The sequence below is a fragment of the Bombus vancouverensis genome, chromosome 9 (assembly GCF_051014615.1).
Source record: "Bombus vancouverensis nearcticus chromosome 9, iyBomVanc1_principal, whole genome shotgun sequence".
Lineage (NCBI taxonomy): Eukaryota > Metazoa > Arthropoda > Insecta > Hymenoptera > Apidae > Bombus > Bombus vancouverensis.
The window spans coordinates 1,464,495-1,593,657 of NC_134919.1; the positions used below are offsets into that span (position 1 = coordinate 1,464,495).

The 129,163-nt window shown below is 32.2% G+C and overlaps 9 protein-coding genes and 2 long non-coding RNA genes across 38 annotated transcripts; 6 read left to right on the top strand and 5 right to left on the bottom strand.

Annotated features, from left to right (window-relative positions):
• Positions 1–272: 272 nt before the first annotated feature.
• Positions 273–13,692, bottom strand: LOC117160010 (guanine nucleotide exchange factor DBS). Of its 6 annotated transcripts, none has more exons than XM_076621429.1 (17): positions 13,251–13,360; positions 11,868–12,220; positions 7,746–7,841; positions 7,548–7,662; positions 7,377–7,467; positions 6,986–7,216; positions 6,665–6,924; positions 6,347–6,581; positions 5,130–5,324; positions 4,890–5,066; positions 4,639–4,824; positions 4,235–4,570; positions 3,828–4,145; positions 3,554–3,751; positions 3,265–3,473; positions 2,994–3,192; positions 273–2,905 (listed from the first exon to the last, which is right to left on the bottom strand). In XM_076621429.1, exons 2-17 carry the CDS (start codon positions 11,938–11,940, stop codon positions 2,678–2,680), a joined length of 3,147 nt encoding a protein of 1,048 aa, XP_076477544.1. In that variant the 5' UTR covers positions 11,941–12,220; positions 13,251–13,360; the 3' UTR covers positions 273–2,677. The 6 variants fall into 6 exon arrangements, with proteins under 6 accessions (XP_076477544.1, XP_076477543.1, XP_033196260.1 ...); XM_076621428.1 differs by lacking the exon at positions 13,251–13,360 and adding an exon at positions 12,316–12,780; XM_033340369.2 differs by lacking the exon at positions 11,868–12,220 and having other exon boundaries at positions 13,251–13,692.
• Positions 13,693–14,300: 608 nt separating this feature from the next.
• Gyg (glycogenin 1) lies at positions 14,301–28,328 on the top strand. Of its 8 annotated transcripts, none has more exons than XR_013059185.1 (10): positions 18,972–19,094; positions 20,409–20,544; positions 20,764–20,938; positions 21,034–21,323; positions 21,445–21,625; positions 22,730–23,779; positions 24,318–24,521; positions 24,599–24,707; positions 25,181–25,268; positions 26,185–26,325. XR_013059185.1 is itself a non-coding variant. In XM_033340362.2 (9 exons), the coding sequence occupies exons 1-9, from the start codon at positions 14,496–14,498 to the stop codon at positions 27,612–27,614; spliced, it is 3,582 nt and encodes a 1,193-aa protein (XP_033196253.2). In that variant the 5' UTR covers positions 14,301–14,495; the 3' UTR covers positions 27,615–28,328. The 8 variants fall into 8 exon arrangements, 6 of the variants coding, with proteins under 6 accessions (XP_033196253.2, XP_076477541.1, XP_076477542.1 ...); XR_013059186.1 differs by having other exon boundaries at positions 25,193–25,268; XM_033340362.2 differs by lacking the exons at positions 18,972–19,094; positions 25,181–25,268 and adding an exon at positions 14,301–14,502 and having other exon boundaries at positions 26,185–28,328.
• A 489-nt stretch (positions 28,329–28,817) lies between these two features.
• LOC117160013 (leucine carboxyl methyltransferase 1) lies at positions 28,818–31,149 on the top strand. Its single transcript, XM_033340378.2, has 4 exons — positions 28,818–29,194; positions 29,801–29,984; positions 30,051–30,402; positions 30,493–31,149. The coding sequence occupies exons 1-4, from the start codon at positions 28,985–28,987 to the stop codon at positions 30,695–30,697; spliced, it is 951 nt and encodes a 316-aa protein (XP_033196269.1). The 5' UTR covers positions 28,818–28,984; the 3' UTR covers positions 30,698–31,149.
• A 1,951-nt stretch (positions 31,150–33,100) lies between these two features.
• Acadvl (Acyl-CoA dehydrogenase very long chain) lies at positions 33,101–36,439 on the bottom strand. The gene is made up of 8 exons (XM_033340376.2): positions 36,203–36,439; positions 35,354–35,558; positions 35,060–35,278; positions 34,552–34,980; positions 34,213–34,476; positions 33,784–34,140; positions 33,498–33,713; positions 33,101–33,386 (listed from the first exon to the last, which is right to left on the bottom strand). Exons 1-8 carry the CDS (start codon positions 36,271–36,273, stop codon positions 33,258–33,260), a joined length of 1,890 nt encoding a protein of 629 aa, XP_033196267.1. The 5' UTR covers positions 36,274–36,439; the 3' UTR covers positions 33,101–33,257.
• A 366-nt stretch (positions 36,440–36,805) lies between these two features.
• Positions 36,806–38,820, top strand: LOC117159990 (mitochondrial nicotinamide adenine dinucleotide transporter SLC25A51). Its single transcript, XM_033340320.2, has 3 exons — positions 36,806–37,157; positions 37,291–37,550; positions 37,634–38,820. Exons 2-3 carry the CDS (start codon positions 37,404–37,406, stop codon positions 38,345–38,347), a joined length of 861 nt encoding a protein of 286 aa, XP_033196211.2. The 5' UTR covers positions 36,806–37,157; positions 37,291–37,403; the 3' UTR covers positions 38,348–38,820.
• Positions 38,821–39,166: 346 nt separating this feature from the next.
• Positions 39,167–45,569, top strand: Syn2 (Syntrophin-like 2). Of its 4 annotated transcripts, none has more exons than XM_076621433.1 (11): positions 39,167–39,628; positions 40,356–40,460; positions 40,537–40,735; positions 41,049–41,174; positions 41,258–41,419; positions 41,492–41,676; positions 41,755–41,913; positions 41,977–42,201; positions 42,278–42,481; positions 42,539–42,654; positions 43,055–45,569. In XM_076621433.1, the coding sequence occupies exons 1-10, from the start codon at positions 39,566–39,568 to the stop codon at positions 42,644–42,646; spliced, it is 1,536 nt and encodes a 511-aa protein (XP_076477548.1). In that variant the 5' UTR covers positions 39,167–39,565; the 3' UTR covers positions 42,647–42,654; positions 43,055–45,569. The 4 variants fall into 4 exon arrangements, with proteins under 4 accessions (XP_076477548.1, XP_033196209.1, XP_076477547.1 ...); XM_033340318.2 differs by having other exon boundaries at positions 44,569–45,569; XM_076621432.1 differs by lacking the exon at positions 43,055–45,569 and having other exon boundaries at positions 39,168–39,628; positions 42,539–42,836.
• Positions 45,570–46,247: 678 nt separating this feature from the next.
• Positions 46,248–53,918, top strand: Pka-R1 (protein kinase, cAMP-dependent, regulatory subunit type 1). Of its 4 annotated transcripts, none has more exons than XM_033340453.2 (6): positions 48,227–48,717; positions 51,159–51,219; positions 51,572–51,881; positions 51,977–52,243; positions 52,321–52,524; positions 52,649–53,918. In XM_033340453.2, exons 2-6 carry the CDS (start codon positions 51,208–51,210, stop codon positions 52,819–52,821), a joined length of 966 nt encoding a protein of 321 aa, XP_033196344.1. In that variant the 5' UTR covers positions 48,227–48,717; positions 51,159–51,207; the 3' UTR covers positions 52,822–53,918. The 4 variants fall into 4 exon arrangements, with proteins under 4 accessions (XP_033196340.1, XP_033196345.1, XP_033196344.1 ...); XM_033340451.2 differs by having other exon boundaries at positions 48,230–48,717; positions 51,063–51,219; XM_033340449.2 differs by lacking the exons at positions 48,227–48,717; positions 51,159–51,219 and adding an exon at positions 46,248–46,430.
• Positions 53,919–54,505: 587 nt separating this feature from the next.
• Positions 54,506–59,922, bottom strand: LOC117160049 (leukocyte receptor cluster member 8 homolog). Of its 5 annotated transcripts, none has more exons than XM_033340445.2 (6): positions 59,567–59,894; positions 58,621–59,024; positions 57,351–58,528; positions 56,936–57,269; positions 56,633–56,840; positions 54,506–56,033 (listed from the first exon to the last, which is right to left on the bottom strand). In XM_033340445.2, exons 1-6 carry the CDS (start codon positions 59,710–59,712, stop codon positions 55,871–55,873), a joined length of 2,433 nt encoding a protein of 810 aa, XP_033196336.1. In that variant the 5' UTR covers positions 59,713–59,894; the 3' UTR covers positions 54,506–55,870. The 5 variants fall into 5 exon arrangements, with proteins under 5 accessions (XP_033196336.1, XP_033196337.1, XP_033196339.1 ...); XM_033340446.2 differs by having other exon boundaries at positions 55,891–56,840; positions 59,567–59,705; positions 59,788–59,922; XM_033340448.2 differs by having other exon boundaries at positions 55,891–56,840; positions 59,567–59,705; positions 59,791–59,910.
• A 1,959-nt stretch (positions 59,923–61,881) lies between these two features.
• Positions 61,882–92,303, top strand: LOC117160048 (uncharacterized). Of its 6 annotated transcripts, none has more exons than XM_033340442.2 (5): positions 61,882–61,941; positions 70,215–70,729; positions 81,635–82,747; positions 88,829–89,509; positions 90,535–92,303. In XM_033340442.2, exons 2-5 carry the CDS (start codon positions 70,562–70,564, stop codon positions 91,336–91,338), a joined length of 2,766 nt encoding a protein of 921 aa, XP_033196333.2. In that variant the 5' UTR covers positions 61,882–61,941; positions 70,215–70,561; the 3' UTR covers positions 91,339–92,303. The 6 variants fall into 6 exon arrangements, with proteins under 6 accessions (XP_033196333.2, XP_076477455.1, XP_076477452.1 ...); XM_076621337.1 differs by lacking the exon at positions 61,882–61,941 and adding an exon at positions 66,290–67,471; XM_033340441.2 differs by lacking the exon at positions 61,882–61,941 and adding an exon at positions 66,290–66,512.
• A 24,937-nt stretch (positions 92,304–117,240) lies between these two features.
• LOC143303182 (uncharacterized) lies at positions 117,241–120,880 on the bottom strand. The gene is made up of 3 exons (XR_013059255.1): positions 120,718–120,880; positions 118,259–118,918; positions 117,241–118,186 (listed from the first exon to the last, which is right to left on the bottom strand). It is a non-coding gene; the product is annotated as an uncharacterized LOC143303182 (long non-coding RNA).
• Positions 120,881–124,987: 4,107 nt separating this feature from the next.
• On the bottom strand, positions 124,988–125,505 carry LOC117160014 (uncharacterized). Its single transcript, XR_004464706.2, has 2 exons — positions 125,399–125,505; positions 124,988–125,272 (listed from the first exon to the last, which is right to left on the bottom strand). It is a non-coding gene; the product is annotated as an uncharacterized LOC117160014 (long non-coding RNA).
• Positions 125,506–129,163: the final 3,658 nt, after the last annotated feature.

Here is a 129,163-nt window from a genome sequence, read left to right on the forward strand (position 1 = left end):
TCTCGCGTAAAAATAAATTATATCAAAATTACCTGAAAGGAACAACAAAAAGAACCCTTTATTAGAAGCTTATAGACAATATTTCAATCAGGATTGATATTTCTTTTTTGAATTAAATTAGATCTGAATTTTGTAAACAAAACTAACATCTCTAATAATATTCCTAATAATTATAGCCTATTTCTATTAATATATTGTATAGAATAAACATTTTCCTTTCTGTAAAATCATCCAGTTTTCTTTTCTAAAAAAAAATACAATAATAACATTGCTTTATTTGTTTCAAAAATTATTATTACATCCACATGCATTCATAATAGAACCATTCCACATTCCACATATAATTATTGTCTATGTATTAATGTAATATTATCTACAAAAATTCTGATAACTTAAATATTTGTTTGTTTTCTATATTAAGTACATATTGGAACACAAAAATCCAATAAAAAAACATACAAAAAATTAAAATTTGGTTATTTTTTGCAAGCAGAATAATTAATCAGATTTAAAATCATTTCCGTAACTATTTACCACATTCAAATTTTATTATCACAATGTTGCTATATCTGAATATACATAAAATCTTACGTTTTTTTAAAATGCAAAAGAAGTAAATCAAAGGTTAAATATCAAATAAAATAATTTAATTGATGAATTATTGAATCCTATAACTAGTTAATATTAGGACGGCGTAAAGGTGGGTGAGAATGATAAATAATAAACTAAAAATTAATAGTTAACGATTATAAATTAATAATGTTTTCATTGCCTTGCTATCCCAAGAAAAGACGCACAATTTTCTTTGGTCTAAAATCAACATTTTCTATTAATAAAACATTAACAATGTAGCTATTAATCTTATTTCCAAATTATTTAAATATCATATTTATTATGATATCCATATATTATAACACGAATTTATTTCAATAATAGCCATACTACTAAAATAAATTATTTGTACTCAATATATATATATCTATATATCTTATAATCACAATAGAATTTTGTTATATATAAATAACATATAAATTATAGTTAATTAACATTTTCCAAGCAATGTAAATCATGATCCCAATCATAAAAAGAATGTAATAATTGCACATTTAACTATAAAAGAAAAATATTAATTCATAACAATTTCTTATTTAGTTCTTCTATATCCATATAAATTTTCAGTACAAATTATATTATACCTATTCCATTATCATTAAATATTTAAGAAATTGATGAATTATCAATCCTGCAAAAATTGGAATTGCTTTTTTACTGGAATATTCTTCTAAAGTTTATTACAGTATTATATTATATATTGCACAATGCTTGGTGTTAATTTTCATGCTCTTGAGAACTTATGTATATATTACTTAATAATCTATAATCGTTCATTTCTTTTTCATTAAATATTTTAAATAAGATATTTTTTACGTACTAAAATAGTACTAATATCAAGCTGTTTGGTCACAAAGACTTATTAACAGTATATTCTCTATTTTACCTATACTAATGTTTCAACAAAGTACTTCTGCTAAATTCTTATAATTCAATCGCAGAAGCATTAAATAAATACTCGTACACTCGTTATAATTTTAAAGACTTCATAATCACTCTTGAATAATTTGCAAATATTCTAAATTCGTTTTTTAGTTTCGAAAACTATGTTCTATTAAATTATTTGTGAAAATAAATAAACTATATCAATGATAATATAATACTATTATAATAAATATGTAAATAATAATTTTATTACATAATTTTACTGAAAAATATTTTATAAATATAACACAGATATATTTGATTTCTTTTTGTAACTGTACACAAGCTTTGTTATTTAAAAAATGTTACGAGCGTTGCTAATAGATTACAAAAAATAAAAATATTCCAAATCTAATATGAACTTTGGAATATTTGCATATAGTTAAATATTATACAGGTCACAAGTATAGATAAATTTCATAAATTGTAATTTTATATAACTTTTATGGAAGTAGTAACTGTGTGATTGAAATGATTGCATTTCATTGTAGTTATTTTCTTTGCAATATTAGAAAATGCAAAGTTGAATACAAATCCGTATAATTTACTTTACTATAACTGTATTATATGTATATGTAAATATGCATATGTGCGTGCATAAATTTTTTAATCCGCTATCCAAATACATTTTATACAATTCTATAAATATTATTCTTTTTGTAAGAATAAATCTAGTTAATATTATTTTTCTGTAATAAATGCAAATTTTATTTGCTTGCGTAAAGCGCTTCCACCAACAAATTCTTTCGTAATATACTTTATGTAGTAAAAAAGTTTATGCATTTTTTCATTCCCTGGTTTTTCGTTATTTATACCTTTTTATGAAGGATTAACTAATTAGGTTAATATCTTAGATTCTCCTCATCTAATTTTCCATTTCAAAAGTTATATATGTGGCTCTAATTATTCACAGATTAATCATATAGATCAAGCATATATTGCTATATCATACGGTCTGAAATAAGTTTCGTTATATTGTATGTATATTATGCAAAATTTCTGAATTCTTGTCTATATCTTTGTATGCATTATAAAATCTGCCAATATATGATTGTTAATTTTATACTTCAACAAGTGATATTCTTTGAATACATGCATGAATCTAACACACTAGGAAAATCTAGTGTGTTAGACGCCTGTTTCATATGGTTTCTTGGCTGTTAACTGATTGTGAGCTACGTGAACTCTTCCGATTCATTGGTTCCAAGTAAGCTGCTGGTGCCCACCCTTCTATTCCAGTACTTATTAATTTTACAAACCACCAACCAGCACATCCGACTTTAAGAAGCTCTAGATTGTCTCCCTCGCGCATTGTAACTTCTGATTGACCAACTGCACAATAATCAGCTAATGCTACATATCTTCCACCCTAATTGAATACAAAATTGATAGCATATTAGCTTTCTAATTATTTAAGCATCTAACTATTTAATTACACTATTTGAAATGAAACTTACAGGAGCAGGACCAGGATTTTCACTGAAAGCATCTTCATCATCAGTATTACTGTTTTCTGAACTCCATGCAATATCATCTTCAGTTGACTGTGAAATATCTGTAATATGCGATATAACACTGCTACCATCAACTGAAAGAGTTCTTAACGATCCTGAAACGCTGCCTTGAGCTTCCCATGAAATCGTTTGCCGCAAAGGTCTACAAATATTTTGTGCAAAATTATTATAATCATTAAAGTTTTTAATGTGTCCTATAAATAATAATATATACTTGTGATTGGTTTTTCCAAGAGCAGAATTTTGTTTCCCTTTAAGCTCAGCCAATTGAGACATTAAAACGCCTTTAATTTGACGCACCCAAGACTGTTTGACATCAACTGTAGATGCTTGTATAGTATGCACTTCAGCTCGACCTTGTAGCCAAATTTCGAAACGTCTTGCATCACCTTTTACCGATTCTGTTAATCCAATTTGTGACATCTATAAAAAATAAGATTATACTCTTTAGATATAATATAAATAAAGTGAATAAAAAATATGAAATAGATATTAAAAATTACCTTTAGATATCTTTTGAAATGGTATGTAGCTTTATTATGAGCTTGTGGTTTACTATGTTTACAAAATATAAATGCCTTTTCGTATAAGAATATATGTCGCTGTGATGGTTTTAACCTGAGAAGCCGTTCTCGTTTACTGCTACTCCATACACTGAAAGAACCTTGCAATAAGAGTTCACCTTGTGCATTTAGATCGCCCTAAAAAGGATATGCATTTTTAGTATTACATCATTGAATGGCATAAACAATTACTTTTAAATAATATTATGCCTACACCAAATCCAGTAATTGCAGTCTGATGCATGCTGTCATTGACGCATTTTAATACAACAAGCATACAATCTAATGCTTCTTGTAATTCAGTACAACACGATGGTTCGTCGCTATATTTTAAAAGATCTTTCAACAACAATTGGTATTTTGTTATACGTTGAACAGGCTTTAGAAGGTATGCAGCAAGGTGTAATTTGTGACCAAGCTTTTGTTGACAAGCTGCAAGAAACTGTGGTTCATTTTGTATCTGTTCTCGTAATTTTTCAGATCTCGGAATGTTTTGACAATAATAACTATATAATCTGAAGAACATCTCGCGCTAAAAAGTTAAATGCATCTCATATTAAAAAATATGTATGTTAATATTGTATTAATTGATTAAAATTGCGTATATGTATAGATATTTACCCTTTGTACAAAACATAACGCGACAAGTTCGGTATTTGAAATACAATTTTCTAAATCTTTTAAAAATGTTTCTCCATGAAAAATGTATATATCTTCTAAGTTTCCAAATAAAATATCTCCTTTGCCGACTAATGCTGCTGGTACTAAATGAGCCATTGCTTCATTTATTAATTCCATTTTGTATCCTTTAATTATAGTACCTAACTCAGCAACATAAATTCGTTCAGTTTCAACTAGTTCCGCTAAAACATGTCCACGCTTTAAACGTAAAGCTTCTGTGTCTTTAGATTCACTTTCTGGAGATGAAGATTCCCCTTCTATAGGACTCATCTCCATCTAAAGAAATATAATCAAGAAATAAAAAAAATTGAAAATATGTCAAATTAAGTAAAATAAGAATTTACCTTCGGCATAGTGTTAGCTTTTTTAAGAATTCTTCCAGGTTTAACAATTTGAGGCAGTGATTGCAATGGTTTAACTGGTTCAGGTGTTACAGTTTGAACTGGTCTTGCTGGTTTAATTAATTGCTGTTTTAGTGTCATTATTCTTTTATCACACATCAAAGACACATCTTCTATTCTTTGCAAAACCTAATAATTTATTTTATAAGCACAACAATTTTATAAATATAATTTTATTTACATAATATACATACTTGAGTAATAAGAGCCTTAGTTTCAGGCATTACAGAGTCTTGAAAAATACATCTGGGATGGTGAAATTCTTCAGCAGCTTCTATTAATTCTTGTAATTCTTGAAGTGCTTGATCAGGTGGAGTCGTATTGTTTTGTGAGGCAAGTAATTCTATACCACGTGTACACCATGTGTTTGCCTATTATGTATATATATTTAGAAATAGACATCGTTTCAGATAATTTTAAATATAAACAATTACCTTATCTATACGTTCCATGAGTTCCCTACATTTAGTTAACATATGTAATCGTCTTTCTAATCTTTGACTTAGAATAGTACAAATCCTCTGTAGTTCCACGCACTTTGGTTCTACAACATCTGTAGGACATTGATGCCTCCCAGATAATAGTTGTTGACCAGCAGATATCACCTCCTCTGCTCGTTCTATATCTCCCTATAAATGTATGTAATTTTATTCATGTTTAAAAATATGAAAATAACATTAATAAGAAAACTACAAACAGTCATCAAATGTTTTCATCAATTGTCACTGTTTTGTCTAGAAAAAGTATTAAAAAAAAAGTACTATCTTACGTGCAGTGTAAAGTGAGAAATAATAATGACATTCATTCTCAAAGTCCATCATGCCAGTATAAGGCATGAATTAAATCCCTATTTTTTTTCGTTTTTGATAAGTAATTTTTAAGCTTTAAATGTGCGTGAGTATGCAGTTGACATAACTAAACGTTTGATAGGGATTTAATTCACAAACCCATAAATTGTTATACTTAATAATTATTTTATTGTATTTCAAGATACAGTAAATAGAATTAAAAAATGGAAATAATTATTATCGTCGTATTTAAATATGTAAATCTATCATAAAATATATGTATTTTGTTGAGTGGATTGCTTACCAAGACCCAAATCCACATGGTATGCAACAAATAGGACTATCGACAAAATGAGGAAAGCGATGCAAAATAACATTTGTGCATGATGTGCATTATATGTATGTGTATCTACATATAAATATTATTCAAACCAGAATTTTCATTAAAATTTTTTAACAATTTTGTAGTGGATATTAATTTATATACATATCTCAATTTTTAAATATCTAAAATAAATGTATTAAAATAAATGCTTTATAATACTGGTTCGAATATTATACCTTGCTGCCTTAAGTGCATTGTGAACATTCTCAAACTTAAAATATTGATATTAATATTAATATTTGTTTTTCTTTCATCATATAATTTTATTAGTTATATAGAGTTGAAAGTGATATAAACAATTATTTTATATAGAAGTATTTTTAAATATTATTAACCCAGATTTGTAAATATATTTATTTAGACAGATTAGCTCTATTTTATCGCTTGTGTACTTTTGTTGTTTTGCATAGATTAGAATATATGTTTGTTTAATATGTAATAAAAATGCATGTATATATGTATAAATAAAGGTACATACTCTACATATTCTTTGAAATGCTGATGTGTCACAAACTAACTGCTCAACCCTTGCTTGAGTTTCTCCTACTTCTGTCATTTCTTCTATAGTTTTTAGATGTTGATCTAATATTGCTTGTAACTCTCTAAAGTCAGCTTCAAATTGTCTTAATGCTAAGCAGTGTCTCAAACGAGAACTATGATGTGTCCAAAACAGGTCAAAAGTGCGTTCTGTTTCTTCTAACTGAACAAGCAATCTAAAAACAAATAATAACTTTTAATTCTTGTTCTCAATAAAGAAAAATTGTTGTAATTAGTGTTGAACTAAATTATCTTCTACCTTTCTATTGCTGCAACATTTCCTAATCTATCAGCTGTTCCCTTGCCAGTTAATTGTCTTACACTATCCAATAGTGCTTCACCATGTCTTGCAGCACTAAGAATTTCTTCTTTTAATTCATTGTATTCTACTTGTTGTTGAGATAGTAAAGATGTAGTTGCAACTGTATTATTAGGAAATTCAATTTCGGCTAAACGCCGAGTGAAAGAATCCAATGCGAGAGATACGTCTTGAGTCATTGATGAAAATTTTTCTAAACTCTAAAAAATTTTTAATATAGAGAAGTAGTTATTTTTATATTATTTTTATTATTCTACTTACAATTCTATTTTGTATCCAAGTGTGATGACAATATGGCAAGGTACCACCCAGTTGTTCAGTTAACTGATCTTTATCTATAAGTTCATGAAGTTCAGCAACATTTGCTAAAAATATAACTCTAAATTTGAAATCTTCTCTAAATAGCTTGTTTGATACTTCTGAAATAGCTTTTTGTAAAAATCCAGCTGGACGCAGAACATATGCTACATGAACTAAACCAGGAAAAAAGCCCTAAAATATAAGATAATTACTAACAGAACTATCAAAACTTTTCCTTATATTATCATTGTATGTTTTATTATATATATATATATATATATATATATATATATATATATATATATATATATATATATATATATATATATATAATATATATATATATACTCACAGAGATCTTTAATAACACAGTTTTCACAGAGTTCCACTTATCATTTCTTCTATCAATAATTAAGTGGAATCCAAGATCTGCTTCTTGTAATCTAAAAATTATCAGATATTTTAAATGATTTTTCCAACATGTAACTGTACATATTAATAACACTGAAAGTTGAAATCTCACGTTGGCACAGAAGTAAGATACAGCATGAGACGTTGGTAATCCAAGTCAGATAAATTATGAAAATTACCATTATCTGGAAAAGTAATTATAGGACATCCTTCTCGAGTTTTTCCTCCTATATATGTGGAACGTGTTATTTTAAAAATGCAATGATTAAATAATATATTCTTCAACGACATTAATCAAATTTTATCTCACCTGCTATAATAGCATACTGTGATTGAAGAAGGTCTGCAACATCTCGGATTGCCAAATCTCCATTTTCAATCTCACCTGTCATGCTCTCTACATCTTCTAAAAAATGTAAAATCAAGTGAATTACATATTTTAAAATGTAAATATATACAATATATGTAATATTAAATAATGTTATGACTGATTGAATAATACTATGAATCAAAGTACTTATATTTCCAGTTTATAATATATAAATATTTATACATCATTACAACACATATATCTCATGGTGTATTTACATAATATTGAACATACAATATAATTACACAATAAATTTGTAAATAAATTGTATTAATAATTTTTAATAAAAATAACTTCAACTACATAGCTCTATAGTTATTTAAAATAAGTATTTAGCAAAATTATATACAATTGTATTGATAATCACTTATGCAATATTTGCTATATGTCAAAGTGAGATCTCAGAGTGCACTTATATGACCTTGCTGATTCCAACTAAATGAAGTAGTTTCCTGCTGTATCTACAATATTTCAGCTATAACTGTAAAGCAAGAGGCTCTCAAACTATAAATTGACATTATTATAATTATAAAGACATATATACTTCTATAAAAAAACAAATCTTTCTAGAATAAAAAATATGTTAATATAATTATGATTGAGTATAGCATTATTATTATTAATAAATTATTAATAATAAATATTGTAAAATAAATATATACATACAACACAGTTTGTTATGAATTAAATTTTCATGTTATTATTTTAAATAGCAAAATTTAACATTTACTTGTACAGTTTCCCCTTTTTGCAATTTTTTAAAATGTCTAATTTTAATATACTGTTTTCAAATTTTATATAATATTAATAGATTAATGTATAAAATGTTAATATTTTTTTAAAGTGATTACTGATTTTCTACCCTTTTGATTTATATATTAGAATTCAGCCCTCATAGGACATACTTACGATAACTACATTTTTGTATTACTCTTATTTGTAATATGTGATTCTTCCACAACTATGCAGATAGGGTATAATAAGAAAAAAACCATAAATTGAAAAAATACAAATTATTTATTACCTAAAATATTATATATATGTGTATAATTATATATATATAATTATATTAATTATATATACATACTTGGTTTACAGATTAATCAATATGACACAACCACACATCAAATCATGATTCTTCCCTTTGTTTGTTTAAATAAAATAAATATTTAATAACTAATGAGCGGATTTTTATGAATTAATAAAAAGACCGTTAATGTATTATTTCTTGAACACTCAATCTACCTCAGGCATATTTTTTAATTGTAATAATATAAGCATATGAAGAAAATATACCTGTTTTATTGGGTAATTTATACAGTCATTTTATAAAATTTTATTTTATTTCATATGTATATTTTCAAATATATTATCTTTTTAATTGTATTTAGATATTAAATGTAAGAGACATTTTATTTTTTAACATCATCTATTTTAGACAGGTAATGCTGATTTATTGACTAGAAGTCCACTTGTAGTTATCTGATAACTCACGCCATCTTGTAGTTTGCTAATTGGTGTTAAAAAATAAGTATCACTTTGTCCAGTTTGGCTAGCAATTAATAAAGGTAATATGGCATTGCCTTCTGTTATCAGATCTGCTGATTTGGATGTTCCATCATCAATTGTATCTTTTTTTTCCAAGTCAGTTTTACTACATCCTTGATTCTGTATATTCTGATTCCTGATCATGAATTCTAACTTAGAAAATTTTACTTGTGGGAATTGAACTTTCATAAATCTTCTAAATGTTGAATACCCCATTATTTTTATATCAGGAGACATTTTTCTACAATACTGTATATATGAATTGTACACTACTTTACGTGTAATGTTTGATGGAAGATGTAATTGTGCATTTTTTGCAACTTTCGTCTTTTGTTTTGTTTCTTGCAATTCAATAAAATTTTTTAAGAATTCTGTAGCAATTTTATAAATATCTAAGGAAAACGTATTGTGAGGAATTTTTCCATGATTTCCATGAACTCGTGGGGTAACACCATGGGTCATTAAGTGTTTCCTAATTCGTTTTATTTGATAATGTGTACAGTTTTCTAGGTATAAAAAAGCATCCAAACATACTCTTCTACCCTGATATACATATTGTGCACGTAATCTACGTCGCTCTGTATGTCGTACCGTTTCATATGGATTGGTCAAACAGGCCATGGTAACGCCCATTAAATACATATCATGTTCAGCCTTTGTTAATTCTGCAATATTTAATCTATGACGATATACTGTTTCAGGATTTAAACCTTTAAAGCACTGATCATCCTGACATTCACATCCTCTTTTAAATCTTTGTAGCACTTGAGTTAGATTATCTTCTAACTTTGTGGATTCATAATTTGATTCTCCTTCATTTTTATGTTTCTTCACTTTCATTTTTGTTACGTTTTTCTTTGGCTTGAAGGTACTACTTGTTGCATCCATATGTATTTTCTGTAATATAAAAGTTTTTTTATATATTATGGAAAATGTTGTTAATAGATCATTAATAGATAACTTCATGTCTTAACATTATACTGGTATAAAATTAAAAGATATGACAATTAATTGATATTGATATATACTACCATAAAAATATTCTTTTTTATATCGTTTTAACACAGATGTTTACTTACCTTTTCTCTTATTTGTGTATATGTCAACTCATCATTAACCATACATTGACAAGTGGATACTTCTACCTTTTGATTTTTATTACGTAAAGTATCTTGCAATGTTACAATATCTGGTTGCATTTCAATCTCATTTTTTTCACATAAATTAGTATCCATATTCCACTTAATATTATACAATGAGGTATCTTTTAACTCTTTATATGTTCTGGTAAACAGTAATATTTCAATGATAAAATTATACAAACAAAAATAAAAAAAAATCGATGATAGAAATCAAGTATTGTCTGTTTAAAAAATACTTTACAATAAAAATTTCGGATAGAAAGATTCTAAACAAGTGATCAGCTGATTAATGTCAGTTATATGTTTGTGTCAATTATAAAATTTGTTTAAATTTATTTAGCAAAAAATAAATCAGAAATTATAAAGTAAATGATAAAGAAAATTATAACGAATAACATAAATGACGAAACGAAGAGACGAATTTATTATTTTGATTTTTATTTAGAAAACTACATCCGACATCGACAAGGTTGAGAATCACTACACATAATGGCTTTCCATCTTTATGGGTATGTGGCAAGTCAAATTTTACTTACCTTTTTTTAATTTGACCTCGCGATTATTTTCACAGTCAATTATAAATATCTTTCAAAAAATACCACATTTGAAATGTATGCTGTCACGGTATAATTTTTTCGCAAATTTTAATAATACCGGGTAACATTATAAAGCACTACGTTTAATGATATGGCGAATCTAGTTCTTAATATATCGTGGAGGGGATAACAGTGCTAGTCCCGTATAAATGGAACAATTTCCATGTTATATTCGTATAAATTGCTAAAGTTGTCAAAATAATTTCGAATAATCAACATTTGTTTAAATTCTTTTTAACTTTGATGAACAAAGAAAAATCTATAATTCTGCTAATTTGTTTAATAAATAGTTATGTCATATATTATTTAAAAAACATTGTTTCAAATTTACTTAAATTTGGATTCGATTTTCATAAGAATCATTAAGTCACGATATATTTAAATATACATATTCAAATAATGAAAAAAGAAATTTTAAAACGTATTACGTATATACATATACATATGTAAAAACATATTCATATATTCATTGTAATATGAATTTGAGATATGAAATTGACAAATATTCATAGCAAGTTGTCCATTAAATTGTATTAGAAATTTATAATTATAATATTGATTTTGTGTTTATGTAATATGACTATCACTAACATGTAAACAAATCGGGTTGTCTCATAAATCAATAATCTGTTTATAGTTCGAATAAAATTATAAAAGGAAAATATAATTATCGTGCAGATCGTTTGTACTTCGAATTTTTGGAATATTTCTTTTAGTGACATTTTTATGCATTAAATTAATTTAGGAAGTAGTAGAATAAAGTGTCTGATCCAAACCTGCACATTTCGTCGAGCAGTGTTGATGACAGGGGCAGTTGCAGCCGTGTGTTGACTTTCGTCGAAGAATCATACTGTGCTTTTTTATTTCACTAAATAATCGTTTTTTACGTGTTACAAAATATCACGCGATATTATCGATAAAATCAACACTTCACGCAACAATTTGATTTATCGTCAATATTACAAGTCTACTCTATTACTGATATATATGAAATATCCTAATTTTTTCGTGTGCATTAATTTGGTGGAATTTCATTATAGTCGATTTTTATTTTCCACTCGGATATTATAGTCTATATTTCCAATTAGTCTTACGCACTCAATGCCTCGAAATAACTGCAACGCGATCACTTTATCCAAGAATAAAATGAATTAATTAGTAAATCTGTTAATAATATATAATATATTGATGTAAAAATTCTAATTATAAGATAAAGATGATTACATTGATTCGGTGCTTTTAAAACTTTATTGAATGCATCTCGCAACTTGTAATCCTGCAGTTTTATGACTTTTCACCATAAAACACCTACAACGGACGACGACCTCTATCGTAACTTAACAGAGTATGCGACGCCATAATGTTCCACAGTAGAAGTAAAGACAAGACGAAACAACCAATCACGAAAGACTCGATTCCTAAAGTGGGGTAACTGCACGTGACTTGCAGCATGTCAGTCAAAAGTGTCCGATTAAACGTGGATTACGCTAAAATTCTATATAATTCTACTATGTTATTACTTTATCATTGAATTGAAAACAGGCTGGATTATAAAAGGGTCGCGTGATAGATTTTTAACATATCTTTTCAATTGCAGCATCTATGTTATAAGAAATAAATAATATGAATGCGTATGTATGCAATAATTCCTTCATTGTACGATATAATCCTTATGAAAGTTTTCATAATCCTAATGAAATAATTAAACCAAATAACGTATAAAACGTCTGCTCTTTAAATATACTATAATTTTTAATTTATATCATGCAAGATAAGTAAATAAGAATGATTATCCATCATTAAAAAAAAAGTTTATACATTTAACGCATTTATGACAAAAATTAAAACAATACATAATATACTAAACTTAAGATAAGACTTACTACGCAAACTTACAATTATAATATAATTTAACAAAAGACAATAAGGAAACTATGAAACATTAAGTTTAAATGTATTCAAACTAACAATATTATTAGAAAACGAATGTATCAAAATATTCAAGGAACGCCCAAAAAATCAATCGAAAACAGTGCAGAATTGAAAATAAGTGCATGCGGTGGAGGAAGTAACAGAAAGAGTAGTGGAGAATAACTAAAATTTGAACCTGACAAGACCATAAATTATACTGAAATTATACAAAATTCTCGAAAACTTACCAGCTTCCAAGATTTCGAGATCCAGGTTTCCACTTCGACTATGACTGATACTACTGCTACAAGCATTATAACTGGACCTATGAGACTCTTCCATTGCGCGCGAGGCACTGCGTTTGAACTGTTCCAAAAAACTGTCTATTTGATTTTCGATGCTGGTCGGCGAGCTGGCCATCTTTTTGCGCGCCACTCCTCAGTGAACGTCAACGTGCTGGAGATGGGAATGGAAGTTGATCTCATGGGTGCGCGGTTTTTCAACCGCGACGATAAATTCGGTCTAAGGTGTTCGAGCTACATTTTACGGTGTCAAACTATCTACACCATTAGATTAGAAGAATTAGAACGCACAAGCGAACAAATCGCTAGAATTTTGTCGACTGTTGTATCTCCTCCCGCTACACGAAGCATGTTTGTTTGTCGTCGAGAAACGCCCGGAACTGAAACGACGCATCGCTTACTGCAATGTTTTCGCGATAGGTGTCGCGAATGGTTGTGAAATTCGCGCATATAACGTACTAATACAAAAGAGGTATGTGATGTGATATGTATCATGTAACTATCTGTATCTCATTTGTGGTACTGCACTTGTTTATTACAACTTTGATTTTTATTCGGTTTGTACGATTTTATAAGATAAATGACCGAGTAAGTGCTCCTTTACTTAATCTCTTTCTTCTGTATATTATTTTATGCATATTTTTGTTCATTTAATGTTCACGAAGTATATAAACAAATTTAAGATGAAGTTTTAAAGTAGAATTTATATTACTCTTAATTAAAAAAGGTTCAAACTATGTTTATTGAATATATGAAAAATTAATATTTTATTATTTAGAACAAGTTACACATCGCTTCAGAACTTGGAGTTCACTGTCATTTATTAACATTTCTATCATTAATGATAAACTAATAAACAATTGACAGAAGTTTACAAATTAAAAAATAAAAGATTTCTGTTATTATATGTACATATGCTTGTATATACACCATATAAAAGTATGTATATATATATATATTTTGTTCGCGTAGTAGTGCTTGCTGAATCTTCAGTCGATAATACAGAGTGAGGATAAACGGTTTTAAAGGAGGGGAGAGCGACGTGACATGGAAGGAGAGTCGCAAGTCGTCACTCGTTTTGTAGCATTGATGAAGTGCGTACTGTACGGCTTCTTGTTAGTCCGGCGGGCATCGGCAAGTGTTGAGTGTGTAAAATCGGTCCGTTAAAAAAGAAATACGAATTTTTCAATCATGGGTGGTAAGTCTAAGTTTAACAATATATGTATCTTGATCGTTTCTTTTTTCACATACTTTGCCTTAAGGTTACAGTCATTGAAAGCTCAATTGGGATGTGTGATAACGTAGCCGGTAACCGGTCTTGACCCAATGACCTTCATATGAATTATATCTTCCATAGACAACGAACAATAACCTCCTAAAACATAAATGTGGATGCATAAAAACGTGTACATTTTTATTTCATTATGACTGTCTAATTTACTATTTATGTTAGGAACAATTATTTCATTAATTATAACAACTCAAAACGCATGTGTCTCGTTTTATTTTGCGAAAATCGGTCCAATTCGCGCTCAGTTTCACGATGTTTCCTTTGGACGCATGCGCGATATCTCTTTTTTACTTTTTGATAGATTGGCGCGAATTTAATATTCTATACTCTGTGTTATGTATAGTGTTCTCACATAAATTATTCTTCGCATAATTATATTTTAAAATTAATTGTTTAAAGTTACATTATAACGAACTGAATTATCGCCATTCCTTTTTCTTTTCCAATAAAACGTGTGATTCTATTCTTATGAACATGATCGAGCGGCCATATTTAAAAACCTAACATGACACACCTTTTAAAATTAGAAGTATAAAATAAAAATATCTGATGAATTGCAATGATTTCATTTCTTATAATTACACAATAAATTGCGTTTATATAATTATGTTTAAAACATTGTATTTAAAAAATAAAATTAATTTGTAGATTTATTTAGATATATGTATACTGTATTTATTTGAAGCATAAGTACGTTTACAACACAGGTTCCTTCTTTTTTATTGTTTTGTGCATTAGAAACAAGATACCTTCTACATAAAATAAGATAACAGTCGGTGGTATTCCTGTAGGTTATTTTTAGCCGTCAGGGGAAGAAATTGCGGCTCTTTGCCAAAATCCCCTATCTCTTTATATTTATTTCGAACCCGGTAAAATTCGACTTCATGAAAAATTTGCTTCTGTAATTTTGTCTATTTGTCTTATATATTACTTACTTAACTTATCTATTTGTATTATATATTTGCATTATATATTTGCATTATATATTTGCATCCAATATTTTTTTAGTAGATATGTACATACCGAAAAGACTCACGTTTTATTATCTCCATTTCATATTGTAAATATTTATTTTCAGTTGAAATTACTCCTAATTCGAATTACTTAATTGATGATTTCTGTAATCGAGAATTACTTAATATTATTACGACGATGATATTAATGCGTTTATCGATCGACATGCTACGATGATGTAACAGGGAGCCGCAATGTATTTACGAAGAATTTTCATTCATGAAGAATAAAAAGAAAAGATAATATATTAAACGAAAATTGTGACATTAAGCAAGTAGTTTCACTCGATACTTCTTTTCTTACTTAATATTTATCTTCTCAATAAAAATCGATTATGTCACAAAGTAACTTTTAGTCATTTAAAAAATCAGAATCGAATTACCATATTGTATGATTTGTGTATTGTAATATTGCAGTTAAAATTCTTGTACTCCAAATAAAAATGTGCACCGCTACAACTAATACAGTTACGCTAAAACGAAAGTTCATTGCACGACAATTGACGCGAAATAGCCGTGCACTATTTTTATATAGATTCAGTCTTGACCTTCGTCTAGACGGGACCCGGAATTCTAGATTGCAAGGTTCGTCTAGATGTCTAGACGCACTCTACAATTCCCACTGTACCTCTTTATAGAACGGATTTCTAATTAAATACGATCTTTCTTGTTACTTTTTCCTTCCCCCTAATTCTAAGCTCCACCTATCCGGGATAGTTATGAAACATAAAGGTGACTAGTCCCTAGTGGTCAATCTTCGTCTTTCAATTATGATATCGAAAGGGAGAAATGAAAGAATGGTTTGATAATGACAACATTAAACCTAACTAGGTAACAAGTAATTAGAAAAATGAATAGTTCAAAGCGAGAACTGTCTAAAATGAGCTTAGCTTGTTTTATAAACTTTCTGCTCAGATCTCTATACCATGAACTACTCGGCATAGAATTTCACGATGTTACATCCGCATAACTGCCCGTAGCAAATAAGTTGATAAAATTAGATCCAGACAATGGACGCTCCGTCAGTACTCTACGGTTGCTAAAATTCCATCAGTAACTCAATTTTTACACTTCTATTTATAAATTCTTGAAGTTTTTCGTTAATATAATGTGTACAGGATAGAGGAAATGAAAAAACACTCATTGTTTTTTAACGAAAAATACTAAAGAGAGCGAGAAAATTTCTTAATACATATATGCTACAAAGTTAGAATTTTTGCAATTCTGAATAAGAAAGAGTTTCAGAAAAGTCATAGTAATTTCAATTTTGAAAGTTTTAGAATTTAGAAATCTTAGAATTGTTTCAATTCTAATAGTAACTAGAACATTTTTCGATATATCTAGTATAAATTCAAAAAACTTTGATATCTTAATTGTAATGGAATCTCATGCTGATATTGTGATTGAAGATACGTGTAATCGAGAAAACTATCTGGATGCACATTATTCCGAAATAAGGAACGATAATAATGGATTATTCGCGTCGTAGGAGAAGGTGTCGATTCGTATACGTCTGTCTGAAGTATAATCATGTAAAGAAATCTGGTCAGGCTTGGGAGACAAGTGCTTGACCTAAGGCAAAGTATATGAATGCATTTTGTACAAACACGAGGCTGGGTTGCTATTATAAGCTAGCCGGCTTGTATAAATATAAACCTGTGTGGCAGAACGATGCCGGCAGTTTGCCTCTCGGGTTTCGTCTGCATATTACAATATATGAGAAGATGAGCACCGCCTTTCTCATAGCCAAGATAAATGTTTTGTGTCTTTTAACACGCCCTGTGATAATGTCGGCACATCAGGAAACAAATAGAGAGACACTACTGCCAAAATCGTGACACACCAGGTTAATATGATTCTTCCGGCCATCGACTATTGGCCAACTTGGATCCACACGTAATTAAGTGACGAAATAAATACGACGAACTGCCGTAATTCTCACAAAATATTCTTAGAAAAGACGAATCGAGTTTTCGCGTTTATCTAAAGAAATTTATTTATTTCTTTTTGGATAGATGTGATGAAATATCGAGCGTTACATTCATATTAACAAACTTGATATTCTCATGTTGTTGTGTAAGAACAATAAGCGAATATTAGAGACGAGAAACCTATTTAATGCAAAAGTATTTTTTACTGTATTTTAAGTGTTCATTCTAGGATATCGAACAATTCAAATTATTTCTATTGGTGATTATGACAATGATTGAAATTGCATTCAATTTTTATAATTTATCTAGATTATTGATTTAGTATTTCATGATCACCAGCATAAATAGTGCTAGGTAATGTAAAAGTGTATAGAAAGATTCGATGCGATTCAATGCATTATCTTTCGCAATACACCGGCAGCAGAAATCCCAGCTTTTCTCTTATATGTATTCTCTTTCTCAATTCTCCTTATTATTTTTTTTACGTCTATGATTCACGCAATTTCTTTGCATTCGTTGCATTTAATTTCACTAAAGCCTTTAGTGTCATCTGCTTTCATATAAATTCTTTGAACCTGACGACAGATAAAGAATGTTAACAATGATATTCTGTAAGAGAAACCACAAATCAGATCATGAAATCATACTGATATTATCGGAATAATTCTGAAATGATATCAAACACTCAACATACATAGTTGATAATCAAATGTTAATTTCGTAAGTGATGTAAGTTAACATTGATCACCGCTAGAAGCACAAAAACACTAATTACTATAACTTTGATGTGGAAATAAACTTTACTTACCCTTGCTTCATTTTTTATGAAACATTAGAAATGGACAAATATTTGTAATTCTACATTATCGGTAATTTCATTGAATTTCACGTTAGATGTTGAATATATAAAATCCATATAGTGATAACGAAAATCGTTTTCTTCATATATCCATGTAATTGCGTAATTAGATTGTAATTTAAATAGTGAAATTATCAGCACCTAAATCATGGTATAATTAGATATGCAAATAGTATTCGCCGGTAAATTGTATGATAATAATTACTATATATTAATATATAATATTAATATGTAATATATATAATATTAATTGTTGTATATTAATATATAATATATATAATATTAATTATTATATATTATATATTAATGGACACTATCTAATTATCAATAACTAGACAATTATTGAACACCTTTAATTTGTTACACTAAATAGTGGTATTTTGCTGAAGTATCATTTCCGTGATTATAATGATAACCTCGTGAAATGCACCTAGCGCAGGAAACCTAATATCTCATTCAATGTCAATACATATAACGCAGCCTTTCCAGAAACGCGAACGGTATATTTTCAAGGCTTATGAGAGAGAGACTATATACATGAAATAATTCTAGAATTATTACGTATATGATGTAGTTCCACTTTGTGTTTCGTAAAACATGCTGCGTAATAAAGTTCGAAAAATTGATCGAGTTTAGTCAGATATCGTGTGCTGATTCTTGCGCTATGGGATGGATACTTCCGGAGAATGATTATAAGTGCTTATTTATAACTCCATTAAGGCATTTATTCCAGTAATTTATGTTAACAATTCACAGGGTTCTTTTACATACCATTTAATGTTAATTTAATCTAAATGATGATTTTTTGTAGCGAAAACTAAATTCATTACTATTTTAGTCTTGATATTTTGTTTTACCGATGTAACGGTGTTCTATAATGTTACAATTAAAAAGAAATGGGTCTATTAACTAATATTCACTCATTTATTGTATGGGATTAGGATTTATGTATTAGATGATGTTATGTAAATTAGAAATACTTATTTTCAATATTATTTGAGAACTACTTGAAGAGTAGATAATCAGTTATCGTAAGGGAGCATAGTAAGATGTTTTATCTTTTACATGTATATGATATATTCTAATGTAGTTTCTTGATCATATCCTATCGAACAAACCTATCGCTAGAGTACAAGTAGTATTCAGATAAATAGCTAAAAATAATATTTTTATTTTGGAACTAAATTTCTCGAGATTCAACAACTAGCCGGAGAGAACGACGTGATGACATTTACGAAATAGAAATAGAAAGGGTTATAAATAAAGCAGCATCGTTGGATTTCTTATTGGTGAAAAACAAGTTGAACGCATTTAAGTTCGCTTGCTTGGATCAAATGAATTTCTAGCATGTGCGTCTTCTTCTATTTTTATCACTTTAGAAAATATTTATGGATGCATTGAACGCGCACTTTTGTAACTTTTCGAATTAATTCGAAAATATATTTTTTGAAGAATATAATACACTTATAAAAATATAAATGTATAACATACATATATAAATGTAAAAAATTGGGAGATTATTTTCGGAACATTTCGAAATTACAATTTAGAATTTGTAATAGTTGTATATTATTTGTATTACTATTACAGTTAGTTTTTGCGTTAGACAATTGTTAGAATTTTGTAATCAGATTTATGTAATCATTAGGAAGATAACAAACACAACAGAATAACACCAACAAATTTCAGAATGTTATCTTTGATGAGGTATATACACTAGATGAATATATTTTTACTTGTAATGTTTATTAATGATGTAATGTCGAAGACAATTAAAAATTCAATGCTTCAACCACTTATAAACTGATGACATTTGTGACATCTATGACCACTTATTTTCACACATAAAACATGTCTTATCAATTTATGTGCATAATACTGCACACACGAACATTGCAATTTGTTTACACAATTGCAAGGAAATATTAACTACTATTTTTTTTTCTTTAATTATAATCGTTCTATTATTTTTCTACAATCATTCTGATAATAATCTATTTTAATTTCAAGGATACGCCTGGGTTACATTAGCTACCAACGACGCTTATTCTTTGGGAGCCTTAGTTTTGGCACACTCTTTGCATCAAGTTGGTACCAAGCACGAATTGGCCGTTTTGATTACTCCTGGAGTAACACAAACCATGAGGTAAACTCATTTCTGAATGGCTTATATTAGTATACTTGAATGTTTGCGTATTCTTCAATTTTCGAAAATCGTTCAAAGAATGAAAAGATAGCGTTAATATATCTTTGTTTGTATTTAAATTGCACATTAAATGCAGTTGATAATTGTTGCTTAAGATAAACGACTATTAACATTTTTGTATCAACATACAGCTAAAATATTCTTTTTAATTGTATTTAGGGAAAAATTATCAGCAATCTTTTCTTTTGTAATGGAAGTAAATGTACTTGATTCAAAGGATGAAGCTAATTTAGCACTTTTAGCTAGACCAGAATTGGGTGTTACATTTACCAAATTGCATTGCTGGAGATTGACTCAATATGAAAAATGTGTGTTCCTTGATGCAGACACACTTGTAAGTTTGCAAAATGATTCATATTAATGAAGACATGATTATTTGGATTTTAAAAGAATTTCGTGCTTTTATTTTCTATATCGCGCATATGTTAGGTCATCAGAAATTGTGATGAATTATTTGAAAGAGAAGAACTGTCTGCTGCTCCTGACGTTGGTTGGCCTGATTGTTTCAATTCTGGTGTATTTGTATACAGACCATCCCAACAAACTTTTGCTTCTATTACTGCATTTGCTGCTGCTAAAGGTTCATTTGATGGCGGAGATCAAGGATTATTAAATATGTACTTTAGTGATTGGGCTAAAAAAGATATTTCTAAACATTTACCGTTTATCTATAATATGTGTTCTACTGCTACATACTCTTATCTTCCTGCATTCAAGCAGTAAGAAAATCTGTTTACTCTATTATAATTCTCTTACTTCTTTACATACACATGTATAACTTTTCATGTGAGTAATACATAAGTAGAAGATAAAGTAATTATAAATTTTGTTATTTGATAGGTTTGGACATGATGTTAGAATAATACATTTTATTGGTATTACAAAACCATGGTTACAGTATTTTGACACCTTGACTGGTATTGTTCAACCACCTATGGATTCTTCACACTTGCAACCATTATTGCAATTATGGTGGAACATATTTTGTGAAAAAGTTCATCCTCAATTATCACCTATTATGGTAAGTTTGACTGACCATTTTTTAAATTAATCTACTGCACTGATGACTTCAATATAATTTAGAATATAATTTGTAATTAACCTTTTTTATTCTTTTCTGAATCTCACTATAGCCTTAAATATTAAGAAAACAGGTAAGGTTTAGATAATGTGCTTTTATTTTTGTTAAAATACCATATAAAATATGTAAGAATTTTTTAAATATATCTAGAAATAGAATATATAACATTTCAAAAGCACAATCATAAACATGCTTGATAAAACATAGCTAAAACTGTATATATATTGCACATAACAAATAATGTATATAAAAGTTACTGTATTATAATCAGAATATTTCAAAAGATCTTTGAAAGGTTTAATCTCCTAATCTTTATTAATTCTTTTGTCAAAAAATTTGTATTAATAAAATTGAATGTGCATGTTATTATTTTAAATAATAATATTAGCAGTGCTAATAAAAGCTACTCGATTATAAGTTATTTACAAAATTTTTATTACAAATATATTATTATATATATGTACATACATGTGTTGCAGTGGAATTCTCTGACATGATTTGTTTTTTGTTGCATTTAAAATATATTTGACTTTTTATTTATTTTTCATTTTCAATATTAATATTAATAGCTGAATTGATATAAAATATGTATAAGTTGCAAAAAGGACTGGTAAAATTTTTCGTCGCATTTTTATAAATGTTTAAAATATTACAGCTATTAATGTTTAATCTTCATTTTTATATATATTTTTTTAGTAGATCAGTGTCCATTTTTTCTCTTCTATTATTATGTTTGTAACATACATTTAATATATTTTTATCATCATATAATATTATTTAATGTCTATTATAGTTGTAATTAGTACTGTATTAAATTTATACTAAAATATAAATTATTTTTAATCTATAAGTATATATTTTTTATAAACCTAATATATCTAAATACAATAGTTCAATGTTTAAGCTTATAAAATATTCTATATGATTAATTAGTTTTTAGTATTTATTATAATATTAAGTACAAGAAAAATGGACACTGTCAAATTAGTTTTCTACTAACCAATTGAATGTGCATTTTTCTGTTTTGGCATGATGCTTGCATAGGCTACCAGCACATTGGCACCAATTTGGCACAAATTTATTCCTATGCCTTCTGAATCCTTTTTTCCAAGAAGTCCCACTTACATGGACATGCAAAACAAAATACAGAATGACATATATTTAGAACCACCAGACTTCTCAGAATTCCAAGATCCATGGGAAAATTATTATGTACCAAATGATTCAGTTATCTATAAAGCAGAAAATAATAAAAGACAACAGTATTATTTCAAAATCAATAGTTCTTCACCTATATCTATATTAAATGAAAGTTCAAAATCTATATGTCAGAGCCAGTCATCACCAGAATGTAACAGGGAATTCTATCATAATCAACAATGTAGTGAAAATATGTCTTCTTCACATATGCAAAATCACCATAATCAAGTACAGTCTAATCAATTCATGAATGAAATTGAGCAACAACATTTGTTTCCTAATTCCAATGATACATCCACTTTAAATGTAGAATCTAATCATCAACAAACTCAAGACAATATAGAAAAATATATTTCTGTGCATAATATGCAATATCATCATTCTAGCAAATCCCATTATCAATCTACTAACAACCAATATATTTCCCAAAGTACTTGCAATGATAGTAATAGATTAGTATCAGAAGAAATAATGCAACATCGGCATATTGAGTATAAACATTCCTCTAATAATAGTAACAAATCATTTTCAGAAGAAATAAAACAACATCAACATAATGAAACTTATGTTGATCATCATTGTAGTTATTGTCAAATGTTTGATAATTTAAATAATAAACAACTTGTTCAACATTATGGACAAGAAAACCAAACTTGTAAATCTTTAGATGTCAATATCAATCATGACCAAGCTATGCCAAATAACATAGCTTATCAGAATAATCTCTCAAATAAGCAAAATACTGAACGAAATGAAAATATAAACGTTACAGACAAACGGACAAGCACACTAATATCTACTAGTCCTCATCCTGATTCCAAACCTTGTACAGATTTCCACAATGTAGCAACGCAATCTGATTTACACATAATGGATGATCCAAATAGTTCAAATGTAAGTAACTGTTCCCATATATTTTTCTTTATATTAAAGTTAAAAGTACTCTCTTATTATATTTTAAAATATTTGCATTATAATTTTGAATATATTGCTTGTATATTTAGTATTTTTTGGGACATTACTTGCAGCTTTAATAAAGTTGTTTAGTATAAAGTTTTTGTTATTTAATATTTCTAACAATGCTGATAAATATTTTCTGCTCTTTACATTTCTAGTTACTTCTACATTATCCCATAATTATTAATCAAAGTGATATTTGTTAAAAATTATTCAAAAGGTATAGTTTCCTAGAAATATAATATGTTACTATTATCATTGTGTTATCAATTTGCACTAGATTTGTATGTTATATTGTTTTATGTTTGTGGTATATGTATTTATATCATATTACTATCACATGTAAGCAAGGTAACTTTACAAAATAATTTATATGAATGTATATTCATATAATTCTAATCTATATTCCTATATTACTTCATTTTACTATCATGTTACTAGTTATTAAATAAGAAGATCTCTTCTGATTTCATAGGCTGGCCTAGCTGGTGCCTTGGCTCAAATGACATTAGGTGAACCCAGAAGCGCTGAACAAATTGCATTAGAAGAACATATGCGAAAACAAAGTTGGGAACAAGGTCAGATAGATTATATGGGTCGCGATAGTTTTGACAATATATGGAAAAAAATTTGTGAAACACTTGCTCTTGCGCCTCCACGGTTACCGTCCCCTCCTAAAGTAATTAATTAAGTAATACATAATGAATTGATAAAATTATGATTTGCACATGAGCATATCTATATCATGATTTGCAGGAAATGCAAAAACCTGAAAAAGCTACAACTGACAAGACTGATGAATCTGTTAAAACCACTGAAGCTATTCAATCTACTGAATCTGTAGATGAAGTGGATAAAGAAACTGGTATGTATTACAAAATGTGTATAAAATTATTTTTTATAAATATTTTGTGATTATAAAAATTATTCAACTGCAGGTGATATAAAAATGAAACAAAAGTCTTAAGTTAGAAATAATATTTTTATTATACGATAATTACGATTACATATTGAAGCTGAAAGAATTTGAAATTTGATTTTACAATTAAGAATCTTTAATAATAATGGAAACTGTGTACGAAATAGAAAATTAAAGTGCTCATAATGCAAAGCTATTAACTGTTTTTATAAAAATGCTTTGCGATTTTATTTGCCTCCCACCCTTTTTTAATACAGCATGTGGCATTCAAACTCATATTTGGAAGTAAAGACTTGAATTTTATAGGAATTTAATTTAAACAAAATATCAAATTGTATTTAATAATATACTAGAGAATTTTTATATAATTTAAACAAGTGAAAAAATATATGTTTTTTATACAGTTTATCAAGTTTAAGTGTTTGAAACAGGAACAGAGGACAGCAACTAACAGATCCTGGCGCCATAGCATTGCTACGTCTTGTAATGTCGTTTTGCTTTAATGGGGTAAATATTTTGAGAACTCGCATCATCGATTCGCGATTTTTAAGTAAATTAAAAAAGTTTGTGGTACACAACTAAACCGATACACAGTATATGTTAAAACTTGCCTTATTAAAAATCATTTTACAATAATACTGTAATATTACATATATAATAATACATGCTGTAATAAATTGTATCATATCATTAAGATATTAATATTACATATCACTTTGATTTCTATAATTTATAAATCAAAGAAATATAAAATACATTAATATTAATTCTCTTTTATCAATATATCTGCATTGATAGATTATTTTAAATTCTTTAGAGTAGTTTATAAAAAACGCTATTGTATTTATGTAACTTATTTATATGTACTTAAAACCAAAAGCACCTCGAGCATTTCATGCTTAATACAAATTTAATACTGCACTAAAACATAAAATAGTTATTACCATATGCATGATATCTTTACATCATCTTTTTTAACATTACATTTCTGATGCTTGTGTAATGTAAAAATACTAATTCTATATTCCATGTGCTTTAAATTAATCTTAAATATTCACATTCCATATATATATTATACTAAATAATATTTCATAAGAGCACTTTTGCAATAACAGTTTCAATCGCAATCATTATATTCTTTATATTAGGATTAGAATTTTATCTAAGTATATTTTACATATGTATTTACATAAAGTATTATTTGTATATATTTTTAATATGCATTGCTTATTATTTTTATGTTCATATAGAAATTATCCAAACTTATTTTTTAAAATAGTAAAATTTAGATATAAGAATTATTAAATAAGAAATGTATTCAATTACATTTCTATAATCTATTTTATATATATATAATAGAAAGATAATAGAAAAAAATATTTATTTATATGAGTATGTAATATGATTATTTTTTCTTATTTAGCTCAGGCAACTACCTGTAATACGGAAGAACAATCTGTAGTTAATGATGTTCCTATAACAAATGTACCTAAATTATCGGGAGATGAAGAGAGTGAAGATATTTCCCAAAAATTTTCAACAAAATCAGGAAGTGCAATACCTGATATATTTATGGATTCTTCTACAAATTTATCAATGCAAACATCTCATAAAAAAGTTGCAGAACTCAATACAACTTCAAGTACAAGTTCATTATTAAAAGAAATTCCACAACAGACAACTGTATCTATAGAACCATCTAACTTAGTTCAATCTTCTTCCATTGAAGAACAAAAAGTAATTACCTCACAAAAAGAAATTAAAAGCGAGTTAGAAAATGTAAAAATTCTTGAAATTACAGTAGATACCCAAGAAATAAAACAACCAGACCTTAGAGATGAAAAACATGCAAAAGAATTCCTAACTGCTTCTGAAATTCTAACAGTTAGCCCTGTTCCTATCCAAGTTGCAGAATCTGTATTACAAGTGGAACCAAAAGAATCTATGTCAGATTCTCAGATAATGCCGCAAGAAATTCTTTCCTCTACAATTACACCTGTTCATTTAACGGAAACAGAAGATAAGGTACATATAAATGGTTCGACATCTTCAATTAATTTTACACAAAATAAAGAAAAATTAAATTTGGATAATTCCACAACTGCAATGAGTATCGATACTGCCAATAAATTAAGCCAATTAGAAGAAACTCCACAGAGCTTATTGTCAATAGAGCAAGTTGAAACTCAACTTACTGAAACACCTATATTATCTTCAGAAAATTTAAATATACCAGAGAAATCAGTGCAGGAACAAACAATAGAATTAGAACAACAAAGTAAAGAAGGTGAACCTGACAGAGGTGAATTTAAGGGGAATATAAAACAAATAACAGAAACAACTGAAACTCCATCAGAGCATGAAGTAACTGAATCAGCACCATCAGACAAAACTCCAGTTAGGCCATTAAGAACAAAAGAATTAAATGCACCTTCAACAAGTATTCAAAAAACTGCACAGCCAGATCCAACAGATCAAGAGAAAATAGTGAAAAAGATCGGAAGAAAATCTACAGAAAAGTCAGTGTCAGAAGTGGAACCTATGGAAGCAACTGATGGTGATGGTGAAAAAAAAGTAGCCAAAAAAGTAGTAAAAAAGATTACAAAGAAAACAAAAACAAAATCAGAAGAAGGACCAGATGATAGTGTAGTAGACAGTAGTTCTTCAAGTAAACAAAAAAAGCCTGTAAAAGTTGTTAAAAAAGGTATAAAATCGTCACAAACACCTGTTACTGATATCACTGTTCCTGAGACAGTATCATCTAGTACTTCTGATGCACCAGTTCCACCTAAAAGAAAAACAAAACCCACAGCTTCAAAACCAGCTATTAAAAAATCCGATGTAGAGCAGTAATTATATCAAAAAGCAGACAATAATTATTTACATATTCTATATAAAAGTTTAAAAACTGTAAACTATGAAAAGAATGAAAAATGATACTCGCTAGTCCTTTCTAATTTTTTATATTTTTAATATATCTCAAACTGTATCACTCATAGCTTTGCTACTTTTTTAAATATTTTGGAATTTTGTTAGATAACATTATATTCCAACATGTTTTCTGCTTCATAATTTATATAATCTGATTACATGTCTCTTTTTTAATGATGTGTCAGTAGTAAATAAAACTTTTCTAAATTATACTCCTATCTATTTGTTTATATATGTTGGAATGAAATTAATATCATTTAAAGTATAATCTTCTGTAATTATTAATAACATCTATTATTTTAATATGTATCTTAACTAATTTTGTACTCAATTATTAGCTTCAATTTATTTAGTAACATATATATGAGTAGCTGTGATTGATTATCTTTAAAATACATATTATTTTAACAAAGATGTAAAAGGATATCTTTACATTTTATAGAACTATTGGTCAAGAAATGTTGCAAAAGATAATTACATGTTTATACATTTTATATATATTAATTTGTATCTTCGTATACTTATATACAGAAACATATATAATATGCAATCGTACTATCATTATATACATTTTTAATTTAAAAAAATGTCAGACATTGTGTTTGAATACATTCATTAAGATCAAAAGATACATAAGTCTTATTTATTACCCATTTACAGATAATCCATTTCAATTTGTAAACAAAATTTAGTAATTTTACAATTACATTTGCGTACCTACATATATGTTTCCTTATATTAATTAAATTATCCTTTACTGTATTTATTTAATATTTATGATACATAAATAATTACCCATACTATTGAAATTACATACTGTTCTCGCTTAATATCTAATAAATAAAGATGGTAGAAAAGGAAGAGTATTTTATTCAATATTAGTTATAATTATTGATTTCGTTTTTTGTACAAAATATTTTCAGGAAACATTATGTGGAAATTGTATTGATTAATTTAGCTCATGTATAATTAATGGTATTAATGGATATTGTAAATAAAATAAGTCATACACAATAGTAAGCTATAATGAGATACATTAATATTTTCTACACATATGTACAATATCTATTAAGGTATAAGTTGATGGTTAGGGGATACCCCTACTGTCAGATAACCCGCACAGCAGGCGCAAGCTTGCGCCGCAAGTAGATGCGAATCTACGGCAATCTCTACACAGTCTTAAGCAGTATGGTCGCTTGTGCAGTTTTCTATGAGTGACAAGTAACGGTTTCTACATAAAGAAAACGTCGAATAATGATTTATCATAACTGAAGTGAACCAAAATTGGTGTAATGATCAAAGATATGGCTGATGATGAGGCCATACAGGCCACTAATGACGATGCAAGTGAGTGTAAAAGATATGCGGTTCAACTTGGTTACTGGTCCGATCCATTTATTAACTTTTTCGTAAAACAACCTGGTCGGAAAGCTCCGGAAATCAATCGTGGTTATTACGCAAGAGTAAAGGGGATTGAAGTGTTCGTTGACAAATTCCTTAAGGTATTTAATTCCGCTTTCTTTGAATTTCACTATTGTAATTTCAAAATTCGCATAACCTAGAACATAATAGAAACAATCCGGGATACAGCTGATTTGAGTAGCAAAGGACATACAATGCCGGAAACCTTGACCTGGCCGAGGCCCTGTCCTAATTTCCAAAGTTCTCTTTTTACCATGAAACATTAAAATAGGTTAATCTAGTGCAGACAACGCATCTTTTTCTATAAAAATAACGAACAATTGAAAATTGTGTTTATAATTATTAAACGATCTTCCGTCTCTTTTTAGTTAATAAAAGATAGAAATACTTTTATTTTTCTTCTTTAACTACTATAATTAATTAGAATCGTAGGCAATCTATGTATATGCAGTTATGTACACAATCATTATAATCGTTTATTAACTTTTATAATCATTAATTTACGCGGAATAAAGAATGCGAATGTCATGATAGGATGAATATTTTAGTTTCATTATTTATATATATATAATAATATATATCTCAATTTTATATTATAAAATAAACATAAATTATTAATATAAATGTATACACCTAAATAAGTTTACCTATAACACACAGATAACATTAATTTATGATAAATGTAGCTATCTGGTGAAAAGGGGCAAGTTATAAACTTGGGTGCTGGATTTGATACTCTCTATTGGAGACTTAAAGAAGCAGGAAAGTGTCCAGCAAATTTTATCGAACTTGATTTTCCTAACATTACTGCTCGAAAATGTTATCACATCAAAAAACATAAACAATTAATAGATATGTTAAATACAGAAGGTAGAGTATATTTTGTAATTTTTGTCTTTATATATAGATTCTTTTTAGTTAGAGTTCACTTTGCAGATGGAGAAATTAGGTTTTCAACAACAGATCTACATGCTGCCAATTATCACTTGGTGGGAATAGATCTGCGACACATATCTGAACTTGTTAATAAGTTAACACAAGCAGAAGTTAATTTTAATCTTCCAACCATGTTCCTTGCAGAATGTGTCTTAGTATATATAGACACAAGTGCAGTTTCTGCATTATTAAAATGGCTTGCTGGAAAGTTTCCAAATAGTATTTTTGTTAATTACGAGCAAGTGAACATGAAGGATAAATTTGGTCAAGTTATGTTGTCCAATCTACGTAGTCGTGGATGTTTGTTGGCAGGTGTAGAAGATTGTGAATCTTTGGAAACTCAACAAAGACGGTACTCTAATTTTGTTATATTTCCTTTGTGTATTACCTTAAAAGTAATAACCATTTTATCAAAAATACAACTTAAAAATGTACATTTCAGCTTTACAATAAACAGTTGGGAAGGCTCTAATGCATGGACAATGGTAGAGGTCTATGATTCACTGCCTCTAGATGACCGTAGTCGAATCGAACATATAGAAATGTTGGATGAGCGAGAACTTTTAGTTCAGTTATTGCAGCATTATTGTATCTCAGTTGCTTGGAATGGACAAATATTTAAAAACTTGTCTATAGCACAGGGTTAGCTTTTCTAACTCTTCTAAGTTACTCCAGGTAGTGATACTGTGTCATTAAAAATCTATAAGCTTGTAAGTACATATGTGGTAACTAATGATACAAAATCATTGATTTTTAAGTTAATAAGTTTTGATCTTAAATTTTTAATATAGAATAATACATAGCTTGATTTATAGTAGTGTATTTTTTTATTATGTATAGATATCTCTTTCATATATATTTGAAGTATTATAAAAAACAATTCATATAAAGTTATATAAAATTGATGATTTATTCAAATAATTAATTTTATCATGTTAAATTTAAAACAAATATATTCTACTTCTATTGTGATTTGTGTGCTATAAATATCGTGAAAATAATATTAAAATGGTATTAATGAAAGATTAAAGCCCTTTCATATCTTTTTGAGCAGCTAAATATAAGATAGCATAAAAAATATAAAACTAATTTTCAGTCATGTGATGTTTATTTTATTGCTATGAATTCCATGTATTTCCTGTAAAATTAGTATTTTAATTAGAGCTAATCTCAATCATTAACAAACTTTATTTCCCTATCATTTACTACTTTGTACTTGGAAGTTCTTATAATTATATTTATAAATTTCATATTAAAAAGAATCATAATTACAGATAATATTTTAAATTATTAATTAGTTCACTACATATGCAGTTTCTTATGAAGGTAATTTATGTGGAGTAACAACATGCAACGAAAGAAGGATTTTACTTAAACATAAAATAATAGAACAGCACATGTTTTGGAAAGTAATTTTTGAGTATATTGTTTTACAAATGCCCTAATTTAAACGATAATTTACATGTACAGAAAGAATTAATTAAAATACAATTACTATTCACATTTATAAAATATTATCACTTAGGATATTAAGATATAACACATTTTTGTGTATTAAAAAATATATACAGAAAATTGTATTTCCATTGTTATTATTTTCGTAGAAACATGATAGATAGACGGATCATAAAGTCGTAAAAATATTTCTCAGGAAACAAATTATCAATACATTAATTAGACAATATTTGAGTCAGTTTTATTCCAATGAATTCAAGTTGACTCATTACATTGTCGACAACTTAATAAAATACAAACAATGTTATTTTCTTATAAAGGAATATCAGGGTTGTGATATAAAAACTAAAAGTAATGTGGAAGAGTGGAGAATTTATCAGATGATAATGGTATTAAAAAATTATTATATTGATCATAAAATCGTTCTTCGTTTATACACTTTAATATATTGATTCTTATTTGACTTTATTAGTGCTTCTTTTTATTTGTGATAGTATATTTACTAATATTCTTATAAAGGCTTATTAGACCATAAGGTATAGTACATAGGGGAAACACACAAATACATATATTAACAGATTGTGAGTTTGTGTTATAGAATTCATATGTTTTTAAAGATAAGATTGCATACCTGGAGTAACACAAACACTAAGAAATAATCTAATATTCTATTTTTCTGAAAAGTTATGGATCACAGTTGTATCTGTCAGTAATGATAAATTCTTTCCAATTTCATGTTCTAAACATTCAATAATAAAATCATACCTCATCATAATAGTTTCATACCACTTTATTTGCGTTTGAATGGCATTTATTATACATGTTAAATATTTTAAATAGCTTAAAGTTTGAGACTCAAATTGATTTATCACTAATTATCATGAATTGGAGAAAAACACTGCCAATGTATAGTTGAAATGCAATACATTTATTATCAAGTTCTAAACAGTTGTAAACTTTTAGATGCTGAAAGAACAAGTATTAAATATTATTTCATTACTGATTTTTATACAGTCAAAAACGTTGAATATATGTGTAATTAATGATAGTTTCTGTTTTGTAAATTCTAAAGAAAAAATTGATAATTTGAATCTCAAACTTAAGTGTAATACTTCTTATAATACGAAATACACAAATTTTGTTTTTGCATGTACTTCACCTAACGATTAATGTTATTAATGTCTTATATGGATGCTGTAAAAGTTAAATCATACAATGGCTATATTCTCTATGTGCTTCCATATTATAGACAGATAAAGAAATGATCAGAAAGTATATTCTTACCTTTGTGTAATGTTGTGATATTGTTAAATTGTGCATTTATATTACGATTAAAAGAAGATAATCAGGAGTTAATGTTAATTATAAATTAAAATACTATGGTACTTTTTTTCTTATATTTAATATCGCATTTAATGAAAACGTAAATAGGAGGAATGTTATCAAACATTTTTAAATGTATGATACAGAAAAATTCTACTTGCATTTAATTTATTATAAAAAAAACCTCCACACACAAACTTATTGTACATTACTCTATTTCTTAAGCATTCAATTCACTATTTTGTGAGATTTAATGAAAAATAAACAGCATCTTCTTTCATGTGTATATTCTTTATAACAGTTTATTTACAATATCTCTTTTGTGTAAAAATATCAAAAAAATTTCAGTATTGTTACAGATTTAATATTTCTAATATTATATAAGTCGTTAATTATTGTACATTAATTATTCAATGTCTGAACGTATCATTAAAAACATAGTGGGTTTAGTTGAACACATCCACCGGCATCACACATGTTCTTTGAAATTTTGGTTAAATTAGTAAATACATTTAATTGTTTATCAAATTTCAAATTAGAATTCGCACGACGAGATGCCTATAATAGTTAATTTAATAAAAATAAAGTATAAAATATAAATAAAATATATATATATAAAATAATATGAAAATAAAAATTGAGTATATATCAATAAGATTATATGCTTACCACAGAACACCAAGTTTCTGCCATAAGAAGTTCATGCTCCATACTTGGAAGTTTTTTGTTTGCAGATGTAGTTGCTCTGCTTAATACAATAGCCATAGTGTATATATCAAATGCTGCTTGAGCTAATCTGTTAAGAACAAATTGTTGCTCCACAATATTATTTGGTCCATATCTGACAATGGCGCTTTCTATACTTTGACCAAAAGTTTCTATGCTCTGCAAAAATCAATCAATATCAATTAAATATTAATATATTTATGTCATAGTACTATGAATTAATATAAACCTTAGCACACAATGCAGCACTTTTGTCTAAATTAGGATGAACTAAGTGCATAAGATTACGCGTTGATGACAACCCAATTGTTCGCATAGCTCTTTTGCTTAGTTCTTCAAAGATCAATCCCAAATTGATGGTAGGAATTTTAAATGCTGACATTATTTGTCGCAAATGTATGCCTGCAGATTGAAGCCCAGAAAGTACAACAAAAATACGGAGGACATCATTGGTTCCTTCAAAAATTCTAAAGACACGTAAATCTCGCAGAACTCGTTCGAGACCAGTATCTTTCATATATCCCATTCCACCGAGTATTTGAATAGCTTCGTCACAAACCCACCATGCAGCTTCCGATGCAAAACACTGAAACAATTGTTTTGAACTAAAAAAATAAACAAATTATTAAATTTTATTTTTTTTGTACTAGAATCTCACTTTAGAAATTGCAGCTTCCAAATAATAATCCTGACTTCCATTATCCATGTTTCCCGCAATTGAATATGCAAGACTCTCAGCTACATAGTGTAACATCGCCATATGGCCTAATTTTTCCTGTATACTTCCGTAATAATCTATCGTGTGTCCAAATTGTACTCGTTGTGTTGCATGTTCCACTGCTTTTTTGATACAATAACGCATAGTTCCGGAAAGAGCAGCAGCCATACCAAATCGACCATTATTTAAAACATTCATTGCAACCTGATAAAATACAAAGTGTTTAATAAATATTGTTTAAACAATTTGTAAAGAAATTTTATTAAAATCTACTTATACCGAGAAACCTTGTCCTTCGCTCCTTATAACATTCTCTGCTGGTATTTTAACGTTTTCAAAATTTACTTCTGCTGTATTACTACATTTAATACCCATCTTTTTTTCTGGTGGTCCGCTTGTTACCCCACCAAAGGATTTTTCAACAATAAATGCTGTAACTTTATCCTTAGTTTCACCAGTTTTTGGATCTTTCATAGGGACTTGTGCAAAAACTGTCATTATTTCTGCTAAACCACCATTTGATATCCAAATTTTATTGCCATTTAAGACATAATGTGAGCCATCTGTTGACTTTATTGCACGAGAACGAATTGAGCCAGCATCTGAACCACTGCTTGGTTCTGTGAGGCAAAATGCTGCATAATCTCCACTGCAAACTCTTGGAAGATATTTTTCTTTTTGTTCTGGGGTACCATATAAAAGTATAGCCTATATGGATTAAATTAAATTATTTAAATTATTATTTTTATATGGGATATCATAAATAAATAAATAAATAAATATATACCTTGAACCCTATACTTTGATGTGCACCTAACATAATACTAATACCTAAGTCGTGATATCCACATATTTCAACACATCTACTATATTGCGTATTAGTTAATCCTAGTCCACCATATTTCTGAGGAACTTGGAGACCAAATACTCCAAGCTCCCACATTGTCTGTAAAATTTTTCCATCTATCGATGCATTTTCATCATTCTTCATTGGATCATTTACTTTCTAAAAGAATAAGAATTTAAATTAAATTGATAAATTTCTGAGAGGTTTCTCACATTTTTGTTAGAACCTTGTTACCTCAAAAAATTTTTCTATGGGATCTATTATTAATTTTAATGTGTCAAGTTGTTCTTCATTCAAAACATCTGGAAATGGAAATGTTTGAGTAGTCTCTAATTGACCAAGGAAAATATTCTTAACAAAAGATTGAGATTTTGAATCTATATTTTTTTCCTGCTTTTCTTCGGGTGCATTTTTTGCAGCAGCTTGTGTTGCAAAACATCTAAAATACGTCATATTAGATAAGTAAATATCAAATAATTTATTACTTAGATTAAATTTTAAATTAAGGATTCAATTACATAATTTTTTTGTCATTTTTATATCACAGATAGATATATATATATATACATATTATTAACTTTTTTTATATATAATGTATTGATAATATTTATTGCATTTTTAAAAATTATTTATATAAATATATTATAGTTGCATATAATAATGAAATTGATGATTATTGATTGAATTTTTCCGTTGTTCATCAAATTGTATGAATAACAACTGTTTTTAATTTTTATGTATCTAAGTATCATCTTATCAAGTCAAAATATACATTCCGTTTACATATATATATCATATTTATCCAAAGTCCAATTAGTTAACATATTTTACATAAATATAAATAGTTGAAATACAAATTTATAAATTCGTATATAATAACTTAATAATAATTTAATTAACATACACAAAATAATTTTTGCCAATTATTTTAGAAAGTGTCAGAAAATGTGAAATATATAGAATGTGCAGAGCAGTCTGCTATCTTCTGACAGATAATTGTTGGGTACTTTTATATGACACATACCTTTAACAATAGTATAAAAATGCTAATGTATTATTATATTTCAAAGAAGAACAATTTACCTGGCATTCGAGTTAATGATTTTAATAAAATTTGAGGGTTTTAGTCCAATATAATTTGTAATTCGGAGCATTTTCAAAATTCACGTTAATACACAAATTTTACGAAATATTTATTTCCAATATAATAAAATGAACTTAGAAATTATTTTTACACCCTAAAATAAAATTTAAGACAAAACAGAAAAGAAGTAATCAACTTTTATGAAATTAGGACAAAGTTTAATTCTATGCTACTACCATTACAAAAAATTGAACTCATGTACAATATAAGAAATGGATCTTATATACATGTGGATACGACACACACACATACACATAGATATATTTACATGTTTTTATGTTCAGAAATTTTAATATCTATAATCGATCAATAAAAGAATAATATTAAACAATTTTGCTTACATGTTAATTAATATCAATTAGAAATATCTAAACAGATGTTTTACATGATTCATATTTTTATTTTAATATTTTATTAAGAAAAATTAATTTTTGTTAATCTAATATTTTGTCACATTTCCATTGCAAATTGCAATAGAAATTCCCCTACTCTTTCTCTCTCTCTCTCTCTCGCCTTCTCTCTCCCTCTCGCCTTCTCTCTCTCTCTCTCCCTTTCTACGGTCATGTTTTACAAATAAATAAAAATGTAATTCATATTCTGTGAATAACATTTTTCCGATTATGTGTATCAAGAAATGTATTTTGAAATTTGATATTTTGTAACTTTGATTGGTTCACATATGTATATAACTAATTGGTGTCGTATCTGGTTATGCAAAGAAAAAGAAAATTAAAGATTAAAATCTTGACATAAGCCGACGTTTGAATAATCAGTACTGTTCGTAGTACTTAAGAAAGAAATGCGAGTTGGAAATTTGGTGAACCAAAAAGCATATTTATGTCGGATTTATGGTACATATAAAGCGACATGGGCTGAATATGAATTGCATAAAATGTGAGTTATATATTTACAAAATTGTACATATATTGAGCGTATAAATGTTACAGGGTGTATAAAAATTACATAATATGAATAATAATGAAATGTTTTACATATTGAAATCATATTATTTACCTATTAATTACAGGTAAACGATTTATTTAATTCGAACGATGTAAGGAGGAAATGGTGTAAAAGATATAATTATGATTGGTTGCTACTAAATTATAGTCTGAACAAATTATTACGCAAAGTATTAATATGAGTAACATTGCTTCACAAAATGTCTCACTAAGATCATTATTAACACTTAATAATAATGATTGTAAAGAATTTGTTTGTGGATGGGGTGCTGCAGTAATTAATGTATCTATTACTTTTCCTATTAATAAGATTATATTTAGACAGGTATGTGTAAAATAAATTATTTTGTAATATTTTAAACATCAGAATATACATATTAAATAAATAAATTTCTGTTATTGTAACAGATTTTGGAAGATGTTCCAGCCAATACTGCGTTTCGTCAGATATCTAAAGAGGGAATAAGATTATTATACCGTGGGATCTTACCACCCCTTTGTCAGAAAACTCTTTCGGTTAGTGTAATGTTTAGTATGTATGAAGGTTGTAAAGAACGTTTGTGCACATTAACAAATAATGATATATTAAGTAGAATAATAGCAGCGCATTTTGCTGGTACTGTTGAGGCTATGCTTATGCCCCTTGAAAGAGTACAAACATTGCTCCAGGATTGGCGGTATCATGATAAATTTAAAAATACTTCGCATGCATTTAAATATTTATTAAAAAATTATGGTATATCAGAATGTTATCGTGGATTAGTACCAATTATATATAGAAATAGTTGTTCCAATTTCATGTTCTTTATTCTCAAAGAACAATCAAAAACATACATTGGTGAACAAGAGTCATTATTTACAAGTTTTATTAATGGTGCTTTAATTGGTGGTTTCACAAGTACTGTATTTTATCCTATAAATGTAATAAAAATACATATGCAGTCAAAAATAGGTGGTAATTTTGAGAAATTTATGACAGTTATTCGTGAAGTATATGTCGCAAGAGATAGAAGAGTAATATCATTTTACAAAGGTGTGCATTTAAATTGTATGCGATCATTTATAAGTTGGGGAGTTATAAATGCATCTTATGATTTTCTAAAAACAATCATGTTTTCATAATAAATTTATGTGAAAAGTATTTAAATTTATTTAAAGAGGAATGCTTATATGTTGTTTCATGCGTAATTTCGCAGATAGTGTTTTTTGATTAAGTCTATTAATTGCACATTTTTTCTTACAATAAAGCATTGTGCAGGAGAAATAAAATTTTTGCTATTGTTATAAAAATGTGAAATAATTTTTTATTTTAACAGATGAAAGCAGATTATAATTAATAAACTAATTATATAAAGTAACTTGTATAAAGAAAATATAAGTTATAAAGGAAGTTGTGTAGATTAATTTTATTATTCATTGTTAATAAAAAGTGAACGCTCTTCTGTTTAATTATGCGTTCATAAATAAAACCCCAATGGCACAATAAACGGCGGAGAAATTTGCATTGTATATATTCTTTAGATATTTTTCGATATAACTGTGTATTATTCTACTGTTAGAATACTTATACCTTAATAAAAATCTTATATTTTCTATGCTGCATGTGTAATGCACTTTTTATTTCGAATTCCTAAAGAATGGAATTCAATGTATTTTATTGTACAATTATGATTAATAAATAATATAGCAAATTTCGATAATGTGCAGTGATTAGAAAACATAATATTACTTATCTGCATTTGAATATCATTCTTATCGCTATCCTATGTCAATACATTTTTTATATATTACATATGTTAAAATTTTATCACTGAATTTATCAAATCACATATAAATAACTAATATAACGAAATATAAATAATATACTAAAATATTCTGTTTTCGTATTTCCCGCGATTTGAAACAAACGAGGTACCATCGATGCGCGTTGCAGTGTATAAATCGATGCGCCTCAGCCGCGGGCTTTTAGCTACTTTTAGCCCACTCCAATTTTTCTGCGTCCCGGTTAACGGGGTTTTTACTTCACCGAACGTTTTAAAACGTCACGATGGTATGGTTTGAAAAATCACGATTTTCGATAAATTTGTCACATTTTAAAATATCGTGAGTTCTTGATTACATATCTTCTGCGAGTACTTTGGTGAATTTTTTTTTATAAGAACAATAAGAATATGATCTTGGCTTTTCATTGTTCGAGTAGTACTTGCAATTGTGTCGAACGATTCGTCTAAAGCTATGTTACTTGTTATATCAACAATTTACGAAACTTTGTTAACCCCGGAAATTTGTGTTTGGCAATACGGGGGCTTGTATGTATGAGCTGCATAATTATATTAAATAATGAGAATCAACGCAACGAAAATGAGTACTCCGATCGAGGAGAAGATTGATCAGAAGCTGAAGGTAAGCAATTAATATACTTAGTTATTTTAAACATAATTTAGTGTTTTTCTGATAATTTTTTAAAATCCAAACATTGTTAATGTGAAAGAGGATATTGCAGTACATACTTATTTCACAGTCAAATTTTATCGTTAATTTTTGGATTATTATTATTTTAAAATAACGAAATATAAATATGAAATAGATGAATCATAAAAAAATTGTAATTTTTCAGAAATTTTAGGAATTATTTATGTTATAAATGTAATAGTATAATATTAAAAAATTATATTGTTCCATATTCTTTTTTATTTCAACTGTATAGTCATTTGAATATCAAGATATATAAAAAAGTTTGGTACTATAAGTTAAAAATAAACAATTGTAAATTGTTTGGGAATATCTATATAATAGAATGCATATTTATAAAGTAATTGAATGATACAGTTAATTAATTAATATACAGGGATATTTGTACTTCAAATGGAAACTAGGATTGATTTTCTAAATTTATCAATGATGAGTTTAATATTTTATTATACTCCTATAATATATATAACTGCTTATAATGGATTTTTATGTATATATTATTTGTACATATGAAATATATGATTTGAAGGATTTGTATATAAAAATTTAATTTAATATATACAACTCTTTTAATATATATTTATATAATTCAAGATAATTACTTCATTTAATGTTCATTCAAATAAATCAGATTTCAATATTTATTTTCTTTGAAAAGGTGAGGACAGGGATGGTGAGTGTTAGTGATGGAAAAAGTAAGTCAGTACCAATGCGTTTACATCTGTCTATGGAAGTTTTAAAGCTCCAAAGGGAAGATTTAGAGGTAAAGTTTAATATCATCATATTATGTCATTACTATCTTATTTGTATGATTTATAAAAAGTAATACTGATTTTCAGCAGACAGCAAATCATAATAAACCACCATTAGATGCTAAAGAGAGAATGGTGCAAATCACTAGACAAAAAGTTGGAGGATTAGGATTAAGCATAAAGGGAGGAGCAGAGCATAAACTTCCTGTACTCATATCTAGAATTTATAAAGGTCAGGCAGCTGATGAATGTGGTCAACTATTTGTAGGAGATGCAATTATTAAAGGTAAGTTCAGTAATCATTAAATATAAATTATTAAATAATTTTTAAATATTTTTTTATTATAATTAATGGATGTAAATGATATGAACTTTGATATTTCTTTATGAAAAGATATTTCATCAATAAGAATTGTATTTCTGTATATAGGTAGTCCTGAATGCTTATTCTATTTGTGTCAGACCTGTCAATATTGGTTTCTTCCTTTGAAATATTGTTCCATGTTAGCTATTCGCCTATAGTGTTACAAAGTAAAACCCACATTTAAAATATCAGTGGAAATTATATCATTTAAAGTTATAATTTTATTTTTTTATAGTAAATGGAGAATATATAACTGCATGTAATCATGATGATGCTGTTAACATTTTGAGAAACGCAGGTGATATAGTAGTTTTGACAGTAAAACATTATCGTGCAGCAAAGCCATTTTTACAAAAAAATGGTAAATATGATTTATTCAATTCTATGATATAAACTATTTTCTTTTGCATTTCACTGTATTATTTGCATTAATATAATTTTTAGAAAAAGAAGAGAAATTAGATAATGTTGCAAATGGAGGTTCAGAAGATGAATGGTTATCACCTAACAGACAAAGTGGTAGTCCTAGATGTGGTCATAGTAGACAAAGTTCAAATGCATCAGCCACTTCAATGCAATATAAGAAATGGATAGATGTTATAACAGGTTGAAATAATGTTTTATGATATGTTTCTTCTTTATTTATTTAAGGGAGCTAATAATCTTTTGTAATTCCAGTTCCATTAATGATGGCTTATGTGACAAGATACATCTTTGGAACAGATAAGTTAAGAAGAAATGCGTTCGAAGTAAGAGGATTAAATGGTGCACGTACTGGTGTAATACACTGTGATGATAGTGCTATTCTGAGTCAATGGTTAAAGTATATAACTGATAATATTACAGGATTAACACATTTACAGGTGAAAAACATAATATTCCAAGTTCATTTATTTATAATTTTCATATACTTGTTTATAATTTACATAATTATTTTTCAGATGAAATTATATAATCGTAATTTTGGAGTCGGTGAACGTATAGAATACATGGGCTGGGTTAATGAAGCAGTAAGCAATAGTAATCAGCCATGGCAGAGTTATAGACCGAGATTTTTAGCACTGAAAGGACCCGATTTGTTATTATTTGAAACGCCCCCTGTAAGTACTAATAAAGTATTAACAGTGTATATTGTACAACTAAATACTATGATTTATTTCTAGTGTAATATAGGAGATTGGTCACGATGTGCATTAACTTTTAAAGTATATCAAACAATGTTTCGTGTAATGCGAGAGTCCGAAAATGTAGATGAAAGACAGCACTGCTTTTTAGCACAAAGTCCGGGTAAACCTCCACGATATCTAAGCGTTGAAACTAGACAAGAACTCTTAAGAGTTGAGGCAGCATGGCATACTGCAGTGTGTTCAGCTGTTACACATTTGAAAGTTAGCAATAAGCTTTTATGTATTTCGTTAGATATTATTTATAGAATTTTCTATTACAATATATTTTCTCTTATAGAGTAAAACCTTTCCTGTTACTTTTAATGGAAGGAGCGCAGGATTAACCTTAGAATGGACTCAAGGTTTTACACTTTCTTATGAAGATATTGGAGAGACTGTATGGCGTTATAAATTTTCACAATTAAGAGGATCTAGCGACGATGGAAAAAGTAGACTGAAGTTACATTTTCAAGAGTTGGATAGTATCGCTATTGAGACAAAGGTATTTATTTGTTATAAGTAAAAATAATTTATTTCCTCATGTTCTTTTTCTTTGTAGGAATTGGAATGTTCTCAGTTGCAGAATTTATTGTTCTGTATGCATGCATTCTTAACTGCAAAGGTTGCTGCAGTTGATCCAACATTTTTAACATCAACAACTCCGTAAGAATCGAAGTAAGTATTATTGCCAAATAAATCACAGAGGAAAATAGATCACTATTCAACATTCATATATTTGCATAAACATACAGAAATATTCTAGTTAATAAATTAGATCAAAGATATGTCAAGTACTAGTCAATTTTTGAGAAAGATATTTATCATTTTTGAAAAAATTATATAAATGTTTTACTTTACTGCCTCTAGTTTTATTTGTATGGAATATTGGTGAACTTTTATAGTTAGCAATATTAATTTCCTCGAGTTATTTTATTTATATATATTATGTATTTTATGTTATTTTATGTATACGTGTTATTATGTACCTTGCTATTAATTAAGCACTGCTATTTATTTTTTATACTTCATAGATTAGGTCGATTATAAAATACAGATATTATTGTTTTACTTTTAGGAACGTTTTATATGACATTGTTTTAATATAGCAGTCATATTTTGCATTTATTACGAAAAAAATGTCAGAATTTAAAAAAAAACTCGCGCTCGTTCATGATTTTTAAGTTCCAGTGATAAGGCAATCTCTCTTGAGCAATAAGTTGTACATTCAAATTTCCTTTCATGTATATCGGGTGCCTTAAAAACCATGAACAAGATGTAATTAATAAGTTTAAAAAGTTGATAAGTTAAGCATCGAAGTTGAATAGTTCTCTAGAACAGCAAATCTTATGCATTTAATACCAACAAGTATGTATTACATTAGAAAATTTCATTTTATGTTAAAAACCGATATTTAAGATTACATTAGTCTGATATTAATTTCAAATCAGTATTATTCGAGCGAATTAAAATCATGGTGTAATAATCTGATAGCAATAAGTAGTAACAATAGACCATGGTGGCCATCTATTAAAAAATTTTATTTATAAATATATAAATGATGGAGGATAGATTACGAATTGTAGAAGCTTATCATTGAATGAGCTTTGTAAGTAATTAAATTGCTAATTATCTCTTTTTAAATTTTAGCAGTGCATTTTTATATGGATCTTGATTTGTGCATACAACATTAATTTAAAAAAGATAGTTTCAATATTTTAAGCTTCGTTTGTTGAATATTTTTTATTTTTTCTACATGAGAATTCTATTGTATGAGAGTTTCTTATTACATCGCAAAACTTCATTTTCCTTCATCATATTTAAAAGCTATAATGTTACCAAGTACATTAAAGTAACTTTTGGAACAAGTATCACACCTTGTGCAATTAATCTATCAATTTACAAATCTATTTAGAGCAATAAATGTATAATGAATGAAGAAACAAAACAAATGCTGTTTAGATTACAAACTGCACTTTGTATTAACCATGATACACGATTTTTATAGTTAAGATATTATGAGAATTTTATCATAACCGTCTCAAAAAACTAATAAAACTATGTGTGCTTATATGTATAACTATATGTATAAGTATATTCTATTTAACAATTAGTTATTCGACTTTCTTAGTTAATTTACTATTTTAAAAAAGACATATTTTTAGCACCTACATAGAAATGGATTTTAATAATAAGAAAGTTGTTGAAAATTTCATTTTTATTGCACATTTTAAAGGTCTCCAGTTACTTGTAGAAAGTGCCTATATTAATATATATAATACAATAGTAATTATACAAAAGAGCATTATTATTTAAAATTAATCTTGTTTATTTTATTCTTATTATATTATCAGAGCGTTACCATGGTCAGAATTTTAGATACTATAGTGGTTTATCATTAAAAGGCACTCTAGAAAGATCACATTATTATATTCAAGTGTTTCATAATGTGTTTTGTAATTTGGAGTTTTTTTATCTTTTATGCTATGTTATGTTTTTCATGTTCATTTAAGAAACGACCATATGCATATAATATTGAACAATAATACAATTTAGGGATTAAGTAAAACTTATTGCTGAATTTAATTACAGAAGCATTGCGGTGAATTTTGATAATTTTTAATGCTGTTAGAGAAAGAGACGAAATAGTCCAAAGAAACGAGAATACAGGGAAGTATTGTTTGTAGGCAATCACTTGTTAGACTCGCAATTTAATAAAAGTGTAATATCTGAAAAAAACAGAAAAGTATTTCCAATACGAGTCAATGCATCCTTAAAACAATTGTAATTATTCCTAAGCAACTGTAATTACTAAGTGCAGAATATGTTGCAATATTCTATGATACTCCTGTTTTTTTATTGTACACATGCATCGCGTGCATTCTATAGTTAAATTTAGATTATTATTAAAAAAAAACTGCACAACTAGATTAAATAGATGAAATAAGCAAGACATGAAATTAAACTGTGAGAGTTAAGCATAATGTATTTATTTGTTATGAATCATTGTTTTAAAAACTACATTTTCAAATGAGATCATTGGAGAATCCCCCATGTGAAAATTTGTAATTTTTAAAGATCATAATAAGTATTTATTTATGTATAAATGTATAGAGTATGTTAAATATATGCGATGTTGTAAATTTTAAGTTGAAATAACACAAGATCTGTATCATAATTTTTTTAAATTATTTATTACAATAAAGTATTGTATTGTATTTAATGAGCTTGCACAATATTATAATATTTTAGAGGATTCTACAATGCATTGGCATTTGCATAAGTATTTGAAATCATTCTGTGCTAGACACAAATATCAGTGTATATAGAGAAACATGGCCATACATTTTCTAAATGATAAGACTTCAGTTTGAAACTGTTAATTCTGAAATCCCATTTCTCCTCAGTTTTCATTAAATGCCAGAAAAAATCTTTTTCAAAATGACATCATTGATATGGGATTACAGAAATATAACTGCTAAGAGCAGAAAAAACATTCTTATCTTATATTTTAAAATATAGTTTATATGTTATAATGTCTATCCACCTATTGACAATATGTTTTAAAATATATTATTGTTAGAAGTTAAAAATATAAACTTGAAATATTTTCTAAATTCCTATCACCCAATCATACTACATGCTGTTAATTACAGTTTGTTTTTTAAATATTCAAATAAGTTTTTTTCAGAATTTTTATTCCAATCAAATTTAATAATGTCGAATTTCTATTTTTTTGTACAATCAAGTTTCATTAACTATTTTTTTATATTTAACTTTTAGACTATATGCTTTACTCATATGAGATTGAAAATTTTTTGTATCAAATTTCAACAAAAGATCAATTTATTTATTTCTAAGTTTTACATATATTAATTAGATAGTGATCGTATTTATTTAAATCTTATTCCAAACGATTACAGACATATTTTTATCAGAACAAGAATGAAACAACAGAAAATGTATCTTTAATTTTCGGATGTATCTGAAATATCAGCAGTCATAGTTATTTCTTGTACTTTTATATTTTTCAAGGGGAACCAATAAATTCGAATTCATATTTAGCGGCAGTCATTCTTTATTGAATTAAAACCCCGAAAAAACACGATTGTCTACTATGCATCGTACAATGAATAATATAGATAAATAACCATGTGAAAGATATTTTAAAATTCTTTATATAAAAAAGATTGAATTATCAAATGAAAACTGATATATTCGCAATATTTATGTCAAGAACGGAATTGTTGAATAGGTATTTGCTATAAAGTGTCAACTTGTGCATCAATATGGCGGCGAATCTCGAGGAAGAGCAAAGTTTAAGAGAGTGCGAGGAATACGTACAGAGACACAATATTCAACAAGTTTTAAAAGACTGTATAGTGCAGCTGTGTGTGGGGCGTCCTGAAAATCCCATATCATTCTTGAGAGAATACTTTCAAAAACTGGAACGGGTACGTATTGAATCATGTTCTGCTAAAATAACCTCAGATTCATTATTCTTTACTGGTTTCATCACTACTAATAAACTACTGATGTTGTTCACTAGTTTTTTTTTATGTATTTTCTTTTATTGTTCAGATAACTATTCATATTGTGATTATACAAAGCTGAAAAAAAATATCAATTAAAATGCTAAGCTGCATGTGTGCAGTAAGGATCTGTCAAAGGACAGATAAGAGAATAAATGGATCTGTACAAGGACAGATAAGACAAAATAATATCTACACAAATCAATATTAATTACTTGATTTTATTAATACAGAATTGCCAATGTTAATGGCACTTTCATAAATAGAGTCTGTAGTATTATCAAAAAGTTATCTTGATCAATACAAATAGAATGGTACGCACAAGCATATACATAACTCTTTAAATGTCACTTTATATTCTAGGAGGTTTACAAATAACATTTGCTGGGATATTGTTCTATATAATTAGTCATTAGAACAATTAATATCAGTATTTTAAAAAATAAAAGAATTATGTTCAATTAATGAATCTATTCATTACGTAATGCAAATCCATTTTATATAATAGGTATTTAGTCGTTACATATTTGGAAACAATATTATAATCATTAAATTTCTTTTCTTATGCCATTTAATCATTAGCACTTGCATTTAATTTTACATACTTGTTGATTTTCTATATTAATTTATCTATTTTTCTAAAATACTGTATTCTAACATCAATGTTTTTTGGAAAAAGATTCTATGTTGAATGCACACATAATTTTTAACATTGTAATAAATGCCGGAGACTGTGAAGTATTTTTAATTAAACAAGCAACCGTTCAGAAGTTTGCCGTTACGTATGACTTAAAATATGATATAAAATTCGAATCGTTTATCGTTCGCGATCATAATACTTAATTTTGAGATTTACGTAAAAAATATTATATAAACATCTCCTTTTTAAGCCTTAACTGCTGTGATGTGATTTAGATCGCTAGTAAATAGCGATAAATAATCAGCCAAGGAAGGGCTCTACAAACGACTGACCTTGTATTATAAGGGTATCAAAGGTAGTTAGTGAGAAGTAAAACGCTCTGATAGGAAAATGAAAAACGTATATATAGTATGTTTGTCAATGATTTGATTCGCATCAGACTAATAAGTTAATTTGAATTACATACTTGGCGCCAAATGTATTTATTTAAACGCGTCCACTTCGCTAGTTTCTTTCGGTGGGGGATACTAGCCAGTGGTGGGGATAGCGTTCAATATTACCAGTCATAAGAACCTTAATTCCGTTACTTTTGTCAACAATTATTTCTAGCATTTGTACGGTTGATATTATCATTTTCTTTAGTTTGTCTTTTCATTTGCAATAAAAAACGGAATGTCTTTACGCAGCCGTATCTTACATAGCAGTCCTGAATAATACACATATCTTTCCTTGGAGTTCTACAGCATTATCCTTGACATTAAGATTTTCGTATCTCCGTAAACAACGGCAGGACATTTAGCTGAGTTCCCTCCTTTTACTGCGTCGCAGCAGCGCTACATAGCAGAAAATGATCGATAACGTTTTCCATTTCTGAGTGAATTACGCGATCATTAAACAAATATGTACATCCACCGTGGAAATATGAGTCACAAAATAAGATGCTCGTCATCGGTTCCTATCCCCGCGGATGTATACACGTATCGAAAGAGACGAGGTATGTGCAATTGTAGGGGCTGCTCTAAATATAGCACATGCTCGAAATATAACGAAGCGCGCAACCTTAGCCAACAACGATGAAAGCGGTGTAACGCGTTGTCCTAGAAAATGTGCGAAGCGCGCTACGACAATGCGTTTTAAACAGGCAACGCCGGAAGTATTGTTGTTGTTATCCATTGAATCCTCATCTGTCAATGAGTTACCCATATCAATCTGATTCTGAATCAACGAAAATTCGACGCACATCATATGGTATATCTACCATCTGGCACGCGGCGTCGACTTTATATCAACTACAACGAAAGATCGTGTCGCATTAATCGAATTTGGCGAGACCTTAGAAAATTCCGAAGCGGCGCGCGGTAGACGTGGTAGCGCGCGATCAGCAACGATTGTGGCCGTGATTTGTGCATTACTTTCTTTCGCTTGCCAACCACTAAGAGAAACTTTACTTTTGTGATACAATTATTTGACTGTGAGACGACGAGTGTTAAAGAATATACGCGTAATCGGGTAAAAATTACGTGTGCACGTGTATTGAATATCAAGTAATATCGACAAATAATGTACGAGGTACGGTCGCGAATATCCGATCTTTTACAAGATTTATGCGTAGTGATGAATTCTGAAACACTTCGAATCGCATCAAATATGCACATATGCACACTTCGAATCATTTGCCGCGTATGATTCGATACTTCAACTTTTAAAAGTGTTGGTAAATCTTGAATCGTGAGTCTTGATAGATCTTGAGTCCTTAAAGTTCGGATATGCCTTGAGAGTTTTGATAGGCATTGAAGAACTACAAAGACTGGAAATTTTCGCGAGTATTCGATATTTTATATCTTCGATAAATTATATTTACAATTTCTTATATTATATTTTATTTATAATATTTAAAATTTATGAAATATTATATAAGATATCGAATGTCCAGTAAGTTCCCAAAATTTATTGAAACTTTGAAGAATCTGATCTAATGGAATTCTAGCGTATCACGATTCGAAACTTACCAAAATTTGTATCAGTTTTAAGCATCGAATTATATTCGAAGTGGTTCTAATTTTTATAGTATAGAAAACTTCAAATTGCTTCAAAAATGAGATTCAAATATCCATCATTATTCATGCGTGCATTTTATGCGTTCTAACATCTCTCCATATAACTTCTTGATTCTTGAATGTATTATTTACTGAGCAAGAGGCAATCTAAAGTTTATGCTTCGGATATTCACTGAAGTTAAATCGCTTTGCTATAATGATTATTAAGAGTCTTTACTGCGCACAATGGAATTGACTGATATAATATTTTGCAATTTCTATTATGTAATTATTGCAAAGAAATAAATGTGAGATATCCATGGAATTTCATCACAGCTTATTAAAAATAATCGGATGGCATATTTGTGAACCTTTTTTCTTTATAATATAACACACGTGATATTTTATTGTTCGAACGTCAAATGGATGCCATTTCAGCACGTGCTAGGATCACTGACCAACTAATCTTCATTATTTTATTGTTTTTTCGTGTGCGATAATACACTGTTAATTTGGAATTCATGTACATTTATAAAGGAGTATTTTAAATATAACATGTACACACACACACACACACACGTGCGCGCTATTTCTTTCTTTAGAATATTTGTCTTATTTTTAATTGCATTTTATATTAAATCTTTTTATTAATAACAGTTTTGTTTGTTTAAGCTATAACATTTTATATTAACTATTTTTTATTAGAAGAATTTTGTTCGTTTAATGTAACTTATGATCAATAAAAAATAAAATATAGTGAAATAAATGAATGTGCAAATAGATGCTATTATGAATTAATGTTGACGAATTTGATATGTATTATATGAATATAATAGAGGCGATTGATATAAAGAAAAAGAATAATAATATAATAAATCATACTTCATCTTTGAAGAGAAAGATTTCTTATAACCAATTAGAACAATAATTTCGCTAATAATATTTATTTGGTATAAGTTGGCATTTTTTTATTGCAAAGACGTAATCATTCTAAATATTATGATTTAACGAACTAAACTAAGTATTGCGAAAAGACGAATGATTCTCAATTTATTTTTCTGTTTCTAGTCAATTTTGATATTCAAAAAATCTTTCTTCTTAATTGCTATTAAATTTTAATAAAATATATGTATAACGGTGAAATTAATGACTCTAAACAGTATAAAAATCGTGTGGTGTCGGCAATTGGTACAATGTTTTCGTCTTATATTGCGCATTTACGAGGAGGCACTCATCTGCAAAAACATCAAGTGACCTATGGCATTATTTGTTTACCTTTTTATCGATGTTCGTCGTCCATAGGCGGTATAATAATATTTTATCCAAAGGCTTATATAATTTTACAATAATCGGTTTACTTTTGGTAGATAGGGAGCGATACCTAAGTACAGACGTATTCAATTATGGGAATTTGTAATCTTCTCTATTTCTTACAGAATTCATTTTAAAAAGTACCAAGTGTTGGCTTCTTTATCTCTCTGATATATCCCGTTGCCCTTTGTCATTGTAATGAAATAATTTTTGGATCGATAGATTTGATGTTGTTTATCATTACAAAGACATGTAAATGATAAAAATAAAATACATTATTAATCATTTGCCACATAAGGTGTTTGTATTAACTACAGAAAGAGTGAAAAAAAGAAGAACCTTGTTGACATATGAAAGTAGTTGCTGTGGAAAAAATGACTTTACATAACATTTGCTGTGATCCAGCCAGTACAAGTTACCCATGTTTTTAACATATACATACGTATATACCTAGGAAATTAAGAGTACATGATTTCATTAAAGGAAGGGCACAGTAACGTGTGTTGCGCATGTCTAAGCAAAATTGACTTATAAAAGCGGCTTGTTTTTCTTACGTGACTCTTTCAGGGTTGTGTCGTTCGTTTTGGAATAAATAAATAACGCAAGCGAAAACAAGTTTTTTTTTGTTGGTTTTAAAAAAGAGCATCGATCGATTGCATATAGGATCGAAGATAGTAATTGCAAAACACCTAGGAGATCATCAGCTTTCGACATGGTGCAACAGGCAAGTAGAGCAAAATACGTGAATAGTGTTGAATCTTATGATCGATAATGTTCTTTAATTACCCGTAAATGTAAACAAATAAAATAGGTACAAAAATGAAACCATCGCTTGATCGAGTAATCAAGTATTTTCACCTTCTCTGAATATCACTCAAGAGTAAATTTATATTACATTTCTTTTTTCCCCTGTTGGATCGAGTTTCGAGAATCACCAAGCTCAAAAGATGGTTTCTCCGGTAACCTAATTCCTGTTAGCAAAAGCCTAGATACATAGGTTGCGTAACGTTTGTTGAACGTAATGTCATTGGTTATCATCTCGATGAAATTGATCGACTTTCGCTTTTTGATTTCAGGAGCAGGCTCACGATGCTAAGCAACAGATTGCGACCAGTCCAGAGGATACTGAGGACATACCTGCTGGACAGCAAGGTCCTCAAGTTCCGAGGCGAAGAGGAGGCATCTCCGCGGAGCCGGTCTCTGAAGAAGATGCGACAAGTTATGTTAAAAAAGTTGTGCCCAAGGATTACAAAACAATGGCTGCCTTGAGTAAAGCCATCGCAAAAAATGTCCTCTTCGCTCATCTCGACGAGAACGAACGTTCTGATATATTTGACGCCATGTTTCCTGTCACGTTTTTGCCCGGAGAGGCAATTATTCGTCAAGGTACTAAAAATAGTATTAGGTTTAATTATCAGTCGCCGAGAAAATCGTTAAGCGAAACTAGCTTACGTCGAATATTTTTTGTTATACATTAATAGGCGACGAAGGTGACAACTTTTATGTAATCGATCAAGGAGAGGTCGAAATCTTTGTCAATGGTGAACTAGCCACGACCATAGGAGAAGGTGGAAGTTTCGGTGAACTTGCGTTGATATATGGGACTCCACGTGCTGCGACTGTTCGAGCAAAGACCGATGTTAAATTATGGGGTATCGATAGAGATTCATATCGCAGAATTCTCATGGGCTCTACAATAAGGAAACGAAAGATGTATGAGGAGTTCCTTTCCAGAGTTTCAATTTTGGGTAATTAACGTTTCATGTTTCATAAGAACGTGCCAGAATCACTGATTCTTATTGTATAAAATTCCTATTATTTTTAGAATCTTTGGATAAGTGGGAACGGCTCACAGTAGCCGATGCTTTAGAACCGGTGGCATTTGATGATGGTGAGACAATAGTTCGGCAGGGTGAACCGGGTGAAGATTTTTACATAATCGTCGAAGGCACAGCTGTTGTTTTACAGCAACGTTCAGAGGGTGAAGAATTAGCGGAAGTCGGTCGTTTAGGACCATCTGATTATTTCGGTACGTTCTCGTTCTTTCGAATGATCATTAATAGTTATGCAATTTAATGATAATAGAGTAGAGAGAAAAGTAGAGAGATGAGTGAAAAAGAATTGTCTCAACAACAATGTCCTATTTATTATAGGTGAAATTGCATTGCTATTGGACAGGCCGAGAGCAGCGACTGTCGTGGCGCGAGGCCCTTTAAAATGTGTGAAACTTGACCGAGCAAGATTCGAGCGAGTTTTAGGTCCGTGCGCGGATATTTTGAAACGCAACATCACTCAGTATAACAGTTTCGTGTCCCTATCCGTATAAATTGTCGTACCAGTGACATTATCAGCCATCCTGGTTTCTTTTCATGAAAGTACGTTTCAATATTAACATTTTTTATTTGAGTAATAGCGTAAGTAATAACCGTACTGTTTCGGCTAACGATACTTGTGTTAAGAATTATATATGTTGAATTATGCACGACTGTCTGTTAAAATTGTATGATGTGGCATGAAAACAACTTGATATCATTTTATACAATGTTGTATTTTTTGAGTCTAAATTTTAATAGATTTGGAATTGAAGATCTAAAGTATTTTATTCTCTTTATAAATCAATAAGATAGTTGTATTATTATTAGATAGTTAAATAAATATAGCTCGAGCAATTCTTTTAAAACTTTGTGCGTAGTGTTATTTTTTTGTCATTGTATTTGTTACACAAGTAATTTTTATGCTCATTTTATCAATCTATGCAATTAACACATGCTTCTGCAAAGACATATATAATTCTTAAAACACAAACTAAATAATTAGAAATGTCGTGATACATCAAGTTATTACGCACTTTGTAATTCGCAATGCTGCGATATAGAGGTCGAATTTTAGCCACTTTTACACGAACATATTTTCCGAGAATGTACGAAATCCGTGAAAACATTTGAAAACATTCGATAAATCTGTGCTCCATTTCACAAAATTTTTCGACGATGTTTGATGGAATAAATAAAACAAAATGTTGTTTTCGTTATTGAATTTTCGGTTTCAATTTCCATTGCGATACTGTTTTTATTTATTTTGTCGGACTTAAAATGAATTTAATAGTTTTTACGATATGTGAGATAGCTAGAATTATTATATGCATTTCACGACGTGGTTAATTTATACACATGCTTGTGTATGATTTGAAAAAAATATATATACCTATATAAAAAAACATTTAATTTAAATATTTGTGTAACAATGAATTAAAAAACTAAAACTTAGCTGTAACATCGCACAATTTTATTGGCGACTTGTGCACAAAAACCGAACCGATTGAAAAAACTTCGCATTAAATAACTGCATTGGTTGCTCATACTATATTGCATTGTAAACGGATATTGTAATCAATAAAAAGAACATGTTTTAATTGTCAGGAAACTAACTTATAAAAATATATTTTATATGCAATTTCCGTATTTACAATGTAACAAATAATTGCAACAAATCTGTATTTTTTCTAATGAAATATTTACTTTGGCGTTTATATAATTTTCTCTGAACATTTCCGTTCTTGTATCACATAATAAAAGTTTTACTTTTCCGTGTAATTGAAATAAATTTTATATATATTATTTCATTTTTATGGTGAAATAAACATTACGTTATTGTGATAAATATAATTGCGATATAAATTGCGTGATAGCACGCAATATTGATATAACTTCATTATCTCTGTGTAGAAATTTAATAAATACACAGAGAACAGTTACACCAAAGAGATCTTACTTTTTAGTCATCAGATAAATCCTTTTGAGATAAAAGAACACATCAAAAGATCTGAATGACTGAAGAGGATTCATTGTGCATCGTGTAAAATATGATTACTTCCATTTATGATTGGAAACAGATTTACATATTGACTGCCGTATTAATATCTTCATAATTTTTAACGACATCGAGGAAAAAGGTTACAGAATTTAGTAAGTAATTATTTGTGGTTTAGTAGTTGAAACATGAAATACACATATAATAAATTTTGTATTTATTAGTAGTAAAATCACGATTTGCATTTAATTTAAATCTATTAGGTCTCTAACATAACATTAGATTAAGAAGTAATATAATATCCGAAAATTAAATAATTTATTACGTACAACACTATATTCGCACGTGATCGTACAATGAAAAATGTCCGTCTTTTCTCATTTAATATATCCTTGCATCTCGACACTTGAGAATTGATAATAGACTATTAAAGAAAAAAAACATTGTCCTGCGATAAATATTTAAAAAGATAAAAATAATCACTCTTCACACGCGAGAATGGCATGATTTGCCAATATGCATTTGTCCCGTTAGAAGTTCCTATAATTCGATTGTTGAACACGTTAAGTCGAGTATTTTCTCTTTCCCTTTGTACAGATGTTTCGTGTGGCTATTACCACCGAGCCGTTCTTGAACCGCCGAACCGAACTTGAGATCTTTCCGACTTCCTTTCTCTTCCTTCTTCGTCGACGAGTTGTCGAGCATGCCAATATCCTTTTAAACTCAATACATTTCTTACCAGAAAGCCCTTCATAGCGATTGCGTATATTTAATACGTTCATTAATTCCAATTCCTTACTATTTTCTATCATAGAAACAATCACTGTATTTCTATTCACGCGTGCTTGTGAATCCCCAATACGAAATGTCGAAGTTTCCCTCTCGAAGTGGCGACAAGATGTAGATTCTTGCGTAGAGCAAAAGATTTGGCTAGTGGTTAAAAAATCCCAACTCCTTTCAGCGGACAGTATTTAGAAAAAGATGCTTAGAATCGTCAGACACAAGAGTAAGAACACGTATAATATATAACATGAACTAATTTTGGAGAATCGATTGATCACGATCGAAGGAATTTGAAGTTTTGACCAAACGAGAAGTGTTTGTTTCCTGAAGATAATTTGCTATCGTCTCCTCTCTCTTTCTGTAATTTACTACGAGCCTCGGCTTCATACCGAGTTTTATTGAGGTAGTTGCAGACGACTTTAAAACGGTCATCCTAATTCTTTTGTACAATTCATCAGCCTGTATGTGGATTCTTCGCTTGCGCCGGGGCTGAGATTGAGACACGTATATGTACAAATTATTGCGGGGAAAACTTTCATTTACAAATTGTTGCTCGACTGTGTGGCGTCGATCAACGAAGAGAACAATGATTAGGGGATGGTAAGAATCAGTAGCAGATCAATGTGTAGTTAAATATATGCACATGCATATGCATATGTATGTGAAGTGTACATATGCATATAATCGGGAAACATATGCATATACACACACAGATTTGTGCCTATGAATGTGCACGACAATGGTTTTCGTTTATATATCTTCCACCAAAAAAATGGCTTTTTTTACCAAGCACCTACAGAACCACTGCTTGTCTTGCAGTCGATTAGATGTTGTTCAGGATCAGCATAAACCAACCCCAATTCATTGACAAATTCATAAAACTTGTCCAAAGATTCAAAGGCCAATTCTGCTACGACGAAATCAACCGCCAAATTTTGCCGGTAGCTAAACAGCAGAAGAAATGTATCGTTAGATAATCGTGCAATGGACATATACACAAAGTATATATACACACACATATAATATACATAATACAATGAAAATAAACAACAACAAAACTAGTCATTTTTCAGCTACGATGTCCTGTAACAGAAATCTATGTATAATTATAATTGTTAAAAAAATTATTTGCAATCTTTCACTTCCTTTGTTCCTTTATATACATGAAATAATGTTGGTCCTTACGAAAACTAAAAATAAATTATTTCTTACTTTTTGTACCTTCGTATATATATATTTCCGTTAAATTTATTTATAGAAATATATTTGAAGATCGTTTAAAAAATTAAAAAAATTCGTTTTTTGGTCATAAAAAATTGCAAAAAAATTGTCAAATAAGATTATAATACTTTAAAGTTAAATGCTATCTAACAGTTTACCAATTGAATGTACCTGTTAATATGAAATTAGTTATATTTTTATCCATTATATTTCTTAGCGTTATCATGATTAATTTTTGTAAAAATGTTGTATAGAAAAATATTGTTTGAAGATAATTTGTCAAGTAGATATAAATGATTACTTCTAAAGAGTCTAGTACGTACGACTTTATCATGCTCTTCAATGCATTCTTGCGTTCCCTTGCAACAAACCAATCCATTAAAAAGGCTGCCATCCTCGGAGCAGAAGTGTATAGTTTGAAAAAGGCATGGAAGTTTTTCAACCACCAAGCTGAACGCACTTTGAGCGCATGTTTTATACACTCATCATTTTTGTCTTCTACTGATAAAGCTGCTAAAATCGTCGTTAAATCTGTAACAAAAGTATTAATTTTCTTATTCTTATGTAAAAAGAATATTACACTGGTAATGTTACATAATTATACGCATAATGAAATAATTAAAAACCTTGAGTATTTTTTGTGAAAATATAATACAATATTCTGTATGCAATAAATTCACATCGATTTTCTCCGCCGACGTCTTGATATAGCATTCGTAACTGAGTCTGGCACTGGTTGAATTCTTCATGATCTCCTTTCTCTAGGGCAACACGGGCGTGTGTTTCATACACGTGGACTGTAAATGCATCTCGAATACCTTGGACGGTAAGATCTTGACGAATAGATTTAAGTTGATCACAAGCATATCTATAGTCCTGATCAGCCACCCAGCGTTTCTTGACATGTGCCAAAGAATTTTGGAGTACACTTACCGGTCGAACGGCGGCGGGAGCTGGAGCCTATAATATAAAAGTAAGGAGTATTTTGATAAATTCTACAAACCGATTTCAAATGAATTTAATCGGTGACAGAAATCTTACAGATGTTAAACGTAAATAAGGTTTCTCTATGTCCTTGCATACTCCGACAATGTGAAGTCCAGTAAAATCAAAGTCTGTAGATGAGTCATCTTTAACACCACTGTTGGCTGTCCTGGAAATAGTATCGTTAAATCTTGCAGCACGTTGTTGTAATTTCTCCTTAGATCCTAATTCCTCAGTGTTTCCTGTAGCTAAACCAAATTCTGAATAGAAATGTGATTTCATCTGTTTACTCTTCTTTGTTTTCTTGCTGCTGTGACTCAGTTTGTTTTTAGTAGATTTTTTCGTTTTTAGCGATTTATAATCGTGTTCCCGATCACTAACGTTCGACGACGATGATGTACTACGCCTGTACTTTCGTGATGGTGGGCTACGTGTATTCGAACGCGACCTTGACTTCGATCTTGACCTCGACCTCGACCTGGACTTTGATCTCGATCTGGATCTTGATCTTGATCTAGTCCTCGACCTCGACCTTGACCGTTTGTAATTCACAGAGAGACGCGCGCCAAGCCGAGCCCCAAGAGAAGTGGAGAGACCTGGCTTGCGCAAGCCTCCCTGTGCATTCATCAGCGGATTCGGCAAATTATTTAATTTCAAGGCCGGTTTTTGAGGCTTTATCGTCATAGTCATACGTTCACTATGAATGCTAGGCAATGGTTCTTGGTCCCAGTCTTTTACCCAAAGCGAGCCGTCGTTCGCTGCACGCGTTATCTTTCCTTTTAATATAATCTCAACTTGATCCTTGTCTACTGCCGTTTTGCATTTTTCGTAACACCTGTTTACATAGTTCTTCAAACTGTCAGGCCAATCACCGACTGGGCTGGGATTTGTCACGATAGAGGGTGTACCTACCGCTGGTGTACCAGCACTAGGAATTGTATTATTAACAGTTGTGATAGCAGGTGTAGTAGGAGCAGGGGATTCTTCAGTTGGTGGAGGAGGAGCCACTATTTCACACTGTGCAGGAGGTAAAGGTGGTAATTCGGTCTTTAGATTGGGACCCGGTACGAAATTCGTTGTTGGACTGTTTGCCTGAAAGCTATTGTTGAATTGAGCTGCTAAATTTTTATTCCGCTTACGTTTTCTCTTCGCAGCTCCACTATTGCCAGATGGAGAGAGAAAAGCCAAACCATTCTTTTTGTTATATACGTTGAAACGAATTTGATTATTGTATTCTGAAAAAAAAAGATGAAAACAAGTATTATTTTATATATATTAAATAAAAGTACATTTTCCCTGACACTTTCTATTTAAGAAAAAAACTTACGAGACATATCATTGTGCATGCCATTCCAAGTACCATATGGAAAAGCATTGTACATGTACCCTGGATGAGGCTGCATAGATGGTTGTATTTGATTATTGTGTTGTTGAGATGTCTGTACTGATGGGGGTGGTCCAGGAGGTAAAGGAGGAAGTTCAGAATCATCATCCAAAGACATGGGGGTTCCAGGTACTGGCGGTTGCTGATGTAACTGTTTTCCTTGATTGTTGTCCTGCTGTGGCTGCTGCTGCTGCTGTTGCTGTTGTTGCTGCTGTTGTTGGTGCTGCTGCTGCTGTTGCATCTGCTGTGGAGTAAAAGGTTGTCCATATCCTGGCATCATTGCATGATAGTAGCTAAACGTTTGTCCTTGATGAGGTACACCTTGATATCCTGGTCCATATAACTGCCTATAAAAAACATAAATACGCTTATCAATATATGCAACTGAAGTGCTTAATATTGCAAAAGGTTTATTATTAGCTTTGTCATAACTTCAAAAATTTCCAAATATTAAAATAAAAAGTATCATACAAAAAGTTTTAAAACTTTTATTTAGTATCTACTTGTATTGTGGTGTATTTTATTTACTAAAATAAATAATTTATTATTATTCCAAATTACTTATATTATGTATGTTAATCTAAAATTAGGTCATTACAAAGCGTCTTTTATTCACGTTAATATGTATTATATTACAATACTTATTTCCTAGATGTTCCTTATCCATTCATTATTCGATCGATAGCTGTTTTATGTTAGTTCAAATGCAAATGAAAACAGAAATATCAAAAGAATTGTAAATTAAGAAGATTATATGAAATCATCGAACATTACGTGCATAATACGTTGTTCCTAAACGTGCATATAAGATACTTCGTATTGAAATATCGCGTTATTTTCATTAGTAGAACAATAAATTTGTGGTTAAATCGATGTAGTTGATAATTACCCTGAATATGGGGGAAACATGTTGTGGATATTGCTTGGCGAGGGATATTGCCATGCCATATTCGCCATTGAGCCTATTCCAAGTTGTGGCTGTTGCTGAAATGGCTGCTGTTTCTTCTGCGATGCTGTAGCCTCGCCTTCTGACATACCGAAGAACAAAATCAGAATTGCTTAAACAATTGTACACTTTACGTTCCACTGCCGTAAACACGTTTGCATTACCACGGTTTCTATTGACCAGGGAAAAAAGTTAAAATATTCTCGAGTAACGTTTATCGAAAAGACGCGATTTAGGTTTGATTCATTCACTTTGATAAACTAAAGTAGTGCTGAGATGACGTGAAACGTCTTCAGCCTTTACCAGGTGGCAGCACTATCATTCGAATTCTACGCGCGAATTTTCTCAAGTATACTATAACGGTGTACAAGTATCGTTATAAATTTATTTATTGCGTTTGTATATTTTTTAATATGGAATTACCTTGAATTATAAAAAGATGTATTACATATATTACATATTGCTGGTTTGTTCAAAGAATGTAGCAGGTAAAGAAGTAAATTTTTTAGGAAATTTATTTAAAATACTAGATTTTTACTACTAGAATTAGAATTCTACTACTATTAGAATAATAGAATTTATCTATGTGTATTCTATCTATCTAATCTAATACATCTATGTGTATTTGTTTACTCTTTAAGTTAGATTTCGAATTATTTACTATTAAATAATTGTTGAATTGTCAAATTGTTCTTGTTAAATAGCATAATTTTATTAAGTAATTATTTCCGTCCTAAAAAAGTACCTCAATTTTAGAGTTAATCTGAAATATGATGATTTTTGAGATATTACTTTTCAAGCAAACCAATGATATATTAGTCCGTTTAATCATTAGATTTTAATGTAAGTGAATGAAATAGAATGTGCAATGCAGAAATTTTCAAAATTACTTTATTCATAGAAATATTCAATAATGATATTTTTAAGGGTAGCCAATTCTCAAACATAATGCACTTGCAAAATTATGAATTTGTTTCTTGTTGTTCATAACCTATATTTTCTTTTATTCTCAAGAAAGCGTGTGGGGGTGTGCATTGCGTGCAAAATGGTCATATTGTACGACGATTTGCTTTGATCTCTCTTTCATTCACCGTCGTGAAGAATTTATAGGAAACAATTGTCGATTGGCTGTTATTTAATGCGGTAGTATAACGTAACGAAACACCTAGGTAGTTTTGCAACGAAATGGTAGAAATGGAATATGGCCTAGCACGAATGTAACCTTATATTCGAAGGATATCGAATGAAGTTGTATGTAGATGTGTTGTTTTTTTCCATGCCGGAACACGACATTTTGAAACATATAAGTAGAAACTGCAGTCCGTTTGATCTCTTAATCCATGGTTAATTGTTCCATGATTGAATTTTGTTGCCCCGTTTCACCTGTTTTATCTTTTCTTTCTTTTACGAGCGTGCAATCGATACGAACAATATTCTACGTTTTAATGCTGATCCAATTAACCTATCGATATAAAAATCTTTTTTATCCCAAATACAAATAAATAGTATGCATCATAAGGATTGTAAAGATTTTCTTTTCTTTATGTCACCGCGATTTTGTTATTTAAGGTATTTCCTAAGTCCTTAATCAAGATATAAATAAATTATCGTCATTTCTTCGTATACATTTTTATGCAAAATAAATACTTGCGACTAACATTCGACAAGATGCACTGTGTTACCGTTTTACGAGGCACATTTCTTGATATTTTTTGGCGCTTCATTGACGTCACCGCAAAGAAATATATTTTCGAAATAGAAAATATCTTGTTACAAATGAATCGATTATGATGCAATAAAGGTGATTGTTTCATCTTGTTTTGTAGATGAAATATCGGATAGTTAATTGATAGATATTTATAGAGGCATGTAGTTCGCCTTGAACGGGTTCTGGACCTTTCTTTCAAAAATATTGTCCAACAAAAAATTTAAAAAGGAATAAAAAAAACAAAGTCTATGCATAATATTCACAAAGAAAAATTCAATATCCAGAGATAACAGATAAATATCCCCTTAGCTATAATAGAATTTAAATCCTTTTAAGATATATCTTTTTCTTCCTCAAGACGCGTTAAGTATTAAGAAAAATAAAAGAATCATTTATTTCGGCTACAGGATAAAATAGATCTACGACTGTCGTGAAAAACGTAAAACCTGCGACAACATTCTTTTTCCCCTTGAAAATTCATTCCACATGCTGGAAATCAAACTCAACTATCGTTGCTGATTGCATCAGCATTTTCCACTTTCGTTTTTCCATAAACTGCAACCATGTGTAGTGTAGGCTTCGCGAAATCTTATCATACTAGGACAGATTGGTAAGTAATACTATTAGAAAGACTATATATAAAGGAAAAAAGGGAATCATTAAAATCACGTAATTGTTACTTGCATTATCCGTTACTATACAAATATTGGATAGCGTTGTTATAATCTTAAGCGTTAATCCTTTATATCTACCTAGTTTTACTGCGGTTATGATCATGGTTACGTGTAGAAATGATTTCAAAGTAATATTTATTTGATAAAACGTTTTGCTCAGATACATTAATTTTCGTAACGAAACTATGAAAAGATAGAATTACGCTTCTTTGTGCTCTCGAGAAAAAGCTTCTTACGTGTATTTCCGGTGAGAAGAACATCATCTACTGCTTACGCGAGGTTGATTTATTAAATTTCTATAAACTTATAACTTATAATATTTGACAGGGTTTGAATTAAAGGTAATCAAAAAATTGTATTTTCTTCACGTTGTACGTGAAAAATAGTTCGAAGGGAAACAAGCATGGTTTGACATGTAGTCGTGTATGTGTTGTGCTAGATATCGCGATTTTCAAGGTTTGAGTAATAAAATCGATGGATGTTGATCTTGACGTTTACCAGTTATAAAATTCTGTGTTAAAAGAACGTTCGAAAACTCGTTTGAATTTCAGTTATAACCAACAGTAATCTTTTAGGGAATTTATTTTGGTGATTTTTTCTCACTACTTTCCTTCGTTTCATCTGTTTTCGTTTCCTGTGTAGACTTTCCTTCTTCCTTCTTATCGTCTTTTGATTCTTTCACTTTTCCCTTTTTCTTTGGTTTTTTAGTCATTTTGGGTTTATCGATAGGAGGAACTACTTTCGATTTTCTACGAATTACCTTTAATAACAATTATACAAAGGCGTTTTTATAGGTGTAATAATTGATATCGTGTTGAGGTATTTTTCATTAAATGGATGAAAAATTTAATAACATGGTTATTATGTTATATTTTCTTTTACCATGCGTTGCAATAACTGTTTAGTTGTTATTTTTGTTCTGCACCTTTTGTCCCATATTTCCTTTTCTTGCCACCAGATTCGCTGATATTCATTCGTTAACAATTGTTCTATACAAGGACGTTTTTCCCTGCGATATTACAGAAAATATGCCTTGATTATTTATTCAAGTATTAAGAGCGTCCCAATTTAATAAGGAATTTAATAACTGATCAATTACTAATAATCATTAAATTAAATTTCAATTTAATTGAATAACGTACTTTTCGTAAGACGGGGTAAATACTTTAGACGATGTGAATTGGGAAGAAACGATATTATCTGGAATTTTGCAAGGAATCACGGGTGACCACGTCTTCACCTTTATATCTCCAAACATACTCATTATTCCGAGATAAAAAATTTGATTTTCAAGTTTAAACCTGATGATAATACAAACTTCTTTCCATTAACCTTTGAATAAATAATTAAAAACGAAACGCGATGAAACGACAAACTGTTGAAAAAAAATTATGCGAAACAAACGAATGTTGCACAAATATGAAAAACTTGAGCTGGAAGTTAAAATATCATCGAACTAAAATATCGATACTACGATAGAGGTGAATTTTACCGCGGACTTTATAATGTTTAATTTTTCCCTGTAGTTCAATATGTATTTATCCGTGGAAGAAATAAAATTGACAAGCAAAAAAATATTTCAGTATTTGTAGAAACTTTTTCTATTATCTATTATTTATATATTTCTATTATGTATTGTATAAAAGATTTTTTATGACGCACGATGATATTTTTATTGCGACCATACTAATCGCAGAGGTCCCAAAATTATTTAAATAGTCGATTATTAATCATGTTAATAAACCTCATATACTTTTTTTAGTGGCATCGCCTACTATATAATGTACTAATTTTTTATTAATTGTATGTTTGTAAATAAACGTTTTATAATTTTCACACATATTTCCAGATTGATTTCAAATCCTATCGCTATAATTGATAGCGACAATGTCAATGAAATGTCGAAATGTTTTTTATAATACATATAATATGTTCATAGAAATTTTCTATACTAACTATTCACATATTTTTGTGAGTCACTCACACACTGTACGTAATGAAAATAATCTTCTTTTTATTATCTTTTAATTACATAATTATAGAAATTTTTGTATTATAGTTAAGGGATAATCCGATTAACGGCATCAAATTATAACGAATGTTACTCTTATCGAATGTTATGAGTGCAATGAGTTTTATCAGAAGATAACTTATCAAGATTATTAAAACGAGTTGATATATTTTTACGGAAGAAATGAGATCGATAAATTACAGTACGTGTCGCTACACCTTGTCACGTGCCACGTACAATTAGAATGTCACAGATTTCAATAAGAATAACAGTATAAGGGAACATTACGATAAATTAGAATTTCAACGATTCAATGTGAATATCAACGGACAAGGCTAATAATGGGTGAAACGGGAACCGATATAATATTGTGTTTACTCGATAATCAACCTGGAAAACGTTTCTGACTCGTGCTAATAAGTTCAGCATTAGCATCAAGCGAACATGTGTCCCACAAACCTTAACTACACAGGTTTGAATTGCAATTATCGACCTGTATAAAGTAGAGAGTCATTTGTTTCTCTATCGAGTTAATTAATATGTGTCGTGTCTAAATATTTCTTTATAGAGTAGACAGGATATTTCATCGACTGAATTAATATTTTAGTATTTTAGAAATAGTATTTCAGTGTTAATTTTTGCGTACGATTCTTTCTATTTCGATTGCGAGTAATTATGATAGGGCCTATCGAACGTGTAGAGAGTTGACTTCTTCTGAGATCACAGCAAGCAAATTATACCTACAGTAACCTAATTAAATATATGCGTAATCCTAAGGTTTTACGTGCAACATACATTTCTTTTTGTAGCACCGAAATTTTTTAGCTTCAATGGTACTAATTAAAACTGATCAATTGGATAATCGTCCAATGATTGTATCAAAATCTTAATTCAAAAAGGGATCTGATGATAAGACGATTCGTGGTTTGGTCGATTCCTTTCTCACCGATGGAAAACATAAAAGAAAGCGGACGTTGTCCTATTCTCTTAATTATCACGACCGTGATAAGGTATTTTCTAAAACAAACGCGAATTGCGGAGTATGACGTTGTCGCTTTCACTCTAAATCCATCGCCCTACGCATCTGCCAGGCGAGGATCGTAAATTTAATTAGTACGTTAACTTTATCTCCGGCCGTTTAACAATTCCTTGATATCCCAACGAACTCATCAGTATTTCTCGATGCAAAGTAGCAATCAAATCTTATCTGAAATAGAATCGTTCTCAACGAAACACGAATGAATAGATTCCCACTTTCTTTTATGGATAAAATGTCAAGAAATTACATCGACAGATGTAGACAGATAAAATTACCGTTAAAAGCGTTTTAGTGTCGAAAATAATAGTTACTGTTCAGAATTTATAACTTTTTAAATTGCACGTTGGTCTCATATAAAACTATGACTATGTGTAATTTGCATCATTATTTAACATTTAATCCTCTATTGGTATTTTGCTTTTCGGGAACCTCGAACGACACTCGACTGTCCAAAATTCTGAAGGAAATTAAAATACGTTTGGATGTCTACAATAGTTCAGTATTACAATAGATATTTAAGAAAAGGTTTAAGAAGCTTTACTCTTGCAATTATTTTCTTATATAACAAGAAGACGAAGTTTTAGGGATTTATACGCGTGAGCTGAAACTCAAAATAAACTCATGCTTTCTAAACGAACTTTTAAAAATTATATTTATTTAAGGTATACGAGTCTCAGAAATTGTTATGTACATACAATAAGATCTTCTTACTGTTCAGAATCCAGCTCGTATCTTCTTGTCGCACTTGTCTTATTGTAAGCAATATACATATGTCAGTGCATAGTTTTTTTTAGAAAGTAAAGGCGAGTGTGTCATTTATTTATTTATATGGAAGTTATCTAAATAAATGAAATTTATATATATGAAACACGTTGCTGTAAAGGATTTCATAAAAGATTTCGGTGTGACATCACAGAGGAATTAATTTCCTACAACATGTTACGATATCTCTTTTTCGATTATTCGTTTAAAAAAAAAATATATAATCGAACTCGGAGAATAAAATATCAATCAGCCAAATGAAATATTTCAGCGAGAAAGCAAGGTTATACAATTAGTACAACGATGTCATTTCATCTAATCATCAATTCGAAAATTCGAATGTCCACGTTGGTGGTCGGTGGCTTGTGGTAGCACGATGGGAAACGCAAGTATACCTATACTTCAAGGAGGGAGTAGAGCACCGATATGGGAGGAGTTCCTTCGAGTTCTCTCTCCGTTGAGAGACTGCAAGGAGCAGAGGTGGCCTCTGCTCACCTGAGGATTTCAGGTGGCAGTCGCCCTGCTGAGTTGTTCAGCGACGGGTATCTCGTAAACACTCTGTGATCCACAGAATTGCCGCGAGTTCTCAGTTGAGTTCTCGTTCCATTCTGCATAACAATTTTATCATGCCGGATTCTTGCGTTCGTTCTAATAAGTACGATACTGAATCATTCGAGGTACACGCGTTTTTCACGGTTAGTTTCACCTATTATCGATGATTTCCACTTGATAGCTTCTAACTCTTTTGGAAGCATTATTTGTCCACTTCCTTTCGAAGCACATCATTGTCTAGCAGCAAAATCATTCGTTGATATTTCTATTTTGAACGTTCCACCGTAACGATTATCTAGTCGGACTATAAGGGATCATTTAGGCGAGATATTAAGAAAATATTGGAAATGATCGATCGAGTAATTCGTTCGATAATTCACCTAATTCGCTAACCGTAGCTGTTGAAATTTGGACGTAAAAAAATTACATGCGGATACGAAACACGATGTTTATATCGAGTCAAAAGAAAGTGAACCACTTCGAGAAAGAGTGATTTATCACGCGACAGAGAATTATATCTTATATTCGATTGAGAAGTCTGTTCGTACAATCTTAATAAGGTAATTCGTGTTCAGTAACGCGCGTTGATTAGGTTTTACACTTTAACGGACTCGCCAAACCTCTTTCGATTGTCGAAATGTCAGATTGGCACGCATCTTTGTGCACGTTGAAGTTCAAACGAATGTCCGTCGTTTATATCTTATCGTTGGTGTAAAATTATGGTTGAATTGAACAAAGTGGCTAATAAAATTAAATAAACTAAAAAGTAACGTGTTTTTAGTGCGAAGCCGGTGAAGTGCGGGAAATAATAAATCGTTGATTAAATCGACAAATATGTTTCAATGTGCAACAAAATCGTAATAACCTTGAGACAAGTGTGTATAATAAATTTTCAAGCATCGGCAAACTATTGTATCCTGAATAAAATAGTGCAGCGAGAAATAAACAAAAAAAAACGAGGTTGTATTGTGTGCAAAAAAACTCTGGGCGAAATTCACGAGTTAATGGAGTATTTCACAAAGTCCTCGTAAAAATCGATTTATTTTTGCAATGATACCGTAATAAACGATGATATCGTGAACATGGATCAAAGGACGTCGAGGTATTGGTTGATACGCACAAATCCGTGATAATTAAATCGACGTTTATACAAATTCGTATTTTTATGAACATAATTAAAGGAAGAAAATGTAGAATGTGATTTGTTTCATCTTTTAAGTACCAGGTGAAAGCTACAGATTCAAAACACGATAAGTTTTTTATAGGAGAGCAATTTTAAAATTCGATATTTTGTCAGCCAATAAGACATCAAAAGTACCTTTACATTTGGTTAAAAACATTTAATTTAAAAAGTAATTCGTAAATTATAACTGATATATCGTTGTTCAAAATTATTCTCTGTCAGCTTTTTTAACCCTGTCTTTTTTCTTAGCCATTTTCGATTCAATTGTATTTTTCTGATATTAGAAAATATTTAAGTGCAAAAGAAATTGTTATTGACGTATATGTTCCCTCGTTTCAATCTTAAGACAAACATTTTTTTAAAACATGCAAGATCCTGTTTTGTCCCTTAAAACGAAAAATTCAACGATTGCAAAAGGGTTAACAGATGTAACAAAGAAACGTTAATAATCATTTCCTGTTCTTTATCAAAAGACAAGGTGTCGTGTTATACTAATCTGAGTTATGTTTCGGGTGTAGTAGGACATTCGTTCTAACTTATCTCTCTATCGTTAAAAATTTGCATTATCCATGTATCTACCTGAAAATCGTGTAGTGTGTCAAAACTATTTCGCCGTATCTAACGAGTAAAACGCAGACCGTTATTTCGATAAGAAAATCAGCAATAATTTCTCAGGTTATTATCGAATATCGAAGTTTATTAACATACTAATGTATCATTCATGAATGATTGATTTTTCGAATTTTTTAGGTCGTTCAAATATGTAGATGATTTACCATGAAACTGAACGATTTTAATTTGTACAGTGAAATCTAGCCATCTCAAAACATTTGATATTTATTGCATTTGATAGTAATATTTGCAAAGAATGAAGATGAATTGCTCTGTATCTATGTTATTCTCAAAAGTTCTGTATCGCGTATGCAAAATATGTATATTTCCCATAAATTCGAAATTACAAAATCGTATTTCCACAAAGTGTATTCGATAGATTTTTTCAATTTTCTGGATTAAACAAACGTGAAAGGTACCGATATGAACCGGCACTGTTATCGCGATAATAATTAAACAAAATATCAAGGCTAGCGGATCATTCTTCTAAATCACTCGGCAATGACAAGCAACTCGAATCGTCTATAAATCTGTCTCTCGATACCGTTCATTTGACAGGCGAGCATTTGTTTATTCCTATGCGATGGCAAACGCAGCAGTTGGCTGGATATTAAAACGAGAATCCAAAACTAAAGTAATCCAAAGGTTAAAAAATTTAACAATTTGAAAGTTAAGAGTCTTAGGTTCCCAGAGTCTGCAAGTTCAGGAATTTATATCTATAAATGTAAAAATCTGAGAATCTAAAAATCGTCAGATTCATAACATAAGGACCCGCGAGCCCAAAAATTGTAATACTCAAAAGTTTGAAAATGCAGTCTAAAAATTCGATGATTCTTCGATGCAAAAGTCCCCAGAATATCAACACGCGAAAGTTTCAAAATTCAACAAGTCTATGAACTTAAGAGTCTACAAATTTCTAGCCCCGATAGTTCAGTAATTGAAAAACCCAAGAATAAAAAGGTGCAAAAATTCGGATGTTCAAAAATTTAAGACAACTTCTCATTCTCTTCGTTAACTGAAAAGAAATCAATATTTTCATACTACGAGTTAGCAGTAAATAGATAAGAGTTGTTCTTAACACTGAGCTGTTTATATGATGGATGTAAGTAGCACGTTCATCTTAATGTTACGATATTAATGGTACAAGCGTATTTTTATTTACAATCGATAAACGCGTTCAAAATGGTTGCAGCGGTACTGGAATCGCAAGCAGCTCGAGCAACTTCGTTCAATCACACGTATGACAATGACAAGCCGTTCAACGTGCTGCACGCTTCGCTCGGGGTGTTATCTTATATAGGGTATCAATTCCATAGCCACAAAGTAATTTCACAGTACAGTAGCATGAACCGTGGTCCACGCAAAACCGCTAGCTTAATAAGCTGTAATAAAGGAGCTCGTCAATTTCTGCTGTTATAATACGAGGCGATACATCGCACTTCTAAAATCACTGGACAATTTGTTTCTTTGTACGTGGATAACAGCTTTTAGACGAGTGACATATTTATTGTCATCTGTGATATGTACAGGATCTGCCAAAGATAGATGTGCATATTTTTAAACTCCATTTCTTTGCTGAACGATATAATAAATCTTGAAATTGAAGTTCTTGTTTCAGATATATACTTGGATCTTAAAATACTTCCTTTTGTTAGATATCGAATTAAATGGAATGTATTTTCAATTTTACTTTCCTATGTTAAAAATAAAATTGGACGGGAGATGCCGATGTCCTTGAATTTCTCGTCTTTAAATTGTATAGAATAGTTTTCGATAGGTTTCCAAAAATAGAATCTAAATTCGGTAAGAGAACAATTTTCTAAAATCGATAGCGACAGATATTTTGCAGAAAGTTTCGAAGATAAGAGATCGGTCGAAAGTTCAAGAAAAAGAGGCAGACTGTTAACTCCTTAGAAAGTTCCTGTATGAAAAATGATGCACGAGTAAAAAGTTACACGGAGAAAGATAAACTTGACGAAAGCTGCTAGATAATCGAATTACTTCGGAAGCTTCATCTACAAGTTTTAGAATTCTTCTGTTTCTCTTGTAGCTACGCTGGCTACGTTGGACATCGATGGTTGGAATTGTCTCTATGATAATTCATTTCTATTTATAACGAAACACCGAGGGACTCTGATAAGCTAGCGCCGATCCGTTTTCATCATGTGGACACGTGTTTTATGGAAATCAGTGTACTTGAATGCAACACGCATGTATAAATCCGACGAAATGAAATCGGGCCTTGACTGATGTGTATAACTATTTAAACGAAGGACATATTTGGCAAATAAAGCGTGATATTATGAAGAGAAGTTGAAACACGTGGTGATTCTTCGAACTGGTTTATAGCGACTGAAGAGTACTGCAAATAGTGTGTCATCGCTATCAAGTTGGAGCATGATGGGAGAGGTGATCAGGGTTTCTGGGAGGGCACCGGATGTCGGGGAATTCCTCAAGGAGGCGATGCTGTCCCAAAGGTTCGCCGATGTAGCTCTCTGTTGTACTGGCGGACAAAGATTTCTGGCGCATCGTTTGGTTCTCTCTGCGGCCAGCCCTTATTTGCAGGTTGGTGCTCTGTTTTTTATCCTTTGCAAATTTACCAGGTAAATGGAATGGTTACTTTTACGCAAAATGGACATTTATAACGATGGCAGAAAAAAATTAAACTAAGTATTAAATTAAGTATTTGTGTGCATCGGTTTACTTTTGTACAATGAGTTACAAAAGAATATTTATACTCTCGCAATTGTTAAATTTCAATAATAAAATGTTTTCATCTTACGACTTACTGTATAGATGAGAAAATCCACCGATCGAAACACGCAAAAGTGTAACGTCCTATTTTAAATTATTTAATTTCGACCTCTAACGAGTCGTTTTTTAATTTGCAATCGTTAAATACCGCAAAATATCGCGAATCTCAGTTGTTTGGGACCTTAAGTCAGGGACTTGGACGTTAATTTAGTTTGATGATTTAAAATGATCATTTTAAAATTTTGTAAATCTATGAAAAATTAAGAGGAGTGAATGAATATTACTTTCTTTATTATTGCCAATTTGAAAAAAATTACGATTAAGTTTTCGTCCCGCACTGGTTTATTAATTAAAATACTTGGTCGTGTATGCCTTTATTTTGGGCATACGTATGAAATACAGGATAAAAATAGAAAATCTATTCAGGCCTTGTTTTATAAAAGTTTTTGTTTCACGATAATTTGATGCTAATAAGCGACTACATAGTAGCACCATCTAGTCACATTAAATTCATTCGTAATAAGAAACATCAATCATTCGTATACGTGTGTACAATCGTGTGCCAACCGTTAAAAAACGAAGAAAGAAACGCGTATACGTAATACTACCGATCGAAGAAAATATGACATATGACTTCCTGTTGTCCGTGCATCAAACAGTGAAAATATCATTCCAAATATGTCGTTACAACCGAGTACGTATTTACAATGTAACTAATAGAAGCAAATCGACCATAACGTGAGTTAATTTCTGTTTAAAGATATTTAAGAAACGTGCCAATCATTAATCATAATACATCCCAATTCGATAATAATAAACGAGTAGATACGAATAGAGGATAGTGAATGAAGGTAAATAGCGAAAGCGAATTAAAATTAATTTTTTCCCATCATCTTACCAATTAAAAAATTTCTTTTCATTTGATTAATAATGATTTGACTTCTACTGTATTTTTCCTGCCACTACCATTCATTTAAACGCCTCAAATGGTCTAATATTCGAAAGACAGAATTTAAGGCATTTGCGTTTAACCATCGTTAAAATTACAGAGTACGAGATCAGCGATTAGTTGACGAGATTATCGATGCAACAAAACGTGTAGAACGCAATAAACTAGATTGCGGATGACATTAAAAAGCATATCACATTTATTCTCGTAAAACGTGTAGAATCGATAGTGAGTTTTTAGTATGCTGCATATTATTTCCGTTACAATTTGTATTCCACGAAAAACGACAAATACACCACGCTTTTTAATAATCTTTTAATTATATAACAACTTTCTACTTAAGTTTTATTTCTTTTATTGCATTTTACGAAATTGTGCATTTGCGTAGACATCCTCGTTCTATTGATAACATATGTTTTTCACAGTAGAGAGGAGCCGACAATTAGCCGATAGAAATGCTAGAAAATAGAAAATGAGTGTTGCCAGGTGTTTTATCAAAAAGATACAGATTGATTATAAACCAGTTCGTCCGAATGCGATTCCATTATTACTGTATGTGTACGTATTTTTGCAACGACTGAAGAATAATTAATAAAACGATATCTAAACACGATATAGGCGACCAGAAAATCTATAGAACGCTTATTAATCAAACGTTAAGCAGAAGATAATTAACAAGCATTTGGATGTTAACAAGACCAGATAAAACAATTGAATTACGACGGGATAAAATCGATTTATTTGTACGTCATAAATATGAAGATTACAGTTCCTATCGTATTAATTTAACGAGCACGCATTAAAATAATTGCCTCGATAAGTGGCGATTCGAAACATAGATAGAAACTAATTTCCGTGGTGGAAAAGCTAATCCATCTATCACTTTTCGTATTACCGCGATATTAAGTGATTTTAATATAGTAAAATCGAGTTGAAATTGAAGGATGGATGATATCGCGCTATTAAATTTTAATACCAATGTATACCAACGCTTCTGGGCATAATTAAATCAATATATTAGCTTATTATAAATTGCTATCCTTTTCTTTAAAGTTTAAATTATATTTAATAAATCTTCAATGACAGATTTATTTCATTTCCTATAATAATACAAGAAGTGTTACAGAAATTTCGATCGCTTCGTTTTTCTTTCTCAATATCTTGTATTTCATCGAACTTTAATCTATCTATGTCACGTTACATAATCCCCATAGCTCTATTCCACATGTTTGTAAAGTTTCTCCTCGTCGACGGAGGTACAATTTTCTGGTAATCGTTTTCAGTCCGATTGCTCGCCGGTAAACGCCAGAGGACGTGCCTTAAAAATTACATCTTGCAAATCTCGACTGTGAAAGGTTCCCGACGCACGCGCGATACCATTTCGTCTCGTTTTTCTTTTCTTTTATTTCATTTTCTTTTTCTTTTCTCTTCGACGTAAAAACACGCCCTCGTGATAACGAATATCGTTGTCTGGACGCCGCTAATTTCGAATTTCACGTTTAACCGGTCGATAATGAATACTATTTACGGAATCTGTTTTCTTCCATTACCATCTTTGTCGTCCGACTGATTGCCATATTACACACCTTGTTACGACTTCTGTTACGTCGATGACAAACCTTAGATAATTAAACATTTCGTTTTACACTAGATTTGAAGTTTTCTCCACGCCGCTATGGACACCGTTCAATGTCACGCTTCCTGACTCGATCCATTTCCAGACAGGCAACGCCAAAATCTGCTGGAACGTGTTTCACGTTTGAAATAATTGACCAGACGGTATGGGAACGTGGCGGGATTGGTGACAGTTTAGATGGAATCTAATGCACAGCTGCATGGACAGCAAGTTATTTCGCAATCAACAACGAGGAAAACGATGTTACTTAATTTATAAAAGACTACACGATTCTTCTCGTCTCTTATCGATCTCTTATCGTCTTTTCATCAAGATGGATGTTAAAAAAAAAAGAAAACGAGAATAATTCTGTCGTTAACGTTTGACATTAATATTAGAAATTTTGATATGAAATAAGCGAAGTACTCGTTTGATTTAAGAAGCTTATTTCAATCGTGAAGAACCTTTATTTTAAACTACGAGTAATGAGTACTCATAATTTCCATCAGTTAATTGCAGTGTAACGTTTTGAGGTATGTCTTGAAAGAAATAACTCGATGACATTTATAGGCGTGCGCTCATGTTGAAAATACGGCTCGATATTCGTGGGTCAGCGCACCCTAATGATTTCATTTACCGTTTCGGTCTCCTGAAAAGAGCACGAGAGAGCTTCTAGCACGTAGGACGCACTGTATGCGTTATGCGAGTTGATGCATGCTAAACGCCGTCGCTTGATCCTCCAGATAGAAGCTTACAGGACCATTAAAATACTTGCACGCAGCTATTTTATAGCAGTTGATTCACTATATTCCCAAGATAGTACAACGTTCTCGCCTCTATTGTGGATTGTCATAAACAACTTTTACGTACACGTGTGTGTTTTCGCTTGAAAAGAATGACGATGCCTCGCGTACGTAGCATACCGCTCTAATTTTATGTACAATCTTTTGTGAATATTAGATGAACTTGATCTTTTCGTAACTATGACTTATGATAAATATATACACCTTATACACGAATTGAGATCACTAGACTCGTTGTTCAAATTTATACCACATACATATTCCACTGTTAAGAGGTCCATTTCTAAGATTTTCAAATTTCCTTTTGGAATATACACTTATTTAGTTATTTATTTTGAGACTATTATGTTCATTTTACCCTTCTTTCTTCTTCAGTCTCATTCTTTCTATTCTTTCTTCCTTTTACATTTCTACTCCACCTTTACTCTCTCCTTAAAAGATGTAAAAATTTCTTATGTTCACAGAAGCACAATGTGTATTTACGCTTCTTCACTAGAAATATTTCTTACAATATAATATTCACGTCTAACAAAGTATCGGGGTATTTCTTCTCTATCAATTTGTCAACGGCGAAATTCGTGAATATATATTCTCGCAAATTCAAATTGATTTACACTGCTCCCATTAGAGAAGAAGGACAAGAAGTTACAAATTTTTATCCAAGCACGTAGTCGCATAGATATGTTAATCACATCATATTTTAAATAAAGAACAGCTGTAGTTTTCATGAAATTTATTTTTTTTCGCAAAGATATATAAACACAAATACTTGCTTGAAAATCAATGAAAGGTAAAGAAATAATTGGAGATAAATAATATAGCTGTCTTAGATTCGACAAATCGACTTGCTTGTAATTCGTCAGGCGTGAATTAGTAATTGATTTTTCAATCGTCGAAAATATCGATGCGTTAGAATGCGTGAGTTTATCTTCGATTGGGGCCGAAAATTTAAAATTAAAATCAGATGGCCGTGCCAGGTGGTCGCTTAACGTCCCGTACAACTAATGGCGTTTGTGCAAAGCATCTTAACGGTATATATTGTAATACGTGACATGAATTCGTGACAAAATGTTCTTCTATTAGAGTAGCATGTGTCCAAGTATACATTTCGATTTTTATGTAAATTACCGCCTATCCGTTTGATAAGACGATGCTAAACGACTATATGAGTTTTGTATAAAAATAAAAATAAAATAAAAATAAAAATAAAAATAAAAATAAAAATAGAAATAAAAATAAAAAAAAAAAATAAAAATAGATGTTACACACTGACAGGAGAATACTTGCTGCGTCGAATATCTAAATCACCATTCCCTAAAGATATGCTCGTATTTCTAAGTTTTCGTATTTGTTTGTATGTAATCGTCCGTTACACCATTTTCTACCGAAGAGGTGCTTTCTAAAAAGAACAAACATTCGCTGCGGAATTCCGTAAAACTCGAGTGATTAAGTAACAAACTGAAAGTAAAACAATTTAATTTCTTATTAGGTATATAAAAATAGTTCGTAAATATTATTATGTAAAATTGTGATTGATTTCTAATCGTAACGACCGCGATGCGACGACGCGACGTCGGCAATTAGGTACTTTATAATAAATCTTGCCTCGATTTTCAGGTCTCATATTTTTTATGTACTATGCTAATATACAACTGCATTCAGTACAATAATTTATCATAGAAGAGCACTTAAGATTAAGCGCGGATAATAAAATGATCCAGAAACTGCACTTTGCTACATGTAGCAAATATACTTTCAACTGGTTAACTCGACGACTATTAAGATGAATATACGAGATTATGTTATTACATTCTCCCGGCCTTACTCGTATCATTTTTTAATAACAAAGTCATCGATCTGAATTTGATCTGAAATTCCGCGCTGTTTTCGACGCTTCTCTTTTAAAGGAGAACGTAATCGTACGTGTTCTACGTGTGTATCGTACGTATCTCGTATTTGAGATTCAAATTACTTGTTTTTGGGCTCGGGAATATTTATCGCAAATCACGACTGTTTAAAATCTAAATTATTCTATAGCTTTTTAAACTTTAATATATTAGATTGTCCGAGAAATGGCTTTCTTTTACAGACACGTCTTTTGCAACAACGCATCTTTATACAAACATCAAACCTAATCTGTCGAACGTTGTGATCTTTATTTCGATAGAACAAAAAAGGGATCATACGTAATTCGATAAAATAATATAAAACGGAAAATGTTGTGCACCCATTATTTCCTTATAAAACGAAAGAAACTTTTCGGACGACCTAATATTACGAACAGACGTTAAAATATTTCAATTCTTTCATTTAGTAAAAGATACTATTATTTTTCGTTACCGTTTTGTAGATACTTTTTATACTATCGAAATAATATTGAATCTGTCGTATTATTATTGTAGTGTATTAACAAAAAGTTAAGTATAGCAAACGATACATAATATCCATATTTATCTACGGGATTTTGTTAGAAATTTCCGAACATTTATGAGTTTATGCAATAATGTGTTCTAATATTTAAAATGATTCAGATTTATCTATTAGAATTTCCCTTGATTTCGCCTGTACCACGAAGTTAAATTCACGGTATACTGTATAAACTACAAGCACTGTCAAGATTTCTTATGACAATAGTATTACGAATAGGTTCAATTTCCTTTCTAATGTTGCACACTTATTAGTAAAATAAACGTGGTTGGTACTTTGCTATGTTCAAAGAGTATTCTTAATTGTTTCTAGTAATAATTATCCACAAATCAAACATCTCAGACCCACACGGTTGGAAACGCTAATCTTGAAGATTCTTCTTCTTCTTCTACTTCTTCTCGAAGATACATATCTCTATCTGTATATCGTGCTTGAAACATTGTTACAATATAGATAACGCAACGATAAGGTTTATGATTGTGCATTTCATTAAATCGCCTACACAGCAACCTCGGTTTGTTACACACGAAAGAAAGTATCTGATCTGAACGTGACAAGTCTATAACGTGTAAGTACTTAAGTACCAAGTACTAATCCTCGGTAATTATTTAGAAAGCTGCCGCCATTGATGATTCCTTAATAAATACGTTGTTGGCTGCGTGATTCTACACAGCTTTTCCTATACATGTAACCGCCGCTCGGTCTTAGTTTCTGAGATATTTGCAAAAGACCGTCGGTACCATTACAATGAATTCTGCCTATAATTGTGCGTGCGTGACCATAGTATACCTTAACATTGATTGTCGGCCAGATAAAATAACCTTAACACGAACGGTTGACCTAAACCTAATTTTTTTCTTCTGTTTATATTTTAGCCCATATTAACGCACAACGCTGTCACGGACGTACAATTATTGGCAGAATTTGCTATAGTGGTAGCGACAGTTTTTTACAAATATGTCGAAAACTAAAATAGTTCGGCGATAATACTATCGATTTCTATAGCATATTAAAAAGTCATCGAAATACAAAAAGATTGCAGCTTTCTAAGTAATTACCTTATTCTGTACGGTGAACAGACAGAGAATCTCATCGAAAGAGCTGGTTTAATCTAATCGAAAGTGGAGCAATGTCATGAATAAAATCTACATTCCTGGATCTGTTGATATCCAGTTAATTTCCACTAATTACCGTATCTGATCGTATCGTTAGCGTAGCGTTCGAAACGTTAGAAATGCAGCGAAATTGGTGACTAGATCAAATACACTTACGGTTCACAAAGACGAGTAACACGTACTTGTTTCTCTCATATTTGTTATATTATATGAGCCGTTTAATGCAGAAGTGATGTAGGCAAAAAATGTTAAGTCCTATTAAACTGGACAATGAGGAATAAAGTAAGAATTCTGTAAAGAATAGAGTGGGTAATTTTCACTTATTTTGCTATCAATCGAGAAACTAACGAAGATACTCCTGTACCGCATAAAGCGGAATGCAAGTTGCGTTTTCGAGATGTGCTGTTAAGCCAAATAGACAAAAAATTTTTTATTGTATGAAATCTTGGAGGTATCTCGTTATTACTTTCGTTCGTTTTATTTAATAGGATTTTTATAGCAATTTATATACCGAAGTAAAATCTTACCGCATTTCTTGAAACGTTTCTACAAAATAGTTAGATCTATCGATGATTTACTATTTACAGTGATAAAAATAATTTTGACGAACACGTGTTATTCTAATTATTTAGAGGAATTTTTCGAGTTGAACAAAAGTCTAATTTTGTATTACAACGAATCCATAGTTTCGTTTGCCTGAAAAACAGCAACACTTTTCTAAATCATAATTCATTACACATACAAATAATAAGAAAATTCCATACACTGTATTATTTTTCACATACTCTTATATACCCCTATAAAATAGAGAATAAATATTACAGAAAACGTTAAAAAGTGAGTTGGACTTATAACTCTATCCGGCAATATGTCATTGTCACAAAAATCTTCTCTGGTAGTCCTCGTTTTAATAGTTCTTATTTATAGCAAGTCGGAGGAAACGTGTTAGCTCGTCGTTTTAATTGCGACGCAGATTAATGGAACAATTATTTTTAAAATATTCGTGGAATTCCCAGGTGTTTCGCTCGTATTATTCAGACAAAAACGAATTAGTCAGCGACAGAATCGAATAATAACAAAAAAAAAGAAGAGGATGAAAGGAGAACAGGATCACGGGTTAGTCAATTTTATATCCGTTTGAAAATTGTGGGATTCCTTGGAGTACGAAATCGATCGTCGATCTTTCTCCATCCGTGTGCTTGTCCCTTCGTCGTTCGAGCCGACGCATCGACTGGTTACGCATCAAAGAAAAGTCTGCCGCGGTTCTCTAATGACTGCCATTACTTACGTCGTGTTATCGTTCGCAGTTCTATCTTGATAGAAAATTGGTGTAATAATTATGCGTCTCGTGGTACGTTCAAAGAAAGCTGTTGATATCTGGTGATTTATCTCTTAAAGTTATTCTACCGTGAAGAACGGGTGTTAAAGGCCCTGGGAAGTTTACGTTAATTTTTCTTACTACAAATTGCTGTAATATTTGCCAATGAACCTATTTCTGATGCTATATTTATATCCGAATAAAATATCTCACGATGCAATTTCGTTTATACATTCGGCAATAGATAGATAGATATACTTTTTCCCCCTTTTTTCGTGAGTTTTAACATCGTATCAATTACTGTACATAAGTATGGCCGTAGAACTTTTTATGTAGCAGTAAACCTTTAATACAGGATAGAAAATATCTGATACAATCAATCTCAATTACTTTTGTTATTAGAAGAGCAATTAAAGTTTCTTGTTTTGCATGTTGCTTTCTTAATATGTATTTAATGAAGCATTTAATGTGATATATGTATACGACCATGAGTTACCTACGTTTAGTTTAACCAGTTATTTCAGCCATTGATTTTTATGAATTCTAAAATATCTGTAATACGTATCTTATAGAAAATATGTTGTACATTCATTCGCATTGTAATATGCGTTTTCTTATATAAATTGAGCCATTCTCGCTAAATAAACGGAAAGAAAATTTTTGTATTAATAAGTCAAATAACGAAATTTTTTCCTTTTCACTTAGAAAAGTAAAAATGGCATGAAAATAATATGTCTGTTTTTAAAAATGTAACATGTACTTAATAGAATTAATCCATTCGCGTTTAAAGTTGTTTCGCGGGCTGATTTTTGTTCAAATTAGTAGTTGAGATAGATATTTGCATTTTCGCATTATAAACATCCGCACACAATTTACAACAAAATCAATAAACTGGTTTGATACTAAAATATCGGTGATGGTAATATTCAGTCGCGAACGAAAAGCTGGTGAGCGTCAATTGCATAGAATTATGCGTAAGTTTCCAGCTTAAGCCATAAATAAAACCATTTTAAATCAGTAACTGTGAAAACGTTGCAAAAAAAAACTTGTAACTCAATGAACGCAAACGCAATGAGAGTAAAAATTGTGTAATGCTTTTATCAAGCCACATGTCAGTAATTTGTTAGTAGCGCCGTTATACTGGGCACCATACGAAACTTTAGCCACGTTACATCTCTTCTATAATAGTATAAATATATTTTATCGCTCTAAATTATTACTTTTTAATATTTGATTATTCCTGTTTCAAAGTGATTTATGGAAACACCGGAAGCTCTTTAGCAACCATTGTAAACTATAGCGACTATAGTATATATGGTGAATAAGTTTTATAAAGGTTAGTATGTAAATCGCTGTATAGCGTTAGTATGTTCTCTGTTAATTCGGAATGCATGATAGTTCTGCGTTTTTTTATCCTCAAGATTTATGATCCCAGATAACGTCCACGTCGTTGAACGTTTTGCATTGCACGTAGACGTAGATCGCGATCCAGGCAAACCATTTGGAGAACTCGCGTTGATTCCATTTATGCGTCCGGTTGCATAGAAGGAAGCATAGTGGCACGTTTTAACCGTCTTGAACGAGAATATCGATACTGATTTCGCTCTCGTTTCAAGAAAACACTCGTTTCGTTAGAAGAAAGACGAAGTTTCGGAGAACGGTTTTCACAGAAGTCGTATCAGTGAATGAAATTACGAGGTGAAGTTGGTATCTCGATGGAAATTCATTGAAATATCTTTAGTAACAACTAGAATCTCTTTATATGAAATTCTAATTGTAAGTATTTCAAGTTCGAAATACAGCGTTTTTAAGTAATTTCAAGCGAATTTATGTTAGATGAGAGTAGAAATTATATTTTCAAGTAACCTCATTTTTCTATGAAATTTATATCTATCTATGATCTTTATACATAATGTCTCTCAGTCTCTCTCTTTCTCTCTTTTAATGGAATTAATCCACGAGAGATTAGAATTTTAATTAACCTTTTGATAGAAAATTATTTTATTAATCACCGATCAAAGTGGAACGTGATGTTTACTGAAAAGAGCAACGATCTAGTTAAAAAGAACTTTGATCGGTGTTTCGCACTAACTATATTGAATACTTAAATGAAACTTATAATACAAATTAATTAAAATAAACTAAGAGATAAATTTAATAATTCATTGGGGTTAGGTATCGTTGTAAGATCTTAACGGTCACCTAAATTTATTCCAAATAACAAACAAGATTATTAAAACGGAATTATTAAAACTGTACAAAAATAACTAGGATACCAAATCATCCGTGACCTTTTGCCAGAGCCGAAAGAGGTCTCCGCGACGCACACGCGGAATTTAAATTCTCGATCTGGAGAACGGTGTAACGCGTCGTGTCACAGTGAACCTCGACAAGTTGGCCAGCAAAAATTTCACATTCGTTCACATTCACGTTGCCCATAAATATCTTTGGCCCTCTTTGAATAACCCAGCTCGTCGTTCTGTTTTCAGGAAGTGTTGCTGGCGCACAGTAGAACGTCGATGCATTGCGAGCCCATCACAGTGATCCTGGCCGGGGTAGAGGCACCAGAATTGGCGGCGATCCTTGGTTTCGTGTACACAGGAAGCACGACGGTACCTCGTCCTCGTCTGAATGCGTTTCTACACGCGGCCGAAGCCCTCCACATTAGACTTCCGCCGGTGCCTGTCGTGATGACCTGCACGCAGGCTGACTGCAAGCAGGAAGACATCAAGGACGTGAAGATCAGTCCAAAGTACCTCCAGTGCGACCAGTATCCGCGCTGTGACCGCTGGTGCCGTCCACGTAGGAATCAAGATGGTGATTCCGCGGGCAAGGAGGAATCCTATCCGGCGATCGAGTCCTTGCAAACCGCAAGAGAAATCAGACCGCTTCCTGAATCGATGAACTTTGCCGGATCGAGATACGGACCAAGACCAAGTAGATATTGCTCTACAACGTGGCCCGTTGCTCCTTTCCCGAGCGCGACTCAAGAAAAGACTATTCACGGTCTAGATCAACGTATGGATAAGGACAAGTTGAATCAGACAGATGTCAGCCGGTATCAACCGATCAGCGTGGTTCCTAGGATCGATAGGATTAGCGACGTAGCCAGTGCACACTCGGAAAATCCATTTGTCGGTTGCGATTCTTCGGAAAAAGCTCGTCACCAGGAATTTTGCTTTTCCAGGAGCTTGTACGATCTTCGTAGCATGCAATTGGATCCACTCGAGACGAGAATGAAAGGTGACCACGATCGTTTCCAGGCTACGAACGAAGAAGATACCTCCGGGAGAAATTTATCCACATATGGTAGCTGTTTCGAGCAAGAGAGGATTCCTGCTGATCGTCTCAGTGTAATTCGTTCTCGAATCGATCCCTGTCAGGGCAAAACCGTAGCTCTACAGTTGCCTGCAAGTAGCAGATCGTACGAAAATTTGGACGTTGGTGAAGATTTGACTTGTCGTGATCACTGTTTCGTCTGGAAATCGCCGAGAAGACAAGTGGCTAATAGAGTCATAGCCTCGCCGTGGAAGCAAACTGTCAGGCCTTACCATTTGCCCAAGTTGCAGCCGATAGTCCTTCAGCCCCACGTCGACGATGCCGTAAGTTTTTCATGCAGCCTTCCGTATGATAATTTTGCTCTTTATATGTTACCTTAGACGAATAGACGTTGCGAAAAGTTCTTAGAGAAGATTGCGAGTTTGTTAGGCAAGGAAAATCGTGTAGCAAGAGACGTTAATTGCGAGTATCTAGCATGTAACCGATACTTAGGCGAACTACACGATAATTCTTTGTAACTGAAGAAATGCCAGGTACCTGGGAATCTATCTGTCTATCGTGGCGTTAACATAAACAGTCGTATTCTCACCCACGATTGATACAGTATGTTTGAACAGCAATGTAACTGTACAAAGTACAATTACTTGGAAAGCAAGTGGTAATTTTCGTTGTGGAGATACTTGAGGAGCATTTAAATGGCTGCCGTGGCATCCATTAGCGTGATACAAATTGAATAAGTATTCTGGAAACATCTCGTATAGCTGGGAGGTAGACACGAAGCGGGATTTCTGTTTCAAGGTGCCCATTACATTCAGCTGTGGTATTCCTTTCAGAAGATTATTTATCTCGTAAACTAATCGCTCTCTGAATATCCGATTGCACGATCTGGATGCGTTCCAGTTATAGAAAAAATAAACGGGAATTTGTAATATCTGCGACCATAGATGTTTTTGAGTATCTACTAAACGAATCTAGGCCGTGAACAATTATCGACCAATTATTTCCTCGAATCGCGACCGAGTTTGGAAGAAAGTAAAGGGCAAGACGCTCGATATAGCCAATCTTCGATCGTCGTATCTTCAGTTTCATTATTCTTCAGACTCGCGATAATTTGAAAAGCTATCTTTCAACTGGACGATCAACTACGAAATTTCTAAGCTGATTAATCGAGTTCTTCGGTCAAATACAATAAATATCGAGTCTACTTATTTTTATGGTAGGGTAATTACAAAGCAATTACAGTTAGGGCAATCGATCAGGCGTTCTGTCGTCGTGTTTTACTACGATTACAGAGATCGAATCTAATTTTCTTCGTTTTTTCTTTAGTTTAGAAGATATAACAGTTTTGAGATTTTTCCTCCGGCCGACTGTTCCGTCTCCGTTGGAACATATTTCCTTTCACCGCTTTCATGAAAATTGGAGCAATGCCTCTGATATACAGAGAAGATCGAGAAAATATTATGGAAAATTCGGCACGATCCAGTAACTCGAGGAGTTTTTCGTAACACATCGGATTTTCAATTGCACAAGCCTCGATGAATTTGTTCGGTCGATTATCGACCAGATACAATTACCGATTCCGTTCTGTGCCTTCATATTGTTACATCACGTCGCATACACGGATCTCGGCAGATCGGGTTACTAATCTTGCTCGGTAGCAATCGCTATCCTTTCGTACAGAAAGTGACTTGTTTACCATGGCTTTTGATCGAGAACGAGAGACTAGGCGATCTCATCTTTCGAGATTCCTTGCCATATGGAATCTACCACAGAGGCGGTATTACTACACAAAGTGGTTACTTTGAATTATAACAATACTTCTTCGCTTATTGTTTTAATAGATATATCGTATATTTCAAGATATTTTAAAGCATTAGAATTTGTATGCAAATTAATTTCAGATGTATTAAGTATTTTGTATCGTTATATAGGGAGTAAGCGATTAAGTTAATAGTTTTAATTCTTTTTTTCAAGCTTTCGAGGACTTTGAGATGATATTTCACCGAATAATCGATTCCACCGCATTCTTGAATATTTTTCACTTTGTTCAACTTGCCCGTTTTAGAGCATACTTTTCTTATTGTTAAATTATATCGTCGGTATCGGCATTAAATATATAGAAGTAGTATTATGTCCATCAGATACGATACACCATCGCTAGATTTGACACAAAAAATAAAATTCACCGGACAGGAAATGGAAATGATTCGATCCAATGATTGGACAGAGGTAAAATCTTAACGAGTCACGAGACTTATCTTCGTTTACGAGATTGGAAATGTCAGTAGTCCGGTTTAGCTAAGTTGTGTAGCGAAAGATTAACGAGTGAAAATATTTGCATTATTCTTCCGCCATGACTGTTGTGTGTTACCGGCAGCATAAGTCGCTTCAAAGGCTAATTAAGCAGAACCTGTGTAGGCATATCGAACGCGTGAAACATTCTAGCTCTTCTCCAGACTTTCCGTAATTATTTTCCAGAATTATCGCGAACCCGTGCCGTTAATTTTGCAAATTAAACAGTCCATTAAAGAAATGGGATTCCTCGTAGTTTCGTCGTAAAATCAGCTAGCCATTTAATTTACTTTTATCTCTCTTTTACGCTCTATCCCCCTTATCCCCTTTCCTTCGATTTGCAAATCTTTACTGTGAAATCACTCGTTCGGCATTCCGCTCTTTTGCTTCTCTTCCTCCATCTCCCTCTCGCGTTTGATGATCTCTCGAACATGCTCGGGTCATTGCATAACATTCACCCGTCTGTACTGCTCGAGATCGTCCCCGTTTCAGGTATAAAACACTTATGGAAAGTCCGCGAACAGTTCGTACGCCTTAGACGTTTTAAATATATTCAGCCATTTGTCTCTTCGCGACTGTATTAAATTTTAGCTTTATTGAATGTTCCCCGGAGTCCGATTTCTTCCCTAATGTGTTTTCCAGTCCAACTAAATAATACACTGCGTTCCAAAGTATCGGGCCGCTGTTTTAATTGTTAGCATATTTTCTCGGTCGTTAACGGTGGAAAGAAGATTACGTCGTACGTTTCTTAGAAAGTGCGAAATCAATCCGAGCAATCTTTAATGTAGATATAAGTTTCCTTTTCATAAAGATTCTACATCTTTTTAATTTAACCAAAGTTAACCATGGTAGGCAAGCGATCCTCTAAAGATTCTTTAAAGATCCTTTGACGATTAAATGTAAACTAATTCCCGTTCGAATCGTTTTACTCGCAAGATACTTAACGATACCTGAGCCTACACTTTTGGACGATACTATATATTCTATATGATCGGTTCAACTTTATTGCAAGCATCTAGGCGAGCACGTTACCATCCTTAATACCAGACCAGTGTCTGGCAATTGAATTTGCAACAAACGCACACGCGATCCTACGATCAGAGCAAACTGTTCTCAGTGAATTAGATATGCGCATGCCGAGCATATAAAATATTGGTTATTCCAAATCATTTAGTTAAAATGTTAATCCACTCGGCAGTTCTGCCGATCCGCGCAGATCCTGTTTCTCGTTTCATGACTGAAATCGTTATCTATCGTATCAATCGTAAAGAAAGGATGTTTCATCGCTGGCGTGCAAGTAGAGCAGAAATTGTTTTGAACTGTCAAGCAATCGTCTGGCATTTGAATCGATTCATATCGACAAAATGAAACTAGGCCTCCGTTAAACGTTATCGAATAATTAACTATATTGTTCGTCAATTCGATCGAACATGTTAAATTTGTCAGAAACAGTTTCGAATCACCTTCAGTGGGTTAAGAATGCTGCTGCTTTGCATGTTCATCCATACAGTTACATCGCTGCGATAAAGCACAATCGACGAAACTTGTTATCTTGATGTAGAATACAGGAAGAAAAAGTAACGAGGAATATAAATTATTATGATATTCCAGCTTGTTCCGACAGTTTAATTCGTAGAATGTTTCGAAAAAGGAAAAATACGTCATTGAACGATGATCGTATCGTTTCATTAAGATAACTAGAAAATTCTATCGTTTTTGTTTTTTGAAGTGGTAAAAGTAAATCGTTTCAATTGGAATTTGTATTAGAGCTCGATATATTACTCTCGTTATTTATGATTGTTATCCATTTTGTTTCGTAATTTATTTATTTCGTTGCTGCTGGATTTTTCATTCTTATTAATAAAATACTTTTTTTGTATTTCTACTGTTCGATTCTTGGCGTTGAATATCTTCTCCGTCAAGATGTTTCTAACGAAGTTTTAAACGAACTGTCAACTAATCAACCGTGTAAAAAAGGTGAAAGGATTTCATTTTTCTCTTTGTCTCTCTTACAAAATGTAGCGTCTAAGACTCACTTTGTTGTAGAACAGTCTATCGATCAAATTTCCAGCAGCAGTCGATCTCTCTTCAAGTAATTTTTATGTTTCCAAAACCGTAAAATTACTCGATACCGATCAATCTCACAGGAATATGAAAAGAGAACTACATGGTACATTTGAAGACATAACACGATCCAATTTTTTACGAAACAGATGTATACCTTGGCATATTTTTCCCTTTACGAACCATTCATTCATTTTCAGACGCTTATGAAATACATTTTGGAAAACGTCCGCGACAAATTATAAAGGGAACAGTTTGAATTTCATAGTGGTCGTCTCGCAAACCACCCTATACAGCCGATCGCTTCTTGTTTCTAGAGGAAACAAGAAAGACGCAAGAAGAGCTGAGGGAACAAGCAGGACCCACTTTATTCTTCGTCGACCTTTCACCACAAATGAAAGCACGCGGTTCAACCGTGCGCGTCCCGATATGCCAGCCGTTCATTTTGCTTTCTTCAGCTGAAATATGCAGAGGAATCAGTGCTCCTCCGGGTGTGCACTTCTGCTGGCTCATTTAGCGGACCATGGTAATTCGATGGTGCCAGGTGATAAGACGTGTCCACGACACCAGCTGCCTCCTCTTGCTTGGCCAATGTCATTCTTATTAATGAAACTATCAGTTACACGTACCACTTGCTCTTTTTCCTTTTTTCTTCTTCGTTCTGTTTCCCTCTGTTTGTATCCTTTTTCATCTTTTCCCCCCCTCTTTTTCTGTCTTCGTGCACTTTTTACTTCGCATCTTCGTTTCTTTTTCGAAGAGTAGCCCAGAAGGTGGTGCCAGACCAGCTGGTGGCACCAGCCGGCTGCGAGAATCGCTTTTACGCGTTATTACACGCAATCTGGAGAGGAACGTTTTCTCTTTCGACACGTGCACTGATATGCTCCAGATTTTTTCCGATTACTTTACAACCTTGCGCAACCTGGCCCCGTCTCTACCTTCATGCAGAATCGCTTCTTTCTTCTTCTTCTTTCTTTTTTTCTTGTACTTCTCGCTGCAACGAGGCGCACCTTTCTTTTAAAAGAGCGTGTCGCTGATATAGGTACATGATTTCGTCGATGCGAAGATTGGCACTTGAATTATTGGTAGAAACGGATTAACAATCTCGAGTATCGTGCAATGCAAAATAAGTGGGACGCTTTTCATCGGAAAGCACACGCCGGTATTTAACTTTGCCCAAACTTTTTCCGTTATTGCGCTTTTATACAGACCGTATACTCCAATGTGATCGATGATGTAAGTTACTTTTCGCGCCACAGCATAACGTCGTCAGAAAATACAGAAACATAGAGCGATGGAAGGCTGATAAAAGATGACCAATTTTGGTTGCGTTCGCAAACGAAATATTTACGTGGAATATTAACGTATACAGTGCGATAAAAAAAGTTGTAGAAGTTAACTATAAATATAAATACGAAAATGACATATGAAAATTTATGGTTATCCTATTATCCTTCGTTACCATATGTGTTTGAGAATTTTTAAAATTCAGATTTTAAATACATGTTGATCATCGGCGGCTGGAATATGAATAAATTAAATCTATAATTTTTTGCCATTTTAACTTACTATTGCATGAACGTTCTAATTACAATCAAATAGCCGTTGATCCTGTATTTCACTTGTACGAGTATGCGTGTGCTAATCGCACATATTCTTTTACAAAGGTACGAATGATCAATGATCGTCGGTTACACGAGGTGCCGTAACTTGAGAACAACAATTAGAAAACCACGAATCGACGATTAATGTAGAGCCAACACTTCTTCAAGCCAGATCAGCTTAATTGCTTCCGATGATTTTCTCTAATGATAATTGGTGGTTTATATGGACGGTTGGTACGAGCAAGAACTCCGTATGAGCTCTTTACGGTCGAGTAACCCATGGAGGATGAATTATACACATTACGTGTATATGCATAATGTGTAATTAAGACGATCGTGTTAAATAGAGAGGCAAAAAAGTGGTCTGGCCTGATAAAGTCAAATAGTAGAGATTTAAGGCGTGAAATTGAGGAAGGAAATAGCGGTTTCGATGTGATCTTGTTGCAGAAAACCAGGGAAAATCTACGTGTGCCAGAAGTCACGCGATCTCCAGCGATCTCTACCAGTCCTAATCGACAGCTGGCCAAAAGTTCGACGTCTGCGGACCATTATTATGGTATCGAAGTTCCTACCACCCACGAAGTTACGTACAATAACGATAAGAAGTTACTGGAAGCGAAGCCTACTTTGGGACCAAGGCCTCAAGAATTATATTCATCTCAAATTGCATCATTGACGATCGGTCAAATCACTCCATCGTTGAATAACGATGCCAGAAACAACGAGACTATCGTACAATCTGAAAATAACGTAATTTCTACGACAACGAGATCGTTGTCAAGTACCTCAGAGAGTAGTCGTATGAATATCAATAGAAAGGGTAGTTATTTCGGTCAAGCGTTACCTCAGTCGCCGCAGAAGCTGGAAATTTCTCATCCTGTTAGCAGATTGTGCGATACGATCGAGTCGATCGGTAAAATCGATCGTTTCGCCAACGTGGAAGCCGACAAGCTGGAGAACGAGACGAGGATCGAGGATAAACTCGCTGAAAGAGTTATTATCAACAGTGATAATAATAATAACGATGCTGCAGTTAATCAGGACGGTGTTCAACGCGGCAAAGGAGCGCAGGAGAATCATAGGTGCGATCAGTGTGGCAAGACTTTCGTTACCAAAGCTTCCCTGAAGGTACTGATCGACTGGCTGCTTGATATCTTTTCTGCTTTTTTCATTTTAATCTAATAACTTGCATATTACCGATGTTACGGCTGATTAACCACCGTTGCTATATGACATTGTTGCAAAATTACGCGATGTAGAATTTTTTTTACGATTCTCTATCCTGCATTACTAAAATTACGAATGATAATATCACTGGTTATAATAAGATAGTGTAATAAAGTTCCATAATTTATAATTTCTCTACAATTTCATATCTTGTCTAACTAAGCTTGCTGCTCATCCTCGTAACACGTTGTAATAAAATTCCGCGATTTATAGTTTCCTCGTTATACCTTATTTTACATTGTTAAAGGTAGCGCTTCAGCTAGATACCCTAGCAAAATTTCATAATTTCATAATTTCAAAATTATTAGGCTGATTGAAAAATTCTATCCTTGTTATTTGAACTGAAATTTTGATTAATTAGGCTTCGATACGATAATCATTGTTATCCCTGACTGTTCTTCATCCAGCTGTTACTTAATCGATCTCGTACCACTGGTACTGTAGAATGTCATTTTCTTTTCATTTTCAAAGTTCTCAACAATAACTAATTTTTTCCAACAACATTACGCTTCTTCGTCTACATACATACAAACGTACATTTATGCGTATACCTGCGGTTTATAGAAACCAACAAATAACGTCCAACTTAATAGACACTAAAACATCGAGTAATTCAGCTGTCATTAGAAAAGTCGCAAGGAAAATTCATTATTTCCTTTTCCTAATTACAATTCCAAGTACGCGTGGCAAAAACTTTTCAATCAATTTAATAGTTACTGAAATCTGTACTGACCAGCTACCACTAATAAAAGATATAATTAACGAAAATTCATTATTTCCTTCTTGGAATTACGAACGTAGACGCATGTTACAAAATTCGTCCATTCGATCTGATTGTCACTAGAACCTTTAGCAACCAACCGCGACTAATAAAAGATATAATTTAAAAAGATATTCACTGTTCTTTTCTGTAATGGGAAATTTAGGTGCACGTTAGAACGCACTCAGGAGAGAAGCCATTCCGTTGTACCGACTGCGGCAAACAATTCTCCCAACTACGAAATTACAAGTACCACCGAAGCGTTCACGAGGGCACCAGGGAATTCGCAGCCACCTGTCCAGAATGCGGCAAATACTTTAACGACCGCGGCTACCTGAGCTCCCATATGAAGATTCATCGTAACCGTAAGGAGTATGGCTGTGCGGAATGTGGCAAGAGTTTCAATCAGCGGGTCGCCTACAACATGCACGTTAGAATCCACACTGGAGTGAAACCTCATCAGTGTGAACAGTGTGGAAAAGCATTTTCCAGGAAGATGTTGTTGAAGCAGCATCTTAGAACCCACTCGGGAGAACGGCCATATCAGTGTCAGGTCTGCCAGAAAGCCTTCGCTGATAGATCGAACATGACGTTACATACGAGATTACATTCCGGTTTAAAGCCTTATCAATGCACGCTGTGTTCGAAGGCGTTCACGAAGAAGCATCACCTAAAGACTCATCTGAATTACCATACAGGAACTAAACCGTATTCCTGTCCGAACTGTGGCTTGAGATTTTCTCAAAGTAGCAACATGAGGACTCATTTCAAGAAATGTACCGTTAATAATCCGATAGAAGCAAAGGATTCGCAGATAGAAGGTACTGTGATAAATTCTTCGAAGGTTATACAAGCGAGAATAGTATCGAGGACACCTACAGACACGTTAACACCTCCCAATTCGGACCAGGAATTAAGCATTCTAACGCCGATTTCGAAAAGCAACGGAATAGAAGGGATTGGCACGTAATGATGAAGTTATAGGGAGGTCTATTAGCCTGTCCACACGAGTGTAGAGTATTCGAAGAGGTATTACTATCGTAGCTAAACAAATACGACAGATACTCGTCGTCTCAATGAAATCAATATATGCACGTGTCGAATTAAATACTTGGTGAAGACACCGTGATGTGACGGCTATGAATCAGACTGGTGACGTGAAATTTACACGTCCTGTATTTTATGCGATTGACGTGGAGAATTCGTTGTAAGTTTTTTTAGTCGACGAAATAGCCTCTTTGCGCGGAGATGCTTTTTGTCGGGCTGATTTTCAAGACAAGTGGTTAAAACGATAATGCACGAGGTAATTCGACGGATAAATCGATCAGGTTGCTGCTGCCCGCAAATCGTAATCGAACGATAGAAAGTATTAGATTCATTTGAAAGTAGCACTGCCAGTTGGTAATCCGAGAGCTACCATAACAGTACGAACAGCCGCCTTTTCCTAGAAATTGTCGTTTTACGGTAGGACGTATCGATTCAACCCACAAACCGATACGTCATTCTTGAATCCTTTTTTTGTTTCCTTTTCTCTTTTTTCTTATTCTTTTCTTTCTTCTTCTGTCTTTTAACTTGAGATAGGTCCGTTGAAAAGATCATCCATGGCATTAATTCGCAATCTGATAGAGATGAAAAAATTGGTTGCCTTTCGTTGCCTGTATATTTACTACTTGAGCAAGGTAATACATATACACAGAAATAACCTTGTTGCATGTGTTCCAATGCACGATGTATGACGAATATCGATTTAAGAAATTTGTAAGCTTCTCGAGAAGCAAGTTCAATGGCGAGAATCTGATTTTGTACATTAACCTGTAATAAATCAACCCCTATATTTGCTGCCTTTTTATACTTGTAATATAAATGCAAAGATGTATATTTACAATGTAAAAAATATAACAATATTAAATCTGAGCCTGTAAATGGCGAACCGAATTAGAAGATCAAATTTTTATTTTTATTTCAATGTACCTAAGAAATATTCAAAAATTCTTCACAAATTCCACACCTTATTAATCTCGATAATACGATCGAACATTCATCGACCTTTGCGGCAAACTCCTTCAAAAATTTCCTACTCTTCATACTTTTCCTCTAAGTATTTGTATTCTAAGTATTCTAAGTACTCTAAGTATTCCTGAGTATTTGTTTAATGTTATTTTCAACAAAAAATATTCTGTTTCCACTACTAATCAAAAGTTCTAACTACTTTTATTTCTTGGAATCATCTTGCATGACCATTGGACTTCGGAACTTTCTAGCTTCAATGTTTAACAATGTATCATGATCCCTTGGATAAGAAGATCCTTTGAAAAAATCTAATGAATCACTGGCGCAATTAAGCTCGTAATTAGAATGACTGGCTGTTTAGAAGTAAATTCTCGATTGTATCCTCCTGTCCAAGAGATACGTTGACTTTCTCGTGCCTCATCGAAAATGTACTGCAACTATAACTTACATACTTCCTCTTCAACTACAAACTGAAGTATCTCTTCTGACCAGTCAACAGATCGTATCGCCTCGAAGATAGCTGTTTTTCTCTACTCTCTCTCGAACCGCGGAAGCTTTACAATAATGGTTACCTGTATGCACACTTGAAGAATCAGCAGGTTCTGTACAGAACAAGGTCTATCTGCGCTTCCATATTCGTTGAAAGCTCCGTTAAACGTTATATTACAGCCAGGTACATGCTACTTTTTAAAATTTATAAACGACTCGGAATTCCTACTTTGTCCCGTTTTAAGAGTCGGGTAACGTTTATTGGACTCTCAAGGCCACGTTTTGTGAGAAAATATTTACGAACAGCATGAAAATCAATTATATTTAAAGGGGACAATTGTGAATTAATCAGCGAGAGATCGGGCAAGGATTTCCCATGTTTGATCTAAGTGTTTACCTTTATCCAGAGTTATGAGAATACATCCCAATTGAAATTTAAGCTTCGTGTATGTCATTCGAACTCTTTGCTGCGTTTTTAGCTGTATGTAAATCTTCAAGACTAGACTTATATACTAAATCTTATTCAACGTTTTTCGAAGAGATAAAGAAGATTATTAACGTAGATTTTCTTGTATAATGTTCTCTAATGATTCTAATATCGAGACAGTTTATAGTTTCACTTACAAGAAAAACAACGTCGTTCTCGCAGATTTCTAAAAGATTTTAATTAACTCTAATTTATTCTAAAGTGTATCCCAGAACAACAAAGACGAAATTTGAAATTCCTATCAAGATCCTTTTCTGCTTTGATTAGCCAATCTTCGACGTTCGAATAGGTTGCTTTCCTTTTAGAAGTATAATAAAACGATATTCTGGTAGGAATAATATTTAACCAGCCTGGAATTCGAAGTGGATCACGTGCCCACCATATGAACGAAGAATTTATGTTCTTAAAAATATAAAAATGTCTTAAAAGTCTCCGCGTAAAATCATATTCAATGAGTCCAAGAAACCCGCGGTCATCGGATCGCCATGGCCAGATCAATTTGTGCCAAAGTCGGTACATATTTTCTAACGTACTCTACATTCAATCTCAAATGTAAATGCTTGATAAACGTGCCAGCATCAGGCGAGTTAATATTTGCTCATAGACGAATGTCTTTGCCTTGGATGGAAGTAATGGTGGATTTCTATGAAAAAGAAGAAAAAATTCTACATACATATCGGTATATATATGAGAGGGAGGACCAACGATATATTGTCAATTTGTCTGGCTTTCACCAAGATTCGTATTATCGTTCGAACGTTCGTGACTAATGGTTATTAATTATTAAACGATCGCGATTAGTCCTGCGAATTTTCTGACTTGAATCCCCTTCGAATATTCAATGATATTCTTAATTGCCATGATATAACGATTGCCAGCTGAATTCCGTTAGACTGACGTTTTTAGGTAAATGTATAATTAGAGAAGATCGATAAATATCGTAGACACGCTGGAAATTAAGAAACGAACATCACTTGCTGGATAGAGTTTCGCCTTATTATGTTACATAAAACGTAAGCGATAGACCGAATTACTCGACGATTGTTCTTAACGACTTTTTATAACGAGCATACAGGAAAAGAGAAGATACTTTCATCGAAAGTCATTTCTTCGTCGTATTCTTGGTTCGTTATATTTTGTAGGATTTACTTTCATACATTCTCGGTGTCTGAAGCGTAAAAATATCATAGATATAGATGCGTTCAACGTTTCTGCGATTGTACAATCGGTGAAAGGAATAGAAACACGTTAATTAATGTATCAATGTATTTTTACGACCCATAGAATTATTCGCCTGTATATCCTAGTGCGTAATCGTGCCTTATCGACTTCAAGAAAATAAGTTCATCGTGCATTGCTGCTAACACGTTTGCTTTGAAAAATGAACGCAATTTTTTATGTAATCCCTCCAACATGCATTCCTCGTGAAATGAAAAAAATGTTCGAATGAATTATATCTAATAATTCTCAGACTAAGAATTATTTACCAAGAAATACATTCTACGTTCTATGTTCTTTGGTTCGTGATGACCACGATGACTCGACTAATTCGAACATGTAAATAAAACACATTCCCAACAGGAGATACACGGAAGCAGAGGATTAAAGATGGGCTATCTTCGGGTTATTTCGCGAAAGCACCGCGATAATTCTCCTGAAAATTAATTACGATTCCTCTTAGCACGCGAGGAAATCGATGAGTCACCGTGGCGGCGCGGCACCGCGGCGTTCCTCCAGTAGTCCAGTGGCCGTTTTTAAGGTCGACGTTCTCGCGTTGGTTCGTGATCCGATCGTCAAATGGCACACGCTTGCGATTCGCAATGCTCTCGAGGATCTGTTCATTTATCTTTGTAAATACGCGGCGTGCCGCGATCTCGTTGCCGTGGCATGGTGTTCCGCGATGGCCGCGCATTCGTTTCACCTTTAAGGAATCGCGCACTGACCTCCTGAACTCGATGATCAGAGAGAAAACTCGATAAAACCTGACAGACCAGTTTTAGATTGAAAACTTCAAACTACGTCTTCTACGTGAATCGACGATAATTGGGGCTTTACGTGAACGACGACGAATCTGAGAAAAGCTTGCTCTATATCCGCCGGATGATCGATCGTTCTCGGTTACGCCGTGAAATTCGTTCGACAAAAAGAGATTGGTTAACGAATTGGCTCTGAATTGGTCCAGTTTTTTCTCTACCTTCGCTTTTACAGCACCATTTGCGGCATGTTAGATAGTGACTCATGGAAATATGTGAAATTTCACTAGCACCGTGATAAGAAACGACTTGATCGAAATTTAAGTTTTATTTTATTCCGCCGAAATGCTCGTGTCTCTTTTGCCTGCAGAGTGCGTTAATACAACAGAGGTAAAATTCGATCGCAATACGACTACAGTTGCACAACATCGAAAGACAAGGCTGTCGGTTTGTCAAGCTTTACGAATTGATCGTCAAATAGAAGCAAGTTATTTTCCACAGCCATAGGGCTTCGTTAAATTGGCCATTCACTTCGTCAATCTCGATCACCGAGACAATAATTTGAGTTCATTACTCATGTCCATCTTTACCTCTCGCCGAGCATTAATATTCACTCGACGTCAAATCACAGAATCGTGTTGGAACCAACTTAATCTCTCTCGCATCGTTTGATCTCCTTTTCTCTTAGAAAGTTCGCTTCCCTCCCTTTCTCGATAGCGAATTTTAAACAGGCCGTGGATTTGTCGATCAATCGATTTATTCGATCAATTTTGAGTGGAAAAAGAGGGAGCAAAAAAGGAATAGAGATAACGCAAAGATTTCATCACCTAAAATGAATATTATGACACGAAGGATGACAAGGCGAATGGTCTATTTACGTCTCGCACGATTATAGAACTGTGCAAGACTCTTAGACCACCTACAAAACGGAGATACATATTCTATTTTTATGGATGAATATAAATATTTATACAGCATAATTTAATTTATAATTTATTACAGCGTAAAGAAGTTATGTTAAAATATATCGTTAATTTTTTAAGAAAAATTTGATATAATTAATACGCTCGCGTTCTGTTGACAGATCCTTTCGAACAACTTGTCAAACTATTTGATGTTTCCTTTAGTTCTGTAATCTTCTCTTCTGTGGCTTGTCCAGTTTTATATCTAATCTAAGAGTCTATTTATTAAAGTAAAGTATTCGTGAAAAAGATTAATGTGTTCGGAAAAGCTACAAACAAGTAACGTTATGAAAAGAACATTTAAAGATTCGTATTTATATAATAGCATATGGAAATGCTTTAAAAATAAGACTGGTTTCCATTACGAGATCGCTATCGTAAATGGCCTAAAACTTCTACATCGTGTTGAATATCGAGCGATAATAAAACGAGTAGCCTACACACCCACGAGACGTTGCACAATGCTAATGGATCAAGTTCATGCAGTCGTTGAATATAATCGAATCGGCCCCGTTTCGCGTATGCTGCTACTTGTCATACGAACAGGTCTGGGGATCAGGCACACGAATTTCGGGCTTAACAACTGCCAGTCACGCGCCCGTTTCTCTCCGTCACCACATTCCGCGCATGTAAATCTTCGCTCCGATTTAGCACCTTATGCTTCCTTTAATTTAGTTAGAAATCTAACACCAACTCGTGATCGTATAAACTGAAAATATTCCTCTTTAAATCTCACTGTATATAGGTAGGTATTATCCGGGACCAAAGTGTCAGAGGAATGTAGCATGAGTGTGTGAGGGTTTCTTCTTTCATTGATATTCTATAATGACATTTTTATTATCAAAACGGTTGTTTCTCGCTTCAGTGCAGAATTTTTATTTTCCTTGTTTTATTTATTACTTTACTACTACTTTGAGTTGTACAATATACGTGTATGTATCATGATACTCGCGTATTGCGAGGCACATGGACATCTGTTCGTCGGCATCAAGACGCTTGTGTCCTAATGCCTCGGTGTATACTCGCATAGTGGCCAACGCTAATTTTTGGCACAGTTGAAATTCGTCGATTCGAGAATTTGGCGTAAAAATTGTTCATTATAAAGATATCTTTTACGAGGTTGAAGAACATGAAGTTTCTCCGAAACTATAATGTTCTCCTTTGAGTTACGTTTCCGCAATTCTAACGACGATACAACCTATTGTATAGGAAGAATATGGACCGTTTATAATAAAAGTGTCGTAAATTTATCTTTGGAAAAAATATAGAAATTTAGAAACCTAGTGTGTTTGTAACAATATGTATTTGAGCTACTCATAATCAGATGTCGAGCCGATCAACTTTATTTCCTAATTGTGTCTTAACTTTAATATCAAAATATACGCGACTAGCTTTTTTCTTTCAAGTAATTTTTCAGGAACTAAGCAGCTAATCTCGATAGAATTGTTAAATTTCCCTTCTACTCTTTCATTTGTAGCTTGAAAGACTTCTACCAATATTAATTATACTATATTTTATATTAATAGAGGAATACAGTGAACCTGTTCCTAACACGTGGCAACTGGGAATGTTTATGTATTTATAGAAAATTCAAATACGTAAAAATATATAGAATGCGTACAATATCCTGAAATATGTAAAATATTCAAAGTACAGCATTTGTTACAGTTTTTAATAGGTGAAACGAATTTTTATCTGAATTCAATCTTTTTAGATGTGCCCGTAAGAATATAAATTTGCATAAAAATCCACAGTCTAGCGATAAAAAATCAGCTTCCCAGATAGAACATAAGCTAGTACGACCTGACTAAAAATTTCTAATTGTAGCAGTAATTTCACGATATTGGCACATTTTCACTTCGATTAACATCGCGCGATTGGCATCCCCTTGTGGATGGTAGCCTTGAGAATCGAAGGAAAGCACGTTTGTCGTCGATAATTTTATCCTGTTCGCGTAACAAATATCTCCGTGAACGCAGACCAAATATTATGTTAAAACCAGTTCGCCGTGGTTACTCAAGGGAACCTGCTTGCCCCGGATTGTCCGTGAGTCTGTCTGTCCGAAGGAAAAAATCGAATCGATTTGCATATCGAGTACGAAGTAGCATGTTCCGATCTCTCCTTCGCAATTTCATGTTTTATAGCACCTTCGCTATAATCTTTCATATTAGAATCTTTCTGCGATATTCCAACTTGCTCGATCGCTTGTTTCTGTCTTCATCGTTATCAGTGATTAATTAGATACTCCTCGAAATGAAATCGACCATCGTGATAATCTTTCGACCATTTCACTGTGAACGGCCATTTATTCGCGTGTTCTCGCTTATTTCACTAAAATTTCTGATCACGTTCTTAACTCGTTCTGTTAAGATCACGATAAATATAGCGTGCTTACTACTTGACAACACAATTGCGAAACGATCGAATATTTTTTTAATATTTTTCCTGATTTCTTTTTTTTTAAATACCAATTCCTCGCTCGTTGAGTTTGATGATTGAACAATGGATATAGCAACCTGTATAATCTAATTATGTTTGTTAGGTATTATTACTGGCAGAAATTAAGTGATCGGGAACCGTGGATTACCTCTTTAATGATTCTATTGATGAAGTATAACGTAACATTTGCTCAGGCAAGTCAAACAACATCTTCGTGAACAGCTGAAGAAGCAATCCCCTGTTATATCGCTTAGGGCGAGCACACTGCGTACAAGTAAATTACGGTAAGAGGTTGCTGGTTGATCCTCTTATCGAGTGATTGCCAGTATTCCATCCGTTACATCGTAGTATTTGCCGTTTTATGTTCTTTACCTTTATTACTTCTATGCCAGTCTAGATATTTTACTTGTATCTATTACCAGAGAGAAAGCTTCGGGGTATTTAATATGTTTCCAAACCATTGAACACACCGAAATATATATAATACATATATTCGTTTATAATTCTGAAATAGTGAAATAATTCTTTTTACCGAGGAAATATCGTTTTGGAAAAGTAAAATCATTCAAAATAAAATGCAGAAAAATTTGTATCCAATTTAGATCTAGGTTTATCGATTTTTTATTCACTATATATTTTTTATTCTTTATTTTTATTTTACGGTTGTTTCACGACAATGAATGATTTCATATTCAAATTTTAGATTCTTAGAAACTTTAGAATTCGATAAAAAATCATAATATATTTCGTAGATCTACGCACGATTTTATAGGAAAATCTGTCTCGTGCCAATACGTTTATTCGCTATGGTATTAATAATATCGATTCTACTAAATTTTCTTCAATCGTGAACCTATCGAATTTCCAATATCACTGTGCAATATATACACGTACATTCACAGAGCGCGGAAAGACGTAAAAAGAGAATGCAAAAGGAAGAAGGAAGAATTAATCGCCCGAGAGGAATATTAATGGCTGTCCATCGAAAGTTTGGTGACAGTCGACAGACAAATTATACCAATCCAGTGAGACAAGTTCACTTTCCACTCTCCTTGTACAGCGATTTAAACGAAACAAAAGCTTGACAGTCGATATATCAAATCTATCGATCTATTCTCCTATAGCACTAGATACTTGCAGTATAATTTGTAACAAGGAAAGATCTAATCGATTTTCTGTGGCGATTCACTTTCCATAATCGCTTGAAATTATTTTACTTCCACGATTCATTGACAGTAGAAGCTAATGTACCAGTCTAATATATATATGTTAAGTATTCCTTTTCTATCCGTTTTCACGCTAACCGGCCGACGACTTTCATTGAAACGCGGCAACGAGAGCGACGCGACGTGTCGAGAAGCTAATGTCAGAGCCCCGTTAATCACACGTTGTGCAACATCGTAAATCGGTATCGCCCAATGACCGCCGCCCCGTACGTTTTCTTTGCTTTGCACTTCAATAAATGTCAACGATAAAAAGAAGTGGTAGCGCGATGTCCACCTTTCTATGTACGAAGCAGATGGGCAGCCAATAGACGCCATTCTAATGTTTCTAACGCTTGTTTAGTGAATGAAAGAGGAACTTGAGCAACGTAAGTTTACGGAGATATGGTGTTAGATCGGTAAACAAACGGAGGAATTTTAGAAGCCAAAACGGGAGATTCCTTCTCTCAGCGATCATATTTATTGGAATTGTAGATTTTCGGACCTTTTGATTTTTATGGAATTCGTAGAAACTAACATTTATTCTCTATCTAATGGTATTCTATGGAGATACTAATAAAATTCAGAAGAAGCATAATATAAAATCTGCTAATGCTGGACGAATACTGACACCTGTGCGATAACATTTCTGAAAAATGCTTCAATCTCTTTAATCCATAGTAAGTATTTTATTTCCAGATTCGTAAATTTTACTAATTCGAAAAATTTGTAAAAGATTAGAATACTTCCTATATGACCATGTGTTCTTCGATTACTACCTATAACTTATATTCCTCGAACATACACCACTATTTTTAACACTAGGTTTACGGGTGTTTCGTATATATCTATCTCTACGAGCACCCGTCAAATTGATGGATAAACGAAAATACACATTTTTCTTTAAAAAATCGATTTATTCAAATTAAGTCTGAAAGGAACAATATTAGGCTTCACGTTTAAATAAATTATTAATAAATGAAATGTCTTCTTTTTAAATTATCACTAAAGAAATAACGATAACATTAACACTAGGTTTGCGGGGCCCGCCAATTTGACGGATTTCGAACTTTGAAATGAAATATCTCAAAAACCATTAATTTTAACCATATTTCCGAAATATGGAACAGGTTTATATGTAATAGCCAGGCTTGTTATAAGCCATATGAAAATATTTCGGTAGATGAGCAATTATTTCCAACGAAAGCCCCATAAATTTGGCATTAAACTTTGATTATCAGTTGACGTCCAAACAAAGTATATCTTGAATGGTTTCCCTTATATGGGGAAAGATGAAACTCGATGCTCAATACCGTTGAGCGAGTTTGTAACATTAAAATTAGCCAAAGCATATTCACAACGAGGCAGAAATATAACGACAGACAATTTCTTTACAAGCATTCCGCTAGCTAAAAAATTGCTAGCACAAAAAACAACTTTGGTTGGGACCATCCGGTCGAACAAAAGAGAACTGGCAAAACCAGCGAAGGAAAAAAAGGACAAGATCACTTTGTTTTCCTCAGATTTATACAAATCAAAAAACTGCACACTTACTGTGTATAAAAGTAAACCTAAAGTAAAAGTCCCCCTTCTAAGCACCAAACATACAGGTGTACGAATAGAAGATAATTATAAACGTGTTCCAGAAACCATTGCTTTTTACAATAAAACAAAGTTTGGTGTGGACATCGTTGACCAAATGGCACGCAAATATAGTGTGAAAGCAGGGAGTTTCCGATGGCCCCTTCAAGTCTTTTTCAATATTTTGGATTTGGCAGCGATAAACGGGTGGATATTATATAAAGAGTGCATCAGAGAGAAATTATTCAGAAAGGAATTCATATTTTGTTTAGCCGAGGAATTAGCTGGAGAAAACAAGAGGAACATTTGCCAAAGATCAGGCGCTTCATTTCTGTCACCTTCAAAGTCAGAAGTGCGAAAAAGTTGCCAAGTGGATTATTGAAAAAAAATAGAAGTAATAATTATTGTATATATTGCAAAAAGATCGTATGCGGAAAATGCATAAACAATATTCAGTATATTTGCAAAAAATGTGCTCAATAGATATGGTTACCCTGTACCGTTAATGTTATTGTTATTTTTTTAGTGATAATTTAAAAAAAGACTTTTTATCTATTAATAATTTATTTAAACGCGAAGCCTAATATTGTTCCCTTCAGACTTAATTTGAATAAATTTTTTAGAGAAAAATGCGTATTTTCGTTTACGGGTCCCGTAGAGATAGGTATACTACATACAGATTTTAAAAATTAGGAAGCCTAGGAAAAAAAATTATGTGTATAAATTCTTTAGATGAGACGATTAATTTACGATGCAAAATGGTTAGAATTGGTGCTATGGTTTTTGAGATATTTCATTTCGAAGTTCGAAATCCGTCAAATTGACGGGTCCCGCAAACCTAGTGTTAATGTTATCGTTATTTTTTTAGTGATAATTTAAAAAGAAGACATTTCATTTATTAATAATTTATTTAAACGCAAAGCCTAATATTGTTCCTTTCAGACTTAATTTGAATAAATCGATTTTTTAGAGAAAAATGTGTATTTTCGTTTACGGGTCCCGTAGAGATAGATATACTACATGCAGATTTCAAAAATTAGGAAGCCTAGGAAAAAAAATTATGTGTATAAATTCTTTAGATGAAACGATTAATTTACGATGCAAAGTGGCTAGAATTGGTGCTATGGTTTTTGAGATATTTCATTTCGAAGTTCGAAATCCGTCAAATTGACGGGTCCCGTAAACCTAGTGTTAATTATTATCGCCTTATTTCTAGAATTATAAAGATTCGGATATTTTCTATCCAACCTTATTCTTTGCTCCATTATTTGCGCTCACTATTGCTTTATTTCCAGCTCCGTAAATGTCTCGATTTAAAGGAAATTTTACTACCTACTTGAAAATATTGTCTATGGTCTATCTAAAAGATACTCTAAACTAAAGAGAGCCAATCAAATTATCAAACTGTATCCCGTTCGCTATAATTAGCATCTTTTTCTTATAATTCGATCTGGACGATCAAAGCCTTGGATAATTTACAACCGATGACTTTCACCGCAAAAACTCGGCGTCGAGGAACTGTCGCGTTATAAAAAGCGTTTATACTCGGCACGGTTCTTCGATATCGTAATTTAGTGACCGAAGCTTATTAGCACGTGGTTAAGTCACGCATCGCATTCCCTGGTGCATATTTTCTCTCAGGAAACAGGTTCACCGTTCTCTTCCGTATGGAGAACAGAGAAGATGCCTGTACATGCTATGCAGCCACGTTTGACCTCGGATTATAATCTCCCTTGAGAAAGATCCACGCACGTTGGATCTGACACCCAGAAAACGAAGAGCTGCGAGGACACAGACAACTAGGAAAAGATGACTACCCTAGCACGCATTTTATTATGGATTTCGTTTGCTAAAGCGGAAAGATAGCGGCATGTTGAAAGATTAGAATGAAATACGTTCCTCGGAACCTTATAAATGTCCCAAGGTATATAAAGGAAATTGATCTTTCTTTTGGTTTGCATTTTTGTCTGAAATTTTGGAACTCTTTCCTGATTCGATGCGAAAATCGTATCTTGAATATCAGTTGTCGGATCTATCTTATCATTATTCTTATTAATTTTCTTATTAATTTTCTTACTTTTTCGTTATTCGCGTCTTTTCCGAGGAGAATATTTGCAGAGAAATTTTCTCAGCCTCTGACTGCAGAGAGCAATCCGAATCTTTATTGCATTATCACAGTATAAATTTACAAATTGTATGATTTAAGAGCCGTCAATTATAAAAAAAACCCGTAACAAATTCATAAACATCATTCAATAAGATATTTATATTAGCATTGATTTTGTGTGATACAGTGGTTGAAGAATTTCATATCTGTGAAATTAAGTACGCTTCTTTTATGGTAATGACAGAAATACGAACAACAGAGGCCTGTTCCACAATACAGCTAATGTTATTAGTAACAATTTACAAGTCACGAGTTATTAATATTCATAAATTCTCTTACGTGAGTAGCGGTAATAATTTTGGCGATTAAAGAAATAAAATTTTACAAGCAAATTTTACAAATTACAAGTCATTTGATCGTACTGGATTTATTAGACGAGAAATTACAGAATTGTAGATGAGAAATAAGTAGGCTACAACTCGTAATTTGTCAATTCACAAATATCATTGGTTGATAAATTGTTGTGTAAGAGAGCCGTGTAATTAAGAGTTACATTTCAATTTCAATCAATTAAACCTGGATTTTGATCTTGTTTCTGAAACTTTAAGTGAACTGGACATGATATTAGCAGCAAAAACAGAAATAACGCAATATGCGATAAACATAGAAGTTTTTGCTAATTCTTCTGAATTATAGTGCGGTAATCAGGTCGGTACAGGAAAGATGTATTCGTTGAGGAAGAATTATGCTCGGGAAAAGCGTCGAACAGTGAAATAAATCATCGATAACCAGGAAGAATATTTATCGCGATTAATAAACGCGTTTACTTCCACTCTCTATTCTGTACCTTTAAGTAGGGTCGTATCATCAATTAAGTTAGCCTGGGCGGCACGTGAACTGGGTTAAGAACAGCTCCATGAAGAAACGAACTTTCCTACGTAGCCGATCGTAATTTGTTTCACGAACAGAACCGGCAACTTTTTATCAATCGATTTGCCTCGAAGCACGCAGGAAAGCTCGGACCATGTAGAAGAGAACGTTCACGTCGCTGGTTGTCCATGATAATATTAGGTCAAACGATCTTATAAGTCACCACGCGAAGTCACTCTTTCCCATGCTTGATTTTATGTGACTTCAAAGAACGAGAAATTGTACAGAAAAAGATATTGCACAGCCCTAACATGGACTGGGATATGCGATCCTCTTGTATCCACGACATCGGTTATTCCCCAAGAGTGCATGACTTCGACGAGATAATCTTACCATCTGGCCGAGAAGACTCGAGCAATTTTATTGTATACGTTACAAATCACACTGGTTTGCGTATAAATAAGAACTTCCTTTAATTCGTCATCGAATGACTGGTTTATTCGAAAAATGTTCAAGGAGCTGTATATTGTCGCGTGTAACACGCATGCCTTCGAGTCGTTAATGCCACTACTAGTCGGATAAGATTGGCGTATTTTTTGTAATAAAGTTATGCAAATTGGAAATGACTCGGAATTATTCTAGTAAGATGCAGAAAACTTTCATTACTTTGCAATGTCATTTGCATACTCAGCTTATTCAACAGCTCTAGCAGTTTCAGGGATATCAAACGATTTTAATGAGATAATTTTCTCGAAGGGAAAGAAGAAGAAGAAGAAGTAGAAGATTGATGTATTCTTGCCAACAAAGTAGCGTTAAACGTAAATGATTCTGCGATGGTCGAGAAATTCATTTAACGTGTTTCTCTCGCACAGTTAATTTATTTCGCTTGCAGCTAATTTTTATTTAGAAGTGCAAGAAGAAATATATATTTCGAGTAAACTACATGCCCGGACGCGTCACTTTGACGAGAAAAATAAAACGTAGCGGCATATATATCTTTTATAAATTTCTGCACTCAAGCTTTCTCTAATTTATAATTTCATTTGCATGCCGGATATATTTCAACAACATCTAATAAACGTACTTTTCCCAGTAATTCTCAAAATTTCGATAATTCCCCGTATTTATAATAATTATTCGTTAGCACACCTTCTACTCGTGTTTTATCTGCGAATAAGCAAAAATTTCAGTTACCATCAGCTACGGTGTACAGTGTTAGAGCCGGATGTCGTCTCACCTTGACGTAATCAAAATTTATGAGCAAAAAAAGGTCGATCTCGTTCATTCTGTCAGCGATGAGATCACGGTGATTTTATTTCATTATCAACCAGGATCAGGCTGAAAATATGCATTAAATACTTATTACTAAACCAATCAACCGAACCACTTCTTCACGATCATCGTCAACGAGGGACAACTAATTGTCTGATAATGATCTAGTTACCATTAACGCGCGCTAATCGCTTAATGGTCATTGCATGGAGCCGGTTTCATTCTTTCTTGTTATAACATTTCAATAATAGGTCATAAATTTCTGACAGTTTATTCTGGCTAACATCGGATACTAAAAGACATTCCTTGAGCATAATTTATAATAAAGCGAAGATCACTTTATATTTTAGAGGTATGAACGAAATTCTCGCGAGGAGACCGTTGAATATCTACAAGATTTGTTCACCTTTTTCAAGATATAATTACGATCATTTTACATATTGGAAACATAAACGAGTGCATATCGACGAGAGAAATATCGCAGTTCCGCAAGATTTGTTCAGCTTTTTAAGATAATATTACGATTACATATTTTATTACATGTTTAGAAATCTAAACGAATACAGGGAATATAGAGTGTTTATGAGTTTCGTTCACCTTCTAATACGAATTCTGATAGTCAAGATTGTATTAATATCGTGACTAAACTTCGCATGAATAGTTCCTTAACACGTAATGATAGTATTTAGCAATGCAGATACCGTTTCATTAAACGAGCAAGCTCTATGTATCGAATGTTTCAATAAAAACTAAACTTAATTATAATAAGCTGAAAATAACAGAACAAAACAGCTCTGTTTAAATAGCGAGGTAGATTTCTCGATTGTTACATATTTTCGTAATTGAATTCTCGGAAAAATGGTGGCTAAATGCAATTTTCCTGCTGCATAATGGACGTTAGAGAAGACAGAGAAGATTGAACGATTCTAACTTCTGACACACTTAGGCAACAAATTAAGAAATGAATCGAGCAACGATAGCAACCAATTACAGATGCAATTAACATCAAAATGGAATGTCGAGGCTCGGGGGGGTGCACTTCGAGAGGACGAGAAGCAAGTTGCCGACTTTCCATCGTCTGTCGCGTAAAACCGTCTCGTCCCCATGACTCAAAATGTCAAGGTGTTCCCAGAGTGAAAGGACACCCGTATTTATGCCCTTTTTTCGCCACGATTTACCACCACGGAATAATTAATAAATTATTTCCGCCAGCAGCCGGCTGCTCTTCACCCATAACGAATTGATTGCCACTACCAGCTATTGTTCAATCAATACAGCCTGTCACCGATTTTACTACCAATCAGAAAAGTATTACAGCATTTGTTTCTCCTTTGTCCTCATTTTGATTGAAATATTAGCTTGATAAATCATAAAATATCTACATGAATGTTCGTAGAATTAACGAGTCCTTGTCATTAGAAGTCACTAGAAATGTCCTCTCCTTTTTACTGAAATAATTTTAAGCGTCGAAGTTTTCGAGTGCTTCTAATTCCATGGTCAAAAATTGTACAACGAATGAACCATTGTATGTTATGAGTGAATCTTGAATATCGGATTTAATTCGAATTTAGAAATATACAGGATGAGTTATCTACGAGTTTAAGCCGAAATATTTTCGATACTCTGTTAATTATATCGAGAAATGTTTTAAACGAAAGTTGAATGTTTCAAAGGGATCATATTTTGCTGTTATTATCTTCTACGTAAGTAGGTGGGCGCGTAAAGGTTACTTAAGATTTTCAATCTTTTTTTTTTTAAGTAGAATCATATACTTTGTTATACTTTAATCGGTGCAGTTAAAAATTCTCTAGAAAATATGATTAATTTACTGGCATGAAAAATTTTCACTTTTGCGAATCAGGCTTATCCGACCAATAGCAGTAACAATGGCACTTTCATTCAACTTGGTCCAGCTGTTTTACTAAATTGCACTGGACAAGACGTCCCGGACGCACTCGGTGGCTAATTAAACGTAAACGCGTCGGCCGTTTAACGTTCACGATTCAAGGTGTAATAGAGCCACTTGATAAATGTGATGTTCCTAGAAGATCGTAAGATCGTAAAGATCGCCGTCCAGTTTCCTAGAGCACACTCATGCGAGTTAATTGTTTCAGGCTATTAAGACCTCTGTTTTATTGAACGTTCGTTGTACCAGCCTCTAGCTGAAGAGATCATGGGAAAGGGTACCAAAAGGAAAGGCCACAAACTGAAAATGTAACACCCTGTAAATTGTGGCTACGTTTTAATTAAGCTGGCCGAACAGCGTCATGTCTTAAATGTAGATTATGGGATCACAGATTTAGAATGAAAGGTGAAGATTCTATGGAATTTCGTTCCTCGGGGATATACATACATAGAAAGATTCTGAGATAAATGAATACGGGGAACGCACGCTACAAACTAATTTCAGATCTTGGGAACGTTCTGTGCATGTATTGGGAAGTATACGTATTGCTTTTCATATTTTCTTTCTCAAATTTCTCGTCTTCGATATTCTTATTACTTTTCAAATGATGCTTTATATACAGGGTGGTTAGTAACTGGTGGTTAGTAACAAGCGGAAAGAGGGTGATTCTACGCGAAAAAAGAAGTCGAAAATACAGAATAAAAATTTTTCGTTCGAGGCTTTGTTTTCGAGAAAATCGACTTTGAATTTTCGCTCGGTACGCGTGCGGTACGTTATAACGGATCTCACTGTAGATCGTTGTCTCGATGGAAAAATTTAAAAAAAAAAAGAAAAAAAGATTGAAAAAATAATTTTTATTCTACATTTCCGACTTCTTTTTTCGCGCAGAATCACCCCCTTTCCGCTTATACCACCAGTTACCAACCACCCTGTATATTCTATCCTTTTATTCTAGCAACCTTTGCTGTGTGAACGTATACACGGTAACTTTAACGTACAAACCTGAGTCTGCGACTATTATACATACGATAATTTCGAAAACATTTGAAAAAAATCGTATATCGTCCTCAAACAGTTAGAAAGTATTCGACTTGTAATTTGTTTCAGCAAATTATGTAGTAAATAGTATAAAGTAAAGCAAACGAGGCGCGGTGTTACGTTCCATCTAATTCGAACACAAAAGACGCGCGTCTACACGATAAAAATTATTTACTCATTTTTGTTCCTATCTCAATTCTATTTCAATTTTATCCTTAACTATGTCTGTTCTTTGATTCCAAATCTAATCTTATTCTCGCCTTTATCTCGCCTTCGTTCATTTCTCAATAAAGTTACTCTTCATTTTCCTACTTTACTTCCATATGACGTTTTGCTCGTAAGAAATTTAATCGTAATTGTTGATTAGCACGATTTCCGTCTTCTATTTGTCCAATTATACCAAACGATATCTGTTACCGAACAACGCTTCATGAATGAATATAGACATTGAATAGTAGCCTGGTTTCGTTCTTCTAATGAATACGCGTTAAAGGCATCCATATGCATGCGAGATGCATATCTAAATACACGTATCCCTATTATATTAGCATTGAAAATGCTATCAATTCCATGCACGGGACACTTTGCTAGCAACTGTCGACTCGATTAGCCATTGTAATTGATTCCGTGAAGACTATTGTTCGGCAAAATTGAAGTTGTCAAAACGACTACACTATAGTGAGATCATCGTCCTCGCTGAAAATAACGCCGTTTCATTATTCGGGATCGTTTCGTTTCTTTTTACGATTAATTCAAGAAACATCGCTTGAAATATTATTACGCATTACAACTTAAAAAATGCAGAAAATGTATTAGCAGCGTCATGATTAGTATTAATTATGCTATCAATAATACTATAATAACAGTGTAATAGATAATAGTAATACAATATAACTGTATAATATTATTATAATATTATACTATATACTGGTATACTATAATAACACACTAGTATAGTACACTAGTACTGTTATAGCAATAGTATGCCATTACTAGTATAATATACTAGTACTATAACAACAATAGTGTGCTACTACTAGTATAGCATGCTAGTACTATTACAGTATAGTATACTATATACTAGTATAGCATACTAGTACTGTTATAGTATAGTACACTATATACTAGTATACTATAGTAGTAGTGTAGTATATAATAATAGTATACTATAGTAGTAGTATAGTATATAATAATAGTATACTATATACTGCTATTATACACAATTATACAGGGATTAATCCGTCTTGACTGGATGTTAAGCGACTGAGAAACGAACAAGCGTCAAATTAAATTCGAAATGCTTCTGGCATTTCTGGTAATACAAGAATTTCAAGTTACGAGGTGTGTTCCTCGTTCGCAAGAAGAGGCCTTTAACTTCTCATCGTATCACCGGAGGCCACTTGATGATACGTTTGCACGCTGCAATCGATCCGGTGAACTTCCACGTTACACTGATACACGCACAAAAAGAACTTGTAACGTAGTGTATATTAATTGCGTATTATTGTGTATGAATCGTAGCGAAGAATTAGAGCGAGGATTTTCACAAAGCTTACGAGCATGTAACTTCGATAGAGGGATCGATTTGTTGATCGATCAGCGGACAGCTTGCTGATATATCAATCAATGAATCATATTCATTCTGATTTTTTATGATGTTTGAAACACTGATTGGAGGTGGCTTGATTTAACGGTATTAAGATTACATAAGAGCAAATGATTACATCTCACGCGTACTTGACAGATCGACTACGCCCTCCGTGTTTCTTAGTCATGTTTGATCCAATTAATTAAAAGTTAGGGTGATTTGACAATTGGAGAGTTGAACAAAGTTTAGAAAAGGTTAATCATCGGATGAACCGCCAAGTTAGACATATAGAATAATGGAGACATGGATTTTACTTGTAATCTTTTCTCAGCCAATTTTGTATAATCGAGTTGTAGTTTTTAATATTTTCAGAGAAAATTCCAAGGATTATAATTAATTGCAAATCCTATAATTTCACGAAGTTTAAAGATTGCTTCAGTTCCGATATTTTCCTTCAAAATATTGACAGCCTTGCTTCCTGATCTTAGAACAGATTTCATTCGCTATGCACGCGATTTTAGTAATTAAATGTACACCGTAGAAATGAAAGAGGGAAAAGGAGAAAATTTGCTATCTACGTAACAGAATTTTGGTCGATAAAGTTGTGTTTGTCAAGAATGACAGGATTTCACTTACGATTAGAAACTATTGCGCATTTTCTAAGACGTATTTACATACAAGGAAGTTTCTTCGAACGATCCGACGATTTTGTTTTTATTTGGAAACGATTAACCGTTCCTAATAAACGGAAACGATCGTCTCCTTTTTACACTCGTGCCCCTCCACTCCTTCGCCACGTGCAACTCTGTAATTTTCATCGTTAATAATTCTTAATTTTAGTAATTATGGAAAATATAGGATCGCTCAATTCGAGGTCATTAAATGGTCTGCAGCTCTACATAAGGCCACAAAAAGAGAACGGTTTCGTGATTTCTCTCTAAGTTAAATATCATCGACTCTCATAACTTAAGTGATTATTTTTAAAACTTTTCACGCTTTTCGATTATCCTTTTCGAAATTGTTATTAAGCTCGTCAAGTTATCGATTTTCAAGTTTTCCTAGGTTCTTTTTATAATTAAAAAAAAATCACAAAATCGCGTACAATTCACGTTTCCTACAACTTCAAGCTTCCTTTTAATTTAACAGTAATTAGTAATTCTTTCAAGTAATTTCACCCGTTAATTAATTACAGTTTTTGACAAACGCAACAAATCCTATTTCTCAAGCTAATATCCTGAAAACGCATTCGAATCGATTGCGTGCAACTTCTCCAATAACGAAGACTTCATCGCCCCTGGCTTTCATACTTTCCAGCTATGCACGTACGTTGGAAAAACTAGCTGTGCTTGCATCGAACAACAGTGGATAAGAAATCGCGTCTATTCTGTGGATGACAATGAATTAATGCGACCGTTTTAAGAGCAATCGTTCATCCGGCGGCAATCCACGCGAAACGAATCGGTCATTCTAAAGTTACGAATGGAAAGTTGAAACATTTCACCGTTTCCACACGTATTGTTAACACTTGATTTATGTAAATTCTGTACGATCGTGTTCGATGTAATTCGGCGACTGGTTGGTCGATAAAATCTTACGATAACAAGATTGTAATAATTAGAATTCTATCTGAAGACAAACGACGATGGTCTGTAAATTGCCATTCTAAATGCAATAGAGCTAACGCGAGAGAATCGTTCGAAGAAGCCGCAACAGAGAAACCAGTGCTATTGTAGCGTCATCGTCATAATCATCGTCGTCGGTTCGTTCAATTGCCAATGCACGGACGCAACTGCCTACACGTGCAATTCCATGAATCCTATTCGCGGCGAAAAATCTTCACGAGGTGCGCACAGGAAACAGCTCGTGCCGCGAGATTAAAGGGTGAACAAGCAACGCCGATCATATCTGGCCGCGCGTTTCATTTCACTGCTGTCTCGACCACTACACGTAACTGTAAAACCTATTCTTCTTCTCGTTAACGTCTGAGCTAACTGCAAGTACAATCCAGAAAGATCTAATTTCATTTAGTTAATTCATCTCTTTTTTTACAACGCTACGTTTTTATTAATCCTGAGAACTTAGGCTCTTTCTTTAGGCGATTCTATCTCGTTTCTTGCCGCGTGATCGGTGATCCACGGCAACCGGGGGCAGGGCATCTATTTGTTATTTGATTTCACCAAAGAAATGTACAGATGTTTATTTATGATACGATCGCCAACACACTTTTTCGTATTTCTACGATTTGTGTGATTCTCTACTTTCGTATTTTAATATTTTAATGTTCAACGGGGAAAAAAATAAAATTGAACTGTCTTTGATCATTAATTCGATTATTAATTTAATTATCAATTTGCTCCAATTAATCACCGTGCCTACTTATGTCATCGAGAACATTTTTTTGTGAGCGTCGTTGTCGCAATCTGATTATCACATTACCAGTTATAATGAGCATTTCTTTGCAGCAGACATCCCCGTAAACTAGGAAGACTAAGTAGAATAACGTGAACAAGTCGCTTGGTTCATGAAGCGAGAGACGCCGCTAACTTGCTACGGCCTCTGCTTACCATAAGAAGCATTGACCCACTCGTAAATGCTCGTTAAAGTTAAACCTTCCAACGATCTATCTTTGACTTTGACAAGCATCCTGGAGAATAAATAGGTTGCTTGCTGAATAAATCATGTCATATTCAAACGATGAGATTCCTAAATAAGGTTAAATTATAATTATCAATACCCGTTTACAATAGTAATATACGTACGTTCAAAAACGAAGATACTGCGATAGATTCGTGGTAATTAAAGTATCTTCATTGGAATAAATAGTAACATTTCCTATTATAATATCGAATACAGCGTTCTTTCGCGTAGATGCGCGAAGAAAACGTCGTTCCTACGTTTTGTCTGCACCGAGGTTCCATTTATGGACTTCCTTGAAAGTCTTCAAAGTAGACTTCATCTTGTCGCGGTAGGTTTCTTCGTCGAGTTTTTCAAAGGATATATACTTCACCTTATCTTTATTGTATGATTTATGTATACGTATCGCTGTAGATCGAAGTATGTTCTACTCTATTAGTCATGTCACATTGCATCCTACTATTTTTCATCCACAATTGCACATTACACGATACTTTTCCCTAAATTATACCATACTTTATTCGTAATTAACGATAACACGATTGCGATCGAGATCGATGATTATCAGGTGTCCAGCGAGGTTCTCTCGAATCTTCCGAGAATATAGAAAAATACACTTAAAATCTTTCTGCAGTATCGATTGGCTATTGAAAATTGTAATTGGCAAATCATCCGGATGAAACGACTCTGTCGTTCGATACAGTGAACCTAAGATACCTCGTTCTACCTTCTTCTTCCAATTTTACCAATTTATCCAGAAACACGGAATTTTCTCGTTACTTCTGACACCACTTTCTTCGTATACTTCTCAGGACATAGTTTTCAAAATTATCGTTCAATCGTGGTTCCGAGTTAAGTTAAAAAATTTGACAAGGATTTTGTTTCTTGCTAATCCTTCGATTCATTTTACTTTTTGTTCGTCGTCGTGTTCTTTTCTGTCTAATGGAAAGTGCTATCGTTTCGTCTATTTTCACTGAGCAAAGTATAGTATTAAAACAAATATGGAGCTTGTTCTAAGAATTCTAAGAGATTTTTGCGATGTATAGAATAAATAATACATCCTCATGCAAAGTTAGAGGCCGTAAATATAATTCTAGGGCGTGGCGTTGGTTGTAATACAATCGACATTACCATTTGTTCGGACACCCAATGATCTGTTACGCAGCTTCTTAGCATTTTACATAATTTATTCGACTCCTACGAGAAGAAAAAAAGAGTCACGACTATATGACAACTACGGCACAATGCGCCACCTCGGCAAAATAATTGATGTCAAACGAGACTTAATAAATGCTCTATTTAAATGATAATATACCACTGGGAAATTTCCGTATGATCGATATTATTTAATAAACAGTATTACCTCGTAGAAAGTATTATTTCGAATACAACAACGCTATATAGCTACTGTAGTATAGTACGTTAATAATATCGTCTGTTACAAAACACTAGAATACACGCAAGTTTTACAACAAAAATATTCGGATATTATTTTTTTATATTCGATATTCGGTTTATTTTTGAAAAATTGTGTACTTCGATAACGAAAGTACGGACGAGTCAAGCTTCAATTATTTTAATTCCTTATAATCGGTATAGCTACATATGTATAACAGTATATTTTAGTTTATTTCATTTAAGTATTAAGTGTATTTTATACTTTTAATCCGATTAAATTAATTTTTGAAAGCCGATATACTTTGCAACTTTTCAATGCAAATACTCTACTGAATACAATACTGAAAAATGTAATAATTTAATTTAATGTCATTTATATTATAGTTATACTAAATGTAATATAATTTATTTTAGTTTCAATGTGAGATATTAATTACAAATTGTACTAATAACTATAAATTGTATTAATTATAATTGTATTTTAAGCGCAGAATAAAGTACATTTTACACTGAAAGCTAAGAACAAGTCATTTTATTTCGTCATGAGCATACACAGTAGATAACTATAAGTAAATTAAGCACCTATTAAGTAACTATTCCGATAGTTATTCTGAAAATTACAATTATTCAATATTAACACGAATTACATGATCTAGAAATACCTAATATCGCATGATTTAATACAACTTGTCTGCAAGAAAAATTGTCCTTCCTGCCAATACTGAAAAATGTAATAATTTAATTTAATGTCATTTATATTATAGTTATACTAAATGTAACATAATTTATTTTAGTTTCAACGTGAGTTATTAATTATAAATTGTACGTATTTTAAGCGCAGAATAAAGTACATGTTACACTGAAAGCTAAGAACAAGTCATTTTATTTCGTCATGAGCATACAGAGTGGATAATTATAAGTGAATTAAGCACCTATTAAGTAACTATTCCGATAGTTATTCTGAAAATTACAATTATTCAATATTAACACGATTTACATGATCTAGAAATACCTAATATCGCATGATTTAATGCAACTTATCTGCAAGAAAAATTGTCCTTCCTGCTCTTTCTTCGTGTTCAATGGTGTGTACAAATATATCTTTCATTTTATATTCCAAAAACAGTATCGTGCAGGATTTTAACTAATATTATATAACCATGTTATAATGGTACGTTCATGTAGATGAAAATTATCTTGTAATTCTTTCGTATTTTTATCTCACGTGCGTTTAGAAGATTAGAAAACGACAATGGAATAAAATGTACGGCACGATTAACGAGAAACACGATAACGTTATCAATTCACTAGATATTGATGCAAACGAAATATCAATACGTAAGGAGTATGCACGGAGTCATTACGAAAATGTTTATCCGGCAGCGATTGTTACTGCAATCTCACCTTCACTTCGATTTCTATACTCGTATGGTGGTTTTTCTCTAGCCAATAGCACGAAGATCCTCTTTATTAGCGTTTTGAAACGATCGTTGTGCAAGAACAATCCTAGCAAACTATGTAGATCGACTTATAAATCACGTGTTTCAATTGAAGACGTATGATAAAATAAACCTTGTTACTTATTTCTTCTGATTAATTTACAGAAGATTAATTCTTTAAGACCAAAGGAAATTCGTTAAGGAAAAGGTAGCTACGTTTTCACTCAAGTACATATATTTCAGAGATCTAAAAGCAACGAGATGTCATTAGACGCTTTATTATTATCCGATATTAGATAGAAAGTAAAAAAGCTATTTTTTTACGAATATGCAAATAAAATTGTGGCTGATACGATTACAAAACGATGGTATGAAAAGAAAAATAAACTTTGTTACTTATTTCTTCTGATTAATTTACAGAAGATTAATTCTTTAAGAACAAAGGAAATTCGTTAAGGAAAAGGTAGCTACGTTTTCACTCAAGTACATACCTATATTTCAGAGATCTAAAAGCAACGAGATGTCATTAGACGCTTTATTATTATCCGATATTAGATAGAAAGTAAAAAAGCTATTTTTTTTACAAATATGCAAATAAAATTGTGGCTGATACGATTACAAAACGATGGTATGAAAAGGAAAAGGTGCGTGGGGTGAGAGTTAATCCGCAATACATTTAGAGATAAAAAAGGAAAAGTCTATGTTTACATTTGCGTTAAATAAAACTAAACGTTGCAGTGGTATAAATTGGCGGTAGTGAAAATAAGAAACTGAAAACCAGTTTTACTTGTACCTTATGTAAGCGAGAATAGTTCGTAGATCATAAAAATCTCAATCTGGTAATACATCCTTTGTTTTTTTATTACCAGAGGTATGGTTAAGTGTATTATCAATGGGTCATGAACTTAAGAATTTCTCGGCAAATGTTGGTAAAATGAATTTGTCGGACGAACGTAACCAAAAATATTGAGAACAAACAGAGCAAAATTTCTCCGCCCTACATTCTCATTACTGTAATCTGGACATTAAGCAGAGGAAATAAATAAAAAATCTGTGCTCCAAAGCATCTGCTTGAGAGCAGGTGGCTCGACACACCATGCATGTTGAGCAATTTAGTAAATAATGTAACACGTCATTTTCCACTCGTTTGCGATATATTTATTATTACTCGATTATTTTGATGATTCTTTAATACCCTACGTTTTCCTGTGTCTTTTTATACACTATACCAATCACGAACAAAATTGCAGACAGTCCTGTCTATTTTTCATTACGATGTTAAAGAATAACAATTAGCCGACAATCCTCCGACGCTAATGGCAATTTTCTACGGGGATTAAGTAAGATGCGGGATCCTGTTTGTAAGTAAAAGTAAAACCATCAGTTCGGCAGTTCTTATTTATCGACTTTGTTCTTATTTATTAAAGTGATTGTTAGTTCGATTCAACTATCTTTTCACTTGTTGTTTGATGGTAAAAAAGATTTGTTCATTATTTTATTATATAGTTTTAGCCAGACGTGGACAAAATATAACACGGAACTTGATAGATGTAAATATGTGTATAATATAATATAAAGAAATAAAATGAATTTCGTTTTACTAATATTGCTTTTACATTTTAATTTCCTCATTTTTCATTAAAGCACAAAAGTATTTTTATTTTTTGTCCCGTGTCTCTGACATTATACGCAAGTTCCTTTGAAAATACCGATCTCGGGAAACATTAAAGTGATTCTTACGCCCTCTGTGATTTGTACTTGGCATCTTGCTGAACATTGCGTCTCATGTTCTGTAATGCCAACCATTCAAAGGTTTTTTACGCCCTCTACAATTTATAATATGATGCCATCGCAGATATTGGTGAAGAGAATTCTACAATACCAGTAGCCAGTAACAAATATTAAATTTCTTTAAATATAAACGAAATCTATTCATTATATAGTTCTCCTCTATTGCCACTGATGTATTATATTTATGATAGATGAACAAAAAGAAAATTTAATAATTTTATTTTTACTAGGCATGTTATTTTAAATAATATAAATTATCTTAAGAGCTACTACACATATCTTTAAAACTGTAATATATACATATATTTCTCGTAATATAATTTTACGTATTGTAATATATGCATGTAAATATTGTCATGCATAGATATCTGAATATGACGTTGCAGTCAGAGTGTAACAAATAGCATTCTTTTTATGTGGTTGCGCAAAACCGAAGGACAGTGTTTAGCTAAAAATAGGCGCATACTGGTATCTTGTATTTCTCTCGATTAACTTATTGAATCAGCGCCAATCTTAGGTTTCCTTTTTCTCTACCGCGATTAACACTACTGCCTTAAGAGATATGCAAAGTCATAAAGATGCGCAATGTTGTACTTATTATATTTCAGGAGTATTTCATTTAAAATCAAAATCTATCAAAAAAAAATTATATAACTTATCTTGAACATCATTTCAAATGAAGCGAATGCTATATGGTTACATACCTGTCAGTGGTTCTCATTGACACCCAAAGTCGATATGTATATCAATACGGTGATAAAACACTAAACGCATTATTGTGGGCAAAATATGTACATAAATAGATTGTAGATACATAATGTTAAAAATTTAAATATCGATCGAATCGACTCCTTATATACTTGTAGAGTTAACTAATGAAATATCATTGAATTCATTGTAATTTGATCATGCGAAAGGCAATATTATTTCGTGATTGTCTTACAATGCAACGTTGCATATATTTCAAATATTATAAAAAAATACCATAACTTATTTATTTTTGTTGTTGTCATCAATGTTGCTATCAATTTGTGCAGTCTATAAACTTTATGTAAGTTACGAAATATACATGAAATTTTACATTTAAATACCTGAGAAATTATTTATCATTAAATTTTATAATACTACATCAAATAGTTATCCAATAGAGGAACATAAAATCACTACAGATTGAAGAGATCTTTAAATTAGACGGTAGACTTAAGGGTTCAGTTACTTACATATACACCACGACCGCGACTAGAAAGTGTATGTAGTAGTCACTAAAAGTCTTGGGGTAGGGCAGTGGAAATTTCCACTGTACCCGCTGAAACGGTCAATACTCTCTTCGTGCTGTAACGTGTGCTACACAAGGACCACTCGAACTAGAGGAAGTTTCAAATGAGAAGAACATAAGTACATACATGCTTGCGTATTTAGATATCAATGATAATTATATAAGACCTAGTAGATGAATTACTCTATCTAGTTACAATATAATTACCATATTTAACCTAGAAATATGCAAAACTTGCCATTCAGTGATTTATCACATTGTTACGTATTTCCTATCAATTAGTAGCAAGTACATTACGCCACTAAAAGAAAAGAACTATTTATTATAGATAGGAGTATCCAATCGATAGTAGCACCATCTCGACGAGATATCTCGAATTGAAACGAAATTGAAATCTATAAATTTGACTAGTTATCGATATTAATTTTCACACAGAAATCGAGATCGAAAACAGAGAAACTAAACTCTTTTTCCGTTGAATAATTTAATAGTCGTGTCTCTTACATCTAGAATCTATGACAAACGAATGTGATTGTAATCGTGCATATCGTGTATGTCGTATGTCATTTTGTTTTCATAAATTGGTAAAAATATAGGACCTGTATTTGAACTTTTAATACATAACATTGTTACATTTGTTCACAGGAAGCATCATAAATGTGGAAATTTACTGAATGGAAAGTACCACGTTGTTAATTGTGGCATAAAGGTCACGGGTTAATAACCAGGCAAGCAGGCGCCAGCTACTCCCGATCTATTAATCACTGTAATCATTCATTCTATATGCCAAGGGACAAATATATTTAAATAAATCGTTAATACTTCGATCAGTAACACATCTGAAATGCAACAGTTGAGCCTTTATCTTGCCAATAGAAATAAAATTAAACTTATAACATCGTTTAACAAAACTGACGATCAGCACGTATCTTTTTTATTAATTGCAAAATGTAACGAAATGGACGCGTGAAATGACCTGTAGATAGAAGATTTCTCTTTTTCTACATAGCACAACATTCAGCGTGTATACGTGGAGGTAAGTATGTGCTACGTACGTATGTAGACGTAGGTACTTGTGGCAAAGAAACGGCAGCTAGCCAACGGTCACGTGACACATTCTGAATGCAGCGAGAATCTTTAAATACCTATCTATCTATGCACAAATGCTTATATCTCCCATGAATGCGGGCAAAGAGGAAATTATTCTTCCCATTGTTGATCACGTTTAGATACGAATAACACAACCGATATTTAATACCACCATTTCCTACAACCGTTACACATGCACATACAATGGCCATATTTTGATATAGATTTCTTTATTTAGAAACAAAAAGATTGCGCTTTATCTACGTGAACAATGAACATACCTAACTCAATGTGTAACGCAATACTCCTTTATAATTATATAGTTAGATAAAATAAATAATACTCCTGCATAAACGAATTATGAGTATTCATGTATTAATATACTTTGCAAATCAGCATTTTCGCATAAAAGTATGTGTCAAAAATATGAATCAAATCAAAAAGTGGAATATAAACATACAAATATTTAATTTCGTTTACTATACATCGCATGTGTGTTAAAAATTATTGTCTAAAATAATTGAGAACAAATTAAACAAATACATATTTACATTTAACAATCTAACCTATGCTATGGAGCAAATGCAAAATCAAACAGTTGAATAGATCGAATGAAATTAGACCGTAAACTGTAACAATTCGCATTATAATTAATCATTGTATACATTTACGATAAACATTACCGCCATTGCGGTAAAAAATTTATAATACAGGTAGATTCTAGTTAAAAACTACCGAATGTTGTTAACAATGTATCGTATATTTTTATATATTGCCATATATGTTAAATGTACTTACACTATTTATCAAATTTTGCGATTTTTTCACAAATGTTTAAATATACATGGTTTTGTGCACAAAGCTACGAAAAATTCATAAGCGAACAGAAGCCACAACTATTGCGAACGAGTGCGGAAAGAACTCGAAAGTACAAGTCTGCACGATAAAACGTGCAGAAGGGTTTCTTTCCTTTCCAGCACAAAGATCATCGTGTTTTATCGTTCGAGCGACACCCTAAGTCCTCGGTCGGTAATCAACGAATACTTCAAAGTCGAAGAGTTCAAAATCATTCATAGATGTCATCAAGCTAATTGCTTTCAGCTGACAATATAATGTCATAATAGACGTCGACAATATAGTCGACTTATGATAAAAAATTAATGAAAAAGAAAAGAAACATTCAAATCCAGTAAAGACTATAAGAGAATGACCTTAAAAAATTGACAAGCGATAACGAAGCAACAGTTAGTTGATAAATAAAATGTTAAGGTTTCTAAGAATCTTAGGACATGCTCGAGACCGAAACGACAAATAATAATATTAGTAACATATAATAATAATAAGCGTTTATCTTTTTAATTTGCAGCATTTAATTTTCATAGAATATCACTATCTATAGTTAACAATTTTCTAAAGAAAAGTTTTGCTTACTTATGATTACTAAAACAGTCGGTTAACACGAAAATGTACAAACATATCTTCGATTAAAAAGATAATTAGTGAATAACAAATGTGTCAACCAATAAACGCAATTATTCGCCATGTTCTAATAATATCTTTGTTGTTATGAAATATAACTAGACATACAGAGTGTATCATCTAATACGTCTACTTTATTCGATAAAAGATATTGGTATTCGTTTGATATGGTGGTTAAATAAAATAAATGATGCAATTTGCAGGAATGTTTTTAATTAAGAACTAATCACCTATTGCAAGGACATCATTCTCTCTCTCTCTCTCTCTCTCTCTCTCTCTCCAATTAGGTATTAATATAAAAATTTAGCCTTTTTTTATCCACATATGATCGATATAAACAGACGCTAAACCATGTGATAAAAATGGACGTTTAAAACAACGTAAGCTGTTTGAAATTTATATAAATAATGATAAATGAAGACTGATCCAATATCATAGAAGAAGGCTACGACGTAGTCACAGGCACGGGCGCCAGGATGGCGCAACAACTTTGACTAAGATCGATAACATGAAAAAGAGATATATCAGTCCTATACCCTACCGTTATCTTCCAACATTTATGACCATCCGTTCCAATATTTTAATAAAATGACTTGAACTGCACTCGTACTAATCCGATCAAACAATCGTCTCCATTAGAAAATTTGAAACTTCTTGTCTCGTTTCTTTGCTCAGGAGAGACCTCCTACGAGCGCTCAATCGCTCTTCCACCAAAGAAACCTTACACTAATGACTCAAAGAGTTAAATCTGCTTAGCATGCTACAACGCGTCTTTCTTTATGTATAAATTACTCACTTTCTATAAGTTACTCCTTAGGCAAGTTTTCAAATCCTCTCTGTATTTATTAGCTTTAAATGCTAACATTTTTATTCATTATTTTTCTCATTTTACACGGTAATATAATTATAGTTTTTCTAAATAGATATCAACGATGAAATTAGCATCGATTAAACACACGGAGTCTTATCTTTGAAGACGCGCAAAAATGTCGTCAATTAGATATTTTGTATTCTAAGGAAAATAAGGGGAATGATGTATCGGTTGTCCGTTATTGTCTTTCACGGCAAATGGATTTAGCTGAAAAGAAGGCCACGACGTAGTAGGCCAACGTGGTATTGATTTCGGTCGGTCGGAGTTCTCTGCATCCGCGCTTTCAGTGTCATTTGAGTACGACGTAGAATGTAGATATATTAGAAAGGTACATCGGAAAGGAATTAAACCACGTTTCTTGTTCGATCTAATTTCAAATGAAAATGATGGCAAGGTAGGCGGAAAATACGAATGACAAGCAAGTTTTTTTCATATTGTCAGTAAATAAGTTCGATGTAATCGCAATATTTCGTCGTAGTTAATATTAATCTATTACTGAATAGAGAAAAAAGAAAAAGAAGAAATGTAACGTAATCGAAAACCGATACTTGTATCAAGTATACGTCGCAAGCTATTTTTTTACCACATACCATTCTGTATTTGTGTAGGTTTGCGTGGACATACCATGTACGCATATGGCCATAGAAAAATACATAGTACATATATAGGTATATGAAAAGCTTTGAAATTTGAAAATCCCGCTTTATCTGTAAATCGGTAATCGACATTTAGACCAAACTTACCAGCATTTGTCAATTAACTGCTATTCGATTAATTTCAACAGGTAAATAATTCACTATAAATTGTAAATGATCCGTATGATTCAGCATGAATGAACAGTTAGTGATCCGACAATTCTAAGAAGATGAATGGTTAGAAAACGATTTGAAACGAATGAAATGCTGCGCTCGTGCTGTGATTTTCAAGTTTTAAACGGCTACATAACTGGTCGGTAACCGGTCGATGGCAAGACCTTACACCGACATCTGTATGGAGGGTAGAAAACCGATACAGAAACATGGCTAAGACTGGTTTCCCTTGAAAAAGCGAATCGGTCTCGGCAGACGGCAGTAGGGAATTTCCCCAGCCAGATAATATTGTCCTTGTTGAGAATCCAAGATCTTGTACCAAGGTCAAGTCGATTTCGCGCGATTAAGTTGTTCCCTGTTGCCTTGTTGAACCATTTGATCGAATTATCAGTTCAGCAGTATTTTCTATGCTCGCGATCAAAATCGTTATATACGTGTAATCCCCTGATAAGATCGCGGGATTGTTTTGACGCCAATTTCACAATAGACGTTAGTCGTGTCAATTATATTTATTGCATCTAAGTCCAAACTGCGTTAGGTTGTTCACGATTGATAGTCATGCTAGTTCTTAGTCCGGCTGGTAGCGGAAACGGTCGACACATCAAACATAAAAAGAAGATTAAAAAGGAAACACCCAACAGATCTCACAAAGGACATAACCTAACAAACAAACACTCACCTCACTAAAGAAATAAATCAATCAAATTCGAAGATGGTATCTCACTGGGGGTAGCCATCCACATGTTATATCATTATATATAATATTTTACCAAATGTCCTACTGGACAAATTGTAAAATGTAAATAAATAAATAAAAAAAAATGCTAGTTCTTAGTCATTAAAAACCATTTCATTTCTAGCGAAGCGTGGCGAATGCGTCATACGCAAATGTACGACCAAATTTTTTTTTTCTTTTTTTAATTATGTAATTCGTCCAGCTGGACATTTGGTAAATTTTTCTAGCTTAATTGCTAACGAACATGTGGATGGCTACCCTAGCGTGATAACATCTTCGAGTGCACGACCAAATTTGTCGTCCCTCGAAGGATATCGTTATCATCTGTTCAAATCCAAATCGATCGTTTAAAGCTTCCACCAAAATATTTCTGGTATTCCTTTTTTAATAGTTGTGTATTATAGAATTCAATAATTTTAAAAGATCCGATTTAGATTACGTTATCGAAATCCACTAAATCTACCAGATTCTTTAAAAAGGTATTAATAATAATCCAGTTAACAGGAAGCGTATTTGTGCGCGGCGATAGAGCTGTCAAATAGCAACGTGTTGCGTTACGTACGAATTCAATCAGGGCACGTAATAAAAAGCAGATGGAATTGTCACGTCAACTACGCACGTCTATATCATTAGCAACTACACGAGTAAAGAACTTATACATGTACAGTCACGATGAAGAATCATAATGATGATATTTTCGATTCACTGCTTGTTATCTAAATACGGCTATTTCTAAATCTGCTGAATTATTTAGCAAACTAGTGCAAATTGCAATAAAGGATACGTTTTAAAACTGCTTTCCAGCGCATACAGTTTAGAGACGTCTCTGAGCATGCACTGTATCGATATACTGACCGCCAGTCGCAAAGATTTAAAATTTGCGGACGGATTGTCTTAATCTAAATTGAAATTATTAATACGATTAATTGCAGGAAAAGCAGTCCAAATTTAGCAGCACGCACGACGAAGATAAAAGCTGCATTTATCATGTTTGTTAATTACATCTGCGTATGTATAACGTATACGTAGTTACGTATGAAGTTGGATTAGGATAGGTCAAAGAGAACCAACATAATGTATAAATTATACAAGAAAGTTAAGTGGACAGCTGTCTTGATAACTGACATGCGTCATAAAGAATAGCCGATTCCTCGTTCCAACGATAAATTAATCTTTAATCTTCATAAAAATGAATTTTAATGACTTCCAATACACTTTTTTAATATGGAGGGTTATATTGCCAGTAAAAGACTGCAAATATTTTGCATTACATTAACAACTCATGTAATTGATTAGCGGCGTAATCATGTCCGAATCGAGGCAAGAAACGGCGATGTAAGAAAGAAAATCGATCTTCCATGGGGCGGAATCGCTGTAGCTACGTAAGTACGTGAATGTTGTCAGTGTTTAATCACAAGGATAAATGATAAGGAACTGCCGGTGCTATACGCACTAAATCTGTAGCGGAAAGAGATTGTATGTTAAAACGTTAACGTTGAAAATAAATGAGAAATAACAAACTAAATCTCTGCTTCGCTATTTCCTTTAATTTTATTCGAACTGCGCGTTACATCTTGTACTAACAATAAGTCTTGTCTTTCCGCAGAAGTATACGATGTATACAACGAAAGACTTGTTAGAAATTCGGGCAGAATGACAGTACGCACTGATTCGCTTTTAAACTCCTTCTATTCTTTCATCCGTAGCCTGGCTCCTTTATACATCCGCTCGCTCTTACCGTGGGAGGTTTCTAGGTATTACAATGTTCGCCTATAGGTATGCCAATGTTCAGGTTTATCGTGTGTATCACAACTGCATGCTTTGGCAGTGATCGTGACAGCGTGCTTGCAAAAATGTTCACGTGGGTGTCGAGACGGCGCGTCACGGCACCCCTAGGCGCCGCTCGCTGCGACGACCTACGTCGCTATTACGCCGAAAATAACAAGGTAGGCTGGTTGACATATAAGTACAGACGCTATGTCGATCGAACGTACTCACACACAATTCACGTTCACCGTGCGTGAAATCGCGAAACTTCCTCCTTCGAGATTATAATGCAATTAATTCTCAAACGGTAAAATAACCTTTTAACCCTAACGTTACTCGCATCCCTATAGACATACGTTTGTATCCAGTAATTCACAGAAATCTGTGTCAACCTGTTCGAAGTTGAGCACTCTAGTCTGCTATGTGCCAACTTTACTTACCTTTCTGCTAATAATTTTGGCTGTAGGTACGTATATCGTACTTATTAGTACTATATCGTAAATACTAAGATTCATGTGCGATGACTAATTAAACATTGTGGGAATTAAAAAGACGCATTGCATAACATTTAATTCGATTTGCTATGAAAAAAGTACATATATATACATTGTGGGAATTAAAAGGATAAATAAATTGCGTAACGTTTAATTCGATTTATTATGAAAAAAGTATATATATATATAGAAGCGGTATTTTGTTGATGTATTATCGTGCAGTGACGTTCGTCGGTAAACGGTTGTTATTATTAATAACTGAAGGTATTCGTCTGTGTTATTACCAACTATGTCGATAAGTTCAGAAACAAGTCGTGCCGTTTTAGCAGGTACAAATGACACTCCTCGTCGCGATAAATAGCGAAACGCCGGGGATGTTTTCCGATAATCTGAAGTACATCGAATATATATGGTTTGATTTAACAATGTTATGAATTGTACGAGGATGACAGATAGCGACGTTCCAATGTGAGAAAAAATTAAAGAAATATTTTTTTTTATTTGGATGTATTTTACAATCAATTTTCATTGAGAATTATGAGTAAATTATTTTGGCGTGGTACTATGACGTGAATAATAAGTGATTATCGTGTGTTTGATTCTAGCTGAATCTAATGCTTAAATCTAGAGGACATGGATAGAAGACTGAAAAGGAAACACCCAGCAGACCTCACAAAGAACACAACCTAACAAATACGAAGATGGTATCCCGCTGGGGGTAGCCACCCACATGATAATCAAACAGCTAAAGAATTCTACCAAATATCCAAATTGGACAAATTGTGAATGTAAAGAATTAAATAAAAAAAAAAAAAAATCTACAGGGTAATGTCTTTTTAGCCTGCGGATCTGATCCGTCGTGTAAAGTAATTGAGTAGATACCCACTGTTAAAGAAGAAATATCCAAAAGAGTTAATTTTTTTTTTATTTATTTATTTGTTGAAATTACAATCAATTCTCGCGTTGAGAATTTTCAGTAATTTTTCTGGCGTGGCGCAGTGACATGGCTGTTTATTTACAATAAGTTAATACTTATTATAGATAGGTATAATTTATAAGTATTATAAGTAAGTGCATATGCTTAATTTGGATAAGTAAATGAATCTAGCGTTTAGGTGTTGCGGGTAGTGCCTCTTCAGCCTGCGAATCTGGTCCGTCGTGTCAAGTAGTCCAGTGATTAGGGGGTTTCGGTGTTTGTTGACTCATTTGCTATATCTGTCGCTGTATTTTGCTATTTCCTCTTTGATAACCTGCCCCCAGGTCACCATTAACAACACAATAATTCCTAGCAAGGACTCAGTCAGATACCTGGGCATGACCCTGGACAGGAGGCTAACTTGGAAAAATCACATCACAGACAAAACAAAGCAACTGAAGGACAAACTCAAGAAATCCAACCTAAGCACACAGAACAAAATTACCCTCTACAAGACCGTAATAAAACCTGTCTGGACATACGGAATCCAACTATGGGGAACAGCAAGTAACTCCAACATTGAAATACTTCAACGCTCCCAATCGAAAACGCTAAGATCCCTAATTGATGCACCTTGGTATGTTACCAACGAAACAATACACCGCGACCTCAACATACCCACAGTCAAAGAGGAAATAGCAAAATACAGCGACAGATATAACAAAAGAGTCAACAAACACCGAAACCCCCTAATCACTGGACTACTTGACACGACGGACCAGATTCGCAGGCTGAAGAGACACTACCCGCTAGATCTAAACGACAGATTCAACTAGTTATTTAAATTCAGTAACATCTACTTATTTACAATACTTAAGTACAAATTATATTTATCTATAACAAGTATTAACTTATCATAAATAATTAGCCATGTTACTGCGCCACGCCAGAAAAATTACTGAAAATTCTCAACGCGAGAATTGATTGTAACTCTAATAAATAATAAAAAAAAAAATTTCCTCTTTGACTGTGGGTATCTTGAGGTCGCGATGTATTAGTTCGTTGGTGACATACCAGGGTGCATTTATAATGGATCTTAGCGTTTTTGATTGGAAGCGTTGAAGTATTTCAATGTTGGAGTTACTTGCTGTTCCCCATAGTTGGATTCCGTAGGTCCAGACAGGTTTTATTACGGTTTTATAGAGGGTAATTTTATTCTGTGTAATACAATATAATATACGAAACAGATTGATAGAATGTCCAATCGAAATATTTACACTATAGGCTCCTTGCTCGATCGAGAAGGATTTCTTTAGACTTAAGCATAAAATCGATACCTGTAAATGTATACGCCTACAGCCTAGTCCAAACTGACAGACAATTGTTAGCAGCCAATCAGTGGAATAACGTTGTCCATGGAAAATTTGCGGAGAAACGAACGTATGTACGACGTATAGATTGTCTATAGACAATTGCCTATCGGTCTGGATTAGGTTTAAGAGGACCTTGCAACGCTTCGGCAACTTTTTAAAACAGGCTTTTATTTATGTTGCTTCCTTATCTCGTGAATGATTGTACGATTAATCACAAAGCAATTCTCGATCGATCGGATTGGAAATTCGTGCAAATCTATCGTATGACGGTTACTCGAAAGAACGCGAGGTCTAGGAATCAGTTAATCAGAGAAACGCAAGGTTTAGGAAACAATTATCCAAGCGATATCGCGTTATCTTGCCTTTGTATAACGATCAATTATTTCGAGCGTTCATGCTCACACGTATGTAGATAACGAGTTGAAAAGATTAAGCAGAAGGAAAACCATAAGAAAAAAGCAATTGTTGCCGCGAGTAAAGTTTAAAAAAGTATAATTTTTTTGAGCCGATGACCCGGCTTGATCGCGTGAGCCTTCTCGTGTACGAAGAGAAGTCGATCGCGGTTCATGAATTTCCCAGCCATGTTGCATGTTAACGAATCAACGTGAGAGGAGTTGTGTTCTAAGAATAATTCACAACGAGTTAGAAATAGTATCGCCGTACAAACGTATTGATCGGCGACCCTATTCCGTACCAGCCAGAAAGTCCATCGACCTGAATTCTTTTCCGAACCGCGTTCTACCTGTGCTTCTGAACTCGTCAACCGCATTCGGAGTTCAACGAGTTCTTCCACCATGGT

Bases quoted from the DNA above. Each gene is read 5' to 3' on its own strand.
- LOC117160013 (XM_033340378.2), top strand. From the start codon at position 28,985: ATGATCAAAGATATGGCTGATGATGAGGCCATACAGGCCACTAATGAC. The intron at 29,195-29,800 runs GTATTTAATTCC...TGATAAATGTAG, and splicing joins TCGTTGACAAATTCCTTAAG to CTATCTGGTGAAAAGGGGCA. The intron at 30,403-30,492 runs GTACTCTAATTT...TGTACATTTCAG, and splicing joins TTGGAAACTCAACAAAGACG to CTTTACAATAAACAGTTGGG.
- LOC117160049 (XM_033340444.2), bottom strand. From the start codon at position 59,712: ATGTCAGAAGGCGAGGCTACAGCATCGCAGAAGAAACAGCAGCCATTT. The intron at 57,270-57,350 runs GTAAGATTTCTG...TTTATATTATAG, and splicing joins CTTATTTACGTTTAACATCT to GCTCCAGCTCCCGCCGCCGT. The intron at 56,841-56,935 runs GTTTTTAATTAT...CTTTTGTTACAG, and splicing joins TTTCACAAAAAATACTCAAG to ATTTAACGACGATTTTAGCA.
- Pka-R1 (XM_033340449.2), top strand. From the start codon at position 46,266: ATGGCGGCGAATCTCGAGGAAGAGCAAAGTTTAAGAGAGTGCGAGGAA. The intron at 46,431-51,571 runs GTACGTATTGAA...TTTTGATTTCAG, and splicing joins ACTTTCAAAAACTGGAACGG to GAGCAGGCTCACGATGCTAA. The intron at 52,244-52,320 runs GTAATTAACGTT...TATTATTTTTAG, and splicing joins TTCCAGAGTTTCAATTTTGG to AATCTTTGGATAAGTGGGAA.
- Gyg (XM_076621423.1), top strand. The intron at 23,780-24,317 runs GTAAGTAACTGT...CTGATTTCATAG, and splicing joins ATGATCCAAATAGTTCAAAT to GCTGGCCTAGCTGGTGCCTT. The intron at 24,522-24,598 runs GTAATTAATTAA...CATGATTTGCAG, and splicing joins GGTTACCGTCCCCTCCTAAA to GAAATGCAAAAACCTGAAAA.
- Acadvl (XM_033340376.2), bottom strand. From the start codon at position 36,273: ATGCTCCGAATTACAAATTATATTGGACTAAAACCCTCAAATTTTATT. The intron at 35,559-36,202 runs GTAAATTGTTCT...GACGTATTTTAG, and splicing joins ATCATTAACTCGAATGCCAG to ATGTTTTGCAACACAAGCTG. The intron at 34,477-34,551 runs GTATAAGTAGAT...GTATTTTATCAG, and splicing joins GCGAAGGACAAGGTTTCTCG to GTTGCAATGAATGTTTTAAA.
- LOC117160048 (XM_033340442.2), top strand. From the start codon at position 70,562: ATGATGGGAGAGGTGATCAGGGTTTCTGGGAGGGCACCGGATGTCGGG. The intron at 70,730-81,634 runs GTTGGTGCTCTG...TTCTGTTTTCAG, and splicing joins CGGCCAGCCCTTATTTGCAG to GAAGTGTTGCTGGCGCACAG. The intron at 82,748-88,828 runs GTAAGTTTTTCA...ATCTTGTTGCAG, and splicing joins AGCCCCACGTCGACGATGCC to AAAACCAGGGAAAATCTACG.
- Syn2 (XM_076621433.1), top strand. From the start codon at position 39,566: ATGAGAATCAACGCAACGAAAATGAGTACTCCGATCGAGGAGAAGATT. The intron at 39,629-40,355 runs GTAAGCAATTAA...TTCTTTGAAAAG, and splicing joins AGATTGATCAGAAGCTGAAG to GTGAGGACAGGGATGGTGAG. The intron at 41,420-41,491 runs GTTGAAATAATG...TTGTAATTCCAG, and splicing joins ATGGATAGATGTTATAACAG to TTCCATTAATGATGGCTTAT.
- LOC117160010 (XM_033340367.2), bottom strand. From the start codon at position 13,422: ATGGCCAGCTCGCCGACCAGCATCGAAAATCAAATAGACAGTTTTTTG. The intron at 7,468-7,547 runs GTGAGATTTCAA...GATAATTTTTAG, and splicing joins TATCTTACTTCTGTGCCAAC to ATTACAAGAAGCAGATCTTG. The intron at 5,067-5,129 runs GTAATTGTTTAT...TATACATAATAG, and splicing joins TCATGGAACGTATAGATAAG to GCAAACACATGGTGTACACG.
- LOC117159990 (XM_033340320.2), top strand. From the start codon at position 37,404: ATGAGTAACATTGCTTCACAAAATGTCTCACTAAGATCATTATTAACA. The intron at 37,551-37,633 runs GTATGTGTAAAA...TTATTGTAACAG, and splicing joins ATAAGATTATATTTAGACAG to ATTTTGGAAGATGTTCCAGC.